The 124,668-nt window shown below is 51.8% G+C and overlaps 4 protein-coding genes and 1 long non-coding RNA gene across 18 annotated transcripts; 4 read left to right on the top strand and 1 right to left on the bottom strand.

Moving 5' to 3' along the window:
- The first annotated feature begins 9,496 nt into the window (after positions 1-9,496).
- LOC134479608 (uncharacterized) lies at positions 9,497-13,644 on the top strand. Of its 2 annotated transcripts, none has more exons than XR_010053150.1 (2): positions 9,497-9,635; positions 13,340-13,644. It is a non-coding gene; the product is annotated as an uncharacterized LOC134479608 (long non-coding RNA). The 2 variants fall into 2 exon arrangements; XR_010053151.1 differs by lacking the exon at positions 9,497-9,635 and adding an exon at positions 10,530-10,656.
- Positions 13,645-23,581: 9,937 nt separating this feature from the next.
- Positions 23,582-30,180, top strand: Lgals2 (galectin 2). Of its 2 annotated transcripts, NM_133599.2 has the most exons (4): positions 23,687-23,719; positions 28,617-28,699; positions 29,570-29,729; positions 29,844-30,177. In NM_133599.2, exons 1-4 carry the CDS (start codon positions 23,714-23,716, stop codon positions 29,985-29,987), a joined length of 393 nt encoding a protein of 130 aa, NP_598283.1. In that variant the 5' UTR covers positions 23,687-23,713; the 3' UTR covers positions 29,988-30,177. The 2 variants fall into 2 exon arrangements, with proteins under 2 accessions (XP_038934274.1, NP_598283.1); XM_039078346.2 differs by having other exon boundaries at positions 23,582-23,719; positions 29,570-30,180.
- Cdc42ep1 (CDC42 effector protein 1) lies at positions 30,145-38,051 on the bottom strand. 4 transcript variants are annotated; one of them, XM_017594867.3, is made up of 4 exons: positions 37,004-37,990; positions 34,785-34,903; positions 33,183-33,922; positions 30,145-31,815 (listed from the first exon to the last, which is right to left on the bottom strand). In XM_017594867.3, the coding sequence occupies exons 3-4, from the start codon at positions 33,643-33,645 to the stop codon at positions 31,112-31,114; spliced, it is 1,167 nt and encodes a 388-aa protein (XP_017450356.1). In that variant the 5' UTR covers positions 33,646-33,922; positions 34,785-34,903; positions 37,004-37,990; the 3' UTR covers positions 30,145-31,111. The 4 variants fall into 4 exon arrangements, with proteins under 4 accessions (XP_017450356.1, XP_017450357.1, XP_017450354.1 ...); XM_017594868.2 differs by lacking the exon at positions 34,785-34,903 and having other exon boundaries at positions 37,925-38,051; XM_017594865.3 differs by having other exon boundaries at positions 34,785-38,003.
- Positions 38,052-61,765: 23,714 nt separating this feature from the next.
- On the top strand, positions 61,766-102,866 carry Card10 (caspase recruitment domain family, member 10). Of its 8 annotated transcripts, none has more exons than XM_039079260.2 (24): positions 61,766-61,909; positions 69,816-70,359; positions 73,231-73,763; positions 74,559-74,810; positions 75,417-75,554; positions 78,078-78,403; positions 82,115-82,306; positions 83,460-83,615; positions 84,447-84,572; positions 86,505-86,696; positions 87,741-87,866; positions 88,809-88,924; positions 89,738-89,766; positions 90,126-90,249; positions 95,144-95,260; positions 95,608-95,767; positions 95,996-96,107; positions 96,535-96,778; positions 96,931-97,000; positions 99,247-99,340; positions 100,293-100,451; positions 100,570-100,685; positions 101,076-101,188; positions 101,796-102,866. In XM_039079260.2, the coding sequence occupies exons 4-24, from the start codon at positions 74,576-74,578 to the stop codon at positions 102,031-102,033; spliced, it is 3,183 nt and encodes a 1,060-aa protein (XP_038935188.1). In that variant the 5' UTR covers positions 61,766-61,909; positions 69,816-70,359; positions 73,231-73,763; positions 74,559-74,575; the 3' UTR covers positions 102,034-102,866. The 8 variants fall into 8 exon arrangements, with proteins under 8 accessions (XP_038935188.1, XP_063119679.1, XP_063119680.1 ...); XM_063263610.1 differs by adding an exon at positions 64,618-64,910 and having other exon boundaries at positions 61,787-61,909; positions 69,816-73,763; XM_063263609.1 differs by having other exon boundaries at positions 69,816-73,763.
- A 1,814-nt stretch (positions 102,867-104,680) lies between these two features.
- Mfng (MFNG O-fucosylpeptide 3-beta-N-acetylglucosaminyltransferase) lies at positions 104,681-122,522 on the top strand. 2 transcript variants are annotated; one of them, NM_199110.1, is given in 8 exon segments: positions 104,681-105,037; positions 110,746-110,794; positions 111,198-111,300; positions 113,612-113,765; positions 117,361-117,446; positions 118,988-119,153; positions 121,036-121,121; positions 121,754-122,522. In NM_199110.1, coding segments are annotated over 8 exon segments (966 nt in total). In that variant the 5' UTR covers positions 104,681-104,782; the 3' UTR covers positions 121,821-122,522.
- The last annotated feature ends 2,146 nt before the right edge of the window (positions 122,523-124,668 follow it).

Genomic DNA, 124,668 nt, shown 5'->3' with positions numbered 1-124,668 from the left:
TGGCCATACCTGCCGGTGTCATGATTCCCATGCTGGGCCTGGTAGAAAGCCCTTTACACATTGCGTGTGGATCTGAAGGAAACACAAAGGAGGCTTACTCACCTTCTCCTGTCACCCTTTTTCCTGTTTCCCTTCCAGGCAGGCCATAGAAACTAGACTTCTCCACAGCAAGGTGAGTTATAGACACTACAATCCCCTCCAAAGCTGCTCAAAAGCCTGACCCTTTCACAAACTCCCCAGCCTTTTGAGGGAAAAGCCATTCAGAAGAAGGTTCTCTCACCTATCAGTGTCCAGCGAATACTAGGCTACAAGACCTTCCTCTAGGAGGGGCCCGCCTCACACTGTAAGAAGAAGAGTCTGGGCTGCCAGGCCTCCCTGTTATGTTCCCTCTGCCAGCTCACACTCTTGTCCGGCTGCATTCCCCATGGCTGTCACTGCTTCATCAAACTGGAGCATGCAAATTTGGATGCTACCCAGGGTCTTTACCCCTTCCTTTTAAAGTGCACTGACATAGAAAACCAATTAAAGCTATTTGTTACCCTTTCCTTCTGTTGATCAGTCTTCAATTTTATTTCACACTTAGCCAGGAACTCCAGGAAGGCTGAGGAGGATGCTTCTCCCCTGCTGTGTTTGATAAGTACGCACTGAAAAAAATGGACACCAGTGCCCAGCTCTCCACAGTGGGCTTCAGTGTGGTGGAGGGCGGGGGTCCTCTGGGACTAGAGATGCAGACAGTTGCGAGCCTCCATGTGGGAGCTGGGAGTTGAACCTGCATCTTCTGGAAGTACACAGCCAAGGCTTTTAAGCATAAAGCCACTTCTCCAGCCTTCCCTTTTTTAATCTGAAAAAAAAAATGTTACTACATTTTTAATCTGGAGACATGGCTCAGCAGTTAACAGCCAACACTGGGGGTTGGGGATTTAGCTCAGTGGTAGAGCACTTGCCTAGGAAGCGCAAGGCCCTGGGTTCGGTCCCCAGCTCCGAAAAAAAAGAAAAAGAAAAAAAAAAAGCCAACACTGCTCTTTCAGGGGACCCAAGTGCAGTTCCTGGCACTTAATATTGGTTGGCTCACAACCTCCTCCTGTTCCATCAGCCTCACAAGGATCTGACACCTCACATCTGGCCTCCTGCACTCATATACAAACACACGAAAGCACACACACACACACACACACACAGACAAATTAAAATCTTTTGGGCTGAACATGGTGGTGCATGCCTTTAATACAAGCACTTGGGAGGCAGAGGTAGGCAGATCGCTGTTAGAGGCCAGCCTACACAAGTTCCAGGATAACCAAGGCTACATAGACCCTGTCTCAAACAAAACACATTCTTTAAAAAGTTATTACCTGTTTATTTACATTTGTGTATACACCACGGCACACGCGTGGTGGAGGACGGGACCATTTTCGAAGGGGATTCTTCCCCCTTTCCTTGCTTTCAGACACAGTTGGGTGTGGATGCCTTTACTCACTGAGCTGTCCTGCGGGCCCCACACCAGGCTGCATATGGTGGTGCCGGCTTTCAAACCTAGGGCTTTGCGCGTGTTTGACAAGTCCTCTGACCACTGAGCTACACTCCCAGTCTGGCATTTAATTATTCCAATGAAAGAAGGCTGCAAACAGCGGTAATTGTATGACTTGAACCACCCTTGTTCTCCCCTTCCCCAAAGCACGGAGGTAATTGCACAGCGCCTGTTTTCACCTCCCGCCCTGGCCAGAGCCACACACTAGCACTTTATCTCCCTGTCACCTTGCAGGACAGGGATCCCAAGGACAGCAGGAAAGCCTTGGAAAACTCCAAGAAAGGACTTCCTTGCAGCTCTGTGACAGTACAGCTGCTGGAAGCTGAGGGGGATGGAACTTTTGCCACAGATGTAGACAGTCTTAGAGATGATGGAGTCTTTGGTCTCCTCTAAGTATCCAGAGCCTTTGGGTCTTGCCTTGCCTTGCCTGTCTTGTCTTGTCTTGTCTTGCCTTGCCTTGCCTTGCCTTGCCTTGCCTTGCCTTGCCTTGCCTTGCCTTGCCTTGCCTTGCCTTGCCTTCTCTTCTCTTCTCTTCTCTTCTCTTCTCTTCTCTTCTCTTCTCTTCTCTTCTCTTCTCTTCCCCCGCCTCCCCACCCCTCTGGTTTCTCTGTGTAGCGCTGGCTATTCTGGAATTTACTCTGTAGACCAGGCTGGGCTCAAAGTCACAGAGATCCACCTGCCTCTGCCTCCCGAGTGCTAGGATTAAAGGCGTTTACCACCACTGCGCCGCTGGGAATCTTTCAAAAAAACATTCAAGATGAGAAATGTGTTTACAGGATGAAGTGAAACTCAATGTTTTTTGGAACTTAAAGTTTATAAACAACTTAGGAACATCTTAAAAAAGAAAATCAAGACCAGCATGGTCCACATACAGCGTGCTAGGTCAGCCAGGATTCTAGCAGGAGTGCTCCCCATCTTCTCTCCCCACCCCAAACTGCAGCCTCAGAACTCAGAGAAAGGCAGAACTCTGTGAGTTCCAGGCTAGTCAAGGCTACTTAGTGAGTTGTGTCTATAAATAAATAAATGTGGAAAAGGAGGAGGAGAAGGGAGAGGAGGAGGAGGAAGAGGAGGAGGAAGAGGAGGTTGGCGGCCACTAGAGAACTGGCTCATCAGTTAAGAACACCTGCCCTGGCCAACAATCACCTGTAGCGCAGCTCTAGGCGATCTGAGATCTCTCTCTCTCTCTCTCTCTCTCTCTCTCTCTCTCTCTCTCTCTCTCACACACACACACACACACACACACACACACACACACACACTCATACACACACACACATCATCATCATCATCATCATCATCACCATCATCATTAAAAATGCATTGGGCATGGGGCTGGAGAGATGGCTCAGCGGTTAAGAGCCCCGACTGCTCTTCCAGAGGTCCTGAGTTCAATTCCCAGAAACTACATGGTGGCTCACAACCATCTGTAAAGAGATCTGATTCCCTCTTCTGGTGTATCTGAAGACAGCTACAGTGTACTTATATATAATAAATGAATAAATCTTTAAAAAAATGCATTGGGCAGTGGTGGTGCACACCTCTGATCCCAGTGCTCAGTCACATCTCTGAGTTCAAGACCAGCCTGGTCTATAGAGTAAGTTCCAGGAAGCCAAGCCAAGGCTACAAAGAGAAATCTTATCTAATAATAATAATAATGATAATAGTAATAGTAATAGTAGTAATAATAAAATCTTTAAAAATAAAATTGAAGCAATAAAAATAACTTTTGAGGGTAAACCCATTTATTTTATGTATTTGAGTACACTGTTGCTGTCTTCAGACACACCAGAAGAGGGCATCAGATCCCATCACAGATGGTTGTTGGGATTTGAACTCAGGACCTCTGGAGGAGCAGTCAGTGCTCTTAGCCACTGAGCCATCTCTCCAGCCCGAGTTGAAACTCATATAGTTATTTAGAATGAGAAGTAAGTTCCTATAGATCTGAGCCTTGGAGCTGGCCATGGTGGTGTGCATGGTGGCTGCAGCACTTCAGAGGCTGAGACAGGAGGCTCACTGGGTCTGAGGGTAGCCTGAGCTTAGTGATTTCCAGGACAACTTGGACTACAGAGTGAGATCTTGTCTTAAACCAGCAACCAAAACAAGAAAGCAACTTAAATCAAACCCAGGCTAACCTCCCCCTGTGTGTGGGTTGTCCTTTGAGATAGGATCTATTTAGCTAGTCTACTTCTCTGACTCATGGTCCACCTCAGTTTCCCAAGTTTTGGGGTTACAGGCCGATGGAGCCTGCTCTATTACAATCATTTCTTCCGAACAAGAGTTCTTCTCTACCTGCCCGCCATGCCCCTAACTCTAGTCTTGTGCATTTTTGTGCAGCGTGCTTGTCCTGTAGCATTGTGTTTCCCGCAAGAGAAAGATCAGTCAGCCTCTGTGGACAGTTGGTCAAAACATTTTGGGTTGGTAGCTCAGTCACGAGGGCACTGGCTGCCAAGGCTGTCAGCCTGATTTCCATGTCCAGGTCCCATGTGGTAGAAGGAGTGGACCTTCCTCCCTCCCTCCCTCGGTCCCTCCCTCCCTCCCTCCCTCCCTCGGTCCCTTCCTTCCATCTTTCGAGTTGTCCTCTGACCTCCATTAGCACTCCAGCACCACCCACATAATAATAAATCTATTATGAACGGCCACCTCAGCATCACTGTGTTCCTCCCCTCTGTCCCATGGATCACGTTAAGCTGACAGTCGCTGCAGGGCTGGCATCTGGGTTCTGTCAGAGCCCTGTCTCTTGGCTTCCTCCAGCACTCCAGGCTCCTCACGCAGCACAGGCTGCAGTGAATGAAGACAACTGGTCCGAATCCAATTCCCACCCATGACTTTTTTCTCGATCTCTTAGAGCTGGACCCATAATCCTTTGGTGAAGGGTAGAGCAAACTGTGCACTCTTCAGATCAACAAAGCCTGGAAATCCGGCCCATTTCCATCTGGTAAAGTTCTCCCCCTAGTGTGGGTCGTGCTAAAATGTCCTAGATGTTCTCGATACAGCCAAACTCCATTACCTGCTGGTAGTAACCCAAGGGGTATCAAAAGAAACGACATCTGACTGATGGACGTCTTTCATGCTACAGAATTTGGAAAACGACACCATTGACACGGGCTCAGTGTTTGAATGGGCAACTGCTTTAAGGTCTAGAAGGCTGACTGCTTAGTGACCCACTTATTGGAAGTAGTGGCAATTACGGGGACACCTGCACAAATTAAAACTGACAACGCGGGGTTGGGGATTTAGCTCAGCGGTAGAGTGCTTTGCCTAGAGAGCGCAAGGCCCTGGGTTCGGTCCCCAGCTCCGAAAAAAAGAAAAAAAACAAAAACTGACAACGCTCCCGCATATGTATCAATAAGATGAAGTAGTTCTTTGCAGATTACAATAGAAAGCATGTTACCGCTATACCACACAATCCCACGGGACAGGCAATCTTAGAACGAGCCATCGTCCTTAAAAAAGATGCTTATTAAACAAAAAGGGAGAATAAAAAAGCCAAGGGACAGACTAAATATTGTCTAACTCTCAGTTTTCTTAATGTTGGTGAAGGAACAACAGCCGCTGAGAGACACTGGGTTATCGGAAAACCCAGGGAACTGGGCCAACCCATACACTCTAGGGGATGTGCTGACATTAGACATTAGGGTGGAGACCTGCAATAGTTTTAAGATGGGGATGTGGTTATGCTTATTTATCTCCAGAGACTGGGCAATACATGCTTTAGCTAGCTTTTCTCAGGCTAACCATTTTCTTCCTTTGGGCTCCCAAACAGGACTTCTTCACCTCAATTCATTAGGAAACAAATATGTATAAGACCATTGTCCCAGTCCCTTAAGCTGGGGGGAGGAGGGAGTTTGGTCACTTGATATGTTATGGTTGTGACCATCTAATGTGGTCGGTTGTCTAAATTATTATACTCTATATTGATAGAAATGTAAGGTTTTTGTTTAATTATTCTATATTAATAGATATTTAAGGTTTTGTTTAATTATTATATATTAATAGAAATTTAAAGTTATTTTGTTTGAATCATTGTATATCGACACAAATTTAAGGTTGTTTTGTTAACTATTGTTTGACTATAGTGTACATAATGGAATTTATTAAAAATGTGATGGTTCTTATAATTATTTCTATTGTGTATAAATTGTTAATGTTAGAAAAAAAAGACAATTCTTAAACAGAAAGGGTGAGTGGAAACTTTAAGGGTTTTTTTTGGAAAGTCAGTTGTGTAGGATAGAGTTTTGCTAGGGCAAACACGTGGAGGAGTGTTTTCCTGAAGTGGATACAGTTGAAAGACGAAGGCAGACTTGTGAAGGAATATTTTGCTGAAGCAGACACAGAAGAGAGGATGTTCTGCTAAAGCAAGCACGTGAAAGGACACGTGACTAAGGATTCTTTGCTAACGACACACCTGTATTGGTCCGCCTTACATTACGTAGTTGAGCTGCATTTGTCCGGACTGTGCTCCGGCTTCTTGACGCTTCTGTGGACTTGGGCAGAGCGGCAGAGTGATGCCAGCTAAGACAGATGCACATGCGAAGGCAAGACCCCTGGAGAACACGTGACGTCTGGAGACGACAGAGACAGAGGCTGAGCTTGGCTTGCTTACATAGCTAAGTGCTTCTTGGTCTCTTGTCACTTTGCTTAGAGAGGCTCAGTCAAGAGCATCTGGCTTTCCTTCTGATCCCTCCTGCTGACACAAGCTGAGGCCAAGGCCTGGCTGTCTCTGCTAGGCAGTGCCACCGCTGCTGATTCCCGTTTGCTCTCCTAACTCTATCTAACAGGACTGCTGGTGTATCCGCAAAGTGTTTTCAAGTATTTTTGAGCTGCCGCTGCTGACCTAGGAACTGAACTGCCAATTTCCAGACAACACAGACAGGAGTTGCTCCAAAGAACCTTTCTAAACAGGTCCACGTCCCCCCTTATCTGTATGGGCTAAAAGGGAGGTTAAAGCATTTAAGAGCCGTCATTAAAAATAGGTTTTGAATATATTAAATAGCAGCAGGCGTGACTTTGTTGGAGGTGTGTCACAAGCCATGGGGTGTGAGCTTTCTGTTTCAGAAGCCTAGGTCAGCCCCAATGTCTCTCTCTGCCTGCAGGTTACAATCCCAGCTACTTCTCCAGCACTATGCCTGTCTGCTTCCCGCCGTGATAATCATGGGCTCACCCCCTGAAACTATAAGCCCCCAACCAAATGTCTTCTTTTATAAGCCTTGGTCATGGTATCCTTTCACCTAAATAGAATAAGATAAACTGTGGGAGGCATTTTTTTAAAGATTTATTTTCATTTATATGAATATACTATAGCTGTCTCCAGACACACCATTGGATTCCATTACAGATGGTTGTGAGCCACTATGTGGGTACTGGGAATTGAACTCAGGACCTCTGGGAGAGCAGCCAGTGCTCTTGACCACTGAGCTAACTCTCCAGCACAGCAGTTTTTAAATTTGTAAAAATGATTTGTTTTTATATGAAGTCTGGAAGAGGGTGTTATCCCTAAACTGGGGTTACACGTGGTTGTGAGTCACCTAATGTGGATATTGGAAATCAAACTTGGTCCTTTGCAAAGACAGCAACCTCGTCTAACTGCTGAGCCACCTCTCCAACACCATGAAGTATTTTTAAATCCCATACATGCCTTTGTTTGGCTTTTTACAAGCGCGTTTTTTTTTTTTTTCTTTCCCCTAGGTTATTCTCTTAGTGGCCACCAGGGGGCAGCAAACACTTTCTCCTGATTCTTACACGTGGCAGCCCCATTGGCCCTTCAGGATGGTTGCTGAGCTCTGTGGCAGGATTGCAGACTTGAGTGTTGAGGCCTTGGGCTTGGGTGCAGTGCAGGGCTGGAGCCCAGGCCCAGGTCTGATCCCTAACAACGTAAAAAAAAAAAAAAGGCCCAGTTGAAGCTGCAAGGAGAAGCTGGCACTGTGAGCTTCAGCCCTGACCCCTAATTTGTAGACAGGCTTCACTGCCATATTACTCTCATGCTGTACAGCTTCCCCAATCAATGTACAAAACGTTTTTTAAAATATTACATCATCAAATTTAAAATAGTATACCTTTAAACTATTTTGTTTTTGTTTTTTGTTTTTGAAATAAAGTCTTACTCTGCAGCACAGTCTAGACTTGAATAGAGTTTGTAAGCCCAGGCTGGCCTCAAACTCATGGCACTTGCATTACTCAGGGTCCTCTAGAGGAACAGAACCAAGAGAATGAAGCTGGGTGGTGGTAGCGCACACCTTTAATCCCAGCACTGGAGAGGCAGAGGCAGGCAGACCTCTGTGAGTTCAAAGCCAGTCTGGTCTACAGAGCGGGTTTCAAGACAGCCAAGGCTACACAGTGAGGCCCTGTCTGGAACACGCCCCCTCTCCCCTCCAAAAAATACTAATAGCATGAATCTTTAAATGGGATTCATTGGATTGGTTTACATGACAGGTTAGATGAGATTTTTTTCAGAGGGTAGACACAGGTATGCAGGTAGGTAGGTCAACAATGGCTGTCTATATGCTAGAGAGCCTGAGAAGCCATTGCTGTTCTACAAGGCTGGGCGCCGCAGCAGGCCCGGAGATTCCTGGAGAACTGTGGAAGCCTAAAGACGCTGATGTCAGCCAAGGAATGCAGCAGTGGCCACAGAACAGAGCAGGTGACTCACCGTCAAGACACCAAGACAGTGAAGCAAAAAAGTAAAGCCATTTCCCTCCAACTTCTTTTACCAGGACCAACACTGAAAAGGGGCAGCCACGTTTAGGGCAGGTCTTCCTCCTGTTAAATAACAGGGTCAAGAAGGTCTCACACAGGTGTGCCCAGTGTCTTATTTCATAGTTGAGTCCAGATCCAGGTAAGCTGACAATCAGGATTAACCATGACAACTGTCCCCCTGTCTCAGCCTCTAGTGTGCTGGCACCAGGCACGAGCCCCCAGAGCCAGCTTTCATTCTAACATTGGAAGTGCCCAATTCAGGGGTACTGTTTACAGCTACAGTATGGACAGCCATCCTAATTATCTATTTCCAAACAGACACTGAAACCTGACTCCCCACTCTCCCCCCCCCCCCCAAGGCCCTGGGAATGTCTAATCCACTTCCTGTCTCCGTGAATCGCCTATTGTAAACATTTTACAGCGGACTCCTACTGTGGGAGCCCTCTTCCGTCTTCCTGCTTTTGCTGGCTGTGTTTTCAAGGGTTCTCCATGTAGTAGTGGGTGCCAGCTCTCAGTACCTTTTCATGGTTGAATAACGTTGTACTGTGTGGATAAGTCTTACGTTTTTGTCTTCGTTTGTTGACAGACGCTGGAGTGTTTCAACCTTCTGCCCCTTGTGAATAGTGTTGCTGTGACCATGGTTATATTGCTGTGTGGCTCATGTCTGTGACCTTAGTAACTGAGAGGCTAAGGCAGGATGGTCAGGAATTCAAGGTCGCAGATACTTAAGAATTCCAGGTGAGCGGGTTGTGGTGGTGCACACTGGTAGGATTTGCTGAAGAATTCCAGGTGAGCCAGGCATTGTGGAGACAAAGGCTCTCTGTGAGTTCAAGGCCAGCCTGGTCTACAAAGTGAGGTCCAGGACAGCCTTGTGTTAAAACATACAAACAAGGGCTGGAGAGATGGCTCAGAGGTTAAGAGCACTGACTGCTCTTCCAGAGGACCTGAGTTCAATTCCCAGCAACCACATGGTGGCTCACAACCATCTGTAATGGGATCCGATACCCTCTTCTGGTCTGTCCAAAGACAGTGACAATGTACATGGAATAAATAAATCTTTAAAAAAAAAAACCATACAAACAAATAAGTGTTCCATGTGAGTCTTGGGTACAGGAGAGCCGGTCTCAAAAGCAAGCCAACAAACACCAAAACAGGCGTCACTGTCAGCCAGGAAGTGCACTGAGATAGTCTAATGGTCTCTTCCTCTTGGCATCTAGGCATGGAATGAAAAGGAGGGAGTGGCCAGAAGATTCTAGAATTCTGCAGAGACAAGGGCAGGGCAGTGAAACTCTAGCCTGTGAGATTTTAGTAGAGCTAGGAGCAGATGATGAGGGGAAACTGAGACCCAAGACCCCCTGGATGCTGAGTCAGCAGGTGGTCACATCCACCCCCTCCGTTTGCAGCTGAGGAAAATGAGGTTTGTATTGCCATGCATCCAAGGAGACATCCGGGTCCTCTCCCCCCCCCCCATCCTCTAGCAATTGATGAGTGTTTGACAGTAATACTCTACTGACACAGGGACAGGTCTGTGACCATCCAGCCAGCGCCAGCCTGTTAGCCAGGAACCACAGCACAAGCTCCTACTAAGTGCCAACCTTGGAAAGCCAAGCCTACTGTGACAGACGCTGTCTCCCAGCCCTATGACAGCTCTGAGACATAGAAATCTTGCAGATACCTTCCAGCTGAGATATTTGTACCACCTGGTCTGCCGGGCACAGCCATGAAGAAACAGAATCAGAGCTGAGTGGTGGCACAGGCCTTTGATCCCAGCACTCGGGAGGCAGAGGCAGGTTGATCTCTGTGAGGCCAGCCTGGTCTATAGAATGAATTCCAGAACAACTAGGGTTACAGAGAAAGACCCTGTTTTTTTTTTTTTGTTTGTTTGTTTTGTTTTTGTTTTTGTTTTTGTTTTTTACTCTTTTTTTTTGTTCTTTTTTTTTTTTTTTTTCGGAGCTGGGGACCAAACCCAGGGCCTTGTGCTTCCTAGGCAAGCGCTCTACTACTGAGCTAAATCCCCAACCCCGACCCTGTTTTGTAAAGAAAGAAAAATTGTAAACATTTAAAACTGATATTGAGGAGCCCAATTCCTGTGTCCCGCTGTGGAAAAATAAGAACAGGTTTCTGAAGTGGACATTTCCCAAGAACTGGGCCTATTTACATCAGGCTCCCCAGGAGTCCTGCAGACTTTGATCCTCTTTCTCTCTCTCTTTCTTTCTGTCTTTCTTTCTTTCTTTCTTCCTTCCTTCCTTCCTTCCTTCCTTCCTTCCTTCCTTCCTTCCTTTCTTTCTGGTTTGTCCCTCTCCTTTTGCCCAGGATGGAAGCTTTCCTAGATTCCCATATTCATTCCTGAAGGTGGCTGGGCATCAGGAGGCAACTGGCCCCTCTCTGCTTCTCCTGCTGTGTGGTCCTGACCAAGCCTCAGTTTCCTTATTCAGTCAGTGAGTACAGTGGCAGTCTCTGAGAGGGCTGGTTAAGGGTGGGTCAACTGAAGCACTCTGCAGAGGATGGGGCAGACAGGAGCACCTGAGAAGCCAGCTCCTTTCTCTAAGAAAAAAGGGTGAAGCTGGCACATACCTTTAAGCCCAGAATTTGGGAGGCAGAGGCAGGAGAATCACAGAGTTCAAGGCCAGCCTGCTCTACAAATTCCAGGACAACCAGGGCTACACAGAGAAACCCTATCTCAAAAAAACTGAAGAAAAACAAAACAAAACAAACAAACAAACAAATGAAGGGGATGTGGAACCAGGGCCCTTTCTTTTTTTTTTTAAAGAATTATTTATTTATTTTATGCACAGCATTCTGCCTGCATATGTGACTGCAGGCCAGAAGAGGGCGTCAGATCTCATTACAGATGGTTGTGAGCCACCATGTGGTTGCTGGGAATTGAACTCAGGACCTCTGGAAGAGCAGTCAGTGCTCTTAACCACTGAGCCATCTCTCCAGCCCACCAGGGCCCTTTCTTGTGGGAAGGAAACTGCTTGTGGGGGAAGAGACAGGAGGGAGTCAGCCAGCGTGACAAGATGCTAGACCAATGCAACTCACAAATGGAAGGGATTTTTGGTTCACTGGGGGCGGATGGGGGAGGGGGAGTGTGGTCCATCATGGTGGCTGGACTCACGCTTTGGGAACAAGAGGTAGCCGATCATGCTGAAGTCAGGAAGCAGAGATGAGTGCTGGAACCCAGCTGGCTTCCCCTTTTCCTCTTCCCCCCTTTCCTCCTTCTTCCCTTCTCTGTGCATTAGGGACCCCAGTCTCTGAGATGAGACTGCCACGGATAGAGAAGGAGGTACTGAAAGCCCATAATGGAAACTATGCTTTAGGCTTACAGAGGCAAATGCCTTTGCTTATCTTGACCCATCAGTCGTGAGTAGCGATGGTTTTGGTGACCCGGTATACAAAACTTTCGACTAGTTTGGGGGAAAATAAGGAAAGTGATTATTTTGCTGGTTGGTTGCTCTTAGCATCTCTGGATAAATTGCTAAAGGGTAGGAATGAGCTCTATGATAAAGGAGGTGGTCTTCCCTCCTCAATCAAACCTCTCTGGAAACTCCCTCAGACACTACCAGAAGTCGTCTCCTGGGCGACGCTAAAGCGAGTCCAGTCGGTGAAGATTAAGTGTCTCCCTGTGAGGGTAGCTGTGATGGTGAATGTTGAGCGTCAACTTGATTGGATCTGGAGTCCACTTAGAGGCCTGCCTCTGGGTGGTCCTGTGAGAGTATGTCCAAGGAATACAGATGGAGAGAGAAGCTTCTCAGTCAGAGCGGGTGAGAGCCGTCTACAGCCCTAGGAGGGAGCATCTAGGCTGCCATTGCCCGCCCAGCACCGCTTCTTGCTGGTGTACCCATCTTGTCCTTGCTACCACCATCTTGAACAGACTTTGCAATCCAGCCTCTTTGGATTTTGAACTTGGGTTGAAGACCGGTGGCTCTTTAGGAATCCTCCAGGCCTTCAGCACCAGGCCGGGACTGCTAAAGGTGTCAGTCTGTGGGTTGAACAGCCACAAGGCTCTCCAGCTCTCTATTGTGTGGACAGCCATTGCTGGACCACCCAGCCCCAGCCTGTAAACAAATCTGATAATTCCCATTTTGAGGATTCGGATCCACTGGAGGACCATGACTAACATGGCACCTACGGGGTTTGTGTGGGCACAGGCAGACCCAAGTCCCAGAAACAGCTCTCAGTAGGAAGAAAGTCTGCCAGTGGCCCTGAGTGCTGGGAGTGGACCAGAGGCCTTGGCTGGGGGAAAACCCCTGTGACTAGGACCATGCTGGGCTGGTCGCCTCTGCTTGTCACATGAGGGAGACAGGTGACCACCCCTCTCCTTCTGACTCAGAGAGACACCTTGCTGCTCCAGAGTTTGCCAAGGGCTGGGGTGGGCATGTGGGTCAGGCTGTAATCTAGATCTATCTCTGATGCCCCCACATATCCGCTTTCTCTCTCAGCTGGGATGGGGCACCAAGGAATAGAGGACTCCATTGTGCACAGGAGGATTGGGTGTCCTGGGCCTGAGAGGAGTAGTCGGGCTCAGGGTTAAGGCTCCAATCCCAGAGGAGAGCTACTCCTACCTTACAGCCTACAGTCTTCCTTCTTCCCTCCTCTCTCTCTCTCTCTCTCTCTCTCTCTCTCTCTCTCTCTCTCTCTCTCTCTCTCTCTGGGGGTGTGTGCGCTTGCACACAAGTAGCTTCCTACATGAAGTCACATGTGCACTGTGTGTGAAGGCCGGAGGCTAATCTCAGGAGCTATCCATGTTGGATTTTTTGTTTGTTGGTTTATTTAGTTTTGTTTGAGACAAGGTCTCACTATGTAGCTGGCCCAGAATTTGCTGTGTAGCCCAGGCTTACCTGGAACTCACAGAGATCCACTTGCTTCTGTTGCCTGAGTGCTGAGATTAAAGCTGTGCCACACCTTGACTTCCTTGTTTTGAGACAGGGTCTCTTCACTGGGACTTGGGACTTGCCCAGAGACCTCCCCGTCTCTGCCTCTCTGTGCTGGGATTCAAAGCACAGACGTCATGTACTGTTCGCGCTGGGATCAAACTTAAGGCCTTGTTCTTTTGCAAATCCTTTATTCACTAAGCCATCTTCCCAGCCCTTCTCTTTGTTTTTGTTTGTTTGTTTTTAGACAAAGTCTCTCCATGTAGCTCACACAGGCTGCAAACTCACAGTGTCTCGGCCTCCACACCCTGCCTACCTTTGAATCTGGCTCTGCCCAGTGAGGAACTTCATCCGGCCTAGGAGACCTTCCAGATGGAGGGATCAGCATGGACAGAGGAGAGCCTGAGCTCAGGAGATGAGGAAGTGGCCCAGGATCTGGGAGTGACATGAGGCTACAAGGAAAACAGACCTGATGGCACGTCCTTTGTTAGCCACAGGCAATGGTGGATTTTGTCCTGAATACAAGAGGCAGCCCCTGGAAGGCTTGAAGCATAGGATGTGTTGCTGTCATTCACAGTCTACGAGGAGGCCAAGGGTGGTTGGAGGAGTGTGGGCGGGGCTGGAGAAGGGGACAGTATGTGGTTGGGGTCCTGTACTCTTCCTTCAACTTCACGGTTTCTCTCTCCCTCCAGGCCAGCCCTGATTCCAGTAAGGCAGGATGAGCCAGAGCCCTACAGGTTCTAGGGTGGGGGAGAGTGGCCAGCAGCGAGGACTGGAAAGACTGCAGAGCGTGGAAATGAGGCCAAGGAAAGCCAATCCTGTGAGGCAAGCCTCTGGGGGTGTTTGTCTGAGTCTGTCCCAGTACTACAGCAAGACACCGGAGACTGGGTGCTTTATAAAGAATAGAGGTTTATTTAGTTCATGGTTCTGGAGACTTAGAGGACAGAATGCGGTGGGTATCATGCATCTAGAATCTGACAGGAACAGATCTCTGATCCTGAGGGGGTTTCTACAGGGGTTAATTAAAGATGGGCACCACCACCCCACAGGCAGGGGTTGCAGACCGAATCCAAAGCAGAAAGTGGGCTGAGCACCAGCACCCTCTACTTCGTACTTGTGGGTCCATGTGACCAGTTGCCATGCCAGCCTTGAACCACAAGTCTTTCTTCCTTCAGCTGGTTTTGTCAGGAATTTGGTATGTCGCCACATCCAGCTAAGTCCTCTGTGCCACACATTAATGTGGTCGGATGGAGAAACATTGAGGTCATGTCCCTTTTCCTCCTCCCCCTCCCCCCTCCTTCTCCTCTCTCCCTCTTCTTTGTTTTTTTTGTTTGTTTGTTTGTTTGTTTTTGGTTTTTTTTGTGACATGGTTTCTCTGCATAGCCCTGGCTGTCCTGGAACTCACTCTGTAGACCAGGCTGGCCTTGAACTCTGCCAGCCTCCACCTCCCCAGTACTAAAATTAAATTAAAGGTGTGTGCCACCAAATACCCAGCCCCTTCTCTCTCTCTCTCTCTCTCTCTCTCTCTCTCTCTCTCTCTCTCTCTCTCTCTTCCCCCCTCATAGCTGTCTTCAGACACACCAGAAGAGGGCATCACAGATGGTTGTGTCACTATGTGGTTGCTGGGATTTGAACTCAGGACCTCTGCAAGAACAGTCAGTGCTCTTAACCACTGAGCCATCTCTCCAGTCCACCCCACCTTCTTCTTATAAAGCCACAGACACCACCCTGTGAGGCCACACTTCCAAGCCAGCCTCACTGCCTGCTAACCCCAGCATCCATAGAGTCAGTTGCCTACATAGGAGCTGCCTAGGAACTCACTCACACCACAGCAGAGACCCATGACAGAGAGCTGGCTGGCTTACCAGGTTATTAAAGACAAATATTACTGTTCCCCACGAGCAAAATGAGGCCCAGAGAGACTGGGTGATTTGCCGAAGGTCACATAGCGGTGGAAGGCTTCCTCCATCCTGAGGTTCATGTTCCTGTGAAAGCGATGGGCGTATACATGCATGTTGACCGGCACATCCGGGACCTAAGCCCTAGTGCTGCTAAAGGAACCTGTGCTGGCCTGAGCCATTGGTATTGGGCAGGTGTGTTGGCTGTCACAATGTCAGCCTCTGGCATCTTTCTCCTTCCCCATGCTGAGCCCATGAGGTCAGAGGTCAGGCACCGCCTCTCTCTCTCTCTCTCTCTCTCTCTCTCTCTCTCTCTCTCTCTCTCTCTCTTTTTCGGAGCTGGGGAGCTGGGGAGCTGGGGACTGAACCCAGGGCCTTGCGCTTGCTAGGCAAGCGCTCTACCACTGAGCTAAATCCCCAACTGCCTCTCTAAGGAAACCCATCCTCCTGAGTTGGGCGGAACGTTGCTGGGTGCTTGTTTTACAGTTCGTGATAGATTCACGCTCATTGCCTTGCTAGACCCATGGCCTTCTCTCAGGGGAACCTAGTGAGGCATCCCCCACACCAAAGAAGGGGGAGTTCATTTTTATCTTTTTCAGACAAGGTCTCAGAGAGTCTAGGTCTGCCTTAAACAGTACTCAAACTTCTGGTTCCCCTATTGTCTCCCGAGGGCTGGGGCTGCAGGAGTGTGCCACCGTGTGGAGTCTGTGTAGTGCTGGAGAAGGGAACCTGGGATTCGTACATACTAGCAAGCACCCCAAACAATTAAGCTATAACCCCTAGCTTGACATTTATTCTCTGAGGCAGAGTCTAAGTATGAAGTTAAGCTTGGCCTCGAACTCGTGACAAGCCCCCTCCCTGCACATCCTGAGTGCTGGAATTCCAGATGTATTGCCACACTTGACTGTGATGACTAATCTTGTTTGTTTGTTTTGAGACAGGCTTTCACTGTGTAACCCTGGCTGTCCCCGAACTCACTCTGTAGACAAGGCTACTCTTGAAGTCAAAAAGATCTCCCCGCCTCTGTGTCTCCCAGATGCTGGGATTAAAGGTGTGCACCACCGGGGCTGGGGATTTAGCTCAGTGGTAGAGCGCTTACCTAGGAAGCGCAAGGCCCTGGGTTCGGTCCCCAGCTCCGAAAAAAAGAACCAAAAAAAAAAAAAAAAAAAAAAAAAAAAAAGGTGTGCACCACCAAGCCGAGCCTTGTGACACTCAATCTTGGCCGTTTACTTAATTGGATTGGGAACTGTGTAGAGGGACCAGTGAAGTGTAATTCTGGGTGTGCCCATGTAGAGCATACAGGGGGCTTATATCCTGGACTCTGTCCTGGACTAGTGTCCTGGTAGATTCGTGGTTTAATAACATTATTGGAGAAAGGAAGGGTTGATCCTGCTTAGAGAAAGTGGGCCACCAGGAGTATGGCCTGGGGGACAAGAGCTAGTCCAGGCCCCTTCCTGTATTCTGATTTTATTTTCTTCTGGTCTGTAGAGGGTGGCTTCCCCCACCACATGCCCTGCCTCATGCAGTGATGTTTTACCCAAGTTCAAGGAATCAGACAACCATGAGCTGGACCCTCTGAAACTGTGAGCTCAAACCAACATTCTCTCCTTACATTGGTTACTTATCTCGTTGCTGTGATAAAATACCCTGAAAAGGGGCCGGAGAGATGGCTCAGCACTGACTGCTCTTCTGGAGATCCTGAGTTCAATTCCTAGCAACCATATGGTGACTCCTAACCACCTGTAATGGAGTCTGATGCCCTCTTCTGGCATGTCTAAGGACAGGGACAGTGTGCTAACATACATAAAATAAATAACATCTTTTTAAAAAATATACGGAGAAAAACAATTTGAGCGAGGAAGGGTATATTTAGGCTAACAGGTCAAGGCTACAGTCTATTACGGTGGGGAAGGTCTGGTGACAAGCACTCACACAGCTGGTCACACTGCATCTGCAGTCAGGAAGCAGAGAGATACAAATTCTGGTGCTCAGCTCAATTCTTAGTCAGGGTTTCTATTCCTGCACAAACATCATGAACAAGGAGCAAGCCTGGGAGGAAAGGGTTCCTTCAGCTCACACTTCCACATTGCTGTTCATCACCGAAGAAAGTCAGGATGGGAACTCAAGCTGGTCAGGGAGCAGGAGCTGATGCAGAGGCCACGGAGGGATGTCTCTTACTGGCTTGCCTTCCCCTGGCTTGCTCAGCTTGCTCTCTTATAGAAACCAAGACCACCAGCCCAGGGATGGCAACACCCACAAGGGACTGGGTCCTCCCCCCTTGATCACTAATTGAGAAAATGCCTTACAGCTGGGTCCCATGGAGGCATTTCCTCAAGGGAGGCTCCTCTCAGTGATAACTCCAGCTTGTGTCAAGTTGACATGCAAACCAGCCAGTACAATTCTCCTTCCTATGCAGCCCAGAGCCCAAGCCCAGGGGATGGTGTTGGCCAATTTTAGGGTGAGTTTTCCTTTTCCATTAACCTACCTAGTCAAAGTAGGTGTGCCTCACGTGTCTCCTGGATGGTTCTAGACCAGTGGTTCACAACCTGTTGATACAGATTCTTATGTTGTGGTGACACTTCTGCCACAAACCATAAACTTATTTCATAACTGCAATTTTGCTCCTGTTGTGAATCATAATGTGAATATCTGATATACAGGATATCTGATATGTGACCCTCAAAGGGGTCGCGACCCCACAGATTGAGAACCAATGTTTTAGATCCTGTCAAGCTGCAGTCAATCTTAACCATCACACTCCATTAAGCTCTTCTTGAAGGTATTTTGGACACAGCATCCCCAAAAGTAACTAATATGTCCTTATAATCTGAATTTAGCTAGCTGGCATAATGGCTCAGTGGTTAAGAGCACTGACTGCTCTTTCAGAGGTCCTGAGCTCAATTCCCAGCAACCACATGGTGGCTCACAACCATCTGTAATGGGATCAGATGCCCTCTTCTCATGTGTGTCTGAAGACAGTGACAGGGTACTCATATGCCTAAAATAAATAAATAAATCTCTAAAAAAAAACAGGGCTGGAGAGATGGCTCAGTGGTTAGGAGCACTGACTGCCCTACCAGAGGTCCTGAGTTCAAATCCCAGCAACCACATGGTGGCTCACAACCATCTGTAATGAGATCTGACGCCCTCTTCTGGTGTCTCTGAAGACAGCTACAGTGTACTTACAGATAGTAAATAAATAAGTAAATAAATAAATAGATAAATCTTAAAAAAAAAAAAGAAGGGCATAGTGTTACATACTTTCAATCCCAGCACTCAGGAGGCAGAGGCAGGTAGATCTCTGTGAGTTCAAGGCCAGCCTGGTCTCCACAGCAAGTTCCAGGACAGCCAGGGCTGCACAGAGAAACCCTGTCTCAAGAAAATAACAAACAAACAAACAAACAAACAAACAAACAAACAAACAAACAGCACACAGTCTTGCCGTGTAACTCAGGTTGGTGTGGGATTCACTCTGTAATGGAGGTTGGTCTAGAACTCATGGTGAACCTCCCGAATGTTCTGGTTGCAGCAATGAGCCACCACAGTCAGTCCCTCAAGGTGCTTCGAGTTCCATTTTGCAGATGAAGAAGCTGGGAGTCTACATGTCCTTCCCCAGTCACTCAGTTTGCAGGTGACAGAGCTGGGACTTGACATTTGCCCTCCTGATGCCCACCGCCTCCTGTTTCCCCACCCCCACCTGCTTCCTCTTCCTCTCTGTCCTGTCCCTCTAAAAGATGCTACTGTTCAGTGGGGCTGGGAGGGATCAGCCTGGTATCATGAAGGTGTGGATCTGTTTGTTTTTCTGGGAGGAGAGGAAAGGAGAAGAGATAGGCAGCGAATCTCTGGTGGCTCAGGACCAAAGTCCCCCAACAGCCGGTGTCTGGTGGGAAAAAGGTACTGGAAAGGGAAGATGGAGTGGCCCATTAGGCTCAGCAGACAGGATACCCTGGGCCTCTAACCCCAAAATGGTTCAAATTAGTTAATTAAAAAAATGATTTGATGAGGCCTGGAGAGATGGCTCAGCGGTTAAGAACACTGCCTGCTCTTCCAGAGGTCCTGAGTTCAAATCCCAGCAACCGCATGGTGGCTCACAACCATCTGTAATGGGATCTGATGCCTTTTTCTGGTGTGTCTGAAGACAGCCACAGTGTACTCACATAAAATAAATCTAAAAAAATGATTTGATTGTATGTATATGGCTGCCTGCATGTGTGCCTGGTGCCTGCAGAAGCCGGAAGAGGGCATTGGGTCCTCTGGAAGTGGAGTGACAGATGTTGTTGTGAGCTTCCATGCGGTCCGAGGGAGCTCAGCCTGGGTCTCCATGGCCAGTTCATGAGAGCAGCTCAGCCAGAGCTATTTTAGAGGCACTCAGACCCGATTCTGTTCTGTCTCATTCACTAGCCACTGTGCCCTGGGCACAGAAGTACCTCCACAGATGGGTGTACAAGGGTTCATTTACCCCACCCCACCCCAGCACTCAGGAGCCTGAGGCAGGAGGATGAAGAGTCCCAGGCCAGCCTAGGCTATATAGCAAGACCCCATTTCAAAAACAGGAGCTGGGGAGGGGATGGCTTAGCTGATGGAACATTTGCTATACAAGCATGAAGGCTGGAGTCCGGATCCTAGAACCCACAGAAAGCCCAGTAAGCCGGTGGGCTGCCTGTGAGGTGGAGAGTGATCCAGGAAGATGTCTCAGGTCAGCCTCGAGCCTCTACACGTACACACACCCCTTACACCACATATATGTGTGCCCACACGCATGCAAACATACATACGCATAGGCACTGACACCTTCATGCCTACTTGTGGAAGAAGAAACCCATGATGCCTCTCAAAATCAAACCCACTCAGAGCACAGCTGTGCAAGAGCAACCCCAGGCAGAGGCTCCTTCTGCCTCCTGAGCATCGCTCTCCCTGAGCTCTAGACGGGGAGAGACAGAGCATGTATCTGTTCTCGGGGAATGAGTCTACCCAAATGTAGAGATTTAAGATAAAAGATTTCTTGCGGGCTGGAGAGATGGCTCAGTGGTTAAGAGCACTGACTGCTCTTCCAGAGGTCCTGAGTTCAAATCCCAGCAACCACATGGTGGCTCACACCATCTGTAATGGGATCCGATGCCTCTTCTGGTGTGTCTGAATAGCTACAGTGTACTCACATACATAGAATAAATCTTAAAAAAAAAAAAAAAAAGCTTTCTTGCTAGGTGTTGTGGCACATGCCTTTAATTTTAGCATTTGAGGGCTGAGACAAGCAGATCTCTGTGAGTTTGAGGCCAGCCCTAGATATTGAGTTCCAGGACAGTCAGAGCTAGGTAAAGACACCCTGGCTCAAAAAACGTGTATTTCTCACAGTTTCTGTAAGAATCCTAGAAGGGGCGATAAGTCTGTCACGCCTCAGTCTCAAGTCCCTTACCAGGCTGCAAGGAGATGTCATTGAGCCCTTCATTGATGTCACTTGTGAGATGTCATTTAACCATTCCTGGTTGAAGTGGGCTCAGACCCAAGGGCAAGAGCACCCGTGTGGCGTGAGGCTGTGTGTAGATTGAGACCAGTTCTTTGGCACACAGGCCTTCTCATTAGGATCGTCACCACGGGGCTGTGCTGCTTGTGTCCGAATAAGGACAGGGAGAACCGTCCCTTGGTAATATTCTTGTCTCAGTCTGCTTTTCTGCTGCTGTATCAGAATACCACAGACCAAAGCTTGACAAGAGATGTTCACTCTCTGTGTCCCGAAGGCTGGGACACAGAGTCCATGAGAATTCCACGGTGCCACTGCACCAGGCTGGGGTTCTTACGCTGTGTCATGGCATAGCCAGGAACAAGAGAGAACATATGGCAGGCAAGGAGGAAGTTGAGCCCAACCCACACTTTTATTAGGAGCCCATTCTGGCATTAATCTACCAGGTGACTAGGTGTCCTAACCGTCTCTTCAAGATCCAGCCTTGTATTTTGACCCAATGGCATTTTCTCCCCTGAGATTAAGTCTTCAGTAGCCCAGACTGGCCTCCATCTACCACATAGCCAAAGATAACTTTGAACTCTTGATCCCCCTCAAGCCTTAGAGTAGTAGGCCTGCACCACTGTGCCCAGCTGAGGACGATGAATCCACCATGAGTTTGGGGGCGAACGTTCAGACCCCAGTCCTAACCTTGGCCATGACAGCCTATCACTAGTGTATTGTAACTCTTTCAGTTAGGAGCAAAGCACAGGGCCAGTGATGTGAGTGCAGCTGGTCTTACGAAAGTGTGTGTGTAGAGGGTGGAGTCCTCTGGGAAAGATGGCTCAATGTATAAGAGCACTTGCTCTGGAACATGAGGATCTGAGTTCAAATCCCCAGCACCCACATAACTGTGCACGCCTCCTCCCATCATTGGAGGGTGGAGACAGGAGGATGCTGTGAGCTTGCTGGTCAGCCAGCTTGGCCAAAAGGAAGAGCTTGTGGCTCTGTGAGATCTGTTTCAAGGCATAAGACAGGGAGCAGTGGAGGAACGGCCTGATGTGCTTCTCTGGCTTCCAAATCCATGTGTGTGGATGTGTGCTCCCCATGCATGCATGCATGGACCACATATGCACACACACACACACACACACCACTCGAGCACAATTGATCTACATGCAACCTTGGCTTGTTTATACAATTATAATCCCAGCACCTGGGACTCTGAGGCAGGAGGATATCTCAGGCTAGCCTGAGGTAACTAGTGAATTCTAGGCCACCCTGTATTAAAAACAAGCAAACAATAACATATAGCCAAAAAGGCACACAGCCTTATGTCTTGCCCTGTCCCTTTGGCTGCAAAGATTCTCTTCAGAAACATGAACTTTCTGTTCTTTTTATATCTGTTCTCCACAACTTCTTTTTTTTTGGTTCTTTTTTTTTTTTTTTTTCGGAGCTGGGGACCGAACCCAGGGCCTTGCGCTTCCTAGGCAAGTGCTCTACCACTGAGCTACTACCCCAGCCCCTCTCCACAACTTCTGTGGTGAGTGAGTTAAGCTGTCATCGGAGAAGCACCAGGTCCCCTTTCTATTGCACTTTCCAATGTCTTATCTCCTTTGGCTTCTGGGAGAAAGGCCGAGAAGCAATTCATTTCCTTGTGGGTAAAACAAGGAAATCAACCACTCCCCTCCTGGCCTGGCACTGAAGGTGGCATCTGATGGGAGCACTGGGCAGTGAGCCACCCATCAGCTCCTGGCACTACATGGGGCTCAGCAGGGCTGGTCTCCCAGTGCCCAGCCCAGCACAGTCACTGCCAGCTTGGACGGAAGGCTCTATGGGTTGCCGGTCCAGAGCGATGGCAAAGTTCTGTCTCTGGGAATGTGTACTGGGGAGGTTGTTGGGGGTGCTGATGGAGTAGCGTTTTTAGTGGGGGCAAATTACAATGAAAGGAGGCGATCAGAGGCAGGACATGGGTTCCATATACTAAGCCTTGGAGAGTGGAGTCTTTCACAGCCAGCGACACCGGGTTCTGAAAGGCAGATCTGTGAGCCTCAGTGTTCCCAAATGGCGGAGGATAGACAACTGTATAGACATGTCTGGGACACAAACCTGCTGGAAGGACAGACAGAGCGCAGGCTCCCTTCCAGCAGAGGAAGTATGTACGTAGGATTTCTTATTGACGGTATCTAATTGTGTATGTGGAGCCCAACCACCACACAATTCACAAAAACTAAGGGCAAAGCACATAAACCCCCAGCATCCCCAAGCCCTTGGGTTCCCTTCTGCACATTTGGTCTCTGTCCCAGCAGAACCCACTGTTTTGTGCGTGGTGCCAGGGATAGAAGCCACAGGGTGTGCATCCACACCACTGAACCACCCAGCCCTCACAGAAGAGTCTACTTTTGGCATCTTCCTTCTGCCCATTTTTAAGCACTTAAATTATACATATTCGTGTGTGCATGTGTGTGCCCCGGTACATGTGTGGAGGTCAAAATGGGACAATTTGCAAGAATTGATTCTTTCCTTCTATCATGTGAGCTCCGGGAATCAAACCCTGGGTGGTTAGGCTTGGCAGCAAGCACATTTATCCGCTAAGCCATCTCACTGGCCCTAGGTGTTTCTTTGAGTCTGCCATGCATCACGTTTGAAACAAAATGTGTGCATCCAGATATGGTATTTCCTGCCTGTAATCCCAGCACTTGGGGCAGAAGCAGGAGGACAGAGGGGCTAACCTGGGCTAAATGGTTAGACTCTGTTTCACAAGAAGAAGGAAAAAGAAACAAATTATGTGTATAATCAGAGAAGGCACGGATGAGAGAAGGGAAAAAGCCTTTGAATGACTCATGACGCACTGAAAATTAGAAGCCTGGACATTTTTTTTTTACACAGCCAGCCTGTCTTTTTGTGGTTGTAGGAGCTGGGCTCAGAAAGGAGGTTGGATAGCCTGCCAAGATCGGGGTGTCTGTGGTTTGTGTGGGGGTGGCCTAGGGCCTCCTCCCTTGGGCTTTGTGGAGTACTGACCATGGAGGCTGGTAGGAATTGCCAGAAGGACCAGAGGGACGCTCGGAATGGGGAGGCAGAGCGAGCGAGGCGCCGTCTTCCTGTTTGTGGAGTGCTTACACATGCAGGCCAGGGGATATTAGGAGATAAAGGTCCAAAGTCCCTATTTAGGGCCTTGGGGTAGTTAATGTGTAATATCCTGGGATTATAAGCCTGACCGAGAGGGGGTACCTTGAGCTCAAGCCTCTAGGAGCAACTGGGAGAGCTGTGTCCAGGAGCCGTCACCATGTCGGTGAGGATGCTGGTCCTCTGGGCCCACTTCCCTCGGTTCACTTGTCTGCTTGAGTGTGTGGGGTGGGGGTGTCTTGGGGGTCCATTATTGCCACCCTTCTCTTTGTCTCAGTTTCTCCAGGAGAATCAAAAAGAAAGCTGGGTTGCCAAGCTGGTGACACACACACACCTTTAATCCCAGCACTAGAGAGGCAGAGGCAGGCGGATCTCTGTGAGTTCAAGGACAGCCTGGTCTACAGAGAGTTCCAGGATAGCCAGGGCTATGTAGAGAGACCCTGTCTCCAAAACTAAAAAACGAAAGCTGGTGGATAATCTCAACACCTTAGTACCGGAGTTGTCTGTCTGTCTGTTACCACCAGGTTCAGGGCCAGGACTTGTCTCTCCCTCTGCAAGGACAGCAATAGTCATGTTAATTATGACTGCCAACCTCTATTGAGTCTCGTAAAGATGAGAAGTTGAAGTTCAGGGGCTAGAGCATGGGCAAGGATTCAGCAGGTGCAAGGCCCTGCCTGGATTGGATCTCCAGCACCAGAAAATAGCATATTTTCAAAGGAACTGCACGGAGTCTTGCTCAGTGGGTAAAGTGCTTGTCCAGCATGCATGAAGCCCTGGGTTCGGTCTCCAGCACTGCATAGACTGGATGTGATGGTGCAATACACAAAGCCCAGTATTCAAGGCCCAGAGGCGGGGGGATCTCTGAGTTTGAGGCCAGCCTGGTGTACATAATGAGTTCCTGCTATAGACTGACATCCTGTCAAAAGAAAGAAAGAGGGGGGGGGGGGAGAGGGAGAAGGAAAGGGAGAAAGGAAGGACAAGGAAGGGAGGGAAGGATGGAGGGAGGGAAACTGAGGCTCAAGATGAAATCATAGGAGGCTATTTACATATTGCACACTCTCGAGAGCCTGTGTTTCAATCTGGCTCCTCTGAAGCTTCTGGTAGACTTTGGACAAGTTGACGTCCCTCTCTCTGGAAACTGGTCTCCCCTGATGTGTGTAGGATAGGACCACATGGCTCCCCCTGGGGTTTAAATGATAGGTTCATCTCCTAGCACTGTTGGAACAAACCACTTCAAAATAGGGGGCTCACCACCATAGTGATTTTTCTCATGGTCCTGGCCAAGTCTGGAATCCAGGGTGGGCAGGGCCTGGCACTCCCTGAAGGATCTAGGAGGCAGTTTATTATCTATTCCAGTTTCCTGTGGGTGCTTGGGACCTGTAGGCACCTTCTCTGGAAGCTTTGTAACTACAGGTTTTGCCCCATCTGCAGCTAGCCTTCGTTTTGGGGGTGTGCTCATGTGCCCTCTTTGAAATTGTGTGTGTGTGTGTGTGTGTGTGTGTGTGTGTGTGTGTGTGTGTGTGCGCGCGCGCGCAGATAGGCAGTGTGCAGGATGTCTATATGACTGGGTGTTGTCACTGGAAGAGAGATTGCTATCCTTGCCTCTGCCTCTCAGGAAGCCCCGTGGTGCCTCAGACACTCCCTCGGTTTTCTCTACTTTGGCCATCTCAACTCTTTTGCTTTTTTTTTCTTTCTCCTTCCATATAACCACTTCACGGCACGAGTGGGGAACCCACTCAGTGGGGTAAGGCTGGCCCCAAGTCACATGACCAGCTAGAGGTAGTGCTGGGACTTGGTCCTACCCACCCTTACCATCCCCACCACCTATGAACTACCCATCTCCCACCTGATTTTGCCTTCTAGCTCTCTGGTTTTAGGCTTTGTTGAGTTGGGACACGGTTCTGGGTCTGCACATGCTCTCAAGTCCCAGCGTCCCTATTTATACTAATGTGCCCCCAACCCTGGCCTTCCTTGTACCCTTGTGGTAGCTTCCACCCTCAGTCTCAAGGGCTCTCAGTTCTTCTGCTCTAGCCAGGAAGTCAGAGATGTAAAGATGAGGTGTCCGTTGCTCATTCCACCCATCCCAGGAAGCCAGGGTAGGGTGGATGGCGTGGTTTCCGGGGTACTGGCATGGGTGCACACGCAGTGAGAATGTGTGAGTGTCACCATTTCACGCCTCTGCTCCTTAGCTCCTCTGGGAGGAACCATGAACTGTCCTTTCTGGATCAACTCATGTCCCTTGGGATAGCTCTGCTCCCAAGAGCCTGAAGAGAGCAGAGTGTTCACTTGGCTAAACCCAGAGTAGTTCCTACAGGAGGCTGTTTCACTTCCCAACTCCAGATCTCTCGGCCCCAAGAACACAGTGAACATGCTTTCATTGTGACCATCTAGGAAGAGCAGAGGCTAAGGAAACTGTGAGCTATCTCAAGGCACACAGGATTCCCCAAAGAGACACCTGCCCACCCCATTCCCTAGGGAGAGGTGCAGGACCCTGTTCTAAAGTGCTTGCTACTGAAATGACTTTGCTGTCAGAGTTCCCCCTCCCAGAGTGAATGTTTCCTTTATTTTATTTTACTTATTTTCTAGACAGGTTTTCTCTGTGTAACAGCTCTGGCTGTCCTATAACTTCTTCTGTAGACCAGGCTGGCCTTGAACTCACAGAGATCTGTAGCTATTGTTGGCTACTTTGTGGGTTCTTTCTTCCACCCTTCCCTACCCTTTTTCTTCCACCCTTTCAACGCCCTAATACTAGCTAGGTAAGAGAGAAGAAAGGATAGAGGGGGAAGGAAAGTGGGGGGTTGAAACTGGGGCAATGTTATCATTAAACTACATTCTCTTGATTAGGGGCATAAGGTTCCTTTGGGGCAAGTTTGATCTTCGCCATTTAACTTCTTGTTGTTATTTCTTCTTTGCCCACAAATACTTAACAATAGGTGGCCAATGACAACCCAAAACAGCCCTCCACCTCTCGGGGCCCTAGCGTTTATGTACCCTCTGAAAAGTCCCCAGCATTCCATGTCATACAACTGCAGAAACTATCTGCAGCTGGTAAAACCATGCCTCTGCTAGAGCACAAACCAAATCACAGTCAGCTGCCGTAGACACTCTGAGGCAGCCCCATATCCCAAGCCTGGGATTAAAATGAAAACATATTCTTAAAATCTCTCTCTCTCTCTCTCTCTCTCTCTCTCTCTCTCTCTCTCTCTCTCTCTTAAAGAAACCAAAGCCTTCAAAATTCTCACCACAGAGATCCCCCTGCCTCTGCCTCCCATGAGTCTGGATTAACACCATGACTCATGCCTATAATCAAAGCACTTAGGAAGTCACTGTAAGAATGTAAGAAGATCATCAGTTCAAAGCCAGCCTGGGCTACATGTAGTAAGAGAGGGTATTTGGGCAAGGTCTAAAGATCCCCTTGCACATGAATCAGTCATCCTCCATCCTTCTTTGTAGTAAGAAAGGATAGACAACCCTTGGCCTCACCCCCAGTTTGCACCACCCTCTCCCCCCACACACATACAGGGGAGCTGACACAGGAATCTTTGGTGATGGTTGTCAACAGAGTATAACAAGTCAAGGGGCTCAGCAGTTAAGGGCACTGGGTGCTCTTCTGGAGGACCCAGGTTCGAATCTCATGGTAGCTCACAACCATATGATACTCCAGTTCCAGGGACAGCCAATGTCCTCTGCTGGCTTTCAAAGGCACCAGGCCTGCCTATGGTGCACAGTCATCCATGCAGGCAAAACATTCATATACATAAAAAAAATTATAGTAAAAGAATCTAGACAGAGAAACCATGTCAATAAGCAGAACCCCACAGTACAGAAATGCTGCTTGTAAGAGCCACTCAGCTCAACTGTCACTCTCGGGTCACCAGTATAGAAGATGGACATTTCAAAGTGGTGGCTTAGAAAACTCAGCCTTTCCCTTTTAACCATCAACGATGGAAGAGGAGGAGTCAGCTGCCAGGAAACCAACTGGAGAACTGCCGATTCCGTTTGGAAGCAGGAGCAGAGGGACAGCTAGATAGAACAGGCAGGGCGGCTACCCTCATTCTGCCATGTGGGTTAGGCCCAGCCTGGTCTTGGGTCTCCCAAACTGGATGCTGAACTTCCAGCAACCTGCCGGAAAACGGCTGCTATTGGTCTGGGGGTTGGGCGGGGCAGGGCGGGCGTCTCCCTCAGCATCTGCTGCAAAATGGACACTCTGCAAATGCTTTAGTCTTTTTTTCTTTTCAAGGGCTGGGTTTGGAAATCTGGGACTTATGCCTGTTAGGCAAATTCTCTACCACTTAGCTACATCCCAGCCCTGATAGGTTAACTGATTTTGGCGTTTGACAATTGTATGCTTGCACATCATGTATTCTGCGTGTTCTCCCCTTTTCAGTGCATGTGGAGGGCTGCATGTGGGTGTGGAGGGGGTGCACGCACAACCTTAGCTGTCACCCCCCAGGAAATGCTGTTCACTTCCTTTGAGACAAGGTCTCTCCGCAGCCTAGAGCTTAAAATTAGCCAATTAGGCTAGACTGCCTGGCCGGGGAGTCCCAGATCCTCCTGACTCTACCTCCTCATACTTGGATCGCAAATATACCTCACTGCATTGCATTGTTGTTTGTTTATTTGTTGAGAGAGGGTTTCACGATGTAGCTCTGACTGGCCTAGAACTTGCGAAGGTAGATTAGGTTGACCTCAAGCTCACAGCCTCCCAAGTGCTGGGATTAAAGGCAGATACCACCACACCCAGCCCAACCTGGTCATTTTTGCATCATTCAGATGGCTTGGGTCTGCCGAGGGCACTGTGCTTCTTGAACAATGGGAAACTACAACATCAGCAAAGGTCAGGCTGTTCGCTCTGTGAACCTCCAGTCCTAGTCAGTCTCCTTTTGGGTTGTGGGGTGGAGGAGAGCCAACAGCGGGTAAGAGGGCTCTGGGAAGCCTGAGTCAGAACGCTGTGGTCTCTGTGAGGGCAGAGAGGGGACGGAGTCATCCAGGATGGTGAGGTGGAAGCAGGCCGACGGATCCCTCTCATGGTTCCTTGTGGATCTAACAAAAGTTTTCTCTAGGAGAAATTCGAGGTCACAAACCTGAACATGAAATCAGGGATGTCCCTGAAGATTAAAGGCAAGATCCACAATGATGTTAACAGGTGAGTAAGGTGTGGGGATGGCTGAGGACTGGGACCCTCAAAGACTCAGGAAGGAGCGATTCTTTTTTGAATGCTCCTTACCACACCCCTGGGTGGCTCTAGTTAGGAACAGACTTTGCATCTAAGCTTTGGGTTGGGAACCTTCAGAATGTCAGAATTGAAACTGTGCTCTCTGTTCCTTCTCTCAATTGGAGAGGGATGGCGCTCTGAGTCCCTACTTAAGTTGTATTGTTATACATCCTCCCACACACCGCCCTCTAAACCGGGTCCCGTGACTCTAACCAGAGGCAGCCACCAGGGGGCAGCAAAGGTCTCACTTGTTTCCTCTGAGCACTGCGCCACTCGCCACACCCCACCCCTGCTATTTAGTACCAGGCTTGGTAAGTGTACAGCAGTATCTCTTAAAACGAACCTCTGGCCATTGTTGGTTAGGAAGGAGGCAGGCAGGCACCCAGAGGAAGACCTAAGAGAAACAGTCCTTTCCTACCCAGGTCCCTCATTTGCAGAAACACACAGATTTGGTCTTAGCACCTCTACCCATGATAGAATCCCACACCCAGAACGTTCCACTTTCAAGGGCTCTGAACGTCCAACCCAGGCTCCTCTAGTGATCCTGCTGAGCCACCTACCCCTGCCCATACCCCTCTGGTGACAGTCCTTCAACTGTCTCGACCCCGGAACAGACAACTCTGACTCCTGAAGTTGTCAAGACCAGTAACTCTGTCAACAGCCTCAGAACCTATTCCCAACAGAACACTCAGTACAATGCACAGCCCAACACAGATCTCAGTTACACCTTCCCTTACTCTTCCAGCTTGTGGTCAACCAAAGCCCCCTGTCCTAAGCCCTTCTCCCCACCACTCTCTACAGCTTCACCATTAACCTGGGCCAGGGGAAAGAAACGCTGAACCTGCATTTTAACCCTCGCTTCAATGAATCCACCATTGTCTGTAACACCCTTGACGGTAGCAGCTGGGGACAAGAGCAACGAGAAAACCATTCCTGTTTCAGTCCAGGGTCAGAGGTCAAGGTGAGGTCAAAGGGGAGCCCAAAGGTGGTCCTCCTGCCCCGGCCTGGGGAGCCCCACCAGGCACCTGTCAGGACACTTCCCAGGCTCTCCTCACAAGCTTCCTCCCCCTTGCAGCTCACCCTTACCTTCCAAGACAAAGACTTCAAGGTGACGCTGCCTGATGGACACTCGCTGACCTTCCCCAACAGGCTGGGCCACAACCACCTGCGCTACTTAAGCATGGATGGGCTCCAGATCTCCTCCTTCAAGCTCGAGTGAGCATCTCCTCAGAAGACCTTAGCCCCAAACCAGCTTCAGCCAGCCCTCCAGCAAGCCCCCACCAGAACCGCAGTCTTTATAGGTTCTGCTCTTACTCACCGTTCACTCTGAACTCCTGCCCTAACTAATTAACCCCTTCCCCAAGTTCAAGGCCAAATAAAAGAATCCATTTTTATTATTTCCACAGCAAGAACTGTTAGCACTTTCCATAAGTGTTAATGCTCCCCGTCTTTGGTGCAGGGGAGGAAACTGAGGCACAGGGTATAGCATTGCCAAGAGAAGAGGACGGGAGGTGATCCTGAGCCACCCTGTGCATGGGAACCTGTCTCTCTCCGGGTGATCTGAGCACCTGCCAAGCTGCCCCATGGGATTATGGGGCAGATACTGGTTCCTGGCACCTGGGGCAGGGGTGTTCCAGGAACTGGAGATAAGGGTCCCACCTGGGCCTCTTATCTTCCAACATTCCAGGCTGGTTACTCATTACCTCGTCTGGCCCCCCTCTCCTAGCTGGAGGGGGGTTGCTGGAAGGGGGTCCTCAACTTTCCAAACTCCCAGGAGGATAAAGTACACCTCGGCAGGGGCCAAGGCCTGCCTCCTTGGGCAGACAGATCTTACCAGAAAGGCTTTTACAATCAGGCATGGGAGGCAGCTCTGGGGTACACATAAGATAGAATCTACTTAGAGGTCACACCTGACCTTTCTCAGGGAACTGAGGAGAAGCCTGGAACCAGCTATTGAAAACACAGTGGTGGCCTTCTGCGGCAGCTCTCCATGAGCAGGGGCAGGCAGTCCCACTCAGACAATGGCCCTGTGTGGTCCTTGCCCCACCCCCACCCACCAGGGAAACATCTTGGGGCACAAAGGCCATACTGTCAGGCCACAGGGGGGTGGCATATGTTATGACTAAAGGGCTAGTGGGCCTAGGGGCATGGAGGGAGCTGGGTCAGGTCAGCAGGGACCCTCCCCACATCCAAGCCTGCCTTGCATAGAGCAGGAAGGATTTGGGGCAACTCCCGTTGGGCAGGTGACCATGTCTTGAGGACAGACGCAGTCGTTAAGGAAATTAACTCAGCCCTTCTGTGTGAGCCCCTAGGCTGGCAGGACCTGGGCCCACGGCCAGTCTCTCACACCTTGACCTCGTCATCCTCATCAGCGTCAGCAAACTCAAAGGCATTGGCCTGCACCGTGCTGGGCACAGGAGCCCTGCTGCTGGCCGGAGGTGCACTCCATTCTTCATTCAGACTCTCCCAGGAGCCATGGACTTGGGGTAGGACCCCTGCCAGCTCCCGCCGCGCATCCATCTCCGTGTAGTGACGGCTGGCCCGGATGGCCCCCCAGCTGGCTCCACGCCTGTCAAAGGCCATTTTGGAGGGTACCTGGGGACCCTCTCCCACAGGACTGGCCTTTACCTCAGCCACGGGGCCCAACACGGCAGTTACCCCATTGGGGAAACGTCCACTGGATGGGGAGCTTGCCGTGGGGGCTGGAAGGCTTGTCACAGTGTCTAGAGTGGTTACTGCATCGGCTGGGGGTTTTGCAGTAGGGGCAGGGTTGGCAGCAGGAGCAGGGGGGTTGGCAGCAGGGGCTTCTGAAAGGCTCATGACTCCTAGCAGCTCACTGAGGAGTGAGGGCCCAAGGTCAAGGTCAAAACGGAAGGACAAGAGAGAGTCAGAGCGTCGAAGCTCAGGGTTAGGGTTAGGCTCAGAGGGGGAAGAACTTTGCTCTCGGTCTTGAGAATGGTCCGGGTCACGGTCATGGTCACGGTCACGGCTGCTGTGTTTTTCCACTCGTGGAAGGCGTGAGATGGTGCAGAACCCAGACTCCAGGCCTAGCAGAGAAATGGGGAGAAGGTCAGGGGTGGGGTCCCTAGCCTGTTCTTGGACACACAGTCAGGACAACCCTGACCTACAGTGTGGCCCTCAGTAGGTAAGCTGTACCCCTTGCTGGTTTCCATTTTGCCTGCTTTTCTAATGTAAGGACCCCACAGGCTTCTATGCTCTCTCTGTGAAATTAACCTGAACCTCACTTGCAGAAGAGCAAATAAAAACAGAAGTTCAGTTTGGCATGAGACACAGGCTAGTCTGTCAGGGTGGAACTATAGATACAGCTTGAGTCTTGACACCCAGTCCCTGGTGTGGGCTTGGCCATGGCTCCTGCTTCCGATGCTGACCGATGGCTGCAGGTAAACTCATAGCACCTGAGTTGATCTGTGGATACCAGAAAGAACCAGAAGCCAGGGCCAGAACAGAGAAATCACAGGCTCTCAGGACAGGCACATGTCTTCCAAAAGTTTACCAGCACAACTCTTGCTTCTGGGACTCCCAAGCCTGACACAGGTGATGGAGTTCCTAGTACCTAGTGGCAGCAAGACTGTAATGCAGAATATGACCACGAGGGGGCAGAAGTAACCCACGGTCCCCTGGTGAGTTGTCCTGCCAAGGCCCAGGTGGCATTCACACCTGGGTCAATTTGCCAAGTCACTGAAGCCTTTGTCCAAATAACAGCTCCTGCCCCTAGCATCTGCTACAAACCAGCCCAGAGCGTGTGCGATTTCACTCTATCTTTGTTTTCTTTGTTTTGTTTTGCATTTTGAGACGGGTGTGTGTGTGTGTGTGTGTGTGTGTGTGTGTGTGTGTGTGTGTGTGTGTCTCCCAATGTAGTACCCCAGGCTGTTCTGGAACTCACTATGCAGATCAGACTGGCCTCATGACTTCACTGAATCTTAGCAATGAGACTAGGGGACCCATGGAGGTGAAGATCGGAGCTTGGGGGTCCATGCGCTTACTGCAGTCGGAAGAACGAGAACTAGAAACCAGAGTGGGCTCAGAGTTATACCTCTGACACTGGGGTTGCTTAATGGTTATGAGCCAGGAAGGGGGAGGTCTGGCTTGTGAGGTTATGAGCTCAGAGACGGGGGTCGGGGGGAGAGGCTTGTGTGAGCCACAGAGAGAGTCAGAGACCTGTTAGATGCGAACCCCATATTTATCTCAACCTCTGTGTTATAGGACCTAACTAAGCAGGCTGACACCCCACCTCCCTAAGCCCATCCCGTTCATCCTCAGCCTAGACTGGGGACTAGACTTCCACTAGGAGATGAAACAGCTCTGGAGGAAGACTGAAATGGAGGCTTGGCAGAATCTCTCTGGGCTCAAAATCTCAACAGAAGAAAAAAAGACCGTGAACGCAGTTCCTCACCGTAACCGGAGCGGCCATCCGTGGAGCTAGCCGGAGTGCTATCAAAGCTCAGCTTGCTCACCACCAGGCTGTCATAGGTGGCCTGGTTGAGCTGGGGCAGGGAGATGGCATTCTTGATGATGGGAGAGATGGGAGGCGGGGCGGGTGACGTTGCAGCCGGGGAAGCCATCCTTCGAGGGGGCACGCCGACTCTGCGTACCTGCTGGAGCTTCCTGGCCAGAAAACTTCGGGGCGAGCGGTGGGTGTTTCCAGAGCGGCCTCCGTGGTTGCTGAGGAAGGAGGTATCACCGAAGACGTCCCCGCCACGGCCCACGTGCATGGTGTGGCGGAAGTCCCCGAGCGGGGGACTGATCATGTCTGCTGTCAGGCGCCTCTTTCCATGAGAACTGGGCACCCAGCCCACAGGAGACAGCTTACCCAGGCTCATGCTGGGGGCTCCTGTGCCCCCTTGGGGGCCGGGCATCAGCTTTGGTTGCTTACAACTGCTAGTCCATGCCACCTTGGGGCCAGGGAAGATGGCAGCCTGGGTTCAGGGATCCTTTTAGCCCCTTCCTCTCGATGAAGATGGCCAAGCAGAAGGCAAACCCTTGACTCTATTAAGGCACTGTCCCCAGTGCTGAGGCCAAGGGAGTCTATGGGTTCTCTCTCCCAGAGGCCCTGCTCCTGGTCCTGGTGAGGCTGCTCGAAGGCGATAAGAGATGGGCCTTAAATGAGGGTGGTCCCTGCCCTGGAGCGGAGACCTGGAAGGGCAGAAAGACAGCATTGTGGCATGTCAGCAGAAGAGGAAATCCGAGTCCAAACAGTAGCCACCCAATAGAACAAACGAGGCTGACCAACAGCGCACAGATCCTTGGTTTTACACACAAAGGAGGATCCACGGTGCTTGTGTAGGAAGTTCAAAAAAGAGCTTGGGGGGGGGGGGGATGTGAAGCATGAGGGAACGCTCACTGAGCAAGCCTGAGGACCTGAGTTTGGCTCCCCAATGCCACATAAAAGTTGGGCATAGCTGCATGTGCCTGTAATTCCAGTGTTTGGAGGGAGAGGGACGGAGACAGGGGGATTATAGGTAGTCTAGCTTTAAAAAAAAAAACAACCAAACAAAACCACGAGTTTCAGGTTCAGTAAGCGACTCCGTCTCCAGGGACTAAGCAAGAGTGACAGAATGGGGGCGTCCAATGTCCTCCACTGGTTTCTGTACGTGAGCACCTGAACACGTGCACGCCCACACAAGTGCACGTCAGAGTTTGAGAACAGGCAGAGTGGACGGGCAGCCTCTGAGTACCGCTGCATGGACCAGGCACAAAGACTCCACTCTGTTTTGAGTGTACAGCGGGCATCGGCAGAGCAGAAAAAATGATTGACCAATCTCTAAGTAAGACCCTCGGGTGAGGTGCCAATGGCTCTCCTGCGCAGGTCGGATGACTCGGACACTAGATCCGGCGGAGGCAGGCACCAGGGCAGGAGTGAGAAACTATAGTGACTCAGTGTCTGGGGCTTCTCAGCGAGGAAGGGGAATTGGGCTCACCATCCCTGCAAACCCGGACCCGGTACAACGTGCCTCTTGCTGGCAAATTTCAGATCTGTGGGTTCAAATCTATTCACCTGGGGAGGTCAGGAGAAAGGCGGCGCCCTGCCAAGGTCTTGTGAACGGCTGTGTACACAGCCTGCCTCACAGCCAGCCGACTGACGTTCCACAGAAGCCTTTGCCTCCGAGGTGCTTCCTGGAAAAGGGACCCTGTGGTCAGAAGTGGCTTTTTCCAGCTGGCTCCTGCACACTTAAGCTGACTCAAGGCTCTGAGAAGGCCTGCAAGAAAGGACTTTATCTGATGGCCAAGTCGATATAGGAGTCTTGTTGTTGGGGGAACAAGTTTTAGGGGGGCAAAAAGTCCGTGAGTGTCGAAAGCTTCTCCCTACCTATCAATGTCCCTTCTGAGCCCTCATGGTCCCTCTGCTGTTGTACCTTTTTGGCTGGTTCCTCTGTGTTCTCTTTCTCCTTCCTTATGGGGTTAGAGAACATTTGGGATCCTATACCCTGAACTCTGATTTTTCTGTGACCTAGTGAAGGCCAAGCTTGCTCAAGGTCCCATCAAAAAGCTAGTCCCGACTTGAACTCGGTGCCTCTGACTCACTCAAGCTCTTACCAGCTTTTGGGGCCCAGTCTTGTCTCCCTGAGCAAGGTGAGGGTGGGGCAAGGCCTGGATTTTCCAGCCTCTCTCCCTCCCAGCACTCAGCACGTGGCCAGCCTAATCACTAGCTGAGATAACCTTCCGGCCAAAGGACCACCCCCTGGCACCTTCTGAGAGGGTAGAGTAGGCTGGGGACTCAGAGTCCTCACCCTGTGACCTTGGGCAAGTCACCTCCACACACCTGCTCAGCGGATAAAGATCTAGCCCGGAGTTTCAACTTTGGTTCTTGTTTTTTTTTTTTTTTTGTTTGTTTTTAATTTTCCAAAGCTCTGGAGCCGCCTCCAAGCATAAGAACTATTCTCAGTGCAGCCCTTCCATAATGTTATTTGAAATTCAAAATAGGTTAACTAACAAGATAAAACAAAGAGGAGAACTGGACAAAGCTTGCTTTGTTTTGGGACTACATTCTCTTCCGTCCTACCACTGGATCCTCCTCCAACCCTAGCTCCTCCCCCACCTGGGGGGGTGCAACTTCTGAATCATCCTTTTCCCTGGCACCCCCAGTACCGAGAGGTCCTCGTGGAATGTTTGCTGGAGTTATAAAGCACTCTGCTTTGCTGTTGGTCGACCAATGACATGATGTCATCAGATGAGTCTCCAACACCCCCCTGAGGCTGGAAGGCTGGCTCAGGCTACAAAGAAGGCTGACATGGCCAGCCCAGCCAGGCAACAGACTCATCCAAGGTCCCGTGGCAGGTAAACACTGGCCAGGTTTCCCCTGTACTATAAAAACTAGTCTTCAGAGGAAGGCGTTATGGAGTTGTGTAGGGCTCACTCTGCAAAATGGTACGTGGAAGGGTCAACTGTCCCCTCCGTGTGAACACGTGCCCTTCCCACCAGATCCTCTAACGTCTGAAGTTCTTCCAGGGAGAGAGGTCCTGTCCCCATCTCACCCCTTGACCATCCCTGTGATGAAGCCACCCCCCAAATGCTCTGGGCACCTCTAGGTAGCATCCTCCTCACCCACTTACTGAGGCAGAGCGCCCCGGCTCAACTTCATCTACTGCTCCTGTTTTCCCTTGGAGAAAGCAGGAGCCACCTCTGCCAGAGAATGGAGAAACTCAGTTCTCCCATCCTGGAGCAGGGCAGGGCTGGGTTTGAATCCAACATTTCATGAGGAAGGGGAATCTTTCCTTCCAGCCATCTACCACGTGGAGCTAACTAACCACAGACTGTTGCTGGCCTTTAGGTGGCCCAGGAAATAGTACCTGTAAATGCTTATGTCTCCCACCTTACATAGTGTGGGGGGGGGGCGGCAGGGATCCAGATTACAGAACAAAAATAGCAGGAACCCTGGAGCTTACATTCTACCAACACTGGCAGAGTTGCCTTAACCATCTGAATGAAGGTAGCAGATATGAGGAAGCTAGCACGCAGGAATGGGACCCAGGCTCTGCACTTCATAGTCGGTGACCAGGGCATGGGTGGCCACAGTGAGACCTCAGTATCCCCACAGAACTCTTAGATTTACTGGGCACGTGGCCCGATGGTGGGGAAGCGGGGTGAGCAGAGGCGCCGCTCCTTGGAGTACCCAGACACACCCTCGGGCAGGTGTGCGGAGCCCTACCTCCGGGGCAGCCTGCTGGGGGCGCAGGTGGGGCAGGTACGGGGAACCTCTTTGATATCAACACTGACCTGTGGAAACTGTGCTTCATATTTTCCCCCAATCTGTAACATTTGGGATTAGAAGTCTTCCAGGGGCATCCCCTCAAAGGCCAGCACTTTGGGGGTGAAGACAGAGAAACTTAGGCAAGCTACCCAGAGTTACCTTCCCGGATCCTGCTTCTCTGAACTTCAGGCTTCTCTGAGCTTTCACGGCCGGTAGGATATACATACAGCCCTGGCTGACCTCGAAATTGTGACCGTCCTGCCTCAGTTTCCCAAGTGGTGGTATTAAGCTGTGTGACACTACCGACTAAGACTTCTTCCTGCCCCAGCACCCTGAGTTAAAATTAAACAGCCCTTCACTCCACCGCTGTGCTCTCTCAGCCTCAGTTTCCCATTCTAGAAAACGGCCTTCAAAACTTGGTGAGTCTTGCAAAGTTGGGCGAAGGGCAGAATCAGTTGGGATGGGAAGTCCAGGAAAGACTTCAACCAGGAAACACTCACTTCTGGGGACCTCGGAAGGGAGACTTTGGGAGAGTCTCTCGCTCCCGTCCCGCGCGGACAGAGGGCAGCGGCTGCCTTGGCCAGAAGGGAACCGGACGGGATGACCTCATCTGCTGCTCCAGCCTGGAATGCAGCTGGGGAGGGGGCAGGGTGCCCTGTCCCCATCGTCCGTCTCCCCCACCCCCCAGCTTCCCGCTCCCGCGCTGGCGTCGCCGAGAGGCCCTGGGGTCCCTTCCCTTCCGTTGCCCGCGCAGAAATGCCGCAGACGGCCCTAGGCTCGCCCTCTCCCCGAGTCCCAGTATACACAGCGCTGTGCTTCGGTTTTGGTGCCCTGACCTCCCGCAACGTGTCAAAACCACCCGAGAAGTCTGAACACCCTGGCCTTCTACCGCTTGGCCCCACGCGCCCAAGACAGTGTGCACTCCCCCGGCCCGCGCCCACGATTACCTCGTGTCGTCGAGCCCGGGGGTGGGGTGGGGGGTCCAGGGGCGGGCGCGGCGGCGCGTCCCTGCGCTGCCCGAGAGTCGCTGGGCCGGTCTGCGCCGCCCTGGCCGCGGGCTCGGCGGCCGGATCCCCGGGCGGGGGCGGGCTGCGGGCTCCCTCCGCCCCTGCTCCGCCCGCGGCGGCCGCGCCCCCTCCCGGGCTGGCCACGCCGGGAGGGCTGCAGTGGCGCGGCGAGGATGCCAAACCAGGCCCCTGCCCACCGCCCCTAGGCGGGGCGACCTCGGGAATGTTCGCTCTGTCCTGAGTCCAGACTACCCAGAGGAGGCCACTGGGACTCTTTGCTGCCCACTGCTCCTTAGATGACCTCGGGGAGTCCAGGATTGACAACTCTGTCCTGGGCCTCCGGCCTTTGCTGGAGTTGGAGGAACTGGCCAGAAGACTCTTTTTTGTTGTTGTTGTTGTTGTTGTTTGTTTTTTGTTTTTTAAGTGCGGGTCATTCACTCTTTCCCGTTTTCTCCAGCCCTCATTTCTGGCAACCCAATACAAGCCCGGTGGGCTGCCAGCAGAACATTTAGCTGCTCTGGGGAAGAGGCCATTCCTGCCGACCACCATGTAGAGGGTGGTGTAACAAGTGATAATCTCATGGACCCTAAAGCTGGGATGGCCCATGTTCCTCCTTGCCTTTCAAGTGTCTCAGTTTCCCCATGGGGCTGGAGAGAGGGCAACACAGTTAAGAGTGCTTCATGCTCTTCCAGAGGTTGGAAGTTGTGTTCCCAGAACACACACACACACACACACACACACACACACACACACACACACACACAACTAAAGTGGAGTTATCAAACCAGACATCAGATATTACATTATCTCCCGTTCCCCGCTCTAACAACTAGGAGAGTTGCGGAACAGGTAAATGAGGTCACACCTTAGAAACCTTTAGTGAGCCCCCTCCCCCCACTTCAGAGAAGGCACAAAGCCAGCCATGTTCAAGGAGAGAGGACGGATCCTGGCCCCCGACACATGTACCCTCTGCTTTTTCTGTGAGGACAGACAGGAATCCTGGGACTGTGTATGGCGGGACATGTCCTTAAAGTAGTCTGGGAGTGAGGTTTTTGACCAAGGTTCCCTGAAGGAGACAGAACCCAGGTTAAATCTTAAACAGAGATACAGAGGACCTTGGAAGTTCACAGTGGACAGACTGTGGGCAAAGGCTTTGAGTTCTGAGGCAGTGATGGAGCAGAACAGTGCTGTCCCTGAGGGGTGAGGAACCATAAGGACAGGATGAAGGACACAAGCTCTTGGGTCTTTACTGCTCACTCACAGAATGCTGTGCTTCTGGGCTGGCACTCTATATCCTCAAGTTAGCCGACAGGGGAGCCGTCAGTTTTTCCAGCTGGACAGAAGATGAAACTGAGGCGCAAAGAATACCAGTCTCGTGCAGAGAAGACTCAGATGTGGTGCTTCCCCTGGGGCAGCCCAGGAACTCTGGGAACACTGTCCCAAAGACTCAGAGGCACAGAACCTCATGGACAAGGAAGCTGGAACACTGTGGAGAGAACTGGGCCAGGGCCTGGGTATTTAACTACGTCCATGTGTCTGTGCATGCGTAGGTGCAATTAAAAATGTCTCAGCTTTTATTGAGCATCTAATGCATACCATGCGTAATCACATTTAATCTCTGTGACAGCCCTATGGGGACAATCCTGTCATCATGTCCATTTTGCAAAAAGGTGAAGCGACTTGTCCAAGGGCTCCTCCTTTGGCAGGATGATCACATTTCCTGCTCTGTTGAGAGAGAGAGAGAGAGAGAGAGAGAGAGAGAGAGAGCACCAGGGGTCCCGTGTGATTAGCAATAACCCCTTTGCTTTCGCTCTCAAAGGAGTTCTGGTGCTGGAAAACAACTTATCCCTCCAGTCAGGGTTCTTGAAGCAGTGCCAGGCTAGCCCTGAGCACAGGGTAGACTTCTCTTTAAAATGGGTCTAGCTCCGGGGTAGGCATTTACCATACCTGAGGGTGTGTTGCAAGCCCAAAGACACGGCCCAGAAAGCTGTCTTTGTTTTGTTTGTTGAGACAGCATCTCACTCACTAAAGATGGAGCATCCTGGCAGCCTGGAACTCATTCTATAGACCAGGCTGGCCTCGAACTCACAGAGATCTGTCTGCTCCTGCCTCCAGGGTGCTGGGAGTAAAGGCCTGCACCACCGCAGCTGACTGAGAAGCTGTCTGGATGCAAGTGTTTTCTCCTCCACTCTTGCGCCCTCCTCTGTACCCTGGCTCAGTGGTTCAGAACTTCCCAACCTCTGGACCAGATTCCAGGTACTTCTTCCTCTCTCTTGGAGGCAGACATTCTTTTCCCATTGTACAGATGGGGAAACTGAGGGGTGGAGGGGTTTGCTTACATTTGTAGGTTGTCTCTAGGGAAGTCTATCTCCCATGTAGGCTGCATTCCCTGCTCCTGGTCCCACTCCTGATTGAAGGCTCTGGAAAATGGAAGGAAAAGAAGAGTCTTGGGAGCCAGGAGTCAGGGGTCAGCATCCCTGGCCCCCTTTTCTGGTGTCTTTCTCCTCTTCTGATTTCCTGAACTCCGCTGTCTGCCTCCAAGGCTGTGCCAGGAGTGCAGGGGTTAACTCCACCAGAACCCTAATTACCACGCAGGATGCAGAACAAATGGCTCCCAGCTGGGGAAGGGAAGGGGAGCCTCCACTGAGGAGGGTTGCCTGGGATTCTCCTGGACTATAAGCACTGAGCCCTAGGGCTGTATACCATCAGGGCTCTGCTGCCCAGACTTTTGCCCTTACAGACTGGGGTGGGAATTTATGGGAAGAAAGTATGTCTGAGCAGGGAGCTCTTTAGGAAGGGGGGAAGACACAGGCTGAGATGGGGTCCTTCCCACTTGGAGCAACCTTTCGTAGAGAGCAGAGAACTTTGGGGTGACTGAGTGGGCTCGGCCATGTCTTCCTGGGCAGCATGCTTCCTTGAACTCCAGTGTCTGGCTGGATTGCTGTCCCGTGTATTTCTCTACACACTGGCCCAGGATTCCCAGGCCTCTGTGTCTTACATGTCCCGAGGTCCATCCACCCACAATTGCAAAGGCTGATTTATCCAACTGCCTAGCTACCTATCCTTCCCACATACCTCCTCACCCTCTGCCCACCCTTCTCTTGATCCACAACCTATACGTCCAGGCACTCCCCCAAACGCTTACTACTCCTCCACTGAGCCCTAGTCCCCCATCCACCCCACATCCACCCACCCACGGGTGCTTCTGCTCCTTAGGTGTCTATTCCCTCTTTCCCCCAGCATCCCTGACCACTGCCCCATCTGGCCACCCGGCTGTGCATAATCATCTTGTTCAGTTTCTCATTTTACTCTCCATTCGGTGATCTCCTTATACGGACACATTCTTGGTTTTCTGCAGGGGACCGAACCTCTGAGCCTGTACACACGCACCTGCACAGGCTCACACACTCATACACACACACATATACACACACTCACACACATACATACTCATACATACATACACACACACTTTCACACACACATACATATATACATACACTCACACACACATATACACTCACACACATACACACACTCATACATACACACTCACTCACACACACTCATATACACACTCACACACACTCATACACACTCACGCACATGTATATACATGTATACACACTCATACACACATGTATACACACATATACACACTTTCACACACACATATACACTCATACACACATACACACAGATACATACACACTCACTCACATATACACACATACACATACACACACTCATATACAGACATACACACACACTCATATACACACACTCACGCACATGTATACACACACGTATACACACTCATACACAGACATACACACTTTCACACACACATACATACATACACTCAACACATACACACATATACACTCATACACACATACACATACACTCATACATACACTCACTCACATACACACACATACACATACAAACACTCATATACACACACATACACATACAAACACTCATACACACATACTCATACATACACACTCACACACATGTATACACACAGTCATACACACACACACACACACACACACACAAGTACACGCGAATCATGCCCACTGTTGGCCCACTCTGAGGCCCTCTGGAAGCCATCTCTCAAGCTGACTGCTGTGGGCTGGCCTCCACAGGGATATCTCTTTGCCAGGGAGAGCTCAAGGAGATGCTTACTTTGTACCCTGGCATGTTTGGGAAATGGGCCTCACCACTTCATCCAGACCAACCTCCCGAAGGCAGGTATCTGATCAGGAACTGGACTCCCACAGGAGCTCATGGACACCCCAGGGGGAGGGGACAGCATTGGGGTCCCCAATACTTTTTGTGCTGTGAGATCTCCTTATACATAGGGAATATTGGCAGGGGGTCACTGGGGTGTCTGCACCCCATGCTCTCTCTAGACATATTTTTTAAAAGATTTATTTATTTACTACATATAAATAAGTACACTGTAGCTGTCTCCAGACACACCAGAGGAGGGCATCGGATCCCATTACAGATGGTTGTGAGCCACCATGTGGTTGCTGGGATTTGAACTCAGGACCTCCGGAAGAGTACTCAGCCTCCAGCCCTTTTTTTTTTTTTATTAAAGACAAGGTCTCACTATGCAGCGTTAGCTAGCCTGGAACTCACTATGTAGCCTTGAACTCACAGGTTCTGGGATTAAACCCAGATATAATTTCTCTCGCTCTCTTTCCCTTCTTTATCATTGATTGATTGATTGATTGATTGTTGTTGTTATTGAGGATGTTTTGTTTTGTTTTGTTTGACAGGGTTTCTCTGTAGCTCTGGCTGTCCTAGAACCCATTTTGTAGACCAGGCTGGCCTCAAACTCACAGAAATCCACCTGCCTCTGCCTCCCAAGTGCTGGGCCTAAAGGCATGCACCACCACCGCCCCCACCTCTTATTTATTTATTTATTTATTTATTTATTTATTTATTTATACACACACATTCATACACGGTCTATGGCAAACAGTGGATGTCACAGTTGTGGTTGTGGCCGGGGAAGGGGGCTGTTGTTGTCATTTACTTTTTCTAAGTGGTAGAATTCAACCATGTGTGCCAAGGGAAGAACTGGGAGCCGGCCACCCTGGGCTGAGACTTGTGGGGACAGAAGGGTGGGCAGCGACAGGAAACACGAGAGGTTAAAAGTCAAAGGAATCAGGAGGGGACTTCTTGGAGGAGGTGGTGGCATTTGAGCTGGGGGAGATGAAGCTGAGGAGAAAGTAGACAGGTGGTGTGTAGGCTTATCACGTGAATCTGCATCACATGACACAACCGGAAACTTCCACTACAGAGGGGAGCCTGGGCACACCTAAGGGTGCTTTATGGCCTGGCTAGGAGGTAGGCCTAAGCTACCTGCCTGCCTGGCCATGGAGGATGAGGTGGAGAGAGGTACTGAGGCATGTTGAGAAAGAAATATGGGGACCCTGTGTGACATGGCCAGGCTAAACATGTGTGACCGTAGGGTCACTAAGGCTCCTTCAGCAGCTGGTGATTTTCATCCCTTGCTGACCTCAAGGGTTGGAACTGTCTGGGAGCTAGGAGACCTGAAATTTCTGGAAGGAATCATTGACTCTCTTCTTTCTCTTCTTCCTGTCTCCTATCTAAGAGCCCCAAGAGTCAACCTGATGGGGGGGTCTTAAGGTTGACAGTAAACTGCTAGGGACACTGAGGTCAGAGGATAGGACTTGTCAGGGGTTACACAGCAATGAGAACCCTGGACTACCACATACGGGGTGTCTTTTTTTTTGTTGGGGTTTCCAGACAGGGTTTCCTCTTTGTCATAGCCCTGGCTGTCCTGGAGCTCACTGTGTAGACCAGGCTGGCCTGGAACTCAGAGAGATCTGCCTGCCTCTGCCTCCTGAGTGCTGGGATTTAAGGTGTGAGCCACCACTGAGCTGTGCCTTCTTGCCCCAAGGGGACAATAAAAACTGTCTCACAGTAAGGTCACAGGGAGCTGTCTTAATTCGAGGAATGCTTCCTGGAGGAGGAAGACACTCTGGATACAGTTGCAGGAGACTGAGTAAATTAGAAAAGGCTTAAAAGCCAGGCTCAGTACACCATGCATATGCGTATGTGGCCATAGCCATGAAAAGGGCTGAAACCTCAGAGCTGGGCCCGGTCCGAGGGCCTGGTGACCACAGAAGAGTGCCAGCCTATCTGTCCTTGCTACTTCTCAGGCCTGGGTGTGGAAGGAGTTCTTGAGAGGCCCTGGGTCAAGGCAGGAGCTAATCCCCAGGGTTTCCTGGCATGGGGCTGGAGGCTCACAGAACACAGCTCAGAGACAGCTGGCCAGCCGGAAACGCCTGTGGAATTCCAGGCTCTGGGAAAATGGGGGGATCTTGGATGAGTTTTCTCCTGAGGAGGATCCTTCTGAGCGGCTCAGCTCTGGTTCCTAGCTCCCTGGTCCACAGGGAAATGGGGGTGGGGAAAGACTCCCCCCTCCTCATTGCCACTCAGTCTCCGGGAGGAGACATTGGGCGGAGTGTGGGGGTGGGGAGCTGAGGAAGGATGTGGGGGGCTCCTCACCAGCCCCACCCTGAGGAGGACAGAGAGATGGATGGACACAGAGGGACATGGGGGCCTCTGAGGTGCCTACAGTTGCAGATGGTGGTGAGGACATCAGAAGGGGTCAGGCCCAGGTGACCCATTGTCCTCTGGGTGATGGGACTGATTTCTTCCAAGCTGGTCAGGCCCAGGATGGAAGGGTGGGGAGGGGTCCACATCCAGGAGACCTTTGTTCTTCCCTTGAGGGGGTGGGTGAGAGAGGAGGGGCTGGGGGACAGGAAACACGTTAAGAGTAGAACAAACAATAGCCTATTCTCCAAGGTCCAGCCTGGCTGGAGAGATAGGCCCTTGGGCTGTGGGCCAGGCTTGGGCCCAAATCGTCACCGTCAGCCCCCACCCCCCCAGCCTGGCCCCCCAAGATGAGCAAGTGTGCAGGAGGATTCTTCTTCCTCACCCTCCTTGTGGGCTGTTGCCCAGTGGCACTCCTGGCACAGCCCCTGGTTCAGCTGGTGACACCCCTACTCCCCCCTACTCCCCCCCTCCCCAGGATTGCTGGCTCCTGGCTTCCTGCGGGGCTGGCTAGGCTGGTGATGGGAGGAAGATGGTCAGAGGCTGGACCCTGCTGCACGGAGCTGCCTGGCCGGCTGGCTGAATTCTTTCTCATCCTTACAGCCCATTGTCCAGGGAGGACACAGGGCCAAGGGGATGGAGCCGCTTCCTCCGCAGCACCACATAACTGGGCAGTGTGAGCATCGCCCTGGGAAATGGGCCTGCAGCCTCTCATGGCACACGAAAAGCTCCAAGCTTATCGCTCTCTCTACTCATCCTCTAGTGTCAGAAAGAGTCCCACCTGTGGTAACCACATCCTCCTGCAGCAGGACTCAATGAGAGCCTGTCTGATGGTCTGCTGTCACATATGTCCTTTGGATGGCAGGGAGCTCACTACTTACGTGGAGCAACTGTGCCAGGCAAGGTGCCTGCCACACACAAATGGCCCTGAAATCCTCCCTTTCAAGTGTTAGGAGGCCTGGCTCCAGCTAGTCCCAGATAGGACTCTCGGGCAAGCTTCTTTCCCCTCCCTTGCCTCAGTTTGTCTGTCTGTAAAATGGAGAGAATAATGCCCACCATCAAAGCAGCAACCTGGGAAAGCTGTTTTACAAACACAGGCTGGGGTGTGCATCATAGTAATCACAGCTCCCTGGCTTATAGTTCTGTCACAGACTCCATGTCACATCACAACAGACTCATTAAGCACCAGGTCAGGAGAAGGCAAGGGCACAAAGCCATTGCCTTTGAACTCAGGAACTCACACTCCCATCTGGCAGAGGGGGACGCGCACCTTCTATTGTTTTATTTGTAGAGAAGCCTTTGTAACATCATAAAGACTTTGAGGAGGATGAGTCTCTCACAGGTGAGGAAAACTGACCCAGAAGGGTTGCTATGACTTGCCTGATGTCTGCTGGGAATGGAGTTAGTTATCTGCAGGCCCTCGAGGGTTAACTGTGTTGGCTTGAGCCCAGAGCAAGAGGAGGGGAGTCTTGTGGGGAGGGAGGGTGGGAGCAAGCAGTTCTTCCTTCTGGGTCTCTCATGTGGCCCTGGTGGGCAGTGTGAGCTGCAGCCAACCTTGTGTTGACTCAGCGAGGTCTCCTGCCAAGGCTTGCTGGCCGGAGCCCCTGGGGGAGGCTCAGACCACATTCTTTGCCTGCCGAGTCTGGGGTGGGGGAAGTGACTGACTGGTACGTCCTGGTGGAGCCTGTGTGCTGGAGAGGAGCTGGGGTGAAGGGTGGGATGAGGCGGGAAATGCTTTTCAGGGAGCCAACACTGGCTACACATGAGGCTACCACAGGATAAGTGGGTCGGCCTAGGCTGAGTGGATTCGTCAGGGTCTGGGCTGCTTGTGCACATGGCTGAGTTTGGCCATGAGAGTAGATCTGGGTAGGCCACCATCACTGTTCTGCCCCTCCTGCCTCAATTCCCCACTTATCAAATGAGCCTGTGGTAATACATCCTCTTTGCCTTCTCTCACTTCTGGGAGGATCAAAGGCAAGAGCTCCCTGGGTCAGAGTGAGCCCGCTGTGCAGATCAAGGGAACGCCACACACTGACCATCTGGCCATCAAGAGAAAGGACACAGGAGTAACCCAGAGAGTGTACACCAGTCTGTCTGAAGCCTTCTTAGGCGTCTCCTCAGGACAATCATAGCAATAGCTCTTCCTACCTCCTCAGCTTAGGCCCAGGCCACGCCCATGTCCTTCTGTCTCAGGGCCTTTGCACTGCCTGTCATTTATTCTTTCCACTTACAGGGCTCCTTGCCAACACCAGAAAGGCCATCAGCCGTCAAAACCCTGTGAGACACTGGTGCTCCATGATCTCCCTGTGGCTGCCCCCACAGTCCACCAGACACCTCTCACTTATGCCTTGCTTTGTCCTTAGTGACTACACACTCTCCCTCCAGCCCTGTGGGGGAAGGGCCTGTGAAGATCTTGTTCCTGTAGCCTCTGTGAGTAACTACAGCCTTCCAAGATGCCTTTTACTCTCTGCTGCTAAAAGAGAGGGTGACCGAAGTCCTACAGAAGTTCTGTGACTTCTCCAAGGCCAAACAGCTGGGAAAAGATGGAGCTAGGACTGGGCTGGGCATCTTGGATCCCAGTCAGACTCTCCATTCAGAAATGTACCACCTCCACCGCCGCCACTGCCACCACCACCACCACCACCACCACCACCACCACCACCACCACCACCACCACCACCACCACCACGCCATCTCCTCTGTAGTCCCCTCAGCTCCCTGGAAAAGAGGGTATGCGTCACTGTCACTGCTGTCTTCCCCAAAGGACTGACATGTGCCTCCTTTCTTCTCTCAGTAGATGCTGGGTCCCTCTTTGTTGGTTTGAATACGGGGAGACAGTGACTCATTTTGCAGCACAGTGTGCCACCAGATTCCATGCACAGCCCAGTTGCCACCCTGGTGGGCCCCAGTTCCTCCACTAAGGACAAGAGCTAGTGCCTCAGGCCTGAAGTCTGGGCATTCCAGGGCTTCCTCAGCAGCTCAGCAGGCGGCTGGCCTTGAAGCCCTCCCAGAATTGCCCAGCAGCTGCAGGGTGGCCGGATGCCCCGCCCGGCGCCTCTGGGCCCAAGCCCAGGCCACAGGCTCGCTGTGGCTGGCATTTCTCCTTAGGCTCGGGACCGAATGCCACAGGGACTTTAAAAATAAAGGGCCTTGAGACAGTGGCCTGGCTCAGGCAGTCAGAGCTGGGGCGGGGCCAGATGGGGACAATGGGGGGATGCTGAGCCTTGGGGCTGGCCACCAGGGCTGCCAGGCCAGGGTGGCCCAGAGTCCACCTCTTCAGTGGCACTGCTCTTTTATGCGGAAAAGTGGGGGGCAGGCTTTGGGCTCCTTACCAAGCTCTACTGAATACCTACTATGTGCAGGCCTGCTCTGGATCTTCCAGGGTCTGGCTCTCCTCAGCTGTCATCCTCCCCCCCCTTCCCCTGCACCCCCCCCCCCCCCCCCCGACCATTTCAATCTTTCACTCTCCTCCAGGCCAGCTAACAGGAAACACAGCCGGAGAGGTCAAGAGTCCTGGGCCTTCAGAGCCCAGAGTCCATACAACATGGAGCTGTCTGTGAGGGAGGGGGGGGGGATTGAGGCTTCCTGTTTACAAGAATCCCTAGAACCTTCAGGGGTGGTGTTTAAGACAGGCCTGGAGGCAGCCCCTCTGCTCTGGCTGCCAGGGAGGGGCCTCCCGCACTTTACCCAGCCCGGCTCAGACTGGACCCCTGTATAGTACGGGAAGCTAGGACCCTTTGGAGTGGTGTCAGACTGGAAGGACTGAGGGGGACTGCATGTGGGGTAATATCTGGGGCCCCAGACCAGTAGGTAGGGCTCTCCCAAGTACTCTCTCTCACAGTTCTGAGAAGAAGGATAGACACTTTCCGCCTTCAGAGGCCACAGATTCAGCTGAGGCCCAAAAATTGGGGACCTGGACCCCTTATTCCAAGGGTGACTTGAAGGTCAGCTCCTGGCTAGCTCAGACTGCCTCGCCTTCTTTGACTGGTCTCAAAGCCTTCCATACCCAACCTCAGGAGGATGAGCTGTTTATGGCCCAGGACCTGCTGGGAGAAGCAGCCAGATACACTTCATACTAAAGCCCAGGACCCAGGGGTAACAGACAGCAGGGTACAGAAGAGAACAGTCCATCCACCTCTCCTGCAGGTCGTCTCAGCCAGCTCTCCCTGTGGTTACCCAACAGGTATTGATCTAGGACCAGAGGGGTCATGACCTGGTGACAGAATAGAGCAGCTGTGACAGAAGATTTGCCGTCACTATCCCTCACCTAACTGGAAAAAGTCAGTCCTCCCACTCCCCAACCCCAACCCCCTTCATTTATTTCAGTTCCTCTCCACAGTTCTCTGGAGTACCCAGAGACCAGCCCTCAGGGCATATCATTTAGACCTTTGAGGCAGCTCTGTGGGAAGGAGCTGGTTCAGCAAGGAGCAAAAGACAATCAGAGGGCTTCTCTCTCACAAGAGGCAGCAGCTTCTCCCCACACATTCCTGAAATGTAGCCATAGCCTGGCGAGAGGGACTGACGATGTTCCTAAAGAAATTTGGCAGTGTCATGGGATTGTCAGACAGGCACAGGAGAAGGAAAAAGGTGTGTTTGTCGGATAGTGCAGGGGTTGAAGTCCTCTGCGTTGGGCTTCCTGTGCTGTAGAATGCCCTCTTTGGCCCCTCAGGAATGCAGTGTGGAGCCTGATAAAGGAAAGGTCAGGGGTTTGGTGGTGGTGGTTGTTCTGTGGCAACAGAGGGGCCTTTAACCTGGGACTTGCCCTGAGAGGAACTGCGGCCTCGCTATGGCCAAGAGCTTGGTCCGCGTGCTGGGACTGTTCGTAAAAGCCGTGCTGTGGCTAAAGGGATTTCTGGCTCTGCCCACATGTCATCCAGCTGTGTGACTGTGGCCAAATCATTGGCCGTCCTGGCTTTAGTCTTTCCCCCAGTAGGATGGAGCTGGAAGTAATTGCGTCCAAGGCCAATTAACCGTTTGGCTAGGCTCGCCTGGGGCTTGCACTGTGGCCGTATTCGTTCTGGTTTATGAGCAGTATTAAGGAAGGAAAAGTTGAGGGGCTGGGGATTTAGCTCAGTGGTAGAGCGCTTACCTAGGAAGCGCAAGGCCCTGGGTTCGGTCCCCAGCTCCGAAAAAAAGAACCAAAAAAAAAAAAAAAAAAAAAGGAAGGAAAAGTTGGTTCTGGTCCAGAGACTGCCAACAGGTGGGTGGGCGGTGACTAACCAGGAGAAGCCTGCAGCAGAGACCTGACGCTCAGTGGAGGGTTCCCAGGCCTGCTGGGACAAGGAATCTCCAGAAACACTCCCAAGACCCCTTCCCAGACCTCTGATGGACAGGCTGGGGACAGGCAGAGGCCATAAGATAGCTCTGTCTAACAGGCTTCGAACACACTCCTCTGATGACAGCCAAGACCTCTTCTGATGTGTCTCCTTGTGAAATTATTCTTTTAAGTATTTTATCTGTTTGTTTATTTATGTATGTATTTATTGTGTATGTGCACTTTCACACACTTGAGCCCGTAAGCACAGAGGCCAGCACCGAGTGCCTTCCTTGTCACCCCCCCCCCATAAGGCCCCTCTGTGTAGACTAGGCTGGCCTTGAACTCTCTGAGATCCACCTGTCTCAGTTTCCCGAGTGTTTGAATTGAAGGCAGACGACACATCTACCTTATGTTTTGAGACAGGGTCTCTCAGTGAACCCAGAGCTCACTGGTTAGAGTAGCTGACCAGCGGCGGGCACCAGGAATCCTGGTGCCTTCATCTCCCCAGCTCTGTGATTATAGGAACCTGTGTTGTAAGACGGGCGGCGGCCGTGATAGCCTTTAGTCCCAGCACTCAGTAGTGGAGGCAGGTGGATCTCTGAGTTTAAGGGCTCCCTGACTATAGAAGAAATTTAAGGAAAGTCAATGATACACAGAGAAACCCTGCCCCCCAAAACAAAACAGGGATAGAGAGATGTTAAGAGAACTGGCTGCTCTTCCAGAGGTCCTGAGTTCAATTCCCAGCAACCACATGGTGGCTCACAACCATCTGTAATGAGATCTGGTGCCCTCTTCTGGTGTGTCTGAAGACAGCTACAGTATACTCATATGCATTAAAAAAATACCCCCTAGCCCAAAGACACCCTAATATACCTGTCTCTCTCCCTCAGCCCCCCTTCTCCATCTCTACCACCTGGTTACTACATTAAAAAAATAGCCAATTTAAAAAAAATGAAAGAGAAAAAGGGAAAGAAAGGAAGAAAGAAAAAGAGGAACCTGTGTCACAATGCCTGGTTTTTGACACAGGTGATGGAGATCTCTGGACCTCATGTTCTTCCAGCAAGCCCTTTACCCCCTGAACCGTCTCTCTAGCCTGGCAAATGCCCTCTTTATAAAGCAGCCTTTTATCCAAAAGTTCTGGAAGCCTTGCTCTTGGGCATCCTGCCCCTCGACAAGCCCATCACGATATGGAGACTCATTCCCTCCCATTTACTGTGAGGAAAGCTGAGGTCCACAGAAGCTATGAAATGTGTGGAACTAACGCCATGAACTGTGAGTACCTTGCTTGGGGTTTGTGCCTGAATGTGGGACCTTGGTTTGAGGTTTCCCCAACCCACTGCTGTTAACTCCTTTGCCCATTACACCCTTGGAACCCAGAGATGGCTGTTTCTGGCTACATAAGACACAGGCAGGTGGCTTGTGAACCACTTGGGCTGTAGGCTCCTTGAAGACAAGTGGGTTTTGACATGGGGTAGGAGAAGTGGGGCCATGAGAAACTGGGCAGACTCTGCCATACCCAGGGTGAGCACCAGTCTATATGGTGTCAGCGAGACTTGCTTTGCTGGTGACAACCCTGAGGATGGCAGAGGAAAGCCAGCAACCAGCCAGCATCCTGCTCGCCCCACCTGACACCCAGCGTGCCCTGGCTAGTGGCTGTTGTGATTCACCACCTCTGAGCCCCAGTTTCGAGTGTAATCAGGAAACAGCTTCAGGAGAGCCTAGGGCGCTTTCTGCTGAGCCCTACACCCTCCCAGAAGCTCAGGGAGAGGCTAAGGAGGGAAGCTGAGGAGGTGGCCAGGGGGCTGGTTCCAAGAATTTGCATAATTTGTTCTTTTCTTTTAGGAGGGTGAGAAATCCCCGGGATTCCATTTCCCTGGAGACTAGCCCTTCCCTTATCCATCTACCATTCGCTGTGCCACAGCCCTAGACTAGCGGGGCTTTCCAGAAGCTTCCTGGGAGAAAGACTGCTGCTTCTCTTGCTGGGGTCATTATGAGATCTCAAAAGCGTGGTCAGCCTTGTGAAGCGTCAGCAGCACGAGATGGCCAGCGCCATCTTCAGCATAGACCGACAGACAGTACTGAGTATGTTAAAAGCGTTTGCTGTACAATCATGAGGGCCTGAGTTCTGGTCCCCAGAACCCGTGAGAAAAGCCAAGCCAAGCAGAGAATCTGTAACGCCAATGTGAGGAGGCAGTCGATGGTGAATCCTGGGAGGCTCGATGGCCAGACAGTCTGGCCAGTTGGTGAGCTACAGGTTTGTTTGGTTGGTTTTTTTTTTTTTTTTTTTTTTTTTTTGTTCTTTTTTTCGGAGCTGGGGACCGAACCCAGGGCCTTGCACTTCCTAGGTAAGCGCTCTACCACTGAGCTAAATCCCCAGCCCGAGCTACAGGTTCAATGAGAGACCCTGCTCCAAAAAGTAAGGGCTGATGAGCTGGCTCAGTGGATAAAAGCTGTCCCTGGATTTCTAGGTGTGTGCTGTGGCACCCACTTACACACCTGCTCATTCTTATACACACACACACACACACACACACACACACACACACACACGGGGGGGGAGAGAGAGAGAGAGAGAGGGAGAGAGAGAGAGAGGGAGAGAGAGAAAAAGAGAGAGAGAGAGAAATAGTTTTTTAAAGAATAAGGTGGGCCTGGAGAGATGGCTCAGCGGTTAAGAGCACTGACTGCTCTTCTAGAGGTCTTGAGTTCAAATCCCAGCAACCACATGATGGCTCACAACCATCTGTAGTGGGATCTGATGCCCTCTTCTGGTGTGTCTGAAGACAGCTACAGTGTATTTATATATAATAAATACATCTTTTTTTAATAAAAAAGAATAAAGTGGAGATTGATAGGGAAGACATTAGTGTCCACCAATGGCCTCCACCCGTGCACACATGGACACCAGTGCACAGCACACAAACACAAAGATGGCGACATCTGAGCTAGGATAGTAGTCCTAGAGTGGACTGGCCAGGGACGGGACTGCTGGGAGCACACAGGGCTGAGCTGACACGGGGAATGAGTGAGTGAGTGAGTTCCGTGTGTAGGGGAGATGGAGGAGGGCAGGTTTATGGAGAGCCAATAACTCAGATCAGGGTAAATTGTTTAGTAGGGGACGTTTAAGGAAGGCCTCAAAGGCCGGGCAGGAGCTGTGCAGAAGAGGCCCAGTGAGGAAAGGCAGGCTACCTTGAACAGAGGAGCGAAAGCCTTAGTGGGAAGTGTGGATGGTGAGTGTTATGTTAGGGGGGTGGATAATTGTGGGATCAAGTGTCGGGGTCTCGGCCATCTTCCCACAGATAATTGGGGGACAGGTTGGCAGGTAGGCTGAGAGGCTGGGGGAGATTTTCAACACATACTAGTTTCCTGCAGCTACTGTAACAAAAGAGCAGGAAGCTGGTAGCTGAGTGCAACAGAAGGGGTGCCTTCTGGAGACTGAGATTAAGGTCTGTGAGGGCCCTAAAGGCTTCAAGATGATTAATTCTTCCAGTCTCCACTGGCTCCAGGCTGCTTCCTTGTGACCTTCCCCGAGTCTTCTCTTAGTCTAAGAACACTTGATCTATCCAGGTGCTAAAGTCATGTTAACAGGTTCCAGGTCGAGGGTTGGGGAGCAGCAATGTCACAAACTGCTACTCTCCTCTGTCCCCTCCTCCTCGGGTTGAGGCCCGCCCTGATCCCTCTAGTCTAGTTTTCTGATCATGACTTGGGTGGCCCTGTAGCACGTGGCCACTCCCAGGGCAGAGAAGTGTTAAATTAATTAACTAGCCCTTTCATCCTCTGCCTGGAAGCCGGAACCTCGAAGCAGCAGCCTATGGGCTGCGGGCGCCACCGTGTGTCTGTCTGGAGTATTGCAGAAGGCGGCTCTCAGTCTTTGGTCTTTGCACCTAATTCTGCACGTGCATATACACACATGTGAGTGTGTATTTATATAGATTTTGTGGGTAACCCCTACGAGCCACCCGTCATGCCGCCTTACAGCAACTCATCCAATAAGGATCCTGATCGTCTTGGATCCTTAGTCTGGTTAGTCTTAGTCTGTTAGTCTGGTTTTAGTCTCTGTGGATGTGAGCCATGCTCTAGTTCTGGTTGGTGTCTTGCTTTTGGCATCCAGAAGGGTTCATCCACAGAGCTGCATAGGTGTGCATTGACTGGCCTGGCTGAATTTGCTCACTGTGTAAACCCCCCCATTAGGTTCGCTCTTAGTGGGTATTTGAGTGGCGGTGAGGTGCTGTGCCCTTTGGGGAAACGCATGCGCACACTTTTGCTGCCGGTCTGCTGAGAAGTTGGCAAGTTGGCTCTGTGCTAGCCGCGGTTTTCTCGGGGGAACTGCTTAGGTTTACAGTCTCACCAACAGTGTCCCACACTCTTGGCAACTCTTGGTAGTTTCTGCCTTTTTATCTCTTTTCTTTCTTTCTTTCTTTCTTTCTTTCTTTCTTTCTTTCTTTCTCTTTCTCTCTTTCTCTCTTTCTCTCTTTCCCTTGTTTTGAGAACAGAATGATTATTGCACTGTGGGTAATTCACACTCCTGAGATGGAAGCTTACTGTCCAGGTAGATAGAGATTAGTTTTTGCTCAGGGTTATGTAAGAGAGAGAGTGTGTGTGTGTGTGTGTGTGTGTGTGTGTGCATGCACACCCAATGTACATGTTCATGTGTAGCTGCATGTGTATGCATGCATGTGGAGGCCAGGGGACAACTTCAGGCTTCATTTTTTAGACACCATTTAACCTTCGTTTGAAAATGGGTCTCCTGCTGTTCTGAAACTTCTACAAGTAGACTGTTAGTTGGCCATGGGGCACCAGGCCTATCTGCATCTTTCTGCCTTCCCTCGGACTACAGCTGGGATTGCAAACACACACTGCCATGCCCTGCTTTTGTTTTTTGTTGTTTTTTAAATGTGAGTTCTGTGGATTTCTTTGGAATTGTCCTTATGCTTGCAAAACAAGCGCCTTACTGACTAAGCTGTCTCTCTCTTCATTTTTTCTTTCTTTCTTTCTTTCTTTCTTTCTTTCTTTCTTTCCTTTTCCTCTTCCTCCTCCTCTTCCTCCTCTCTTCCTCCTCCTCTTCCTCCTCTTCCTCCTCCTCTTCTTCTTCCTCCTCCTCCTTTTTTTTTGTTGTTGTTGTCTTTGAGACAGAGTTCATGTAGCCCAGGCTGGCTTTGAGCTCTCTGTGTAGCTGAGGATCACTTTGAACTTTTGGTCCTCCTGCCTCCACCCAGGTACTGGGAATTTAAGGGTTTGCAACTGTTGTGCTTGTTCAAACTGTTCGTGAACCCCAAAAGACCCCAAGGAGCTGATTCTGATGCAACCCATTCGGGTCTTTGAATTCAAGGTTCAGCTTGGGCTTACTGCAGATCCTGTTGCAACAGAATGGGAGGGTGAAGTCCCGAGCCCAGTTTCAGGTAAGCATTTATAAAGGCAAGCAAACAAGGGGATTTCTAGCCTGGTACACATCTGATGGGGGGGGGTACTATGGAATTTTGTTGCCCTTTAAAATAATTGGCTGATGCTGGGAGCCAAGCCATAATCTTAACTTCTGCTTTCCTCCTGATCGGTGGTTGTTAGGGAGTGACTTGAAGGAACAGGCTTGTTACAGAGTGACCTGGAAACTAGTGCTAGGTGTAAGCTTGTTGGTTAACTCAAGTTCGACCTTAAACCAGATTCTCTAAGATGGCCCCTGAACCCAACACGGAGTTGGTCTGGTCTCTCAAAACCAAACCTGGTTTATTCTGTTCGGGAGCTTGAATACATGCTAGGTAAGAACTCTACCAACGGAGCCACATCTCTCATCTTGCTTTTGCTTTTAGTTTTTTTGAGACAGGATTTCCTTGTGTAGCCCTAGCTGTCCTGGAACTTGCTCTATAGACCAGGCTGGCCTGGAACTCAGAGATTGGCCTGCCTCTGCCTCCCGAGTGCTGTGATCACCCTGTGGACAGGCTTGTTCGGTTTTGGTTTTGGTTTTATGCTCTCAAGATCAACCCTGAATTTGCTTTTGCCAGGCATCCCGGCACAGCCATGAGAAGGATAACGGTTCCTGAAATTCATAACAATGGGAGAAATAAAGTCTGCCCCTTCTCTCCAGGTCTCAATGACAAACTGAGGCACACTTTGGGGGAACCAATGACTTTATTGGGCTTCCTTACAAAGTGTGTACTTACAAGGGTGTGGGTGATCCTCCCCAGAAGAGCCTGGAAAACCATTACCCATCAGGGTGAGTGCTAGCCACCCATAGCAGCATAGATGGAGCCCTGTGCTGGATAGTTTGATGTCACCTTGACAGGAGCTGGAGTCATTTTGGAAGAAGGAACTTCAGTTGAGAAAATGCCCTACTAGATCGGCCTGTGGGCGAGCCTGTGGTGCATTTTCTTGATTGATGATTGGTATGTGAGAACCTAGCTCATGTCCGTTGGTCCCACAATTGGACTGGTGGTCCTGGGTGGTATAAGAAAGAAAGCTTAGTGTAAGGGTGATGTCCAGCTCAGGATACCCCAAGACCAAGTTCTCAGCAGAAATGAGATTTATTTGACCCAGAGGGACAAAGGACAGGGGATAAGAGACAAAGGCAGGAGACAGAGGACGAGGGAGAAGAGAAAGGGAACAAGGGAGAAAGGTAGGGGTGTTTCCTCTGGAGTGGGACAGAGGACTGACTGTCTCTAGATGGGCTAATGGTGGTTTATAAAGAAAAAAGGACCCTGTGTTAGTGTGAGGAGCTTCATTTTTTTTTTTAAATATTTTATTTATTTATTATATATTATGATTACACTGTCGCTATCTTCAGACACACCAGAAGAGGGCATCAGACTCGTTTCAGATGGTTGTGAGCCACCATGTGGTTGCTGGGATTTGAACTCAGGACCTTGGGAAGAGCAGTCGGTGCTCTTAACCACTGAGCCATCTCTCCAGCCCGAGGAGCTTCATTTTAGTTGGCTATGTTAATTAGGTGAGCCAGAGGGGGCTTTTGATTGCTGGACTTCAATACTTTGATAGCTGGAACTTGGTGGTCAGCCTCAGGAGGAGGAAGTGGCCAAATAAAGGAATAGATCTTGGTGCCTAGCTTAGGCAGAGGGAATGGAGGAGAAGCCAGGGGCCTGCCAGAGCCATGTCTGCCATGCCTGGGGTTGACTAGAGCCCCTTCACTGAGCAAGCCTTGAGCAGTGAGACTATAAACAGCACTCCTCCCAGGCCTCTGCACCAGCCTCTGCCTCCAGGTTCCTTCCCTATTTGAGTTTCTGCCTGATTTCTACCCTGAGGTGTGGATCTGTGAGCTGAAATAAACCCTTTCCTGCCCTAGTTGCTTTTGGACTTGGTGTTTTATTACAGGAATAGGAAGTCTAATTAAGACAAGCTCGGGGCTGGAGGGTTCAGTGGTTAAGAGCACTGACTGCTCTTCCAGAGGTCCTGAGTTCAATTCCCAGCAACCACATGGTGGCTCACAACCATCTGTAATGAAAAGCTCCCTGCTCTTTCTCTTCCAGTCTCAGGCTGCGGGAGCTGTGGGTTACCGTGCAGACATGGCCAAGTCCAAGAACCACACACGACCAGTCCTGCAAATGGCACAGAAATGGCATCAAGAAACCCCGGTCACAAGATATGAATCTCTTAAGGGGGTTGACCTCAAGTTCCTGAGGAACATTGGCTTTGCCAAGAAGCACAACAAGAAAGGCCTGAAGGAGATGCAGGCCAACAATGCCAAGGCAGTGAGTGCACCGCACAGAGGCCATCAAGGCCCTTGTGAAGCCTCAGGCCATCAAGCCCAAGATGCCAAAGGGCTCTAGCCACAAACCCAGCCTTCTGGCTTTCATCGCTCACCCCAAGCTTGGGAAGAAGATTCGAAGCTACATGGCCAAGGGTCGTAGGCTCTGCCAACCAAAGCCCAAGGTTCAAACCAAGGCAGAGGCCAAAGCTCCAGCTAAGGCCCAGGCTTCAGCTCCAGCCCAGGCTCCCAAGGGTGCTCAGGCCCCTATGAAGGCCCCATAGAAAAAGCTCCTGTCAGTGTGAAGACAGGTGGACCCCTGTGACACACACCTACACACTATTTGCAGATGACCGGTGTCCTATGCTGTTTTTACAAATAAACTTAAGACAAGCAAAAAAAAAAAAAAAAAAAAAAGACAAGCTCCCCTTCCCGTATATACTCAAGCCCTTCCCAGGCCACGTGCAGCTAAGACAGAGTAGCTACAATACAGAGTAGCTGGCTACTTAGGTGAGAGTCGTGTGGCTTCTACCCTTCCATGGGGGATATAAGCAGTCAACGAGACCAGCTGGGTTAACCCTTTTGCAACGGGCAAAGCTGAATTCCCCAAGATGGCGGTTGCTGGGTTTGGACAATAGTCACTCAACAGCAAAGATGAGTGTTTTGTCCTGGGTGCGAAATCATTACCTTGTCCACGGTCAGGAGTCCTCTTGCTTTGAATTCTAAGGTTTGATTGTTTCAAGCATTCAGAATTAGATCTGGAGTTTCTGTTCCTGATCTGAGTTAGCAAACCTGCCACCCCCACCTGCCGAGGCACATAGCCTCAGTTCCCTGGAACCTGCGAATATCTCCTTCCCTGCAAAGGCTTTGCAGCCATGATCAGGTTTAGGATCTTGAGATGATCCTGGATTAGCCGCATGGGCTCAAATTCAATCCCACTCATAAGAGAGATACGGGAAATCACACACACACACACACACACACACACACACACACACACACACACACACAGAGTCAGCTCACACTCACATACATACATACGCACACTCACATTTACATGACAACAGATAGAAAGGAACCTGGGTCAATGTTTGTAATCCCAGTGCCTTGGATATGGAGGCAGGGGCATTGCTGCAAGTTCAAGGCCAGCCTGGGCTACATTATGAGTAACTTGTACTACACAGAAGGCTTTTGTTTCCTCCCCTCCTTCTCGCTCTCTTTCGTTTATTTTGAGACAGGATCCGGAACTCTGATCCTCCTGCCTCCGCATCCCTGGTGCTAGGATTTACAGCGTGCACTGCCACACCTGGCTCAACACTCTTGTCGTTAGAGGGTTTGAAAACGTCAGCCTGTAAAGACAGGGCTGCCTTCCTCTTGAACCAGCGGGGTCAGTCACTGCCTGAGCTGACTGAGCCGGCCTGGGGTTCCAGGAGCCTGAAGAGGGAACTTGGCCCTGTAGACGCCTTGATTTGGGCCTAAATACAGATTTTGGTCCCCAAACGGCGAGGAGAGAGAATTCTATTGTTTTGAAGCCACCAACTTTGTGTATTTCAAAAGAAACATTACATTTACACCTACTTATTTGTGTGAGTGTATTCATATTTACTTGGGATGGGATCTCACTCTGAAGCCCTGGCTGGCCTGGAGCTGTTGTATGTGGACCACGAAGCACCCATGTATAGAGGTTGGAACCTGGAATCAGTTCTCTTTTCCACTGTTCAGGTGTGTGTCAGCTTTGGGGTGCTATTTTTTAATTCAGCCCCAGTAAGATAATGGAGTCAACACACTCTTTGGTAATTACCCAACTGACCCCACCCTAGGTGCGGAGAACACCTTTCTGAGCCATGGCTGGCGGCATTTGTGGTGAGTCAAGTGGCTGAGGTGTCTGTTCCCATAATCTGGCAGTGCAGACCCCACATCATATTCTGGTGGCCAGCACAGTTCTTGCTTCTGGGGTCAGGGGCTCCCAGCTTCTGTTCTTTGTGATCGTATTTTATACAAATGGTTTTTCTCTTGCATTTCCATGGAAACTTTAAAATCAACTTCGATCTCATTTAATTTCCTAATGGTAATGTTTGGCTTTTTGTTGTTTTTTTGAGATAGGGTTTATGTGGTGGCTTAACTATGCTTGGCCCAAAAAGTAGGCTATCAGGAGGTGTGGCCTTATTGGAGTAGATGTGGCCTTGTTGAAGTAGGTTTGGCCTTGTTAGAGTTGGAGTAGGTGTGGCCTTATTGGAGGAAGTGTATCACTGTGGGGGTTGGGCTTTGAGACCCTCCTTCGGGCCACATGGGAGCAAGTCGTCTTCTAGTTGCCTTCAGATTAAAATTGAGAACTCAGCTCCTCCAGGGCCATGCCTGCCTGGACAATGCCAAGCTTCCCATCATGATGATAATGGACTGAACCTCTGAAACTATAAGCCAGCCCCAATCAAATGTTCTGTCTTATAAGGATTGCCTTGGGGGCTGGAGAGATGGCTCAATTTGTAAGAGCACTGACTGCTCTTCCAGAGGTCCTGAGTTCAACTCCCAGCAACCACATGGTGGCTCGCAACCATCTGTAATGGGATCCGATGCCCTCTTCTGGTGTGTCTGAAGACAGAGCATTCAAGTACACAAAAACTTAAATAAATATTTTTTTAAAAAAGATTTTATTTATTTACTTTATGTATATAAGTACACTGTAGCTGTCTTCAGACACACCAGAAGAGGGCATCAGATCTCATTACAGATGGTTGTGAGCCACCATGTGGTTGCTGGGATTTGAACTCAGGACCTCTGGAAGAGCAGTCAGTGCTCTTAACCACTGAGCCATCTCTCCAGCCCCTAAATAAATCTTTAATAAAAGAAAACAAAACAATAAGAATGAAATTGATTAAGGATTAGGAAGTAGAGAGAGGGGTAGCAGCCAACACATGCCAGCTTGAGCAGGTGGCATTTGGGAAAAGAAGCAAATATTCAGAAACCGAACATTGGCAATGAATGTAAATATGTGAGAATCCACAGAAATGTCCAGTTTGTTTTTATAAACTCATTTATAAGGGTTTCATGTTATTTAGACTGGTCTTACAGTCGGTTGGGAGCCTCCATGTGGTTGCTGGGAATTGAACTCAAGACCTCTGGAAAAGCAGTCAGCGCTCTTAACTACTGAGCTTTCTTTCTAGCCCCTTGTTTTATTTTTCAAGACAGGGTTTCTCTGTGCAGCCCTAGCTGTCCCAGAACTAGCTCTGTAGACCAGGCTGCTCTCAAAATCAGAGATTTACCTATCTCTGCCTACCGAGTGCTGGGATTCAAGGCATTCACTGCCTGCTCTTTGATAATTTCTATATGCACGGCCCTTGCCTAGTCTAGAACCTTCATATAAATGGAATCATACCCTGTCTGTTCTTTTGTCTTCTCTCACTTAAAAAAAAAAAGATTTATTTGTTATACGTAAGTACTCCGTCGCTGTCTTCAGACACACCAGAAGAGGACATCAGATCTCATTACGGTTATGAGCCACTATGTGGTTGCTGGGTTTTGAACTCAGGACCTCTGGAAGAACAGTCAGTGCCCTTAACCACTGAGCCCCCTCTCCAGCCCGGCTACTCTCACTTTTGCAGGGTTTGCAAAGTTAGTTCACGATTTCCACGATCTTGGACTTCCGATCCTCCAGTTTCTACCTCCTCAGTGCTGAGGTCACAGGCGTGCACCACAATGACCATATAACCACCTTAGTTTTGCAGTACTTAGGGATCAAACTCAAGGCTTCGTGTAGAGCGGGCAAGTACTCCACCAACGAGCTACCACCCCAGCTCCTCCTTTTTTTTATGGCTGAATAATGCTGACCTGCTCATCAGTTAGAGACCTTGGGACGTTCACACCTAGGGCTGAATGGCTGAGCCTCCTGGATGTGCTTCCCTCCCGGTTGCTGAGATAAAACACTGGCTAAAAGTACCCCGGGGAGGAAAGGCTTATCTAGCATACACTTTCACATCTCAGCCATCAAACAAGGGAAGTCAAGGCGGAGCGCAAAGTGGGAACCTGGAGGCAGGAACTGAAGCAGAGGCTGTGGAGGAACCTGCTTACTTTCTCATACAGCCCAGGCCCACCTGCCCAGGATGGCACCAGCCGCATCGGGCTGGGCTCTCCCTATCAGTTGGCGATTAGACACACCCACAGGACAGTGGCAATTCCTCAATTGAGGTTTCCTCTTCCTAAGTGACTCTAGCTTGCGCCAGGTTTACAGCCAGCACAATGGGGAAGTGTTTGCATGGCTATCCTCCGTTCTCTCCTGCATACTGTTTTCCCCATCTAGTGCTGGGGGACCTCCGGCATGCTAGGTGAGGTCACTCCATTGACCTGCACCACTAGCCCTCGTAGGGAACTGAAGAGATATAAGGTAACTCTGTGTTTCAATTTTTGGGGACCTGCCAAACCGTTTCCCACAGCAGCCACACATCCCACATGCAGGTAAAGTTCTGATTCCTTCTCCTGCCTGCTTTGTTTATCTTTTGGAACAGAGCCCGGTGGTGGGTGTGTGCCCAGTGTGGTTCTGTCTGTGTCTTTCCTAATGACTCATACACAATACTGTTTTGTATTTCTCAGTGTTGAGGGTTTGCCAATCTTTTGTTGATTTAATCTTAGGAGGGTTTTTTTGTTTGTTTTGTTTTATTTTTTAATGCTCTCACAAATGATCTTCCTTCCCCCTTTGAGATAGGGTCTCACTGTGTATCCTTGGTTGGCCTAGAACTCATTAAGCGGATCAGACTGGCTTCAAACTCCCAGAGATCTGCCTGCTTCTGCCTTCTAAGTACTGAGATGAAATGCGCACGCCGCCAAGCCTAGGTTACTGTTTTTGAGGTTGTTTGATTTTTGCTGTGTTCAGTGGAGCCTAGTGAAGTGCCCCACCACTGAGTTGCAACTCGAATCTCACTCTTTCTTTTTAAAGTTTTTTTATTTTTTTTATTTATTTTTATTTATTTATTTATTTATTTATTTATTTATTTATTTATTTAGGGTTCTTTTTTTTTGAGTTGGGGACCGAACCCAGGGCCTTGCGCTTCCTAGGCCAGTGCTCTAACCACTGAGCTAAATCCCCAACCCCTTAAAGTTTTTTTTAAAAAAAGACTTATTACTGTTTTAATTTATGTATACGGTCGTGTGTCTGTCTGCCACATGGAGTACTGTGACTTCAGAGGCCAGGAGAGGGGATCAGATCCCTGGGAACCGTTGTGAGTCACCCAATGTGGGTGCTGAGAACTGAACTTAGGCCTTAGCCACTGGCTGCCTCTCTAAGTCCTTTTCTTCTTTTTTCTAAAAACAGCAGCAGCAGCAACAACAACAACAACAACAACAACAACAACAGACCTAACCAAATAAACAAACAAAAAATCAAAGACAAACCAGACTGTTTTAAAAATAGAAATACTAGATTTACAGCAATATTGAGTGAGAAAGATAGGATTTCCAATATAACTTCTCTCTGAATCAAACTCCCATACAGAAGGATGTGTTGATTATGAGTGACACTTGTCCCCACTGGAGTCACCTGCTACTGCCAACCCTTCTTCCTTAAACCTCTGGCAGCCCCCTTACCCTACCTCCATGGTCCCTAGAGTTTTCACTCTTCCAAACATTATGCGCTGGGCCGTTAATAACTTGTAGTAACGTAAAAGCTGCCAGCGGGTGACGTAATGTAAAAGCTCCTTTGTTGCTTTGTCCTAACGTGGTGGACCCTTTTCTCAACGTTCCTGTCTTCTCCCTGCCTTCTCTCCTCTTCCTCCTCTTCCTCCTCGTCTTTCTCTTCTCTCTCTCCTTCTCTCTTCCTCCTGTTTTTGGGGACCAGGTCTCACTACCTAGCACAGGCTGGCTTAGACCAGCTTGACCTTCCTGCTTCCACCTCCCAAGGGCTGGGTTCATGGATGCTCAGCACCACTCCCGGCTCCCGGCTGCTCATTTCTTTCTTTTTGTTTGTTTGTTTGTTTGTTTTTTCTTTTTTCTTTTTTCCTTTGGAGGGGGAAGTGTCTCATTGTCTCCAATTCCCTATGTAGCCAAGGCTGGCCTTGAACTCCCAATCATCTTTCCTTCACCCTTCCCCTCCCAAGTGCTGGGAGTCTCACCAAGCCTGGCTACCTTGCTCCATTTTTAGCACTGAATAATATTTCATTGTCTGGAGGCATCCTAGTTATCCATTCATCTACAAAGAACACTGTGCTCGCCTCCAAGTGTTGGCAATGAGGAATAAAACTGAAAGCAGCCTGTGTGCAGACTTTTGTGTGGCTGTTTCAGTCCTGGGCAAGTACCTTAGAGCATGACTGCTGGGCAGCATGGTAAGAGGATGACATTTTTTCTCTCAGAGGTTAAGCTGGGCTGAGTGTGGTGGCTCTGTCCTTTAATGCCAGCACATGGGAGACAGAGACAGGAGGACCTCTGTGAGTTCAAGGCCAGCCTGAATGCTCGGCCAGCCAGAGCTAGGTAAGAGAGACCCTGTCTTAAAAAAACAAAAGTAATAAATAAATAAAACTGGACGAGGTATCACGTGCCTGTAATACCAGTTCTTTGTTTAAAAAAGATTTATTTATTTTATTAATATGAGTACACTGTTGCTTTCTTCAGACACACCAGAAGAGGGCATCAGATTCCATTACAGATGGTTGTGAGCCACCATGTGGTTGCTGGGGATTGAACCCAGGACCTCTGGAAGAGCAGTCAGTGCTCTTAACTGCTGAGCCATCTCTCCAGTTCCCATAATGCCAATTCTTGAGAGACTGAGGCAGGAGGGTTGCCTCTATTCAAGGACTGTCTGCGGGCCACATAGCCAGTCGTGAGTCATCCAGGACTATATAACAAGACCCTGCTCAAAACATCATAAAACAAAAAGACCAAAAAACAAACAAACAAACCACTTAAAAAATAACTAAAAGTGAAGGCCGGAATACACCCGTCCTGGCAAAGTAGTTGTCCCATGTTTTCACCAGCAACAGTGTCATTTCCTGTCATTCCTCATTCGATGATCTTTGGCAGAGTTGATGTTTTGGATTTTGGGGATTTTTAAAAAGGAGGTTTATTTATTTTCACTTATGTGCACATGAATTCATGTACATGCAGGTACCCAGGGAGGCCAGAGAGTGTCAGCTCCCTCAGATCTGGTGGCACAGAGAGCTGTGAGTGTTGGGAACCACAAGTGATCTTCACCGCTGACCTATCTCTCAATTTTGGACTTTTTTGTTTGAGACAAGGGTCTCACTGTGTAGCCATGGCTGGCCTGAAACTCACTATGTGGATCCCACTGATCCTGAACCCACGGATATCTACAGGCCTCTGTCTCCTAAGTGCCACCACACCCAGCTCGAAGTCCCACAGTGACAGCTGTCTCTCTATTGATCTCTTGTCATTATCAGGTATTTTTGTAATTGCTTTCCGGAAAAGCTTTTATATACTTCCCATCATTAATTTTATCTAATTTTTTTTATTATTTTACTTGAATGGTGTTTTACCTATATGTTTGTGTGTCTGTCTGAATCCACAGAGTCTGGAAGAGGGCATTGGATCCTGGAGAGCTGGAGTTACAGACAGTCATGAGCTGCCATGTGGGTTCTGGGAACCAAACAGCTAGTCCTCTGAACCATCTCTCCAGCTCCCCCTATTATTACTTTTAATTTAATAATCCAAAAACCACGGCAACGTGGTTGAAAAGATATAAAATGAAGCAGAATTAAATCAAGCACTAGCAAAATGCTTTCTGGAGCCACACTATTGTATCTGATATTGCTCCATCTTTGATCTTAGCCATGGTGCTTTTATTTTTATTTTATTTTATTTTGTGTGTGAGATTTCAAATGCCTGGTCTCACTTCTGTCTTAGTTACTTTACCTCTTGCTAGGACAAAATTCTGTATAAGAGCAACTCAAGGAAGGAAGGAGGGAGGGAGGGAGGGAGGGAAGGAGGGAAGGAGGAAAGAAATAGGGAGGAAAGGGGGACCGTGAACCCACCCTGGTGACTAGGTGGTTCTACCCTTGATGAAGGCAGGCAGCTGGCATGCTGGTGGTTATCCTAGGGAACAGATGTGCATTAGAGGTATTTCTTAGGGTCTTCAGCAGTCTCTTAGCACATCACATCTCACACTGCAATGAGAATGGCTGGTCCGCAAATGCACGCCTTTTGAGGGGGAATCGCACCCACTGACTATAACCAAAGAGACCAGATACACCAGCTCAGAGTGCTCAGTGCACTTACAGGAAGAAGCAAACAGGGGAAATGGATCCTTGGAGAGAGGACGAGTTGTCCAGGGGAGGACCTGTGTGGGAGGGATCCTGTAGGAAGCCTCTGTTGGAAGTCACTGGAACCTGTCCCAGACTGATGGTGACTTCGCTATGAGCACAGGTAAAATTCCCCAGAGCTATGCACCTCTGTGATCTGTGGAGTTTACTGACTGGTTATGTGTTGTTTGCCTGTTTGAGACTGGTTCCTGCTTCAAGCTGGCCTGGAACTCATTCTGTAGCTCAGGAAGGCAGTCTTCCTGCTTCAGCCTTCCAAGTGCTGGTGACAGGTGTGTGTGTGTGTGTGTGTGTGTGTGTGTGTGTGTGTGTGTGTGTGTGTGTGAATTTTGGGAGTTGATTCTCTCCTTTTATTAGGCGTGTCTTGGGGCATGAGATTGGGTCATCAAGCTTAGTTACAAGTGGCCTGTATGGGGTTGGGGATTTAGCTCAGTGGTAGAGCGCTTGCCTAGGAAGTGCAAGGCCCTGGGTTCGGTCCCCAGCTCCGGAAAAAAAAAGAACCAAAAAAAAAAAAAAAAAAAAAACCCAAGTGGCCTGTACCTGCCCTGACATCTTATTGGCCCCTTTATAATGTTTTTCTAAATAAAAGGGAGGAGAAAAAGGTCTCAGATATAAAGCCACTCTGTCCCCAAAGCAGCCCGGAGCCCACCCTCAGAGTGTCCTTGGCTGACACTTGTTCTAAATGGACCCAGGGTCTTGACTCTCCATCTCTCCAGGACCGTCTCCCCTACAACACCTCAACCTTCTTAACACTATGACCCTTTGAGATGGTTCCTCACGCTGGGGTAACCCCCAACCATGAGACTATTTTTGTTGCTAAGGTTTTGAGTCATAATGTAAATATCTGATAGGCAACCCTGATGGGGTCTCGAGCCACAGGTTAAGGACCCCTTGGACACCCTGTTCTCCCCTTCCCCCCAAGCCCAGGCACCCTTGTGACTGCTATGACCCACATTGTGGAAGTGACACTGGCCGACTTCCAAGGGGGTAGATCATAAAAGGGGTGGCTTCCTCTGGATGTCTTTGACATACGTTTTTGAAACCATGTTGCAGGAAGCTGATGGTTCTGATGCCATGGAGACTAAACAGTTAGCGCCTCAAGAGTGAGCAGCCCTCAGCTGTCCCAACCAATGACCATACGACTTTGCTATCCTGCCTGATCCTACCCCACACAGACCCCAGAGCTCACTCAACACTCCTGCTGGCCTCAAGCTGCCCTATCCTGGGGTAGGCGGCTACACAGAGATATTTAACAGAGACACCTGGCTGGCTTCTTCCGCAGGGTCCTTTCTGCTCCACCCTGCCAGCCACACTAGTGTGCCCACTTCCCCATTGCACAAATGCCTCCCTTCCAGGTTGCATCAATCTGCTCACTCTTCCAGGCCAGATGTTGCCACACCTCCTCCAGGAAGCCTTTGGCTTGCAGTGCCCAGCAGTGGCAGGGGCAGATCATGACTAGGTTCAAAGCTCAGGCTACCCACTTCCCAGTTGGGTACTTGGGCAGGGTACGTGAGTCAGCTTTAGATTCCTCACATATAAAGTCTAGGTAGTCACAGCGGATATTTCACACGGGGACTAAAAGGATCACGTTACGGGAAATACTCAAACTGTCCCAGCCGCAAGAGCTCTCTGGAATGTTGACGGCTATATCTGTCCCTGGTCTCAGGGGCCTGTCCTATGATTTCCAGAGTCCCATTCACTGGTGACTTAATGATACCATCCATTCATTTGTTCATTCTTTTCATACATGGTTAGCTGGGCTTATCTGAAGGCCAGCAGGAGTCCGCTACATTTACCCATCCACTTACTAGTCTATTGGCATCGCCCACATCTCTGTGGACATGCCTGGTACTGAGCCAGGCTGCAGCGAGGTGGTGATGGGGGAGGTGGGTCCCCGTCTTTACCATCAGAGGCTTATGTTCTCTGGAGAACGCATCAGACGGATACAGAAAGGGGTTGACAGGCTCTGATGCGGTCACCATGAGGTGATGGGAGTGCACATGGAGAAAGAATTGAGTAACCCCCTCAATGGGTGGAGGGGCAGATGTGCAAAGAGAACTGAGGAGGAGTCAGAGGTGAGGAGGCTGAGAGGAACATGGCAGACAGTGTCTGAGTGGCTGGAGGGTTCTGTAGGGAACCTGGGTGGATGAGCAAAGCCTCCAGCCATTTGCACTGTCAGTTTCCTGAATGCTCCCAGCAGGTAGAGGCTTGGAGATTACAATGCCACACACTGAGCCTTTCCTATCTCCAGATTCTTTTCTTCTCTTCTCTTCTCTTTCCTTTCCTTTATTTTATTTTTGAGACAGGGTTTCTCTGTGTAGCCCTTTCTGTCCTGCTGCCCTGGAACTCACTCTGTAGACCAGGTTGGCCTAGAACTCAGAGAACCTCCTGCCTTTGCCTCCTGAGTGCTGGGATCAAAGGTGTGCATGCGACAGCCACCACCCGCTTTTCTATCTCTCTGTGGGTTCTAATCCATGGAGTCAATCAACCTCAGACTGGAAATATTCAGGGGGAAAACCACCCCAAAACAAAACCTCTGGGCATCATGATTGTAATCCCAGCATTTGGGAGGCTGTGGCAGGAGGATTGCAATAAGTTTAAGGGCATTCTTGTCTATAAGCCATGCCCTGACCCCCAAAACAAAAACAAAGCAAAAGCTGGAGAGATGATTCACTGGCTAAGAGAGATTGCTGCTATCACAGAGGACCCGGGTTCGGTTCCCAGCTCCTGCATTGAGTAGCTCAGTATTGCTTCTAGCATTGGGTGGTGTACTATTGCTTATGACTGCAGCTCCAGGGGCTTGGACGAACAGGAGGAGAAGATGAGATCAAAAAAGGGGAAGTAAACCCTCCAAAGTCCAGGAGCACACATAGGACTGAAGCCTCTCTCTTCCAACCTAGGTGGTTCTTTCTACCAGGCGTCTGGTGCAGTGAACGTTGGGCCTTGGCTGGGATAGTGCTCTGCCCCGGGTCCTATTCCTTACTTGGGGTAGCACCAGGCCTGCATTCAGGTTCTGAGAAGGAGGGTCCTGGACTTGGCACAGGGTCAGCTGCTGACCCTATCTGTATCACACAACCTCAAGGGACTGTGAACACCAAGGGAGCTTATTCACCAGGCTTCCTGGCAGGGGTGGCTCTCAGCACATCCTCTCCTCCAGGGGCAGGGGTTGGTGGGATGCTATGAGTCATGGGGGGATGAAGGCTAGGAGGATCCTGGCTTGTGATGGTGCAAGTCGGAGCAAGCAGGAAGCCTGGTCCTTTTTGGAAGCATTAGGTGAAGCCTCAGGCTTCTGTACCGGCTGTTCCTTCTGCCCACTCCACCCTTCCGTCTCACCTCCTCCCTCTCAGCTGGGCTTTGTGATGCCTCTGGGTACAGGTGAGGGTTTCTTCATCAGTGGGTTCGGAGGGGGGCTTTTCTCTCAGGGTCTTCAGGGTATCAAATGGGGCAGGGTACAGACAGGTAAGACAGAACGGGAGGGCACAGCCACACACCTACAAACATGCGCTTGAGCTCAAACACCTGGGCATGCAACGTCCGGAAACCTGTGAGCTCTTAGCAAGAGACAGGAGGTCCCCAAACAGTGGTCTATGTAGCTGATCTGAGGCTCCGAGCTAACTAACCCTACACAGTGCACACATGTAATGTGTTGATACGTAAATGGTCACTGACTTCATGCTAAGCACTACCTCAGAGTCACCAGATACATCCATTGTTGTCTGCTGTTTTGCCCAGGTCACAAAGGAGGTGGGATGGGGGCTGGTATTTGAAGCCAGACCTTCGTGATACCAGGTAAGGTAGGCAGCACCAGGAACCCTGCCAGCCCCTGGAGGCAGTGACTCACAGGCAGGTCCCCACATCCCTTCTCCACCCCTCCCTTTTCAGCTGACTCAGCCAGACTGTCCAGGGCCTTTCTCTGGAATTCTGGCCCCCAGGCAGCGCTCTTGGCCACCTTCTCTTGTAGGCAAGGCACACCCTCCATCGAGATGCTACACTAGCTGCCCTCTGTCTTCATGCTCCTTTCGGTTACAGGTTTGATGGATTGAGCATCACTGAACATCTCTTCCAACCACCCTGGGAGAAGAGGAGGCACACACAGGACCCTTGAGGAAGCTGGGTGGTACAGCCTCGGGAAAGGATAGCCAGTCCAGCCTCAGTATCTTGTCTCCGGACAACTGTCTGGTTCTTTTCTCTGGTCTCTATCTGGTTCCCTTATTTGTCCTTCCCAGCTCAGTCTTACCTCTGGTCTCATGCCCCACCCAAGGCCAGGTGGGCACAGATCTCTGTCATTGGCTGAAACTAGAATGAGTCACTATTTCTGTTCCCTGCTGCCAAGCTTCTGGAGATGGCCAACGGGGTTGGGGGAAGGGGAGTGATGGAGGTGGTTGGATGGGGCACACACACACACACACACACACACACACACACACACACACACACCCCTCCTCCCATCTGTCTGTCTGTCTTTTTCTCAGCTCTCCAGGAGACTCAAATTGCTGGGATGCTATCAGAGGACTTCCTAGAAGGAGAAGGTGCTGGAACTCAGGCAGCCGAGAGAGCTGGGAGAAAAACAGAGGTATAGCTTCTGCACACTCTGTGGCTGACCTGGGAAGACCCTGATCACAGCTTCACTCGTGGCAAAAGTGAAGGTTGGCATGCTGCTGGTGCCCTGCTCTGTCCCCAACTCTTCTCCCGTCTAACTTCCTCTCCCTTCTGTCCCATTCCTCATCCTCAAACTTGGAACATTCTAGCCCACTCCTCCGAGCAGGTGAGCTGGGCTGTTCCAGGGAGACGAGGAGCAGAGGAAGCAACAGTGGCCATAAAGAAGTAGATCAAGTCTTTGCCCTAGAGATGGTGACTTTTGATCTTCGCTTCGTATAGCCAGAAGGAAAGCAGAGGGTATGAACAAAGGGACACACATTCTAGGTAGAAGGAAAAGCCTAGAGGTAGACGAGGCTGACAGGGGCAGACCAGGGCCAGTGGGTGAGCGGAGACAGTGGGGGCAGGTTTTGGCATCTTCCATTTTAGTGGAGAAACTAGGAAGGTTTAAACCTGAGTGAAGTCTGGTTTGAAATGATCTCTCAAGGATGCTATGAGTTTGTGGTCCTTGCTACTTGGGATGCTGAGGCAGGAGGATTACTTGGGAGGCTAGTGCATGCAATCTAGTGAGATTTCATCTCAGCAGCAGCAGCAGCAGCAGCAGCAGCAGCAACAAACAAAACAAGACGAAACAAAACAACAACAACAACCAGCCCCCTGGTTGCTCAGTGGTAAAGACACTGTACCTCAGAGTTGGGGTGTGGAGGAACCAGAGGTGATGGGACACAGAGGGGTTTAAACCTAGGGATAGGTTCCTTGAAGATGGAGGTTCCTCAGCTCACATGGACCATACATTCTTTTTTTTTTTAAAAAAATTTATTTATTTTATTTACATGAGTACACTGTAGCTGACTTCAGACACACCAGAAGAGGTCATTGGATCCCATTACAGGTGGTTGTGAGCCACCATGTGGGTGCTGGGAATTGAACTCAGGACCTCTGGAAGAGCAGTCAGTGCTCTTAACTGCTGAGCCATCTCTCCAGTCCGGACCATACATTCCTACACAGGGAGGACTCCTGTCATTACTAACACTCAGCCATTCCTCCAAGGGGAAGGAAGGCCTTTGTCCAAGAAGGATGGCCAATATCAGTCTCCAGAGTACCCGGCTTGCTCTCCCACTGTCCTCCCTAGGTGTGGCTGGCCATGCTCACCTCTTGTCATCTGCAGACAGGGATGGAGCCTCTGGGTGGTCTAGCACTCCTGGCCAGGTACCTAGGGACCCAGAGATGCTGGCACAGGGACTCTGTCTCCCTGCCTTGCTTTCTTCTTTTCTTTTCTTTCTTTCTTTCTTTTTTTTTTTTCTGGAGCTGGGGACCGAACCCAGGGCCTTGTGCTTGCTAGGCAAGCGCTCTACCACTGAGCTAAATCCCCAACCCCACCTGCCTTGCTTTCTTGACACGGTGACAAGGAGAAGAATGATGGAACAGAAGCCACAAGAAGACAGTATTGGAAGGGATGCTTAATGATATCTGTCTACCATCCATGCTGGGAACATCTGGGGACAGCAGTGGCATTTATTGACAATGGAGGAGATGTGGGCGTCGTGCTGACTGCCTGCTGCCAGGCTCCCATACCCACACAGGCGTGTGTGTGTGTCTGTGTGTGTGTGTACAAAGCAATTGTGTGTAACCACACATGTGCATGTAAGTGTGGAATCTATGTAATTCTGTATAGATGATTATGTCTAACTATGTGTTTGTGTGTATCTGTCTGTGTGTGTGTATGAGTGTATCTGTTAGGTGTCTGTGTATGTGTGTAAAACTGTGCTTGTGCCTTTAGTGTGTCTGTGTAACCATGTGTGTCCATTTGAATGTGTCCCTATAAATGTGTGTGCATGTGTGTAACCATCCATGATGTGTTTGTAGCCCTGTGTATGTGTGTTGGTGTGTGTGTGTGAATAGTAATGTATCTGTGTCCATGTGAGTGTGTCTGTGAAACCAAGTGCATGCCTGTGAGTATGTATGTGACCATGTGTGCACATGTGAGGTGTTTCAGGATCTCTATAGCTTCTTTAGGAGCAGACTCTGGGACCTGCTGTGACCCTGTGACACTCCCCCCAGCCCCCTCCAGCCTGTCAGCTTACAAGCTAATTCCTAGTTTCCGTGCCAGATCCCTGGCCCTGTTTTTGCCTCTGATGAGAGAATAATTAACTAAAGACTCATTTTCCAGGGTTTCCTTCCCATTATTCCGGCCAAGTGAAAATATTCACAGGGCTGCTGTGGGGTGGAGCCACTCCTTGAGGGAGGAGCTGCTCACTGGGAGAGCCAGAGTCAGGGTGTTCATGGCCAGCAGAGGAGAGGTACTCCTTGGGAGGGAGCCTAGTGTGAACCTGGACACTGAGCCCAGGGAGGGGAAAGTGGCCAGGGCAGATCCAGTGTGTGTGGCAAGTTCTTGCTCTCTCTGGGCCGTTGCTTCCTCCTTTGTAAACAGATAGGTTCGTGCTAGAATTGAGTCCTTCCCACAAGGCTTCTTCTGCAGGTGAACTGGTAACACTCCAAACAAAACCGAGGCTCCTTAAGGCTGGGAAAGGAACTAGGTTACGTAGGTAAACTGGTTTCTTTACTGCAGGGACTTTTCAGGGGTTGTGGTCAACCTTGTTTCCTTGGGTGAGTGATGCATCTAATTCGGAAAGTATGGGTGGGTTTGGGGACCTACACATCTTCCCCTCCGTGTTCTCTTAACCCTGATCTCTCCACCCTGAGGGCACGTTCCAGTGCCCAGAGAACTGCTACCACGTGAGTGCAGGACCTTATTGTGGGAGTGAGCACTAGTCTCTAAGGCAGAGGGGAGGAGTTCTGAGGCTGCCTTTTCAAACATAATTGATTTTAACCACAAAACCCTCCTCAGTTATCTCTTGGACCCTGGTCTGGAGGAACAGCAATGCAAGCACCCTGGTCCCCAGGTGCCTTTAACTTTACCCAGGAAAAGAGGTGCAGCCAGTCTGGATGCCTGCAGGGACTGACTCCCTTCTCTGGAATGGTGCCCATGACCCCTCCCCTTGGCTGCCCACACAGGCTGTCCTGAGCTTGGTGGAAGATGCAAGCTCTTGGCAGTGTGTTCGGGAACACGGAGACTATGGAGGGGCACTTGTCCGGGTCACTGGCAGATAAGAGGCCTAGCTGGGAACAGGATGCAACGATTCCGACACTGAGCTACAGAGGCTCACAGCTGACCCGGATCTTTCAAGTGCTTGGACACAGGGTGTTTGTGGGAGGGAGGAAGAGAGAGGCATGTGAGTAGTCTGTCTCCGGTCAAAGTCCTGCCCAACACTGGGCCATTATCCCAGAAGATGGACACATGTGGAAGTTCTGCCGGCTCCTGAGGTCCCTGTCCCACACTTTACAGCTATTTCCTGAAAGATGGACATGAATTATGCCCAGGTATGTGCCTTTGTGCAGAGTGAATGTACCTACCATGCAGGTTGAAGTGGGTATGATGAGGGTCTGAGTATGAGATTGGAGCCCAGAGCCCGCTAGGTTGGTGTGACCTGTTAATTGCAGGGTGTGTATGGCTAGCACCAGTGGACACTTGTCGCCGCCAGGGCTTCGGGTGGCCCGGCTTGTGTGGAGGGTGCAGGCAGCTGTTGCGCTCAGGGTCGGGGGCAAGGTGAAAGGCAGCAGCGGTGGCGCGCGGGGTGTGAGCACGCGCGTGGCGACTCCGCCCTGTCGGGGGCCGGGCAGGTGTGGGAGGGCCGTGCGGACCCCGCCAGGACTGGCCCAGAGAGCCGGCGGGAAACAGGAAGCGGGGGTGAGGGGGTGGGGAGGCGCGACTGGCCCGCAGAGCGGCGGGAGGACCGTCGGAGCGCGGCGGGGCAAGGGCGATGTTGGGTGGCCCCGGCGGCCGCGGGGCTGGGGGCGGAGCCAATGACCCCGAGGGCACCGCCCCGTCGCGCCGCCGGAGCCGTCGGCCGAACACCGAGCCCGGAGCCCAGGGCAGCTGCAGCGCCCGTGGTGAGTGAGGGGAGGACACTGGCGGGACAGCAGCGTGGGGACCTGAAAGGACGCTGACGGGACGCTCCGGAGGACGCGGGGGTGATCGCTCGGGGAACCGGGAGGGCGCAGGCAGAAGAGCAGCGTGGGGTCCCAGGAAGACAGAGCGAGACAGCGCTGGGACCCGCGGGCGACGCCCAGGTGCGGTGGCCGTGGCTCAGTGCCCACCGTGCCTGTCGCCCGCAGACTCCGAGGACGCGGCCATGCAGGGCCGGGCGGACGCGGCCGAGGCCGACGAGGAGGCTGGGGCGGGCTCCGGGTCGGAGGCCGAAGAGGACGCGCTATGGGAGCGGATCGAGGGCGTCCGGCACCGGCTGACCCGCGCCCTGAACCCGGCCAAGCTCACGCCTTATCTGCGCCAGTGCCGCGTCTTGGACGAGCAAGACGAGGAGGAGGTGCTCAGCACCTACCGTTTTCCGTGCCGCGCTAACCGTACCGGTGAGCCCGTCGCCGCCAGGGGTTTCTTCTCACTTCCTAGGCCCACTCCAGAGCAGACAGCTGGATGTGGTTGCGGGTGGTGCCGATGGAGACCCCTGTGGGATCTTTACTTTGCTCTTTGACCTCTCTGGTTCTTTCTGTCCCATCTGTGTGGGAATGCACCCCTTAAAGAATCAGTTTTTCTCAAGAGCTCAAGTCGGGGCTCAATTCTCTGAGGCTCCTCTCACACTGGGTGTTTTTGTACCAGGACTGGGAAGGGGGCTAGGAGTCTCGGAACTTAAGTCAGTGAGAGCATTTTGCCTGGGAAACGCAGGCATCCAATGCCCCCCCCCCGCCCCCGCGCATGGGTAATGTATGGTGTGTGTGTGTGTGTGTGTGTGTGTAGGGGTTGCTGGGAACCTGCTGCAGAGCAGGTGCTGTGGGGAGGGTCTGGTGTTCCTAGCCAGGGCAGATTGAGCTTTGCTCCCTGATGTGTTGGGACAGGCCCTTGTGTGTGTCACAGCCCAAAAATCTGGGGAACGTAGGCCCTGGAGCATTGTGGGGGTGGAGAGCAGGGGCACTGAGGGAAGCCCTCATCTTGACCCCTGTCAAAACCTTTACCCTCAGGGCGTCTCATAGACATTTTACGCTGCCGGGGCAAGAGGGGCTTCGAGGCCTTCCTGGAAGCGCTGGAATTCTACTACCCAGAACACTTCACGCTGCTCACTGGCCAGGAACCTGCCCAGCGCTGCTCCATGATACTTGGTGAGCAATCTCAGTGGGTGCCCGGGTCTCAGCGCCAGAGCAGAGTTTTCTTATCCTAACCGTACTAGGGGCCTGTTCCCGCTATTGGACTGGTGAAGAAACCGAGGCACAGACGGCAGAAGTTTACTTGGGGCCCCACCGTAGGTGGAGGATAGGCTGGGTCCAGAGTCCAGAATCCACGTGCTCAGCATGACTTTTTCTCCTTAAGCATCTTTAGGAATGGGGTGTCTAGACACGTAGTTTAGCTTTTCGTGTAAACATTCAAGAGTGGACGAGATGGCTCCGTGGATAAAGACAGTAAGTATCCAGCAAGCCAGGCCACCTGAGTTCACACCCTGGGACCTACACAGTAGGAGAGAACTGACTCCTGAAAGTTGTCCTTTGGACTCTACATACATGCTTCTCTTCCTAAATAAATAAATAAATAAATAAATAAATAAAAAAGTAATAAGAAATTTAAGCCTAGGGTGGTGGTATTCGTCTCAGTAGGCAGAGGCAGGACCAAGTTTAAGGCTAGCCTAGGCTACATAGTGAGTGACCAGCAAGTCAGCTTGGATACACATCTAGACCTTGTGCGGTTTTTTTTTTTAAGATTTATTTATTTTTAATTATACGAGTACACTGTAGTTGTCTTAGACACACCAGAAGAGGGCATCAGATCTCATTGCAGATAGTTTGTGAGCCACCATGTGGTTGCTGGGAATTGAACTCAGGACCTCTGGAAGAGCAGTCTGTGCTCTTAACCACTGAGCCATCTCTCCAGCCCGACTTTGTGCGTTTTGTTTTTTGGGACAGTTGACAAGGCTCCTTGTGGGAGCAGTTACTCAGGATCTGATTCCACTTGTTTGAAGAGACAGCATATTTTTTTTTTAAAGATTTATTTATTTATTATATGTAAGTACACTGTAGCTGTCTTCAGACACACCAGAAGAGGGCATCGGATCTCTTTACAGATGGTTGTGAGCCACCATGTGGTTGCTGGGAATTGAACTCATGACCTCTGGAAGAGCAGTCAGGTGCTCTTAACCACTGAGCCATCTCTCCAGCCCGAGACAGCATATTTAATGTGTTTTAGTGAACCTGTCACATAGCTCATTGGTGGAGTCTCTTGAGGGTGGACAACCAGATCGTTTCAGGTTTTGTGACATTCTCTCCTCCCCTGGGCATCTCTGGCGGTTCTACTCTGAGCTGGGGAGTTTCTGAAGTGGAGTTTCTCACGGAATGTATCAATTTTAAGTTTCTGATGAGGGTAGCTCCCCCCCCCCAGCAGAGTGTGAGGGTCCCCTTTGCTTTATGAATCTTTTAGGAATCGGGAGAACCATCCTGCAACATTTTTTTTTTTTAAGATTTATTTATTTATTATATATAAGTACACTGTAGCTGTCTTCAGATACACCAGAAGAGGGCATCGGATCTCCTTACAGATGGTTGTGAGCCACAATGTGGTTGCTGGGAATTGAACTCATGACCTCTGGAAGAGCAGTCGGGTGCTCTTAACCGCTGAGCCATCTCTCCAGCCCCCTGCAACATTTTTGCCAGATACTTTTGTAAAATTCAGGTTTCAGGTTTGTATCTTCTGGGTTTTTGTTTGTTTTTTTTTTTTGTTTTGTTTTTGTATTTTAGAGACAATGTTTCTGTGTGTAGTCCTGGCCATCCTAGAACCCCTCCTCCATAGACCAAGCTTGCTTCAGATTCAGAGGTCTCCCTGCCCCCATCTCCCCAGTGATGGGGTTAATGGTATATGTTTCCACTGCCCAGCCAGCTCTGTATCTTAAGTGATGTAGCTCATAGCTTACTATTTAGTGAACAGTAGGTAAACGAGATGGGTAGAGCCCCAGTATTTACTGTCCTTTGGGAAGTTTAAATAAGTTGATACAATGTCTAGTATAACAAATGAGGCTAACAAACATTAGTTATTGCCATTACCTTTATTGCTGGTGGTTGAAACGTGTTTAGTTTTTGTTCCATGTTTTTATTTAGCTTGCTTTTCTTGTTGTTTTGTAGGAACTCTTTATGTATTATGGCTTTGAGTTCCATTATAGTTTTTCCTACAATTTTTTTTTTTTGCTTGTCCCTTAACTTTGTTATCCCTTTTACTACAAAACTTTTTGGAGTTTTGTTTTGGTTTTTGGATTTTGAGACAGGGTTTCTCTGGGTAGCTCTGGCTATCCTGGAACTCACTCTGTAGAGAAAGTTGGCCTCAAATTTAGAGAGTCACCTGCCTCTGTCTCAGGAGTGCTGGGTTTGAAGGTGTCTGCCGTCACTGTCTGGCCAACGCGCACTCTCTCTCTTTCTTTTCTTTTTAAACTTTATTTTAATACAGACTTGTCCACTTTTTTCCCTCATAACTCCTGGATTTTATGTAGTTTGAGAAGACGTTCCCTGTCCAGCAATAGCAAAAATATCTTCCAGAATTTTCCTCCAGAGCTCTTACGGTTTTGAGTTTTTCTGTGCAGTCCGGCATCTCCCTGGATTTTATTTGACCCTTCTGAATATTCTTTTTTTTCCCCCCTGACCTGGCAGATGAGGAGGGGCCAGAGGGCCTGACTCAGTTCTTGATGACTGAAGTCCGGAGGCTTCGGGAAGCTCGAAAGAGCCAGCTGCACCGAGAACAGCAACTGCAGGCCCGGGGCCGGGCACTGGAGGAGGAGCGGGCAGGGTTAGAGCAGCGGCTTCGGGAGCAGCAGGCGGCACAGGAACGCTGCCAGCGGCTGAGGGAGGACTGGGAGGCGGGCAGCCTGGAGCTGCTGCGCCTCAAGGATGAGAACTACATGATTGCCATGCGCCTGGCTCAGCTCAGCGAGGAGAAGAACTCGGCTGTGCTGCGTAGCCGAGACCTGCAGCTTGCGGTAGGCCCAGAGGAGGTGGTGGGATGGAGAAGGGAGGACATGGTAACATGGTCATCAATACATGTTTCAGAGTCACCATCCACCTGGTTCTGAATCAATCCCTGACTGCCTTGTGTTCATGTTTCATTGCATTACGACTAGTTCTCTATTAAGGAACACCCCCCATCCAAGCCCCCGCAAAGCACATGGCCACTCTGGGAAGAGTTTTATTTTATTACTATTTTTTTTGAGACAGGATCTGAGGTATCCCAAGTTGGCCATAAACTCAACATGTAGCTGAGGCTAGCCTTGAACTTTTGATCCTCTTGCCTCCACCTCTTGTTTATGTACTGTAGGAACCCCAGGACTTGTGCCTAATAGGCAAGCACTGTAACTGAGGTATACCCCTAAGCTCTGGGAACAGTTTTGGTTGTCACAACTAGGATGATGACATTAGTGTTTAGTAAGCAGAGGCCAAGGATACCCCCACATGTCCTATCGTGCTCAGGACAGCCCCTATGACAGATTTATGAAGCGTTGAATGTCAGTAGTGCCAAGAGGACTACTGAGCTGTAAGGAATCAGTGAGGTCCAGGCTCGGAATGTCAGATATAGAGCGCTTGGCAGAGCGCTTGGTCCACACCTGCATTCTGTCAGCCATTGTGGTTCTCCGGCACAGGTGGCCTCATCTCATCCTCACCAGCACGTGCATGGTGCTCAGGTTCCGTTCCCCAGTACTGATACAGGGGCTCAGACTGGTAAAGGGGTTTGTTCAAGGTCTCAGAGCCTAGGTATGAGCTGCACCTGCCTGGTACCCCAGGAGACCTCCTGAGGGATGCCATTCTGCCTGTCTCTGTCCTGTGAACTCCCACTGGTCCCTCTTCAGAAGATCCCCAGGTTGCCTTTCAAGGACTGAGTCCCCCTCAAAGGCTGAGGGAGAGAGTCTCTCATTCTCCTCCATTCTTCTTGGGACTCCAATGGTGTTTCTGTCATGTCTGATGACCCCCGTGTATTGTCCCAAGCTCTGAGGAGCTCTCTGGCTCAGAGGCTTCCTGTGCCAGTGGCTTCACAGTGGCTTCTAACCTTCGTATTTGCAGCCCCTCCCTAAGCCTGGTGTCAGCGCTGGTGGTAACGACAGGCACTGGGGGTCGTTAACAGCTTGCGGAACTCTGGGGCGCCATCGTCTGGGTTTACACATGCTGGCTGCTGGCTGGCTGAGGTTGCTGTCCCTGCTTGAGGTGTAGCTGATGTGTTTGCAGTCGGAAGCTGATTGGACAGCCATTGTCTGAACATCTGCTTTGTATTTGGTGCTAAGTGGGGACTCTGATTGTTCTCAGTTGCTGACGGGCAGTGTCACATAGGACTGGGCTTCCCCCTCGGTGCCTGTTTCCTTATCCTTAAAGTAACAGGTCACTCTGAGGATGGCATAACATCTGAAGCACTGCTGAGCGCTAGGTGTTTGCTCTGCACACACTTTTTACTTCCCCACTGGGGTTGGCCGTGGTTGTGGTTCTCATTGCTGGAGGGGGAAACTGAGGCACAGAATGGTTGTCTGGAGCTCTTTCCTAGCATCTTCAGGTTGAGGTGGCTTTGCTGTCTGTCTGTCGGGATCTTCTCTCTTTCTTCACTTAGCCCACTTTTTCAGAAACTGACAGGAGCTTTGTCAGGTTTTTCCTGAAGGGACCGGGCCGTTACTCAGAGAGGGCAGTGTGCCGGTCACTGCCCAGGTAGAGCTGCCAGAGGCTGTAGCAGGCTGGGCTGGCATCCTCTTTGTGAGTTGGGTCTGTGTGACCAGATGTCCTGTGTGTGTCCGGTCATTGGGGCTGGAGCTGCTGCAGGAATGGCTGGAGGCTGGAGAAGAGGCAGAGGAAGGGCTCTTTGTCACCTGTGGTGTCGCAGTCAGGACCAGCTGTTTTGGTGGCTGTGCTTGTGTTTGGAGGGCGGAGAGTGAGATCAGAGGAATAAAGAAACCCCCACATCCACCTGTACGTCTTGGAGCTTTTCCTGTCTTCAAGTTTAAAGAGGCCTTGCAGGTGGGAGTTCTTAGCACAGCCAGAGGGGCCTGGCTCCACTGTTTGGTTTCCTCTCACCATGGACAGGTGTCTGTGGTGGCTGATTTAATACTGTGTTTTATAGGGTGCAAAGTTAATGAGCTGTTATTTCTGAGCAACATAAATTTAGGAGCTAACAGTGTAATTTCGAGCTCAGGAGTTTGTATCCCGGGATTAAAGGCATCCGGGTTTCCTGGAGACTTGTCTTCTGAGCTCATTGGGGAAGCTGGCTGGCCTGAGGGTCAGGCAGGATCCTGGGTGTGCAGTTGTGGTTTGCTGTGAAGGGTGTGGCCAGGCTGGCCTTTGAAACCAGCTGTCTTTCTCTGCTGGGTCACAAAGCGTGTTTTGTGAGGAGAAAGGAATGCAGGGGGTCAAGACTTTCTGAGTCTTTGTGGAGGAGGAGGGGACTGTTAATTTGAGGAGTTACGGACCCAGCTTCAGACGAGGGTGTGTATGCATGCGTGTTCTGGTCTCTGAGGCCTGGAGGACTGGCAGTCATTCTCCAGACCAGACACTCCTAGGACACCAGGCCTTGGTTCTCTTGCTGATATCCTCAGAGGTCCTTGTACTCTTTCCCCCACAATGACCTCACTGATGGCCCGCACCTGTTGCTCTTCTCCCCTTAGCCTGACCACCCCAGATCCCACATGTGTTTGGCAAACATCCCTGGCCAAGAACACTGTACTCCAGCAAACTGACTAGGCGTGTCGGTCCTTGGGCCAAGCTGCTGTCATCAATTGCCCACCCCCACCCAGCTCCCAAGCCAGGCTCTGGCTTCCCGCACTTAGCTGGTGACAGGCCAGGGCTCTGGGCTTTCTTTAAAGCCCCACAGTGGCTGTGTCTCACTGGTCGTGGTCTCATAGCCTGCTTTGCCCTGTCTTGGTCTTCTTCAGTTCTTAACAGCCCTAGGAGGTGGAGAGGGAGGAGAGCTTTTACTGGTAAAACTGAGGCTGGGAAGAGATGAGGGACTGACACGTTTAAGATGTCCAGTACAGCGGTGGATACCGAAGCCTGGGTGTGGGGTGTCGGCACGAACCAGCGAGCGACTCTTTTGGGAGAAAACCTCTCCATGAGGATTTTCTTTCCTCTTTCCTTTGTTTAAAGACAGGATCTCACTGTGTAGCCCAGGCTGGTTTGTAGTTTAATATTAGCCCAGGCTGGCCTTGAATCTTTGGCAAGCCTCCTGCTTCAGCCTCCTGAGTGTTTGAGATATGGCATGTGCCACTGCACCTAGTTGCTCTGTGAAGAATTTCCTGAAGGGCCCCCCACTCCCTTGTGTATGTTGGGGGCTGGGCTGGAGGAGGCCCTCAGGCCCATCACTTCTTTCTCCATCTGATCTACATAAGGAGACTCAAGAGAGCCATAACCAAAGGCATACCTTGCTCAAGGCCACCCTCAGTGCAGGCAGGACTGGATCCTGACCTTGTCCCCCTTTCTGTACTCAAGGTGCCCCACCCGCCAGTGACATTGCTCAAACTGTTTCATGCAGTTTTCATGATGATTCCTGGGAGGATGGCCTTGGCTTTGCCCCCTTCCCTCCCATTTCTGTATTTGCCCAGCCTGGCTCCCATTCAGAGGCGAGTCTCAGGCAAACCCCTGCTTAGGCTTCTCAGAAGCCTGGGGCCATCTTGGAGTGGCTTCTAATGGGTCCATTCCAGGCTGACTCTCGTCTTGGGTCTCAGGTAGATCAGCTCAAGCTCAAAGTCAGCCGATTGGAGGAAGAGTGTGCGCTACTGAGGAGGGGCAGGGGCCCACCGCCTGGGGCTGAAGAGAAGGAGAAGGAGCCAGACGGTGTGGATCTTCTCTCAGAGCTTCGGGCAGAGAACCAGCGACTGACAGCTTCACTGCAGGAGCTCCAGGAAGGTCTTCAGCAGGTAGGACCCTGGTGCCAGACCTCAGCTGTTCACTGTCCTTCTGACACCAGAGCCTGAGAACTTCAGCACCAGAAGCTGAGGGCTGACCTGGCCCATGCAAGGTGGGGCCTCTTCTCACCTGAGGCTCTTGGTGGAGAGTCCTTAAGGTATCGCTCTCCCTGGGGGTTCAGTCTGGGGTCTGTAGCCAACTCCCAGAAGTCTCTGAACTCCCTCAGTATATGTGAGCATTTTCTTAGAAAGAGGAGTCCCAGTTTCTCTTTTAAATTGTGGTGTTAGAGATCAAGCCCAGGGCCCTGACTTATACTGCAACCCTAGTTTTTCCTATTGCATGATTGTTTTCCTTTGACCTGGGCTCACTCTAGTCCCAGCTGGTCTAGAACTTGTTATGTAAACCACACGCGCCTCAAATTTGTGGTAATCCTCCTGCCTCTGTCTCTTGAGTGTTGCAATTAAGGGTGTGAGCCACCATGCTTGGTAGAGTTAGGTTTTTTGAGACAAGTTTTAGTATGTAGCCCAGGCTGGCCTTGAACCCCTGATCCTCCTGTTGTCTCAGTTTCCTGAATGCTGGGTTTACAGACTTATGTCACCCACTCCTGGTTTCTGGAATTTGTGAAGGAGTCTCTGACCCGAAGTGGTTGAGACAGCCTGTAGGTCTGGGTGGCTCTAGGACTTGCTGAGTGACCTCTCTCAGGTCCATGGCAGTGTAGGCCTGCCATTGTTCCACACAGAAAGTGGGAACAACATTGTTTATATTGCGGTTTGGAGATGCTTGATTAGCCTAGGACCTGTGTCTTGGATTCAGGATCAGCCCCTTAGAAGCCTGTAGTCAGAGGGATAGGGATAGGCCCTGGGGAATAGTGCTCTGGTGTGGGCCCAGAGAATGGGAGTGGGCTAGGGTTTTGTTCGTGATTGGGGTCCTGGCTGAGCTCAGAGCTCACCTTTATCCACTGAGCCTCACATCTTCTAGAGGACAGGGGTGCTGGAGGGCCACACCACTCTCCACATAGGGGAACCGAGGTCCAGGTGCCAAACCTGGAATAGGAGACACTGGGCTGATTTGGAGAGTTGAGGGGTGTGTGTCTCCCTGCCTCCGCGTGCCTAAGGTGGGGTGGGGGCTCCAGGAGTTGAGGTGGCCTCTCACTTTACCCTGCAGGAAATGAGCCGGCCAGGAGCTGCAGGCTCTGAACGCATTCTGCTGGACATCCTGGAGCATGACTGGAGGGAGGCACAGGACAGCAGGCAGGAGCTGTGTCAGAAGCTTCACGCTGTGCAGGGCGAGCTACAGTGGGCAGAAGAACTGCGGGACAAGGTAGGAAACCACCGCCTGCCTCCCACCCCCCGTTTTGATCCACCAACTTCCACTAAATGCCCTGGTCTGGTGTGGGGGGGCACTGCCAGGCATGGTGGGTAACCCTAGCTGCCTGCCGCCGTTGGTGTCTTCAGTAGGCACTGGGTTCATTCATTCCCACTTATTAATCCTTGTGTATCAGTAGGGCCTGTTTAGTTAGGCATTGCAGGTTCGACAGTAAACACATCTAAGACTACCTAAAAGGAAAAAAAAATCTTAAAAAAAAAACAAAACACAAAAAAACAAAACAAAGAAACCCACAGGGGTTGGGGATTTAGCTCAGTGGTAGAGCGCTTGCCTAGCAAGCGCAAGGCCCTGGGTTCGGACACAAGTTCTGTTCTGAGCTCCCATGTCAGGTTGCTTCCAGGGGCTGGTGTTAGCTGCTCTCATCTGTCTCCTGTTGACATCTGCGTTTATGTGTGTATCCCTCCTACCGAACCCACACTTATACACATACTTACCTATAACAAATACCTCTCCGACACCAAGGCTTCCGCTCCCGGAGAGGGTGTTTATAACAGGCAGGTGCACAGGGTGTACACATGGGACCCTAAAGCAATTCGCAGAGACATAGGCTGTAGTGCCTCCAGGGAGCTGGGTAGGGTAGAGGGGTTTGGGGCTGAAGTCTCCATGGGAGACGAAGTTGGTGTGGAGGGTGCTGTTGGTACCATCGAGCCCGTTTTACCACTCAGGGGAGACAGAGACAGTGGTGAGGATGATCCCGCTGGAGAGGTGGGCACTTGTTTCTGGGTTTCCGGGGTTCTGAGCCTGGCCCACCTGCCCTGCCCACAGTACCTGCAGGAGATGGAGGATCTGAGGCTCAAACATCGAACGCTGCTGAAGGACTGTGACCTCTATAAGCACCGCATGGCCACTGTGTTGGCCCAGCTGGAGGAGATTGAGAAAGAGCGGGACCAGGTGAGTTGCAGCCTGCTGTGTGGCACGAGTGGTATCCCTCATGCCATCTCTGGCTCTGATTTAGGGAGGAGGAGCAGGGGGAGGAGGAGAGGGAGCAGGGGGAGGAGGAGCAGGGGGAAGAGGAGAGGGAGCAGGGGGAGGAGGAGCAGGGGGAAGAGGGGGAGGAGGAGCAGGGGGAAGAGGGGGAGCAGGAGGAGCAGGGGGAGGAGGAGAGGGAGCAGGGGGAGGAGGAGCAGGGGGAAGAGGGGGAGCAGGAGGAGCAGGGGGAGGAGGAGAGGGAGCAGGGGGAGGAGAGGGAGCAGGGGGAGGAGGAGAGGGAGCAGGGGAGGAGAGGGAGCAGGGCAAGGAGGAGCAGGGGGAGGAGGGGGAGCAGGAGGAACAGGGGGAGCAGGGAAGGGAAGAGGAGGAGCAGGGGGAGGAGGAAGATACAGGATTGGCATTGCAGGAAGAGACATTCAAACTGCACTGGTGAATTGGTGAATTGAGATGAGGGTGTCAGGTCAGGGTGACAGGTAAGCATCTTCACATGTACCCGGCAAGCCTGTGAGCATGCTGGGTTGTGAAATATGGGCCTCAGAAGATGCCCACCAGTCATATGGGCCTCATGGTCTCCCAGAGACCCTGCTACAGTCCTCTCATTGCACAGGGCCCAGAGAGGGTCAGCCTTGTTGATGATGACACAGGCAGGCAGCATTGGAGCAGGACCCACACCCTTGGTAAATCACACAGGGGTCCTCAGATGGCAGCCAAGAGCTCTGCCTTTTCCCATGAACACTTGAGAGATCGGCCTTAGGGCCTGAGCTGACCTGCCCTCCCAGATCCTCCTGCTTCTCAGTTCTCTGCATGGAGGAGGGACCTGCAAATATTTGCTGATAGAGAAATTCCCAAAGGTTTGGCTTTATGTTCCTGGCATCAAAGGCTTGTCTCCTGTGAAGGCTACAAGGCAGCCGAGGGCCCCAGACCAGTTCCTCTATGTCTCTGACCACTGTGTGGGAGGTCGCCCTTGTAGGCAGGGCGGGAGGTTGTTGTCCTACCACATGTGTTAGAATGACCCTCTTGATCCCTTGGGAGCCTTTAGAATGTAGGTTTGGGATGTCATTCCTGGCATTGTGATTCTGTTGCTTTGAGGCCACCAGACTCTTCCCAGTCCTCTGGGCTCCTTATCCCAGCTCCCTGGGAAGCAGCATGGGCAAGTCTGGTTCTGGGCCTAGCTCTCAGGGACTTCTTTATGAGAGGAAAGGTTGGACTCCTGGCACCTGTAAGGACCCAAGTGCTGTGCTTAAAGTTGGGTTCATGGAGGAACAAAGAAGTATTATCTTTTTGATGTTGTTGTTTTGAGACTGGGTTTCCCTGTGCAGCCCTGGCTGTCCTGGAACTTGCTCTGTAAACCAGGCAGGCCTTGAATTCAGAGATCTTCCTGCCTCTGCCTCCCAAGTACTGCCATTTAAAGGCCATACTCCACTACCACCCGACTGGAAAAAACATCTTAAGTTTAGAGGTGTGGCATTCCTGGACTCCAGCCTTCCCAGCCAGAGCCATTTGTAGCTCTGGTGTGTTTTCATCCACCAGTAAGACCAGTGATTCATCCTCTTAGTCCAGTGGTCCTCAACCTTCCTAATGTTGCGACCCTTTAATGCAATTCCTTACGTTGTGGTGACATCCCTCTCCCACCATAAAATATTTTTCATTGTTACTTCCTAACTTTAAATTTTGCTACTGCTATGAATCACAATGTAAATATTTTTGGAGATAGAGACACACAGGTTGAGAACTGCTGTCCTAGTCTCTCTACATATAGATGAAATGAGCTGACGCTAAAACCAGGGCCCCCATTAAGGAAGTGTCCCACAGGCGACAACACCAGTCTTGTTCTATCCAGCCCCCTGAGCCAGCGCAACTCCCTCAGAGGCTGGCTCTCCTGTTTCTCTCCAGGCAATCCAGAGCCGAGACCGGATCCAGTTGCAGTACTCTCAGAGCCTCATTGAGAAGGATCAGTACCGCAAGCAGGTGCGGGGACTAGAGGCGGAACGCGATGAGCTGCTCACCACAGTCACCAGCCTGGAGGGGACCAAGGCCATGCTGGAGGCACAGCTACAGCGGACACAGGGGGGTTCCAGTCTCAAGGTGAATGGGGCCAGGAGTATGACACCCCAGGGCTGGGTTGCTGTGGACTTGGGGACCTTGCTTCATGGGAAAAAATATGCTGGCTTAAGGCTGGGCCTCTGCTGTGAGCTCTAGGATAGGGCTGGGAATGGGCAAGGCCTGAGTTGGGGACCTCAGCTGGGTGGGACTGGGGTTGACATTAACAATAGGTTGCAGCCGAGAGGTTGTGGGTTGGCCTCTGGGTTTCTGCAACCATTCTGGGTGCACAGGATGGTTTGAGCTGACTGTAAACATTTTGGTAAGCCTGGGTGCTGGAGGGCACATGAGCAGGACTTTTGGGCAGTGAGGCGAGGCTAGCATGGGTCTTGAAGTCCCACAAGAGAACAGCTGTTGCAGTCCTTTCAGAGTGCGGGGCCCAGAGATGGCCAGAGGTCTGCTGGAGGCCACACAGTCAGGTGGTACTGGCACAGAGCCTGGACCCCTGGGAAATCAGACAGTGGTCCTCGGACTCTGCCAGGAGCTCTGCTGTTTCCTGTTTTTGGTCATTCGTGATGAGCTCGTGAGCCTGGAGGAGTGGAAGGAGGAGGCATAAGTATATGACCTCCTATGTGTCAGAACCTCGGTGGCTTTTGCTCTGAGGTAAAGACGGACCAGTTCTGCCCCCCAGGTTGGGCTTCTCCCACTCACTTAGCTTGGTCCTGTGGGTCTTAGTGTTGCAAATCCTAGACACTGTGGTGGTCCTGCCTCAGGACCTTTGCATGTGCGTCTGCCCAGGTCCTCCTTCCCAGCCGTACCTGCAGCTCAGATCCCACTTTGCCTGGAGCGCACTGAGGTGCCAGGCACTGGGGTTCCTCTGGTGAGCACTGTGCTCAGGGCAATTCCTTCCGCCGCCCTGGGATGATTTTGCTCCTCTGCTGGCCTGTAGTCTGCCTCCTTTTGCCGCATGGGTTCTGGCATCCTGTGCCTGTATCTTCCCTGTGCCTGGCACGTGGTGGGTGTGCAGTATGGACTGGCCAGCCAGGGCTCGGCCCTACTTACCTCCTCCCTTGCCTCATTCTCTGGCAGGCTTGTGCCTCCTCCCACTCCCTGTGCTCCAACCTCAGCAGCACCTGGAGCCTCAGCGAGTTCCCATCACCACTGGGAGGCCCAGAAGCTACAGGAGAAACCGGGGGATCTGAGCCCCACACCTCGGTAAGATGTTACCTACCCCAAATACAGGGAAGCCTGAGAATTTCCTATGTTGCCAACACGCACAGTGTGCCCAGTTTGCCAACCATTTTATGTCATAGACAAGCACGGCAAGGCCCAGGGAGGCTGAGAACCTTTTCTTTTTCATGTGTGTTTGTATGTGCAGGTGGTTCTGCATGTTCATGTGTAACCAAGGACACTTGTGTATGCACGTGGAGACTAGAGGTCAACCTTGGGTGTCGTTTTTTTAGGAGCCATCCACCTAGTTTTTTCTTTTAAGTTATTGGATACATGAGTGTGCATATCTGTGTGTGGGCGTGTGTACATGTGAGTACAGATAGTCTCAGAATCCAGAAATGTCTGGTCCCCTTGGAGCTAGAATAAGAGGTGGTTATGGGTGTCAGATATAGGTGCCGGGAATGGGGCTTTATCTTCTGAGAGCAACACAAGCTCTTAGTCATTAAGCAATCTCTCTGACCCTTTGTCACTTTTGGAGAAGCTCTCTCCCTGGGACCTGAAACTCTCTGATTAGGTCATGCTGACTGACTGGGTAGGAACCCACAGGCATCCTTCTGCCTTTGCTGCTCCATCACTGAGATTGTAAGTGTGTGCCACCATGCCTGGTGGGTGTGTGTGTGCGTGAGAGAGGGGAGGGAGGGAGGGAGGGAGGGAGGGAGGGAGAGAGAGAGAGAGAGAGAGAGAGAGAGAGAGAGAGAGAGAGAGAGGCAGGCAGACAGAGCTGGAGAGCCAACTGAGGATCTCCTGCTTGTTCAGGAGGCTCTTTGCTGGCTAAGCCTCTCCCAGAGCCTGCAGGTATAGGGAGCCAGCCCTCACACACTGTAGTCTCCTATTCCTTTCCTTTGTCCTGGGCCCCAGGTCTTGTCTGGGAGATGAGGGCTGGACTGGGTGGGCTGGAGATGACCAGGCCTTATGCTGGTGTTGCAGGAGGAAGCCACAGACAGTGAGAAGGAGATCAACCGGCTCTCTATCCTGCCCTTTCCACCCAGTGCTGGCTCCATACTCCGCCGGCAGCGTGAGGAAGACCCGGAGCCCCCTAAGAGGTAACTTGCTGGAAGAAGCAGGAGTTCCCCATGAGGCAGGTTGCTGGACCCTGATCAACAACCTCTGAGTTCAGCTGCCAGAGTCAGGCAGGACTAGCAGTCCCCTCGAAGGACTGCCCTGAAGCTGTCAGAGTCCTAGAAACAGTGAAGTTCAAAGAGGAACCAGGTTGGGTCAGGATAAGGCCAACCAGCAGAGTGGGAACACTCCGGTGGGAATTCATTGCAAGTAGCCTGAGATCTCAGATTCTTCACCTTAGAAACTGGGTTGGCTCAGGTTGGGGATGTTGAGGATTCCATGGGCAGGGTACCCAAAGCAAGAAAGCCAGGCCCCAGCTTCAGTCAGCAGCAGCAGCAGCAGCGCAGGCAGGTCAGAAAACCCAGCCACATCCGTCATGGCCAGAGCAGGATGTGAGATTTCCTGGCTCCTGGTGCTTCCCATCACTGTCTTCCCCTCTAAGTGGCCTCCTGATGGGAGGTTGGGCTGGGGGAGGCTGTGGTGCCCACAGGCTTGTGTGAAGTGACCTGCTCTCACAGGGGTGGCTGTGAGGAGGTTGGTCTAGCTCAGGAAGTACAAGTAGGAGCCAGGGACCAAAGGTAGCAGGGAGGGCAATGGTGGGGTGCAAAGTAAGGGGAGGTAGCATTGAAGGACAAGCCATCCGGGATTCAAAGCAGTGAGCTCCTTGCCTTGTGCTTTTAAGGCCTAGGTGGCCTGGGTGCCCTGGGGCCCGGTCAGTGTTTGCTGGGGCACTGAGATACAAGGTGGGGCCAAATGTCATAGGTCTCATTTGTCACCCCTGTCTCCTCTCTGTTCAGGTCTTTTAGCAGCATGTCGGATATCACAGGTAATTCCCAGGGCCCTGGGGGAGACTCACTTTGGGGAGTTCCTTGCCGCTGGCCTAGATCCTGTGTGTGCCTGCTCTTCTGGCCTGTGTTCCCTCCCCCATGGCCTATCTGTGCCCCTGACCAGTCACGGGGTTGTGTGGGAGGCTCCTGAGAAATAGGGTCCAGCTTTTACACCTGCTCCTGGGCTTGCCACGTGGGGCCCTTCACTTCCTGCCCACCTCTTCCTCCTCTAGGAAACTGGAGCCCTGCGGCCCTGTCCCAGCTCTCTGTTCCTGGGGCCACTAGCCTGCCAAACCTCCTTTTGTTGCCTTCAGTTGTCTCTGTTGTTCAAACTCCTGACCTCTCTCTTCCTCTCCAGGGAGTGTGACCCTTAAGCCCTGGTCGCCCGGCCTCTCTTCATCATCGTCATCTGACAGTGTGTGGCCTTTGGGAAAGCCGGAAGGCCTCCTGGCCCGGGGTTGTGGCCTGGACTTCCTCAATAGGTAAGCAGTTCTCCAGGATGGTGGAGTAGGGTTTGGGTGTCACACAGAGCTGCAAAGGGTCCAGGTCTCGTCTGGGAGGCAGCAGGCCACGTCTCTGCTCAAAGCATTCATGATCAGTACAGCCTTCAGACAGGGCAGCCCCAGGATTCAGATCCCGTTAGTGTTTGCGCTGTGTGAGCTGCTGGAGGCTCCTTGGGCCTCGGTTTCCTCTCTGGCTAAAGGCGACAATGATCTCTTTTGCATGAGGGTGTCTGGAAATGTCCAGTTCACATGAACAAAGCATCCAGCCCTGGCAGGTACATTCCGACTTCTTTTTAGTTGCTCATCTCTGCTCTGAGCTCTCTGTGGGCAGGACTCAGCTGATCTGCTGAGCCACTTAAACCATTTACAAGGACCAGGGCCACCACAGGAGTCCCTGTAGCTGTTGTGACCACAAACCCAAAACAGAAGTTACAAAACATCAGGGCAGGATGCCCTGAAAATGACCCACTTGGTCCACGAGGGAAGGACACTCCCCAGCCCCCAGGCCAGAAGACCTTTGAACTCAGGGCTGCTTTGGGAAGATAGGAAAGGTTGGCCAGGGAAGGGCCTGGGGTCAGTGAGGAGCGGGGAAGGGGAGATGGAAGGGGAGGGCTCAGGGTGGATGAGTCCCGGCAGCCTCGTGACTAAGGCACAGACATGTGGATGTTGGTTTGTTGTGAATTAGATGCCTGGGAATGTTCTACTGCCTTTCAGTGCCAAGGCAGCGGCTTCACTCCTGGGACAAAGTGTTGTTTTGATTGCCATAGACTACAGAACCGAAGCTCAGAGATGGTCATGAATTCACTTGAGACCCCATGATTGAAAAGTACTAGGACCCTCTTCAGGGACCGGACCACACTTGGGTTTTTGGAAAGCCTTAGGAAACACTGAATGCCAGCCAGTGTGAGGTGGGGTTAGGGGTAGGGGAATGTCAAGTTAAATAGATCAGGGCAGAGCAGGACCAGAGGCCTCCTGCCTCTTAGAGTCAGCTTGGCCAGGCCTCCAGCTCCCCACCCTCCCACCCACCCCCACCTCCTGCTCCTGTTGCAATCCCAGTGTAGGCAGTGGGCCCAGTGTGACATTGTCTCAGGCCTGTGCAGGACATGCTTATGGGGGAAGGGGCGGAGGTGCCTCCCTTCCTGCCTGCTGTGGCCCTTCCTCTAGCCTAGCTTGCAGCAGAGCCCTGGCTGTCTTCCAGGGGGCGCCAGGATGCAGTACCGGGAGTGAGGCTCTGGCCCAATCCTCCTGGGCTTGGGCTGGGTCACCTCTCCTACTCATACTGTTCTGGGGAAGAGGGAGTTGGAGGAAGACCACAGACCAGGCTGTGGGCTCCGGTGGCTAAAAGAGAAGGAGAGACAGGCCCTCACCTGACTGCAGATCAGGGTGATCCACTTGGGTCCCAGGATATGGCTTATAGCAATGTGGGGAAGATCTGGCTGTGTACCCAGTGCCTTGAGTTCAAATTTGCTGTTTATTGCTCCCCTGGGGGCTTGGGCAGGCCCCTTTATTTCCGTGTATGCTGTAGGTCTATTACAATGCATGTCTCTCAGCTTCCCCCACTCCACAATTCCCGAATTAAACAGTACCTGGCTCAGCCTTGGGTATTCTAACTACTACAGTGGCTATGCAGAACCCATATAGGTGTGTGTGCTCCAGGAAATGTGGTCTGCGTAGTAGAATATGGGAATGTCTGCGTAGGTGTTGAGGACAGCGTTGAAATCAGTGACTTCCTTGCATGGCTGTCCACATCTTGGGATGTAGGATGGACGTGCTGGTCAGTAAACTCTTGGGATCCTTCTGTCTCTGTTTCTTCAGCATAGATGACAGACCCAGGGCCTGGGTTTCACGTGGGTACTAGGCATCAAACCCCGGTCCTAGAGTGTGTGTATTTACTGAGCTGTCTTTTCATCCCAGAACCCATTCAGGAATTGTCCAAAGCCACTGGAGGCTGGTGTAGTTTGGGCACCTTCTGTCTGCCTTCTGTCTGCTGTGTACATTGGGGGTCACACACATAGCTCTTGATCCTCTTAGTGGCCAACTTTATCACCCCCTCCAGCCTCTCCACTCTGTTAGGGGACACGGTAGGCAAGCACTGGGGTAGGTGGAGTGGAGCTAGAAGATCCCTGGACAGATGGCTGTGTGGAGGAGATGGTAGGGGAAATACAAGAATGACGTGAGGCCCTGGGTACTGGGAGAGCATTAGAGAAAGTTGGTCTGCCGTCTGTCCGCAGAACCCTGTAACTGTGTATACTCACGTGGTCCTAGAGATGTCTAGAACCTTCTGACCACACACAGAGAAAGTTCTAACAGTCTTTGTCCAGGTCCGCTGCCCACCATTTGTACCATCCTTGGGAAGTGGTAACTTATTTGTACCTCAGTTTCCCACATCGTTAACATGGTAGCATCATTGCCAGAAGCATTAGTGTTTCTCGTCTGTGTGGCAGACTTCAGCCTCAACATCCAAGTCCCTGACTGATGTAATTCTGTCACACGTACAGCCCAGAGATCTCCCACAGTGTTCTGGGACAGGGACACTCACAGGCCATAGGGCCCATTACCACTCACTGTAGGCAGGAATGACATAGTCTATGACAAGGCAGGGGTGGGGCTGGGAGCCTTCTAGGAATTGGATAGCCCACGTCTCTCCAGGCCCCAGGGCCTTAGTCTCAGATGTGGTCAGGATCAGCTAGCAGGTCCTGCTCTCTCCCCTCCTCTGAGTCCACCGAGGTCCCAAACAAGGGGATATCTGCACATTGTTCCCACCCAGTCCCAGGCTGTTCCCAGACTCTGACAAGTGCCCAGAGTGGGCTGCCTGCTTGTGAGGCTCAGGGAAGTTTACAGAGTCCTTGAGGAACCTGGGAAGGGTGACTGTCCATGGTGTTCCAGAGGAGAGGTGCCAGAAATGAATCTTTAGGTTACAGGGTGGGCAGGGGTGTGGGAGGAATCTTAGACCAGAAGTTCTATGATCTCAGAGAGATGGCAGTGGTGCGTGGGTTTGTAACAATTGGGGGGATTGGACCAACGGGATTGTTCCCAGTCCCACCTGACAACAGGAAATAGCCAAAGCGTTTTTTTAAATTATATTTTGTTTATTTAATGTACACACATTGTGTGTGTGTGTGTGTGTGTGTGTGTGTGTGTGTGTGTGTGTGTGTGTGTGGTGCATGCCACAGAGCAAATGTGGAGTTAGGAGACAACTTATGGGATTTGATTCTCATGTTTTATCATGTGGGTCAGAGATGGGGCTCAGGTCACCAGGCTTGACAGCAGACACCTTTACCTGCTGAGCCATCTCACCAGCTTGGCCAGAGTTTCTTTTTTTTTTTTTTTTTCCCCTTTTCTTTTTTTCGGAGCTGGGGACCGAACCCAGGGCCTTGCGCTTGCTAGGCTAGGCCAGAGTTTCTTGAGCACCTCCCTTGGGGCCATCCTGCTGAGAGACACTACATTTCCATTCATGACTGGACGGGTTGGGGTGAGTGGGGGTTGAGGAGTGGGATACACACATTCACGGTTAGTCAGGCCGCGATGCTCTTTCCTTCTATGGCATTTTCCTCTCTGCTTTTCTGACCTTGCACCCAGGAAGGGAAAACCTGGAAGAACCTGAAATCAAAGGCTCATGAGACAATGGTCTAGGCTTGGGGATGTGACGCAGATTACTTGCCTAGCATGCACAGAGCCTAGCACTCACTGTGTTAACTGGGTATGGTAATACACACCTCTAATCTCAGCACTTGTGAGGTAGATGCATCAGAAGTTCAGGGTCCTCCTCAACTACATAGAAAGCCAGCCTGGGGTACCCAAGACCCTGTCTTAGGGATAGAGTGTGGTCCAGTTCACTTGAGAGGAGGCACGGTTGCATTTTGTATCCTGTTCTGGCAAGAACAGAATTAGTCAGGCTCTGGGGAATTCCACAGCCCAGGGTGGCTTCACAACTCCGTACCTCGACCTTCTGACCCTCACACCCACAGGGCCAGCGGGTGTCACTGTCATCCTCACTTTGTGGACAAGCAGCCCGTTCATTCTCCTGAGTCCAGGCCCTGGTTTAGGAAGAGTTTAGTGCAGGCATGCTCAGACTTTTGACATTTTGACACGAGGTTGTCATCTGTGCAGTTGATGCTCTGTGCAACTGAGTTCTAAAAAAAATGGCCAAAAGAAACTCGTTTTAAGTAATTAGGATTTTGTGTTGGGATGCACTGAGTGCTGTCCAGGGTGGCTTGTGTGCCATGGGTTGGTTAGATAACACTGAGTGGGGTCCTCCTTCTCTAAGTGCTGATTGCACAGGTCTCAAGAGTTCCCCATTCTGCCTAGGTCTTTCCACACTGCCTCCATGAACCAGGACAGGCCCCAGGGGCATGGCTCTTGATTTGACTGAGGGGACAGGTGCCAGCTGCAGGGGCAGTGTGAGTACCTCGAGGTAGGGGAGAGGCTCTCCTGGGAGAAGAGGCTGTCCTCTGCCACTGGCCTAGCCTCAGGCTCACAGAAGAGACTTTGGGGGTCAGTTTGTCAGAGACTGGCCATCGAGAGCTACCGGTTCTCATCCAGGGATGGGCAGGACTCTGCTATGACAGGGATCCTGGCATGTCTTTGGCTTCAGTGGCCACAGCCACCTTGTGTCAGGGAATAGGGCGGATGGATACCTTCCTGTGACTCACGCAGGTTCCAGCTGGCTTTTCTGGGGGCTGTGGCTCAGGATTTTAAGTTGGAAATCAAGGAGCTGACTGTGGTGCTGGGGAACACATGCAGCGCCTGGAATTTCTTACCGCTTCTGCTGCTGCTCCTGGTATCAAACCTTCTGCAAACCCTATACTCTGTGCCGCAAGCCTCCCATCACCCCAGAGCCTGACCCCTCACCCTCTGTCACAAAATACTCCAGTTCCATACTGAGGTGGGACCCAGCGGTATCTTCTCCTGAAGCCTCTTCTGAACCTCTGTGCCCCTCCCTTGCAGCCGCTTCTAGATTAGAGGCTAATGGATGCTCCCTCCTGGAATTGTGAGTTGTGCTCCTTTGTCCTCAGTGTGTTAGACACTGGGTTTGGTGTTAGGGGTGCAGGCTGGGTTTCACAAATGTCTGGGCCCGAAGGGCAGAACTGAGGAGAAAATACAAAATCTGACAGGGGTGCTGCTGGTTAGGGGTGGGGTTAGTGGTATATGTAGCTGGGCAGCAGCAGGAGGACCAAGCTGGGGACAGGGGAAGTGTGTTGCAGAGGGCACCTCAGGGGTGCTGGCCCTGGGGGAGGTTCCTGACCTATTCAGGCAGCAGAATCACGGTTGCTTTCGGGGTACTCTGTTACAGTACTGACTGGATTCTTATTCCCACCTTCCACCCCTTTTTCTCAGGTCTCTGGCCATCCGAGTGTCCGGCTGGAGTCCCTCTGGGGGCCTGGACCCCCAGGATAAGAGTCCAGATAGCCTGCCGATCCTTGGGGACAGATGGTCTGGGGCAGTGGTGCGAAGGGTGTTGTCGGGGCCTGGTTCCGCCAGGACAGAACAGAAAGAGGTGAGATGCCTCTTCCTGATCTAGGGGCAGGAGTCCTGCTTCAACGAGGGTGGACATTTGTTGGTGGAGCAGCATCTTTGGGTGGGGTTTCTGGGGTCTGGATGCAGTCGCTCTGCCCTCAGCCTGCAGTGACTCACATCTGATTTGTAGACTGGGGGGGCGGGGCATGATGACAGCATCCCGACAGAACTACATCTCTAAAATCATTCACTGTCTGCTTGGGCTCAGCCAAGGGCAGAAGGCAGTGGCCTGGAGGGGACAGGCCTGGAAGCTGAGGTCCAGCAGAGGACTTTACCTTGGAACCAGAGCTCCACCCTCCCCTTCCTGCTGGACTCAAAGGGTAAGCTTAGCCTATGGGAGAACCCGTGGAACGCATGAGACCCAGCCCATCGGGGCTCCTTCAGTCTGGGATGTGGGTAGGAGCAGAAGGGCCCAGAAGTAGATGTAGAAGTCCATGATGTCCCAGTGCCCCGCAGGGCTGTGACCTCCTTTTGGTGTGTGCATGCGTTCTCTTTCTGCGTTTAGGAAGCACCAACCATGAAGGGCATGTTGCATTAGGAGTCCAGAGACCTTTGAGTCCTGGGACTTGACTGTTAGGGACTCGAAGCTTCAGGCAAATCACTTAACTCTTCTGTAACTAAGTTGCTTGCTCAAAGAAGGTCCTTACAGCCCAGGCCTGTAGTGGGTCTTATCAGTCCCTGAGGTCCCTTGAAGATCACCCCTGGGCTCACTAGTCTCCTGTGTCCTCCCTATCCTGTCAAACCCAGCCTGTCAGTCCTTCCATGAGGCCTTGGATGTCTGGGCAAAAGGGCCAGGTGCAGAACCCTTCTACATTCGAGCCAACTTCTCCTTGCCTGAGCGGGCAGATCCGCATGCCCTCTGTGTGAAAGCCCAAGAGATCCTGCGGTTGGTGGACCCAGCCTACAAGCGGAGGCAGGAGTGGTTCTGCACTCGAGTGGACACCCTTACCTTACGGGACCTGGACCGGGGCACTGTGCCCAATTATCAGAGGTGATGCCAGAAGCCTGGGGTTGGGGCCTGCAGGACCTGGTATGGGATGTTTCCCAAGGAGTCCCTCACTGCCTTCTGGGACAGGACGAGTTGGAGAAGACACTGGGGCTTGCTTTTCTCTTCACGTGTGTGACCCAACCTTCCTCCTGCAGAGCTCAGCAACTTCTAGAAGTCCAGGAAAAATACCTGATCTCCAGCAGACACCGAAGTCCTCGAAGCAATGTAAGCAGGGAGGATGGGCGACAGAGGGAGGGGCATCCCTGAGGAGAGAAGAGGGAGACCTCCGTGACCATAATTGACCTACTATGTGCCTAGGAAACAGAGAAGATTAGTTTCCCTGTGCAGGATGGTTGAGAGATGAAATGGACGGAATGGGCCTGTGTTCTAGTCTAGTCTATGTCTACCACACAGTGGGCACCGGAGAGCAGTCATTTTCTCTTTTTCAGTCCCTGGGGTGGGTCACCACTGTGCCCATGGTAAAGTGAGGACCCTTGATAAGGTCCCTGGGAGACCCCATTGCTGGAGAGTGGCCAGGGAGTGTGTGTCCAGGGGAGTGTGTTCAGGGGAGTGTGTCCAGGGGAGTGTGTGTGCAGGGGAGTGTGTGCTCAGGGGAGTGTGTGCTCAGGGGAGTGTGTGCTCAGGGGAGTGTGTGTCCAGGGGAGTGTGTGCTCAGGGGAGTGTGTGCTCAGGGGAGTGTGTGTTCAGGGGAGTGTGTCCAGGGGAGTGTGTGTGCAGGGGAGTGTGTGTCCAGGGGAGTATGTGTGTCCAGGGGAGTGTGTGTGTCCAGGGGAGTGTGTGTGCAGGGGAGTGTGTGTCCAGGGGAGTGTGTGCTCAGGGGAGTGTGTGTCCAGGGGAATGTGTGTTTAGGGGAGTGTGTGTTCAGGGGAGTGTGTGTTCAGGGGAGTGTGTGTGTCCAGGGGAGTGTGTGCTCAGGGGAGTGTGTGTGTCCAGGGGAGTGTGTGTTCAGGGGAGTGTGTGTGCAGGGGAGTGTGTGCTCAGGGGAGTGTGTGTGTCCAGGGGAGTGTGTGTGTGCAGGGGAGTGTGTGTCCAGGGGAGTGTGTGTGCAGGGGAGTGTGTGCTCAGGGGAGTGTGTGTGTCCAGGGGAGTGTGTGTGTGCAGGGGAGTGTGTGTCCAGGGGAGTGTGTGTGCAGGGGAGTGTGTGTGCAGGGGAGTGTGTGTCCAGGGGAGTGTGTGCTCAGGGGAGTGTGTGCTCAGGGGAGTGTGTGCTCAGGGGAGTGTGTGTCCAGGGGAGTGTGTGCTCAGGGGAGTGTGTGCTCAGGGGAGTGTGTGTTCAGGGGAGTGTGTCCAGGGGAGTGTGTGTGCAGGGGAGTGTGTGTCCAGGGGAGTATGTGTGTCCAGGGGAGTGTGTGTGTCCAGGGGAGTGTGTGTGCAGGGGAGTGTGTGTCCAGGGGAGTGTGTGCTCAGGGGAGTGTGTGTCCAGGGGAATGTGTGTTTAGGGGAGTGTGTGTTCAGGGGAGTGTGTGTTCAGGGGAGTGTGTGTGTCCAGGGGAGTGTGTGCTCAGGGGAGTGTGTGTGTCCAGGGGAGTGTGTGTTCAGGGGAGTGTGTGTGCAGGGGAGTGTGTGCTCAGGGGAGTGTGTGTGTCCAGGGGAGTGTGTGTGTGCAGGGGAGTGTGTGTCCAGGGGAGTGTGTGTGCAGGGGAGTGTGTGCTCAGGGGAGTGTGTGTGTCCAGGGGAGTGTGTGTGTGCAGGGGAGTGTGTGTCCAGGGGAGTGTGTGTGCAGGGGAGTGTGTGTGCAGGGGAGTGTGTGTCCAGGGGAGTGTGTGCTCAGGGGAGTGTGTGTCCAGGGGAATGTGTGTTCAGGGGAGTGTGTGTCCAGGGGAATGTGTGTTTAGGGGAGTGTGTGTTCAGGGGAGTGTGTGCTCAGGGGAGTGTGTGTGTCCAGGGGAGTGTGTGCTCAGGGGAGTGTGTGTCCAGGGGAGTGTGTGTGCAGGGGAGTGTGTGCTCAGGGGAGTGTGTGTGTCCAGGGGAGTGTGTGTGTGCAGGGGAGTGTGTGTCCAGGGGAGTGTGTGTGCAGGGGAGTGTGTGCTCAGGGGAGTGTGTGTCCAGGGGAGTGTGTGCTCAGGGGAGTGTGTGCTCAGGGGAGTGTGAAGAGCAGGCAGCCGTACATGCTCACTTTTAATGCTACCTCCTGGACAGCCAGCAGCTTCCATGAGTCCATGTATGTTTGGGGCCCAGTGCCCGCCACTGTGCTTGCTCCATGGTTGTTAGGTTAGGTCTCAGTAGTGTGACTGTCATTGGTTTTCCTACCCAAGGCCTTGCTGCTAGTTCACTGGAGGAGAGACTGTGCTGGTCTAGGCTGAAGTTTCGGGTGGGGATGAGGGATGAGGAGTGGGGTGTGTGTGAATGGAGCGATAACATGGGGGGGAGGAGCAATGGCAGGATGCCCCCTCGGCCTTCCCTCCTTGCTGGGATGGATTGTGCAGGATCTTCCTTTCTTGTCCACCTAGCTGAAGAAGCGAGCCCTGGGGCTGGTGAGGCCCAAGCCTGCAGGGGGCACTGCAGGAGACTCAGCGGAACAGCTACCTGCAGACCCCTGCTCAGGTGAGTCTGAGGGGGTGGGAACATCCCCTCTGCACAAGTGTCCAATGTGTCTCTGGGCGGCCCCTGGCTTGGCTTTGGGAACAATCCCGAGTGACAAGGCTCCCTGACGGTGGGATGGATTGAAGAGAGCCCATTGGTAGGTGCTGGTGTGTGTGTGTGTGTGTGTGTGTGTGTGTGTGTGTGTGTGTGTGTGTGGCTCTGAGGAGGGTTGATAACCAGCACCACCCACCACACCAAGGAGAGCAAGGGGCTGGGGAGGAGCCCCTGTGAGGCTCCTGTACAGTCACAAGAGCACAGGGTAGGTGGTGACTTTGGAGGAAAGTGGGTACAGTAGATGAGTGGAGAGCCTCTCTGAAGTCCAGGACACTCAGCAACCCCGCGCTCAGGGGCTTCCTGTCTAGCAGATGAGACTGTGAGTGCCCAGTAGCATGTCTAGGGACTTGGGAAGATGTGACTGCAGCTTGGGGTGGCTAGTTGAAGTTACCTGGGAGGACAGTGAATGGCTCTGGGCTGCAGACAAAAACCCTAACTTTGCAGGCAGCTAAAGCAAGAGCGGGTCAGATGCTGAATTCTCCCCAGGCTCTCATGCAGGGCCTTTGTTACCACTAAGAGGATGTGACCTTTGCCCTGGGATGTTGGGAAGTCTGAGGAGCATTGAAAGCAGGGAGTCACGTGATGTGATCTCCTTGCAGGCTGGAAGCTTCTCCCTAGGTGTTGCGTGCAGAGTGGCCTGTAGGGGGCAGACCTGAGACAGGATCAGAAAGATGCCTTCTGCAAGAGCACCAATTCTCTTCTGAGTGTGTGTGTGTGTGTGTGTGTGTGTGTGTGTGTGTGTGTGTGTGTGTGTGTAGGAGCACAACAGGACTCAGGAAAGGAAAAAAAGGTGGCAGAAGATGATGTTGATTTAAGTACCCTGTGGAGCTTCTCACCTCTTCCATACTCCTTCCTGCAGAGCTAGAGCGAAGCCTAAAACCCTACAGCCTGGTGCGGCCACTGTTGGTGTCTGCTCTGAGGCCTGTGGTGCTCCTGCCTGAGTGCCTGGCACCTCGCCTTATCCGCAATCTGCTGGATCTGCCCAGCTCCAGGCTGGATTTCCAAGTGTGCTCTGCGGGTGAGCCTGCCACCCGGTTGGGTGGGTATATTGGTATGGGGTGGAGGGGTGTGCATCTGGGTAGCATTGGGCAGCCAAGCCTGTGGTCCTGGGTTGTCCATGTCCTTGTTCTCCACAGAAAGTCTCTCTGGAGAGGAGCAGTGTACATCCTCGGCTCCCGGAGCCCCCAAAGCCTGGCCTGCCAGTGCTGGGCTGGGTAGCAGGATCCGTGCCATCCAGGAGTCTGTTGGGAAGGTAAGTGCCAGCCAGGGCAAGACTGCCTGCCCTCTGGGACCCAGAGCCAACCACTGGACCATTCTCTGGGCTCCTCAGTGTCCTCCCTGTGCTGCTTGGGTTAGGACAATGACCCTTGGGGCCTACTTGATGAGTCTTCTGGTGTCTCTTACCTGAACATCCTTATTCCTGAACTTCTATCGTCTTGCTTGCTGTCTGGGGTTGATGGGGATGAGAGTAGAGACCGAGGTCCAGAGGGCCTTTCCCCCAGCGCACTCCTGAGTCTGGGTTTCCTGTTTCCTTTGGGTCTTTGCCAATGAAGCAGGACTTTCCCCGGGAGGTGGTAGCAGGGCGGGTACAGCAGGGAAGGGTGGGCCTAGGGGTAAACTGTCTGTCTGTCTGTCGGAAAAGAAGCACTGTCTGCTGGAGCTGGGTGCACGGGGAGTACGGGAGTTGGTGCACAGCGAGGTCTACCCCATTGTCATCCATGTGGAGGTGACTGAGAAGAATGTCCGTGAGATCAGGTGAGTGGTGGCCATGTGTGGGTGCCTCCTGTGAAAGCCTCTGTCTCTGTGCCTGTCATCTGTCTACCTGTCCGTCTGTGTGCATGCTTGGGTCATGTATTGTGGATATTTATCTTTAGAGAGGGTAGGTCGTGTGTGGGTATATGTATCTGTCATAGGTAGTGTGCTATGTGTCTCATAGATATGCATGTATCATACATGTATCATGTGTGCATAATGTGTATCGTGTGTGTATGTTCTGGGTGTGTATTGTGTGTGTGTCATGAATGTATAATGCATTATAAGTGTATCCTGTCTGTGTATCATGCATAACGTGCATCACATAGGTAACTTTCATGCCTAAGTGTATATCGCATGCCACACATAATACATACTGTGCATTATGTACATAGGTATATTGTGCTTTTGTTGTATCATGTGTGTCGTAGTTATATGTGTATATGCGTATTGTGTATTGGTATGTATTGGTATGTACTATGTGTGTTGCCTGTCATGTACGTATGTGCATATAATGTGTATTGTACATGTATCATATATGTGTACTCTGTGTGTGTGTGCATGTGTGTGCATATACTCATCCAGCTCTGATCACCCCCTTCCTCTGCAGGAGCCTGTTGGGCAGGCCAGGCTGGCGGGATTCAGAGCTGCTCCGTCAGTGCCGGGGCTCAGAACAGTGGCTCTGGGGACTGCCGTGTTCCTGGGTGCAGGTGCCTGCCCATGCGTGGGGCCATGCAGAGGAGCTGGCCAAGGTGGTTCGTGGCCGAATCTTGCAGGAACAGGCTCGCCTTGTGTGGGTGGAACGAGGCAGCAGCAGAGGGGGCAGTGGCAGCAGCAGTGAGGCCTGAGGATCCATGCGATGCCCAGTCTCCCCCAACCACTATCTAGAGCGCCTCCATCAGATGCCTGGGCCTTCTCCAGCCGGTGCTGGACACTCACCATTAATACATGGACTCACCCTGTGCTGGAGGGGCAGCCACCTGAGGAGACCCTGTGTCTTCAGTGGAATCAGATCTTCCCCAGCTGTGGCCTTCCTTGTCCCCTCCATGGACTCTCCAATGTGGGACCTCGGTCCCAGGCTCTCACCGCAGTCTGTCACTGACTCTGCACAGGCTGTAGGAGCCCACATACCTGTCCCTGACCTGCTGCTCTGGGTCTTCCCATATTTCCGTTTGTGGGTCTTATGTGTGTGTCTGTGCCCTTACACACTCACCCTGGAATAGAGTTCTCACACCACTGTTCAAATTTGCACACATGTCCTCATGGATCTCCAGTTTGGTTCCTCCACCTGGGTGTGCCAGGTCACTGGGGTCCTCAGCCTGGGTCTGTGTACCCAGCCTTGCCCAGCACCACGCGGCTCTACTGTCCTCTGGCATTTCCTGTGTATGTTGTCATGCAGATACCACGGCTGCCCTAGTCAGCTCCTACCCTTATGTCTTTTCATGTGTGTCGTCTCTTACCCTGTGTAAACATCACTGTCCTTGTGACACCAGCACTAACCACGGTGTGCTCTGCTTGGCACACCAGGACATGTTCTCTCAGTTGACTTTTTGTTCTCCACCAGCCTCTAGGAGGCCAGGGTGGTGGTGCTGCTAGGCCACCCGAATGTTAGGCTTGTGGGTAATTCCCAGGCCTTGTCATTCAAGCTGCACACAGTGAGTCATTAAAGTTTGTCATAGAAGTTGGTGACCTTATGCTTGTTTCCTTCCCTGGCCTGGGGCCCCTATCCTAATACATCCCCTATGTCCCCATCCCCAGCGCTGGCAGATTCCACCTTTCAGGTCCCTGCCAGTTTGCTCAGTTTATGGGGAGAGTCACGTTTCCTTGGCTCCTCCCGGAGACGCACGCCATCTGTGCTGGAGTCACCTTACTGGCCTCAGTGCCAGGTGGGGGGCCCTCAGCCCTGCCTTCCTCATCACCAGTGTCTTTTGGTCAGGTCACTGAAACCGACAGGCCAGGAGTGGCTTAAGAAACCTGGTTTCTAAGTACAGGAGACCCAGAGCAAATTGTGGGTGTGTGGGTGTCCCTGAGGCTGCTCCCATAGATTGAGGATGGTCACCTGAGGGGGAGCAGTCTACGGGCTGGAAGAGGTGCCCCTGGGCTCTGAGATTAGGATTTCACTTAAAATGTTTATGGAGGTGCTCGCTGTGGCAGCACATACTAAAAAATGTGTATTGTGTGTGCAGGCGGGAGCAAGAGTGCAGAGTGTGTGTATAATGTTCAGAGGCCAGTTCTCCCCTTTTGTCACGTGGGTCCTAGGAATCAAACTCAGGCAGTCAGCATGTCAGCAAGCTGCTTCACCTGCTGAGCCCTCTCACCTGCCCTGAGATCCCTTTCTTTTTTAAATTTTTTTTTGAGATTTATTTATTTTATGTATGAGTTTTATATATGGGAGTACACTGTCGCTGTCTTCAGACACACCAGAAGAGGGCATCAGATTTCGTTACAGATGGTTGTGAGCCACCACGTGGTTGCTGGGAATTGAACTCAGGTCCTCAGGCTTGGTGGCAAGCACTCTTACCTGCTGAGCCATCTTGCAGGCCCTCACCATCATATTGTAAACGATAGAGGTATCTTGCCTAACGCCGTATGGATCTGAACCCAGCACCAGGCCTAGGTTGTTCCCTGGTGGCACTGTTCTGAGGAGCTGGGCTGTGAAGGGGACAGGCTGAGGCTGACGCCTCATTGTCTTAGTGTGTCAGGAGCCTTAGCAGGCTAGATCCATTCACAGCCACCAAGCACTTTCCTGTGCTTAATTAACATAATTAACAAGTATTGATTGAGTGCCCAGTGTGTGCCAGGCACCGTACTGGGCTCTGCATAGTCAACAAAAGAGGAGAAACCCGCTGCCCCAGTAGTTTCATGAATAAGACAATAAATATGTAAAACACACCGTACAGCTGGAAGACGGAGAGAAGGGTCTGGGCTTGGGGGCTGGGAAGGAGGGTTGCTTTAAGTAGGCAGGGGAAACCTCATGGCAGAATAATATTTGTGTAAAGCTTCAAAGAAAGCGAGAGGTGATCTCTAGGGAGCACGCTATGATGAGCACGGTCCTGTGGTAGAGGTAGGCCTGATGTGTGGTGGGTAATGGGGAAGGCCAGCAGGAGGGAAATTGAGCCGGGATCTGAGGCCGGCTCGACAGGACTCTGAAATAATGGGTATTGTAGGACCCAGAGACAGGGCTGTGGGGTATAGGGAGGCCGGAGAGGCTTCTTCCCACTTCATGGAGGGTTTGATGTAGCTGCAGCTGCTGGCAGGGTCCGGTGCCCCTTCAGTGGGTGGCTCCTAGTCGCAGCCTCTGGGGCTTCCCAGGCCTAGCCCCGCCCCTCGGGCAGAGGCAGGGGCGGGGCCAGGAGCCTAGCGGCCCTGCCGGGAGGGAGGGCTGAGGAGCAGGTGGCGGGCTGGTGGCCTCTGCCGGCTGGCAGGACGGTGGTGGCTCAGCTTCTGGGTTCAGAGACCCAGCTTCCTCCTTTCCCGTCGGTGCCTGCCCCCGATGCCTGCCAGACTTTTGCCTGTACCAGGGCCCCCACCTGACCAGCCTCCCACCCCAGGCTGATTGGGGAGTCGGGGGCTGAACTGTCTGGGGGCCCGCTCCCAATGCACTGCCGGGTCTTTCGGGGCCTGGCGGGAGCCCTCTTTACCCTCCTGTGCGTGGGGCTCCTATCTCTACGATACCACTCAAGCTTGTCCCTGAGGACGATGCAGGGCACGCTCAGGCTGAACCAACCGAACCCAGGGCACCTGGAGCTGCAGCTGGGGGACATCTTCATCGGAGTCAAGACTACCTGGGCCTTCCACCGCTCCCGCCTGGACCTGCTGCTTGACACATGGGTCTCCAGAACCAGGCAACAGGTGACAGGCCGCCTTGAGGCCTGAGAGAGGCTGAGGGGCTCCCAGGGGTCTTCCTGGTGGTCTGGGGAAAAGCTGACCACCAGTGAGTGGTTCCTTTTGGGGTCTCTACTCCTTCCTTCCTCCATGCCCCCTCAACCCCCACTGCCACACTCCAAGGCCTCCTCAGACTCACAGGTCTACTACATCTGTTGGGTTCAGTGTGGGACCCCTGTCCTAGGCTTCTCTTGGGTCCCTCTCTTCTCCTAGATTCTGACCCCAACTTGCCTTAAGGTCATGGTGGGTGTTAAGGAAGCTCCAGAGAGATACAGCCCACCAGGCCTGAGTGGCTGCCCACCTCAGCTCTGATCATGAATGAGGCTGTATGAGGCAGGGGTGTGATGTGGATGCTGGGGAGACATGGAGGTGGAGCTTGCTTAAGGGAGGCTTCCTGCCCCACTGTGCTGCCCAGGGTGTGGGGGCAGTGTCTGGCCTCCCATTTCCTCTGCTGCTTTGGGAGGCAGTGGGTGAGGCAGAGTGGGCCAGAGATCAAGGTGAGGGGGAGATCTGTCAGCCATATGGAATCCGTGTGTGTGTGTGTGTGTGTGTGTGTGTGTGTGTGTGTGTGTAAGAAGGCGTGGGAAATGAGTGTGTTCCCTGAAAGCAGTCTTTTCCCCCATGCTCAAAACCCCATCAAAGTCAGGGAATTTGGGGAATTGGGGATCACTTCAGGGGAGGTAGAAGAGTTCATGCACTTGTGCATACACATACTCTCTCCCCACGCTGGCTGCTGACTCTGTGGGCGGAAGTGACTGAGCTCTTGGAGGGGAGGCCAAGGACAGGAGGTGAGGGAGGGTGAGGGTACCTGAAGAGGATGCCCTCCTCCCCGCCCCCATTTCCTGGCACAGTGTTCAGTATAAGAATGAGTCCTTCCCGGGTAGAGCTCCCTGCAACCCCCACCCCCTGTATAATTTCTTGTCTGGAGGAGAACATGGTTCCTCCTCGGAAGCCAGCAGGGCTGGCCCTCTGCACAGACCTTCCTGTTTATGAAGCTGTGTCTGTGTGTACCAGGGAGCAAGGCCCCACATGGTCCCTGGTGTTTTCCTGTCTTGCTCACCGTGATAGTTCTCTTATGGTGAATGAGGAAAGGAAGGGCTGGCCAGAGTCACCCAGGAGGCCTGTGGGACAGAGCACAGCAGGACACCCTCTCTACTTCTCAGCCTCGCCCCCTTCTTCTCTACCAGGCCTCAAGATCAGAGCTGCTGGGGTTACTGGGGTGCAGCTGGTCCTGGGCCACTGGCTGAGGTGCTGGTCCTGTCAGGACAAGGCAGAAAGGCCAGCAGCTACCTAAATGTATGTCCTAGGTTCTCCAAGCGGCCAATCAGCCACCAGGTCAAAGGGACAACTACCAGCTTCTCTAAGGAGCTGCAGTGAGAGGCTTCACATCCATTAACCTTGCCAAACACCTGCATGTCCGGTACTGACTTCCCATCCACAGTGAGGTCAGGTGGAGGCAGGAGAGGTGTTGGATCCCCAGCCAAAGCCAGGGAGAAGGTTCTGGAAGGACGGCCAGGTGCAGAAGGAAGGTGGGAGACCGGGAGGTCCATTCCTTATTCCTAGGCTTTCTTCCCGTGACCTTGGCTACAGGCCCTCAGTTTCCACATTTGCACAACACAAGCGTGTCTGGAAACAGCCCTAGCTGGTTAACCGCAATCCTGGGCACCCGACTGGTTAAAGGTGATGGGGTGACAGGTGGCCTCAGCTTAGTGTGCTGGGGTGGACTCATGTATGGCCTTTGTCTAGTAGAGGGGGTAGGCGGGGAAGGCTGTTTTGTGTGTTTTGAGCTTGAAGGAGCCTTTCTCCCTCTAGTCCCCTCCTGGGTGGGGGCTGGGCAGGGGAGGTGGCCTTAGCCCACTCTCCCCTCACTGCAGCAGATGGTCCCCCGCCCCTCCCTTTCTTACCCCAGCAGGCTGCCTTTCTCTTTGTTTCCCAGCCTGTGAAGCCATAACTGACTATTGTCTGGGTCTTTTGCTTAAAATCAAATGCAGCCTGCTGCTGCCACCTAACCAGTTGTCTGTGCTCTCAAGAGCTAAAACCACAGAGCTCCTAAGTCCACTCCTACCCTAGACTGATTGCAGCCTGGATCCTAACCCTGCCCACATGCCACTTCACTCCAGCAAACATTCTCAGTCTGTTTGTCCCATGCTCTGGACTCTAGTGACTTCTGCTGTGCCATGGTCATTTGGTGGCAAAAACTTGCCAGACACTCAGACAAGAAAGGCCTGACTTCTTGGTCAGCTCCCTCCAGAGCTATGTGGTAAGTAGGCTTGTGCGAGAGTGGAGCAAGGGGCAGAGGAAGACAGCCTGGGGACCTAGGAGAAAGAGCTGGGCCAGGACTAGCCTTGGGAGCAGAGAAAGACAGAAGTCAGGATAACGTGGACTGACGTGAGTGATGGACCACATGAGGTGACAGGCATGGTGACTCAGAGGCTCTGGGCCCAGAGAGTGGAAAGAAGGCACACTTGTGTGGGAGGGAGGGTAGGGGGCTCATCTTTTGATGCTGGTCATGGAATCCAGGGCCTCACACGGGCAAGCGATTGACCAACCCTGGTTCTTCTTTGTGTGTGTGCATGTGGGAGGGCAGGGATTTTCTCCCCACCTACTCTAGTGTTATAGATTGAACTCCAGGCCTGAGCATGCTGGCCAAGTGCTGTGCCACACCCCCCGTGCTGGCCCTTCCTTGTGCTTTTTAGGGGTTCACTCTTAATGCTCCATCCTCCAAGGAAATGCTACAGTGAGAGGGATTTGAGAGGCTGGGGCCCAGCAGGAGGCCTGAGAGGGGCTCCAGGGTCCAGGTTCAGGGCCTGTGCATGGAGAGGGGTAGAGAGGAGGATACTAGGCAGGCCTAAGCCACTTGCTCTCCCTAAAACACCCAGGGCCCTCGCACCAGCTCAGTATGACAGGCAGAGGCAGACCTGGGGAGAAGGCTCAGAAGGAAGAACGACCCAGTCTCCCTGAGACACCAGGTGCTGGGACACTGGAGGCAGACAGGATGCTACCTTTTGGTGGACAGGAGAAGAGCACGGTGGGGGAGGATGGGGGGGTGAGGGCGCTCTAGCTGATGGGTATCAGGAAAGGACTATTGGGGGATGGTGCTAAGAGGTATCTGTAAAGTGTTGGGGTAACTGACAGAAATCTGAATAGAGATGCCCCAGAGGTGGGGCAGGGAGGGCTGAGGTAAAGTCACATCTGGTGGCAAGGGTTAAGTGTCTCTTCCTTTAACGCAGTGACTTTTTTTTTTTCGGAGCTGGGGACCGAACCCAGGGCCTTGTGCTTGCTAGGCAAGTGCTCTACCACTGAGCTAAATCCCCAACCCTGACTTTTTTTTTAAGTGTTTATGGGTTTGGGTGTTTTTGCCTGTGCATGTGTCTGTGTACTATGTGGGTGCAGTACCCATGGAGGCCAGAAGAGGGCGTGGGATGTCACCCTGGGATTGGTGTTACAGACAGCTGTGAGCCACCACGTAGGTGTTGGAAATTGCGCATAGGTCCTCTGGATGAGCAGCCAGTGCTCTGAAGTGCAGAGCCATCTCTCCATATGTGTTCTAAGGGAGATAGGGATGGTGTTGACAAGTGGGTGCAGGTGCGATCTGGGTAGGTCTGAAAGGGCAGTAGGTCTAGGATCAGGGCAGAGTCTTGTGTCAATCTATGGGAGAAATAGCAGTGGCTCTGAGGTAAGCTTGTGGTTATGGGCCTAGGGAGAACAGGCTGGTTCCCTGATGGCCCAGCCCTCCCTGTGCCCCACCCCTGCTCTGGCCTCCTGTGAGAGTAAGTGCAGCCGCCTTCCCTGTTTACTCTTTCTTCCTGTCAACCCTTCCTCCCTGCCCACTCTTCCTTGTTTTATGTGTTACAGCTGCTGCTCTCTCCTACTATACAGATGGGTAAACTGAGGCTTGGGACACGGTTGTTTTGGTCTGGGAGGGATGACTGGCTTGTTGTGGGTAAGCAAGGAGGTTCACTGTGGCTGGAACCCTGGTCTAGGAGTTCACAGAGGTGTAGGTCCAGTGGGGAGTGGGGATTCCAAGGGCCTTGAATATGGGAGCATTGTTATCTCAGCCCTCACTTTTGGAGTGGTTCAAAATTGTTCTAAGGGTCAGGGACACCACTAAAGGTTTTGTAATATTCTGTGAATATCTTCAAGATATATGTATGTAAGGTGGTTAGGGTTTTATTGCTGTGAAGAGACACCATGACCACGGCAACTCTTATAAAGGTGAACATTTAATTGGGGCTGGCTTACAGTTTCAGAGGTTCAGTCCATTATCATCATGGCGGGAAGCATGGCTGTGTGCAGACAGACCCGAGAGTTCTACATCTTGGTCTGCAGGCAGCAGAAGGAGACTGTGTGTCACACTGGGAGTGACTTGAGTATATATGACTTCAAAGGCTGCCTGCCTCCACAGTGACACACTTCTTCCAGCAAGGCCACATACTCCCTATGGGCCAACCATTTAAACACAGGAGTCTGACGGCCATTCCTATTCAAACCACCACAGGCAGTTGGTGAGTTCTGCACATACTGTGCTAGCTCTGAGTCCGGGTAACCTATTACCTTCCTGCTGCGACTCTGTCATGCCCACAGGCAGATTCTGGGGTTTTGGAGCTGCCTAGTACAGAGTTGGTGTGTGGTTGACGTGTCCCAGTCACGCCAGGTCACACCTGTAATCCCAGCACACAAGGATCCAACCCAGGAGGATTGCCACCAGCTCCAGGCAAGTTCTGGGTTACAGAGTTGAGTTCCAGGCTAGCTTGACCTATGGTATGAGACCTTGTTTCAACAAAGAAACCAAATAAGAAACAGCCTCGTGGGTTGGAATCCAGCTTGGCCTCACCTTTAGAAGGTCACTGGGGAGGCAGTGTGAGTGATGGTCCTGGCACATGCCCAATCTTAAAAAGCCGGATTGTGCCAGTGTGTGAGGTTTCTAATGTTCTGGGGGCGGGGGTAGTGGGCACTGCACTTGTGCGAGGCGTTGTGGCTGTGGCGTGGTGTCTGAGGGTTTGGGTAGGGCAAGTCCTACGGTCTGTACACTCCTGTGGACAGGGTTCAGGGGCCTTTGCTTTCTATGCCGTGATAAACAAGCACCAAAAGAAACTTGGAGAGCTAAGGGTTCGTTTGGGCTCTCAGGTTACAATCCATCATGGAGGAAGTCAGGGCAGGCACTGAAGCAGAGGCTATGGAGAGCTACTGCTTTACTGACTTGCAACCCATGGCTTGCTCACCTGCTCTCTAACACAACCCAGGACCACCTGCCTAGGGGTGGTACCACCTACAGTGGGCACTGAATCAATATATGCCTTACAGTCTTACCTAGAGGCCATTCTGTTGGAGGCATTTTCTCAACTGAGATCTCCCTTCCCAAATGGCTCTAGCTTGTGTCAAGCTAACAAAATGTAGCCAGGATAGTGGCCAAGTGTGACTGTGACACTCTGTGCAGAAGAGGGTGAGTCGGCCAAGAGTGTGCGGCCCTGGAGAACAGATGCAGCTGGGCTCCTTCACCCGGGAGTTGTGTATCCTTGACAGCTTAGTTGTATGTGTGCGTGTGTATATGTCTGAGAGTAGAGGACGGAAGTCTGCCCTGTCTATGTCCTCCCATGTGTGGGTTAACCTAGGGCATGGCTGTGGATGGGGACCTCCCTCCATTAACCTATCCTGATGCCTCCTTCTCCCCACAGACATTCATCTTCACTGACAGCCCAGATGAACTCCTCCAGGAGAGATTAGGTAACTGCCTGGCTGGGGACGTGGGTGTTTGTGATAAGACCTTGGGGTCCCTAGAATTAGATCTCCTGTCTTTGGCCTTGGGGACTGAGTACTTTGTGCCCAGGAACAGAGTAAGTGTATAAGAGGCTACTGGACAAGGCCCTGAACATCTGGGCTTCCGTTCAGTCTGCTGCCTCAGTTTCTCTGGGAGGGGATGAGCCCTTCAGGTCTAGTCTCATCTTATACATGTATTCCCTCAGTGTGTGTGTGTGTGTGTGTGTGTGTGTGTGTGTGTGTTATACATGTATTCCCTCAGTGTGTGTGTGTGTGTGTGTGTGTGTGTGTGTGTGTGTGTGTGTGTGAGTGTTATGGGGGGAGGGGCTGGAGGGGCTGGGCAGGTCACCTGACTGCTTCTCACCTCCAGGCTCGCACCTCGTGGTCACCAACTGTTCTGCAGAGCACAGTCATCCTGCTCTGTCCTGCAAGATGGCTGCAGAATTTGATGCCTTCTTGGTCAGTGGCCTCAGGTAAGTGTGGCTAGGCCATGGGGACAGGAGTGACTTTTCCCTCAGGCTATCTCTTTACCCTCTGCACGACTCCCCTACAGAGTTTCATTATGTAGCTCTAAGTGTCCTGGTATCATTCTGTAGACCAGGCTGACTTTGAACGCACAGAGATCTGCCTGCTTCTGCCTCTCAAATGCTGGAACTAAAGGCGCGAGCCACCATGCTGTGTTTGTCTGTATACATGTCAGGTTATGTGTGTGGCATGCACTGTGTGTAGGTCAGAGGACAACTTTCAGGAGTTATATATCTTTCCATGGTATTTCTGGCCGGTGCCAGAGTCATCTCCCTGGTCTCAGACCATCTTTTGAATTGAGTGTCGTGACAACAACGTGGAGCGGTGTTAAAAAAATATTTAAAAAAAAACAAACCAACAAAAGGGTGTGTGTGTGGGGGGAGATGTGGGCTGGAGAGGTGGCTGAGTTGTTAAGAGCACTGGCTGCTCTTCCAGAGGACCCAGGTTCAATTCCCAGCAACCACATGGCACCTGGCAACTGTCTGTAGCTCTGAAACCCTCACACAGACATACATGCAAGTCAAAACACCCATGCATGTAAGGGAAAAATAAATCTAAAACAAAACAAAGAAAGCAAAACAAATGGAGAAACCCAAAAAATGGAGTAGTGGGGCTGGGGATGTGAATCAGTGGGTAAAGTCCTAGCTGCGCAAGTGTAAGGATCTGAGTTCGATACCCCACACTGACTCCAAAAGCATGTACGTATGATTCTAACCCTAGTGCCAGGAGGTGGAGATGGGGTGGCTCCTGGGACTTGCTGGCTAGCCATCATGTCCTGGTCCCAGTGAGAGTCCTGTCTCAAAAAGCAAGGTGGATGGTAGCAGGAGCAGCACCCACTCCAGCCTTTGCATGCAAGCACACACATCTGTACCTGAACATACACTGACACGCACACCCCACACCCCATACCCCCAAATGGAGGCACCTGGGCCACTGAAGGGATCCTAGGGCCTTCTGGGGTTGGACTCACCCTTTCCCACCTAACAGGCAGAGAGGTGGGCCACCTAGATTCAAATCTTGTCACAACGCTGGCTGTGCGGTCATGAAGTATTCGGCTTTGTCTGTTCTCTAGATATCTGTGAGGGTTCACAGCATGCTGCCTGGCCCAAAACATGGGGTTCAGATAGTAACTACCAGTAGAAAGCACGGGCAGCTTAGAGCAGGGATTCTCAACCTGTGGGTCTTGACCCCTTTTGGGGGGATGGGGGTGGGGTGGGTAGAACAACCCTTTCACCAGGTCACCTTAGACCACCAGGAAAACACAGCTATCTACATTATATTCATGACAGTAGCAACATTACAGTTGTGAATTAGCAACACAGTCATTTCCTGGGAGGGAATCTCCAGGACATGAGGAGCTGTTCAAAGCCATGCAGAGTTAGGAAGGTTGAGAACCGCTGGCTTAGAATTAGCATTAGCAAAACCAGGATTGTCGATCATGTGATCCTATTTTCTTCAATGGAAGGAATGAAAGATGTCTGGTCACCTGGTCACCTGGAATGCCAGCGAAAGTGGCCAAACATGATCTTCTGCTGTTCTCTTAGGAACCAGCTTCTACCCGAGTCCCTCCAATATCCTCAGAATTGTTTAGGCCCTGATCCTGGGCTTTATGTCTCTCAGTGAGCAGAACTCATCCCTGTGTAAGATGCCCCATGTTCTTTGCATCCTCCACCAACAGACTCTCCTTATGCTTACCTCAGATCCTTCCTGATGGCCAAGACACTGAACAACTATAATCAGGAAACTTGGCCTTTTTTTTTTTTTCCCTTTTCTTTTTTTTCGGAGCTGGGGACCGAACCCAGGGCCTTGCACTTCCTAGGCAAGCGCTCTACCGCTGAGCTAAATCCCCAACCCCACCTCAGATCCTTCCTGTAGGCCCTAGCCCTGAGCTCTGTTTATCAACCAATAGAATTCATGCTCATTGTAAAGCTTCCTTACCTTGCTAGAGTGTTTCTATGTAGCTATGCCTGAAGTTTTGTTGCAATAATTGTCACGTGGTAACCTTTCTCCAAAGTTTTACTATGCTTAAACATATGAGAAGAATAAATCAGGAAGGCAGTCTCTGGAACTTTTTGACCCAGTGCCTAAAAGACTGTACTGACTTGAAGCTTCATTCTTCAGATAGCGTGGATGTCTCCCCTGAGGGCCCTGAGGTTTACGGAGTCCCCAACAGCGACCTGACTCATGGCTATTAGCTGTTGACTGTGGGGACCCAGGAACCCAGTATTTCCATAAGGTCACTGTGTCCCATCCCTACAGGTGGTTCTGCCATGTGGATGATGACAACTATGTGAACCCCAAGGCTCTGCTACAGCTGCTGAGAACATTCCCGCAGGACCATGATGTCTATGTGGGCAAGCCCAGCCTGAACCGGCCCATACACGCCTCTGAGCTGCAATCAAAAAACCGCACGGTCTGTCCCTTCCTCCTTTTTCAGTTGGCTGTTGCTTTTGGGGTGCGTGTGTGTGTGTGTGTGTGTGTGTGTGTGTGTGTGTGCATACGTATGTGTATGTGTGTATGTGTGTGTGTATGTGTGTGTATACTGATACTAGGGGCAGAATCCTGAGGCAGGGCCTGGTTATATAGTAAGGCCTGGGTCATCGAAGATCCCTAGTTTGGTAAGGAGGCCTCTGATCACTGGGCTTTACTCATTCCATGACCAAACTCCCAGCCACCTGGAATTACCACTCATTTGTACAGCCCTGGGCTTGAGGTGGAGCTCAGCTGGCAGAATGCTTGCCTAACATCACAAACACAACGGAGCTCAGGCATGGTGTAATCCCACCACTTGGGGAGGCTGAAGCAGCTATCGCTGGTTCAAGGCCAGCCTGGGTTACATAGTAGATTCCCAGGTCAGCCTGGACCATAGATGAATACTGTGTTTAAGCCAGAAAAATCCCAGGTATTGCTGGGCTAGGTGATAGATCGTGGTTGCTCAGAGCTGTAGACTGACCCTGACCTCAAACTTCTTTACTGCCCAGCCACTGAAGTGTGGATACCTAGAGCTAGGGAGACAGAACCAGCTTCACTGTAGACCCAAGAGACAGTCATAGGATGGCCAGGTTGGAAAACAAACAAAACCCAGGAGAGCTGGGGCGTGCCTCTACTAGACTTCAGATAAATAATGAGGTTTTGTCTGTGTTCTCCTAATTGCATGATTCTTCCCTGTCCTCAGTCCCGCCTGGTTTCTAGAGCTTGGGTGGTAACCCCAGGGTAGAGGGAAGATAGGGAGGAGGCTCCCCTGTCAAGAGACCCTGCTTGAATGGAGCAGAAGCTGCTGTTTAAGACTCCCCCTCCCTCCCCAGGCCACCATCTGCTGCTCTGGGGAAACTGGAGCCTTAATTATCAGTAGCTCATCGGCGCTGAGCCCTAATTAAATCCTCCTGGGCCTCAGGGTGTGTGTACACACATGCCACTCCAGGTGAGCCGAGGGGTGTCCCCGCCCTCCACCCTGACCTCCCACCCAGCTTGAGCCCCTGTCTCCAGGCCTGCAGATTCCAGGCTGGAGCATGTCTCCTGGGGTTCATATGCCAGCCCTGTCACTCCCACTTGGGGACGCTGATTGAAGCTGATCCACCTCTTTGGGTGTCAGTGTCTCATCTGTGGGGCCAGTGATAACCGCTGTTCCTCACAGGGTGATTGTGAGCCCAAGAATCAGGTAGGGCCATCTGTCAGAGTCCCTAGTCTGGGGACTGGATGATATTATGGGATTCATTTCTTAGCCATGTCATGTCTTGCAGGGTCAGGCCAATGCCTGACTGGGTACATCCAGACCCCAGGCCCCACTGTTCTAGTTTGCCCGCTATCCCCTCTTTCTCCCTCTCTCCCTCCCTCCTTCCCTCTCTTCTTTCTTTCTTTCTTTCTTTCTTTCTTTCTTTCTTTCTTTCTTTCTTTCTCTCTCTTCTTTCTTCCTTCCTCCCTTTCTTTCTTTCTTTCTTTCTTTCTTTCTCTCTCTCTCTTTCTCTCTCTCTTCTTTCTTCCTTCCTTTCTTCCTCCCTCCCTTCCTTTCTTTCTTTCTCTCTTTCTTTCTTTCTTTCTTTCTTTCTTTCCTTCTTTCTTTCTTTCTTCCTTTCTCTGTCATAAATATCATGGCCAAAATGGACTTGGGGAGGAAAGGGTTTATTTGGATCATGCATCTCAGTCACATTCCACCATTGAGGGGTGTCAGGGCAGGACTCCAAGCAGGAACAGAAGGTAGGAACCCATAGAGGGGAGCTGCTTACTGGCTTGCACCCCATGGCTTGCTCAGCCTGCTTTTTTATACAACCCAGGACCACCTGACCAGTGCTGGCACCACCTACAGTGGGGTTGGAGGCCAATATAGTGGGCTGTGTGGCCTTCCAACGTCAATCATCTATCAAGAAAATGCCTTGCACACTTGCTTACAAGCCAATCGGATGGAGGAATCGTCTCAGTTGAGGGGCTCTCTTCCCGGGTGTCTCTAATTTGTGTCAAGCTGACAGAAACTAACCAACTCACCCCCACAACATGCACAATGCTCTTCTCTGTGAGCACTGCCAAAGGGAATGTCCCATACCCTGTGTCCTGTCTTGGAGTGTTCCAGGATCCCAGAGTGCCCAGGCCAATACAGAGCCTCCAGCTGTGCATGGAGGGACAGCAAAGGCAAAAGATCTCTCTCTCTGGCTTGGCTTCTGTTCCTGCTCTGTGCTCTGAGGCGAGTGACCTCAGTCTGGGATTTGGTCACTGGGCTTGTGGTACGGCCCTTAGCACAGGGCCGAGGCCCTTTTGGTGATGTTGTGGTGACCGTAATTACACAGGAGTGGGAAGCCACACACTTGTTAGTTTTAATAAAGCGCATGATTATTGAGCACTTCCTGGATGCTGGGTCCTCAAGAGAGATTCGCACTGCCTCTTGGAGCCCCGGGCTTTCTCTAAAGGACAACTGTGGAAGTAGACTAGAGAAGAAGGCTGTCAGAGGCAGATCTGGGAAATCTGTACTCCCAGACTTAATTCTAGGCACCGGAAGTGGCTTCTTCAAGGGGATAGGGGCGAGGGGAGGGGATCCCTTTGGGTCTCCACGTTGTCTGTCCAGGGCTCTTTCTGGAGCAGCATCGTGGGAGAAATCTCAGCCCAGTGCAAGATCTTTTTATTAAGCCCCAATGTGGACTTGGAGATAGGGATTTGAGTGTGTGCATGGGGAGTTATTGTTAGGCGGAGAGACGAAACAGCAGAAGGGCAGAGTTCTCCAAAAGACTTGGAGAACCCAGAGGTGAATTCAGGGTCCTTGCAGGAGAGCCAGGAAAAGGCCTGGGCTGAGGTTAGGGTGGTAGAAGAGAGAGAATGGCAGAGGGGTGCTCCTGATTGCGGGGATGGCCATGTCAAGGGGCTGTCTCCCACTGGTGCTCCCAAGATGGTCTCCCCTTTACTCCTGAGGCAGCTTCATGCTCTTCATCTGTAGAAAACCTTTCTCAGCCTCAGGAATTGGGAGTAGAGAAAGTGAGATCTGGAGGCTTGGTGTAGGTGGCACCAGGGAAGAGCAATCCTTAGGCGTTATAGAGGCCGCTCCCTTCTGGTCTTCCTAGAGCACTCTGGGAAAGGCTCCGATTGGCTGGCCTGTTATGTGCCTATTGCTGGGTCAAGGGGCCCAGCCCTGGGTTTCATTCCAGAAGCACTGGGCCACCTCTGTGAGCTAGGGGATCAGGCACCAGATCTCCTCCTCTTACCACCCCATCCTCTCCTGTGGGGACCTACAGACTGCGATGTCTCAGGCACAATTCCTCCTCTTCAAGGAAGCCAGACTCTGGCTGGGTTTGAGGCTCCCCTGTGACCCTGGGACTCATAATTAGTGGTGTGACATTGGGCCTCAGCTCTCTGTGACGTGGGCGATGCCTCCAGTGAGGTGTGAGGTACAGAGCTTCAGGTCACGATGGCTGTGGGTAAGGGGAGGTCCAGCTGGTATGGCTCAGGGTAGGGGACGGTCTTGCTGGTGTAACTGGCGCCCTTTAGTTCCCTGGGCTCAGTCCATATCTCTGACATCCTCTTTCCAGAGGCTGGTGCGGTTCTGGTTTGCCACAGGGGGTGCTGGCTTTTGTATCAACCGCCAACTGGCTTTGAAGATGGTGCCGTGGGCCAGGTAAGCGGAGGGGAGGGGTGGTGAACATGAGGGCTGTGTGGGGTGTGAACGGGAGGGGCTATGGTGGACATGAGGACCTGTGGTGTATGAGGGGCTATGGTTAAAATGAGAGGCTGGGGTGAACACGAGGTGCCTTTGAGGCAGGGAGGAGCAAGAGGGTATAGGGCAACGCAGGTCTATGGGGGGCATACCTGTTGTTTTTACAGAATGTGGTTCAGTACACTCTGCTTTAGTCTCCCCATCTGAAATGGACAGTGGCATTGTAAGAGCTTGGTGGGAAAATGTCTAGGAGGACACCTGCAGTGGGCAGGACACCTTGGTAGCCCTTTCCTCACCTGATAGTCAATGTCATGGAGGTCGAGTGTAGGAGCCCTCAGAGATGGAGAGGGGCTATTGACTGGGGGCAGGAGGGAAGGCTTTCTGGAAGAGGGGGCATTTTTATCTGAGACATCCCTGTAGGCCCTCACAGGAGAAGGGTCTGGGAGTGCGTTTGGGTAGATACAGCCCTTCTGGAAGTGGCTGAGCCTGGCCCTTTCCCAGGCTGGCATCAGTGGCCATGAACTTGTGTGGATCTTCGCCCCAACTTAGGCTGTGCTTTGCCAGGAGAACCATAGCGAGAGGGAAGGCAGGCCCACGCTCAGAACCCTTGTGAGAAGTTGACTCGCCTTAGGTCACACAGCTGCTTGGCCACTGTCCCTGTCTGCCCTTCCTTGCCTGAGAAGTCAGTTCAGAGTGTCAGAGGATGTGCTGTCCCTACGGCCAGCTCAGAGCAGGCACACACCGTGACCCAAGGTCGACTCGTGACTAGGGTGCTCCCTTGTGCTCTGTCCACCTCTGGGGTACCCATTCCTATCTCAGTGTGCAGCTGAGGGGCACCCAGGCTGGATTCCTGTGCCCACCCCGGCCAGGCATTCTGGGAAATGATGTCGATGCCTTTGCAGTCAGGAAATGGTCCCTGGGACACTGGGCAATGCCATTGAAAGCCTGCTGTTGGATTGGGGATTTAACTCAGTGGTAGAGCGCTTGCCTAGCAAGCTCTAAGGTCCTGGGTTTGGTCCCCAGCTCCGAAAAAAAGAAAAGAAAAAAAAATACTGAAGAAAGCCTGCTGCTGCCTCTGGGAAATCCTCATTTCTCCCCAGGCCCCCAAACCACGTGCTTTCTTCTGACTTGGCCTCAGTACCCCAATCTGTGGCAGGCAGGAAGTACCTCTCTATCATGTCTGGGTCCTTAGCCCTAGTGAAGCATGAGGGGCCAGGGGTGCCAAGCTCAGCAGTGAATCTATGAGCGAATGAATGAGAGGAAATAGGGGAAGAAAGGGTATACTTCCCGCCATTCCTCCACCCAGTCCTTCCAGGACCCTGGAGAGGCAGGGCTGTTATCAGCCCATTTCTCAGGGGAGGAGACTGAGACGCTTCAGGTCCCAGACTTGTCCAGTACCCCAGTGCAGTGTGCTGGTTCAGCACAGGCCCTGCTGGGAGGAGGGAGGAGGCGCACATTCGAAAGGCCCAGGTCAGTGGCTGCCATCCCTCTCTGTCCTTCAGCGGTTCCCACTTTGTGGACACTTCAGCTCTCATCCGGCTCCCCGATGACTGCACTGTGGGCTACATCATCGAGTGCAAGCTGGGGGGCCACCTGCAGCCCAGCCCCCTTTTCCACTCACACCTGGAAACCTTGCAGCTGCTGGGCACTGCCCAGCTTCTGGAGCAGGTGAGCCAACAGCAGAGCAGAGGGCCAGGGGTGGGGAAAGGGAGTCTCCCAGATGAAGGTTGGGGTACCTGGAGTCAACCTGGAAACTGAACTTATGTGGGTTGGTCATTACGTACTGATGGGGAAACAGAGGCCCCCCCGGGGAGGCAGCACACCCCTTCCAGACAGTGGCTCAGGCCTCCTATCTCTCTGGTCTAGGAGGACTTTACAGACATGACTGCTGCTCCCAGGACCCACCCCTGCCCCATCCCCCACCCCCACCCCCCACCTGCACCCCATCCCCCATCCCCCACCAGCATCCCATCCCCCATCGTCCACCCCTATCCCCATTGACAGTTCCTCCTTCCTCTCTGAAGCTTCCACCCACACCTCACTGACCTTCTGAGCAGTCTGCGGAAAGAACGTCTGTCTGGAGTTCCCTTTAAGTCCTGTCTGACCAGTCCTGTCCCCACAGAGTCAGATTTTGAGGTACACATGAGGAATTCATATGAAACTGAATAGCATACACGGCCAGGGCCTGGCATTCAGAAGGGTCTATCTCCTGTCCTATCTATACTCTCCCCAGGGAACTCAGGCCTTGGGAGGACAGGATCTCAGCCCTAGGTCTATAGTCACTATGGAGAGAGGGTCCTCTGACCCCCAGCTGACCCTCAGATCCCATGGTCATGGTTTGGGTTAGCGCTTGGAGTCAGTGGATTAGCTGGGCAGGGAACCAGGGTATGGGTCCCACCCATTAGGAAGCTGGGAAAGGGAGACAAATTTAGGGTGACCAGAAACAGGGCAGCTAACTGCCACTGCTTTTTGACACACCTGGCAGCCGTGAGGGCCCTTACACTCTTCTCTTTCTCTTTCTGCCAGTTGTCACATGGTACCCACACAAGCCTCCCTCAGTGAACACGGGGACTGCTTCCAAGTCCCCGGGGAACCCCATACCCTCAGCCGCAGTCCCTTCTGTGAAGGCCTCAGTGTTTGGAGTGGCCCATGGCCCTTCTCCACACACTTCATATCAGCTCTGGGTTACTTTCCATTCCTAACAGGATAGAAAGACTCAGTAAAATGTCACACTGACGTGTTTAGGGAACTGAGCGAGGAGAAAGAAGTGCACAGCCCAGACAGATGTCACTGATAAATTTCCAGTCCATGGCCGGTTGAATCCACAGCTGCAGATACAGAGGGCTGACTACAGGGCTGGGATGTAGTGTAGTGGGTAGGGCGCTTACATAGCATACATGAAGCCCTGAGTTTGATCCTAGATCTTCAGAAACCAGGTCTGGTGGTACAGACCTCTGATCCTAGCCCTTTAGAAGCAGGATGATCAGAAGTTCAAACCCCTGTCTAGGAAGAAAGAAAGAAAATCTCTGAAGTCTGACTGTAAATATTATCCCCATTCTATTAGATGGGAAAATCAAGGCCCCGAAAACCAAGTCAATTGTGATAAATCTGCTGTAGCCACAATGGGGATTTTGAGCCCTGGTAGCTACCAAACCATCAGTCTTTAGCTTGTGTCTGCTTCTTGGCTGACGTCTCTGTGCCATGTCTTCCTGACGTGGTTGGTCCAGGCTCCAGGTGGAGAGACTAGCCGAGGCCTGCCCAGGGCTGTGGAAACCTCCTAGCCCAGGGACTCAGCTGAGGGGAATGGCCCCTTCTTAATGAGCTTGGTGTGCCAGTCCTTAGGAAGAAGGACTCTCTAGTCTCCTGGGTAAGCATGCTGCTGGGAGCAAACAGACTGAGGCAGGAGCATGCTTTCAAGTTGCAGTGCCTTTGGGAGAGCTGGCCTCCATTGTCCAGGAGGCTCAATTGCCAGCCCTCTCTAAAGGCCCAGTGTCTCCCTGGAGGACCTCCCTGGTGGAGCCTCCTCCAATACCCTCCCATCTTCCCCCAGGTCACCCTCAGCTATGGTGTCTTTGAAGGGAAACTGAACATCATCAAGCTACCGGGCCCCTTCTCCCATGAGGAGGACCCTTCCAGGTGAGTATGGGGTCGAGACTGTAGGATGAAGGCGGAGACTGAGGAGCTTTGAGGGAAAGCAGTGCCACAGGTTATGGTGGCTGAGCACACAAGCTAGGAGCAGGGAGAATAGGCTTAACTTCCTATTCTGCTACTTTCTGTGTGACCTTAGATAAGTGTCTTGTCTTCTCTGGGCTTCAGACTCGCCGTCTGTAGCACCAGAGCCCATGGCTGTTCCAAGAGCCCTGGAGTCAGGACTATGGTAAGCACAGCTCTGTTTCAAGGAGATAGAATTTGGCTCAGTGTAGGGAAGGACTGCAACATTCCCAGAGGGAAGGCATTTCCTTTTAACGGAGTGAGTGTCCATCAGCGGAGGCATGCAAGCCATAGCCTCACTGTTGGTTGAGAATTCTAGAATCCAGCCAGGGGCCTCTCGGTGTCTCCTCTGGCTTTTAAGGTGTCTGGAAGGAGAGGTTCTCAAACCAGGGGTCATTTGCCAATGTTCTGATTGCTCCACCCTGGGGGTGCTTGCCACAGTCCTGAGAGGAACAGGGTAGCCACATGTGACACAGAGTTACCCAGGCTGAGCATTCACAGTGCCCGTAGACCAGGGAGGATGGGGTAACTGTCTCCCCTTGATGGTCTCTCCGCAGATTTCGCTCCCTCCACTGTCTCCTCTACCCGGACACACCCTGGTGTCCGCTGCTGGCAGTGCCCTGAGCTCTGACCTGCCCCAAAGGATGATGGATGCTTCTATCTGACCACTCCCCCATCTCCCAAGCAGTCCTGAGGGCTCTTGGTCCGTACACACTGGCAGATGGTCCCTGGCAGGGCCTCTGGGTGACAGGGAAGGTTGGGATGTGGACACTGCTTGGCGTTGAAGGTATCTCAGGCCCAGACACCTGGTCACACCACAGAGGCTGCAGGGACACTTGAATTGGTGTGTAGGAGGGGGTTGGGGTCCTCACCCTCCTGAGGGTGACATGTGCCCTGCCTGGAGTCTGGCCTCTGGCTCTGGCCTCAGGCATTCTTTAGGGACTAGAGTCATTGGGATAAAACCAGGTCTGTGATCTGCAGCTATGGGGCTGGCCTCAGCCGCTCCTGGTTCTGCACAGCTGGCCAATGGACCTAGACTTCGGAACCCCAACAGGCTCAGGTGCCAATCGCAATGAGCCTTTAGTTCAGTGTCCCAGCCTCTTTTGCTGTGAGGAGCTGCCATATGGCCCAGCAGAACTGAGCAAAGTCAATAGAGGGGTTTCTGGAGTACACTCCCAGCCCAAGACCCTGCCTTCCTACTGTGAACGTGGGTGTGATGGCTGGATCTGGGGAAGCTACTTTGGCACCATGAAAGAAAGGCCGAGACAATCTAAAGCTGCTCTCCCTAACACCTGATCTGTAAGAAATTAAACTTTTATTTAAGGCTCTCTGTGTCCAGCTTCCTGCTATGGGTGACCAGGGTTCCAGGCTGGAGCAAGGTTTTGGAGCTGAGTTGATGGCCACATTTGGTGGTGGGATGTGGCATGTTGCTCAGAGCCTGGTGTGGGGAGATGGAGGGCGTGGTGAATGAGGACTATAAGGGGTGTGTGTGTGTGTTCGTGTGTGTGTGTGTGTGTGTGTTTGTGTGTGTATGTGTATATGCACACTCGTGTGTGTATTCATGTGTGCATGCATGTATGTTTGTGTGCTTGTATGTGCATGCGTGTGCATGTGTATGAGTGTGTGTGCGTGCACATGCATGTGTGTGTGCCTGTGTGTGCGCATGTGTGTATGTGTATATGCACACTCGTGTGTGCATTCATGTGTGCATGCATGTTTGTGTGTGTGTGTGTGTGTGTGCCTGTGTGTGTGATGCACTGTATGATGTGTATGTGGGGATATACTCGTGGCTGGGACACTGCCACTGGTCCCTCTTAGGAGCTGTGTAGTTAGGTCAGTTGTAGTGCTGGGAGCCCTGTCTTCTTTCTCTGCCCTCAGGGCAGACTGGGGATGCCATTGTCTCTGGGAAGTCAGCCTGGTGTCTCCGGAGCTGGGGATTTGCCTTGGGTGTCAGTTAAAGGTGATAGGATGGATTGAACAGGCAAGGCAGATAGAGGCCAAGTGAGTACAATGGCCTTTAACATCTCTGGCTGTTATCCAGGGGGGCTGGCTGTGTGAACAAGCAGGACCGGATGGCAGGGCCTTCAGAGAAGGGAGCACATGAGACTGTGAGGGTGAGAGACGGGCAGAGCCTTGTGCAGAGCCCAGTGGTCAGACCTGGGCTGAGAGAGGGAAGGAGGGAGAGGCCTGTGGCTGGAGCCTCCTGTGTGGCTAGAGTGGTGCTGACTTAGGCTCCCATGTCTAATTCCTTTAGCTATGTCCTTTGTCCTTGAAGGACCAGAATGGCCCCAGCATGTCTGTGCCTGGGATGCTGGGGACCACCAGATGCCTGGGTCTTGATCTCTGACAGGGCTTGCTGTATCTCTGGTGATCTGGTACAGAATTGAGCTGCAAGGCTCCTCCAAGGCTCACATCACATGAGGGAGAGGCTGCTAGAGGGAGAGCCCTGAGTCCAGAGCCAGGTGCGGTGAGAGGACAGTCCTATCCACTGACACCGGTCCCTCTTAGGAGCTGCAGCAGGTTTTCGAGTTTTCTCAGATCCTGAGGGTTTGGTAGAGAGAAGAAAGCTCCCGCTGTCTGCTGCCTCCATTGTCTCAAAATAGCTGGGTAGGGAGAGTCAGCAAGGCCTGCGCTAGAATGGAGGGAGTGTGGCTCAACCCCTGTCATCTGTGGGGATGGTTCTCAAGCTCTTTGGCCCCCTCTTTGGCTGCAGAGGGATTCATCTGAGCCCAGAGGCAGGAGCCAGAAGTAGGCAAGGTGAGATATCCCTCCTGTGACAGTCTCGTTTGACCTCCAGTCCCCTCATCTATGGCCTGAACTGCTGAGCCAAGCTGCACACTGCAGTCATAGGTGGGCTGGGTTGGGAGCTATGAGTGGGCAACCGAGGTGGCCCATGACAAGAGGACAGAGGGGAGGCCAGGATCTGAGGCAGCTTGGGGGCTAATCTTGGTTGTCAATTTGACATAATTGGAAGAGGAAACCTCAGCTGAGGAATTGATCCCCATCAGACTGGCCCGTGGGCACGTCTGTGTGGCATTTTCCCTGGATTACTAATTGGTAGAGGAGGGCCCGGCTTATGCAGGCAGTGCCATCTCTGGGCAGGTGATCCTGGGCTGTATTAGAAAAGTAACTGGGCCAGCCAGAGGAAGCAGGCCTGTCCTATGTTCCTCCATGGCCTCCGCTTCTGTTCCTGTCTCCAGTTCCGGTGCTGACTTCCCTCAGGGTATTTTGCAGCACTGTAAACTGAAATAAGCCCTCTCTCTCCTCCACAGGGGGCTTTGATGTTGGTGTTTATCACAGCAACCGAAAGCAAACCAGGACAGAAATTGCTAGACAGGGCCTGGGTTTCTCCAACCAGCCCCCATCCCTAGGAGGCAGCAAGGGACCAAGTGACCCTGTTCCCCTCCCACCCACACCATCCCTCCAGTGACTCAGTCAACTGACACGGACAGAATTTAGGGAGCTAGTGATG

Source organism: Rattus norvegicus, chromosome 7, assembly GCF_036323735.1.
Source record: "Rattus norvegicus strain BN/NHsdMcwi chromosome 7, GRCr8, whole genome shotgun sequence".
NCBI lineage: Eukaryota > Metazoa > Chordata > Mammalia > Rodentia > Muridae > Rattus > Rattus norvegicus.
Note: the sequence above shows the minus strand (reverse complement) of the source record. Positions and strands in the feature narration are given on the sequence as shown.

Excerpts from the sequence above, each read along its gene's own strand:
- Lgals2 (XM_039078346.2), top strand. Across the intron at positions 28,700-29,569 it reads ATCCACAATGATGTTAACAG|CTTCACCATTAACCTGGGCC; the intron begins GTGAGTAAGGTG and ends CACTCTCTACAG.
- Cdc42ep1 (XM_017594868.2), bottom strand. The coding sequence starts at position 33,645 with ATGCCCGGCCCCCAAGGGGGCACAGGAGCCCCCAGCATGAGCCTGGGT. Across the intron at positions 31,816-33,182 it reads GGATGGCCGCTCCGGTTACG|GCCTGGAGTCTGGGTTCTGC; the intron begins GTGAGGAACTGC and ends TTTCTCTGCTAG.
- Card10 (XM_039079257.2), top strand. The coding sequence starts at position 74,204 with ATGTTGGGTGGCCCCGGCGGCCGCGGGGCTGGGGGCGGAGCCAATGAC. Across the intron at positions 82,307-83,459 it reads TCCAGGAAGGTCTTCAGCAG|GAAATGAGCCGGCCAGGAGC; the intron begins GTAGGACCCTGG and ends TTTACCCTGCAG. Across the intron at positions 83,616-84,446 it reads CAGAAGAACTGCGGGACAAG|TACCTGCAGGAGATGGAGGA; the intron begins GTAGGAAACCAC and ends CCCTGCCCACAG.
- Mfng (XM_017594864.3), top strand. The coding sequence starts at position 105,415 with ATGTGGATGCTGGGGAGACATGGAGGTGGAGCTTGCTTAAGGGAGGCT. Across the intron at positions 110,795-111,197 it reads ACTCCTCCAGGAGAGATTAG|GCTCGCACCTCGTGGTCACC; the intron begins GTAACTGCCTGG and ends TCTCACCTCCAG. Across the intron at positions 119,154-121,035 it reads CTGCCCAGCTTCTGGAGCAG|GTCACCCTCAGCTATGGTGT; the intron begins GTGAGCCAACAG and ends ATCTTCCCCCAG.